The 123,692-nt window shown below is 39.0% G+C and overlaps 5 protein-coding genes across 11 annotated transcripts; 3 read left to right on the top strand and 2 right to left on the bottom strand.

The window, feature by feature from the left end:
- Positions 1 to 13,122: 13,122 nt before the first annotated feature.
- Positions 13,123 to 29,677, top strand: LOC121325617 (B-cadherin-like). The gene is made up of 16 exons (XM_041268431.1): positions 13,123 to 13,305; positions 14,428 to 14,545; positions 17,734 to 17,975; positions 18,211 to 18,369; positions 19,223 to 19,378; positions 19,485 to 19,629; positions 20,226 to 20,395; positions 20,990 to 21,118; positions 22,242 to 22,427; positions 22,643 to 22,887; positions 26,028 to 26,170; positions 26,270 to 26,494; positions 26,669 to 26,884; positions 27,881 to 28,011; positions 28,291 to 28,440; positions 28,652 to 29,677. Exons 1-16 carry the CDS (start codon positions 13,261 to 13,263, stop codon positions 28,856 to 28,858), a joined length of 2,667 nt encoding a protein of 888 aa, XP_041124365.1. The 5' UTR covers positions 13,123 to 13,260; the 3' UTR covers positions 28,859 to 29,677.
- A 2,175-nt stretch (positions 29,678 to 31,852) lies between these two features.
- On the top strand, positions 31,853 to 35,790 carry LOC121325437 (protein snail homolog Sna-like). Its single transcript, XM_041267904.1, has 3 exons — positions 31,853 to 32,181; positions 33,499 to 34,149; positions 34,674 to 35,790. Exons 1-3 carry the CDS (start codon positions 31,974 to 31,976, stop codon positions 34,886 to 34,888), a joined length of 1,074 nt encoding a protein of 357 aa, XP_041123838.1. The 5' UTR covers positions 31,853 to 31,973; the 3' UTR covers positions 34,889 to 35,790.
- Positions 35,791 to 43,512: 7,722 nt separating this feature from the next.
- LOC121326113 (E3 ubiquitin-protein ligase RNF166-like) lies at positions 43,513 to 57,937 on the bottom strand. 2 transcript variants are annotated; one of them, XM_041269284.1, is made up of 6 exons: positions 57,705 to 57,937; positions 49,263 to 49,419; positions 48,701 to 48,813; positions 47,410 to 47,524; positions 46,957 to 47,064; positions 43,513 to 46,529 (listed from the first exon to the last, which is right to left on the bottom strand). In XM_041269284.1, exons 1-6 carry the CDS (start codon positions 57,860 to 57,862, stop codon positions 46,464 to 46,466), a joined length of 717 nt encoding a protein of 238 aa, XP_041125218.1. In that variant the 5' UTR covers positions 57,863 to 57,937; the 3' UTR covers positions 43,513 to 46,463. The 2 variants fall into 2 exon arrangements, with proteins under 2 accessions (XP_041125218.1, XP_041125219.1); XM_041269285.1 differs by lacking the exon at positions 46,957 to 47,064.
- A 457-nt stretch (positions 57,938 to 58,394) lies between these two features.
- Positions 58,395 to 63,302, top strand: LOC121326115 (cytoplasmic tRNA 2-thiolation protein 2-like). 4 transcript variants are annotated; one of them, XM_041269288.1, is made up of 7 exons: positions 58,395 to 58,478; positions 59,146 to 59,205; positions 59,577 to 60,219; positions 60,469 to 60,652; positions 60,871 to 61,001; positions 61,686 to 62,142; positions 62,464 to 63,302. In XM_041269288.1, the coding sequence occupies exons 3-6, from the start codon at positions 59,939 to 59,941 to the stop codon at positions 61,723 to 61,725; spliced, it is 636 nt and encodes a 211-aa protein (XP_041125222.1). In that variant the 5' UTR covers positions 58,395 to 58,478; positions 59,146 to 59,205; positions 59,577 to 59,938; the 3' UTR covers positions 61,726 to 62,142; positions 62,464 to 63,302. The 4 variants fall into 4 exon arrangements, 3 of the variants coding, with proteins under 3 accessions (XP_041125222.1, XP_041125221.1, XP_041125220.1); XM_041269287.1 differs by lacking the exon at positions 58,395 to 58,478 and having other exon boundaries at positions 58,956 to 59,205; positions 59,577 to 59,688; positions 59,900 to 60,219; XR_005951424.1 differs by lacking the exon at positions 58,395 to 58,478 and having other exon boundaries at positions 58,956 to 59,205; positions 60,469 to 60,627.
- A 1,008-nt stretch (positions 63,303 to 64,310) lies between these two features.
- On the bottom strand, positions 64,311 to 122,566 carry LOC121326112 (piezo-type mechanosensitive ion channel component 1-like). Of its 3 annotated transcripts, none has more exons than XM_041269281.1 (51): positions 121,979 to 122,566; positions 107,312 to 107,407; positions 98,790 to 98,912; positions 98,051 to 98,093; positions 97,589 to 97,745; positions 89,700 to 89,943; positions 88,869 to 89,082; positions 87,564 to 87,735; positions 87,138 to 87,245; positions 86,445 to 86,535; positions 85,843 to 85,937; positions 85,301 to 85,561; positions 84,992 to 85,103; positions 84,624 to 84,802; positions 84,188 to 84,336; positions 83,870 to 84,043; positions 83,350 to 83,456; positions 83,058 to 83,218; positions 82,744 to 82,920; positions 82,395 to 82,520; positions 81,989 to 82,189; positions 81,466 to 81,670; positions 80,830 to 80,934; positions 80,451 to 80,604; positions 79,961 to 80,204; positions 79,723 to 79,819; positions 79,125 to 79,296; positions 77,614 to 77,703; positions 77,445 to 77,527; positions 76,216 to 76,287; positions 75,683 to 75,783; positions 75,411 to 75,531; positions 75,220 to 75,294; positions 74,626 to 74,798; positions 73,806 to 73,945; positions 73,292 to 73,459; positions 72,753 to 73,011; positions 72,191 to 72,379; positions 71,495 to 71,804; positions 71,255 to 71,357; positions 70,874 to 71,021; positions 70,441 to 70,655; positions 69,997 to 70,155; positions 69,585 to 69,732; positions 69,235 to 69,423; positions 68,762 to 68,854; positions 68,357 to 68,529; positions 67,489 to 67,611; positions 67,085 to 67,164; positions 66,592 to 66,787; positions 64,311 to 66,208 (listed from the first exon to the last, which is right to left on the bottom strand). In XM_041269281.1, the coding sequence occupies exons 1-51, from the start codon at positions 122,040 to 122,042 to the stop codon at positions 65,959 to 65,961; spliced, it is 7,689 nt and encodes a 2,562-aa protein (XP_041125215.1). In that variant the 5' UTR covers positions 122,043 to 122,566; the 3' UTR covers positions 64,311 to 65,958. The 3 variants fall into 3 exon arrangements, with proteins under 3 accessions (XP_041125215.1, XP_041125216.1, XP_041125217.1); XM_041269282.1 differs by having other exon boundaries at positions 87,138 to 87,242; XM_041269283.1 differs by lacking the exon at positions 121,979 to 122,566 and adding an exon at positions 114,434 to 114,517.
- Between the last annotated feature and the right edge of the window lie 1,126 nt (positions 122,567 to 123,692).

Raw genomic sequence — 123,692 nt, 5'->3', positions numbered from 1 at the left:
CTTTTTTTGTATGAACATCAAACAAGCACATGATTTTGCAACTGATTTGATGTTGGTTCTCTACAGTGTATGTCATCTCCAGCAATTATAGACTTGCCTAGCTGGCCTCAAACGCTCAAGTTTCGTCCTCATGAATGGCTTGCAAGCTAGTGTTTGAATCACAACTGCTGTATTGTGACTGTTGATGTTGGAGCCGTGGAAGCAGAATTCGAACCTTGAATACTGCAGCCAAACAGGGAGCCTTGCTTACAGAACACTGATAAGGGCCTCTACAGTGTATTCGCTTGTGGAATTTATACTGATTAGTTTATTAACATGCCCTATGCACACACAGCTAGAAATTGGAATTTTGTGAACAAAAACAAAGCATTCCCGGTGGCATCATCTAAGAGGTATGTTAAACCAGAAATCTAAACATTAACATGGCATGGTCACTAACACAGCATGGAGGGTTTACTGTATATACTGTAATTCTGCAAATATGAAGTACCTCAAAAGGTTTCTGATATATGTTCTTGATACTAAACTTTCGAGCTGACTTACAGGCAAAAGAGATTGGGCACTTACCTCTTTCGCAGTTCTTTCAAGTGTCCAGATGGGACTGTATAACAGAGAGGGTATCTAGGGCATGGTGACTCTTTTCACATCTCTACCAGCAGAGGCCACTGTGGAGTAAGGGGGGGTGGGGGGTGACTTTTTTTACTTTTCAATCAAAGTAAAAGGTAGAATATTGTAATACTGCTGCTGTTGCTCTGTTTCTAGTTACATGCTTAATGAGAATGAAAAGGGAGCACACTGAAGCGTGCCGTTAACTATGAACCCCAGTTTGCATGGGCTGCTAGTTAATGAATTATACAACTGCAGAAAAACCTAGCAGTAGTAGCAGCAACAGTACATTTAGTGAATGGGGTTATCTAAAACTGTACTTGTATTAGAGTGAGAATTCACTGAGAAAACTAACAAAGCCATTTTATCCAACAAAGCAAATGTGCTGGCATTGTAGTATTGTAGTAAATGTGCTGGCATTGTACTGCCCTCAGTTTTCCCAGCAGGGCTTATCTGTAAACCACAATTTCATAGGAAACAGGGATTTGAGATGTTGAGCAGTATAATTTCCAATGCTTACCTGTTGAACTTGTTTTTTATAATAGATTTCAAGTGTACATAGTATACATGATCAGACTTGTTCCATGATACCTGACTGAAACAGTAATACAGTAATGCTGTAAGAAAGTTTCAACTTTATTTTGTGAAAGAATTGTACACATTTAATTTAGTATTACTATGTATACAACCATTGAGGTTTTATAGTACGTTTCTTTAAATAAATAAATAAAAATTACAATGAATTTAAGCATCTGTGGATTGTTCACATCCCATTTCCACTGATCCTGTGGTGAAAGCATTCTGCTGTCAATATGTTTCTCTACAGGGTTATTTACATAGAAGTGTATAGTTTTAAAGCATGTGTAGCGATATCGTTGCCCTGGTTACATATGCATGACCTCAAGGGAGCTGATAAGATGTAGGTCTGGTCTAACACAAATAGATTTTTATATTTGAAATGTTTAACTAACTACATGAAAACATGGGTTCCTGGAGGCAGTAGAGCATCAAGCTTAGAGATGTATGCCTTGAGCAAACAACAAAAAAATACAACACAAAGAAGCAGTCATGAAAAGTACAGTAAATTGTTATTTTAAAAGAAGTATGACAATGTATTTAATGGAATAGTCACAAATCTGGCCTTAACCACTTGCCTATCAGATCAAATAGTTGGACAATCTTAACACCACTGCTACAGACCCCAAAACCCTGCTCCTGCGCAGACTTTTTTTCTACAGTGTTTTTATTATATGTAGCTGGATTAATAGATTTAAAATACAGATGCGTTCAGACCTGCCACTCTGCTTAGATTAGATCAGTTTGAGTTCTTTATATTTTATTTATTTAACCAGGGGATTTACCCATTGCAGCCAAGGTCTCATTTACAAGGGGGTCCTGGAAAACAATGAAAAAACAATTACAATATACAAACCACATGATAAAAGCTTTTCTGTTTATACTTGCCATCACCAGACAGGATCAGCAAACCTGATGTATTCCACCATAGTTATCTGTACCATGCTTGTGTAGGGTTTACAGTGCTTTGCTATGTTTACATATGCCATAGCAGTGACACTTATTTGAAAGGATTATATCAGTCTTTTGACAATGCAGACTACTTTTCTTTCCTTCACAGTAGCCTTGAAGAACAGCCTCCCCCCTTTTTACCAAAGGAGAGTTCTATTCAATTATAGTACTGCTGTTGCAAGCATTTTAAAGGCGAAGTTAAAGATTTTCTGAAAGCTTCACAAAAGCATTATGGCTGTTCCTATTAAAAGAATAAGCTGCGTTAAATGGAGCACTTATGGCTCATTATGAAACTCTAGCCTAGTGATACCCTCTTCAACTTAAGCAGTGAGTCATTTATGTGAGCTTACAACAAACATACCTACAGGCATCAGTCAAGCTTTATTTTTGGGGCGGGGAAACACTGTGTGACAATCACTCACTACTGTAAGTCATAGTTACGATTAGGAACTATTGTCCACATTAACCCAAGGCATCCAGTTACTAGATTTGCTTAAAACTTCGTACAACAATCCCTCCCAGTACAGTATTGACCCAACAAGCCATACATGCCTCAATACAGATTCAACACATCAGCACATTTACAATTGATTATGAAATGTCTGGCCCACACAACGTTCAATATTTAAGTTCTGGTTGAATGAGCAATGGCATAATTGCTTTTATTACACTGTTGGAGAAGGTTCAGACAACAGCAAGCACAGACTGTAAAATGAAGACGGCAGGCAGAGGGGCATTTACTGTAAATGTCCATATTTCACTTCTTGAATCTCTAGTCTTGAAATGTTCTCCTGTTTAGAGCATAGTCACACCAATCAACCCCTATGTGTGAAGGAACTGCTTTTTAAAAACATCGCCTAACTATTTGCAGCGAAATAATACTTTACAGATTGACGCAGTCAAAATAAGAAAGCTGACTGCAATTTTGAGAGAGAAGCGTCGCTGATAGAGGTCAGGTAGATTTTTTGGTAATTGAAATGTGTTCCAACATTAGTTGTATCTGTAAGTTGACATTTAATCGATAAGATCAATAGGACTAAATATGTAGGTTTAAAAGTACGTTTATTTAGAATGGTAAACACTAGGCCGCACGTGGACACCGGGCATGTCAACAACGATAGAACATTTAGTTTAACATTTGAAATATCATCCATCGACTGAAAACCTAACAATACTGTTGTAGACTGAATGTGTCCTACAATTTCTAAATGAAACTTTTCGGTTATCTTTCCAATCAATCAAGCAATGTTATTTGTCCCAATGTATTAACCCCTTTCACAACTAATTTTTCCAACGATATCATACAACATGGTCTACAAAATTGTATAATAGCATCTTCAAAGAATAATATGACATAGCTCTTGACAATATGAAGGGCACAGTATTCATATTATTACGTTTTCTGTTAGTTCAGTGGCGAATCTAACCTCAGCCCATTTAGCTGATTCCAATCAACATCTAATTACAACCATGCACTAAAAGCAAGTGATAATAATTAATCTACAAATCCCCAGCCAATAAAACCACCCCACCAACAGCTCAATTGTAATTATTAATGTTTTTAAAGGCAATGTGTATTTCATTAACATGTGACCTGCAGTATTTTTCAGTATGTGATAATACAAAAAACAAGGAAAACTATTAAGTCAAATTTTGGCCACACTAGCTAGACAACCTGTTGTATAGGCGTGTTTGTTTTTAGTAGAATGTTACAAAATTAGTATTCCACCCTAAACTTACTGTGTTGTTTGGAAAGGCAGGCTTAATTAAAGGGAAGTTTTTGCCACTCCCAAACTCTTGTTTGGGTCCACTATTAACTTCTTTATCTGTGACTATTAAAAACAAAGGCTGATGTGTACCGAAACAAGAATTTAACTTCCATGCACCATAAGGAATGGTAATGAATGCCCTCAGTCAGGGTGTTCTCCTAAGTCCAAAGTGCAAAAAAACATAAACTTTTAAATTTTCTTTTTTTTTATATATATACCTTGCTGTTTATACTGAAAATCATTGATCTGGATTGTGAGCAATATATTTTGGTGCAATAGAACCAGTACAACTATTACTTTATACTGTTTGATTTAAATTAAAGTTAAGTCATTGTAGTTTAACAATAACTAAATAGGTAATCGTTGTTTTTTAAATGCTGTATGGCACCCATTACATGTTTATGCATTTGCATTTTAAAATGTTTGGTTTTTGCTTCATAGAAGCCCCATTCAAAATCGATATAGTAGGTATAGTGTCTAACATCGGTACTGAATGCATCTGTTATGCACAAAAAAGGTTGTAGCATCCATCACACTGACTAAGTTGTATCCGTCTACCACCATCCATCAGGCTTCAGCTATGCCACCTGACTCGTATATTGACTGAGTCAACCCAAGACCCACAATTTCCCAATATGAAAACATGTTTTATGGAGTAGTTTGATAAATAGAAACATGATAGTGATGGTTATATGTTTCAAGTCCAGAGCAAACACGTCCAAGTTAAACTACAAAAATTATTTGTTTTGTGTTAGAGAGAAAAAACAAAAAACAAAAAACATTACACCCCTGGCTTTTGTTATGCGCTGATCACATTAGGGTCTCATGATTTGCAGTCTCTTTAGGTACAACACTTAAGGCCACTGTGTCTATCCAGAAAATAGTGCCTTTAAATCACTGCCACTATAAAGACAAGGGGTAGAAGAATGTACAGTTTATTTTTAAAGAAGAATTACTAATTTAATTGTTTAGTTTTTTTTATTTTTTTATTCAAAACCATAATTAGCACATTGTTAAGAAGTGTTATCAAACTTACTGTTTCAGTTTCAACCATGTAGTTTTTAGCAGACAGTGCAAAAACAATTAGATTGATGTTAGTTATTAAAGTAGCTTTTAGCCACAGCAGGTGAATTTGAGTGGAAGTGACACTTAAGAAATAATTATGCACCTGGCTGTTCTTGATGAGTTGAACACTGTCAGCAATTCAGTGCACTGTTGACCCTCCATGAAATGTAGACAGTATGAAAATACTGTAGCTGGATTAATCCGTAATGTCTGGCACTACTGAGGAAGTGAAACTAACAATAAAGGTGACGTCATTGTTTCTCAAAGTGTTTCATATAATGTAATACTATAAACTGTCAGGTGCCCTTTGGTGCTAAAATGTTTTGCAATAACTCCCACACAGGATGCTTATTGAACCCACCTAAAACATTATGCAATCAGCAGGATGATTTGAATGTTATAACTTTCAAGGAGACTAACTGTTTTTACATATATCAGTCTCATAGAAGAAAAGATGCTGTTAACAGAACACTTAACAATTGGAGTAGACAACTGAAACAGCAAGAAAAATTACCTGAGAGTTGACAAACCATATTTTACAGTTTATATCTCTTGTTTTAAAAAATATGCTTCGTCACCTACAAAGTAGGATTGGTACACTCACAGCATGTAAATAATTATAATGGCCAATTAAAACAAGTTGTGTTACCATCACTAAGGCTTTTGAAATATACCCAGCTTTGTTGGAGAGCTGAGTCAGGTATAGGTTTATTCTGAAGTTTTATCAAACTAGTTTTTATCTCAGACATATAGAAAAACATATGTTTGCCAGTAAGCTGCGAGTCAAAACAAATCATACCCTCAAGGGATAAACTCTTACCATTAACATTAATGCAGATTGATTTGTGAAGGGAAACAAAGAACCAGGACCAATAAAATATACAAATCATTATACAAAGCAAAGGAAGATTATAAAAAATATATGTATTTAAAAAAGAAAGATTTTGAAAGCTAAACCATTACCATTGGTAATGCCTTTCTTTAATTTTTGTATTAATTCATCCCACAAAGCCAAATGTGATTTCAGGCTCATATGTGCTGAATGCATAAACGTTAAACTAGACTGTCACCCATCCTTCTATGGAAAAAGGTATCTCTGTCCATTCTAATTAAATGTTGTGGTGTACTAAAGGAGCGCAAACATTTTGGTGGAAATGGCAATTACTCTGCGTCCCTAATCCGTGTCATTTTAACCTTTTATAGCAGACTAATGTTATTAAATAAAGTCCCCAAAAAACTGACAAAAGTTTTTTTGTATGTACTATATTACTAAACTTGTTTAACATTTAACATATTGGAAATCTTTGAAACTAATCAGAAGATTTAGATTGATGTTCTTTTTATGATACACTACAACATTGGAAAAGAACATGTCTGTATTAATGGTTAAATGTTTATGCAAATACAATAACAGTTGGTAAATGTGAAAACTCTAAAGTTAACATTGCTACTTATTGTGTTTGCTTACCAGCAGTTATGACATAAAATGAATTGTAATCCTACACAAACAAAATGCATTGCAAAGTAATTGGCTTTTGTAATTTATTAGGTTTTTTATAAGTATAGCTTTCATGTAGACCAACCCGTTTCCTGTGATGATACCTTTCAGATAGATGTTAGCTGCAAGATAAATACTTAGTGATTTACCATTACACTATATAGGCATTTGGAAAACACCTCTAAGCTATTGTTTGGTATCAAGGAAACAGGGTTGGGCCTCGTTTGTTTAGACTAGCTAATTCTATCTGGCCTCAAGCTGTACTATATACCTTGGTGTACACAAGTGTTATCTACCAGCCCACATAAAAAGGACTTTATATTATATAATATTGACAATAATCCTATTGGGTTTTATTTTTTAAATTTGAGATACCAGTCTGCAATTAGTCTACATACAACAGTGAGAAAGATGGCCTGGTTTCAATATAGTTCTGTCCTGGTTTTAATACAGTACAGGGCTTACTATTCTGTCCTCCACACCTTTGAAAACTATTGTATGCAGCTGTACCATATCTCATTTGGGAGTTGATGCTTCCCATCATATGACCCGAAGCTGGTTTCTTTTTATACAAGACCCTTGGTAAACTTTATTCAAATCATTATTTTACATTATTAAAACCAGTTCTCCCTTAAAAATAAATAAATAAATAAAATTTTACTCTCTAAATGTTGCCTTTTGTTTTTCTTGTCCCGCACACTGATGCAATATTCTCTGTTGTAGGTTTTGCTTTACAGTTGGTTCATGGGACACGGGTCACAGGAGCTTAACAAAAGAGAAGGTAAAGTTCCTTCCAAGTCCTTATACCCTTAATTACATTGGAAGCTACCTCAGTTTAACCTGCTCTTACTAAACACACAGCCTCATTAGTCTACTTACCCAAATCAGTGGTGTATGTGCAATTCAGAGAGCTAGGAAGGAAATTAAAAGAGAAAACCAAAACTGTGGTATTTTCTGGTATACTACCCGCACCTTGCAAAGGACCATATGGACAGCTGGAAATAATTAATCAAAACGAATGGCTGAAGACGTGGTGCACACGGGAAGGCTTCACCTATCTTGATCATTGGACCACATTCTACAACGAGGACTATCTGTATAGACGGGATGGACTGCATTTAAATAACAAGGGAACTAGTCTACTCGGAGAAAAGATCCTCGAGCAGGTTCGGAAGCATTTAAACTAGAAAGGAAGGGGGGAGAAATCAACAAAAAAACAGAAGGGAGACCGCATCAAAACAAGAACAACAACTCAGGTAAGACAACCATTAAATGTATTTATCTAAATGCTAGAAGTATCAGAAACAAAATTCTAGAACTTGAAGCTACTGCACTAACAGGTAACTATGATGTGATAGGTGTTACAGAAACGTGGTTATCTGAGAGTGATGGGGACGAATATAATATTTGTGGGTATACACTGTATAGGAAAGACAGGCAGGACAGAAGAGGAGGAGGGGTAGCGCTATATATAAGAAACAGTCTTGAAGCCCAGGTGTTAAACCTGGACAAAGAAAATAAAACCGAATCAATATGGGTCAGAATAACAGACAAAAATTCCAAAGGCATAATAATAGGAGCATGCTATAGACCGCCAGATTCAGACGGTGAGCACAATAATCTGTTATACAATGACATTAGAAATGTATGTAGCAAAGGAGAAGCCATACTAATGGGGGATTTCAACTTCCCCCAAATAAAATGGGAAAACCCGGTGGGTAGCGCGAAGGATGAAATAGAAATGGTGGAAATGACAAATGACTGCTTCCTAACACAATTTGTGAAGGCACCCACTAGAGGGGAGGCATGCCTTGATTTAGTCTTTTCAAATAACGAAGATAGAATAACTAAAACAGAGGTCAGAGAACCATTGGCAAACTCAGACCACAACATGGTCTCATTTGAAGTGTTTTTTAAATCCCCAAAAGTAAAGACTAAAGCTAAGGTTTACAATTTTAGAAAAGCAAACTATGAAGGCATGAAACAGAGACTAACAGAAGTAGATTGGAGTAAAATAGAGAAAACACCCACAGAAGAAGGATGGTTGTTCTTCAAAAATGTAGTACTAGAGGCACAAAACAATTACATCCCTAAAGTAGACAAATCTAAATGTAAAACTAAATTGCCAAAATGGTTTAATAGATCAATTTAAAAAAAATATTCAGCGAAAAAAGGCACTGTACAGAGCATTAAAAAAGGACCAAAAAGAAAGTACGCAGAAAGAGTACACGGAACTGCAAACGCAAGTCAAAAAGGAAGTTAGAAAGGCCAAGAGAGAAATAGAAATGAACATTGCTAAGGGAGCTAAAACCAATTCCAAAATGTTTTTCCAATATTACAACAGCAAGAGAACATTCAAAGAGGAGATTAAATGTTTAAGAGATACAAATGGCAAAATCGTAGAGGAAGAAAAAAAAATAGCAAATATGTTAAATGATTACTTTTCACAAGTTTTTACAAAGGAAGATACTGACAACATGCCCCACATGTCATCCAGTTCCTATCCAGTTTTAAATAACTTTAGCATAACTGAGGCAGAAGTGTTAAAGGGACTAGGAGCTCTTAAAATAAACAAATCCCCTGGGCCGGATGAGATCCTCCCAGTAGTACTCAAAGAAATGAAAGAAGTAATTTACAAACCGCTAACCAAGATCATGCAGCAGTCTCTTGACACAGGGGTGGTACCGACAGACTGGAAAATTGCAAACGTAATACCGATCCACAAAAAGGGAAACAAAACTGAACCAGGTAACTACAGACCAGTAAGCCTGACTTCTATTATATGCAAACTTATGGAAACTATAATAAGATCCAAAATGGAAAATTACCTATATGGTAACAGGGTACTGGGAGATAGTCAACATGGTTTTAGGAAAGGGAGATCGTGTCTAACTAACTTGCTTGATTTTTTTGAGGATGCAACATCGATAATGGATAATTGCAAAGCATATGACATGGTTTATTTAGATTTCCAGAAAGCTTTTGACAAAGTCCCGCACAAAAGATTAATTCTCAAACTGAACGCAGTTGGGATTCAAGGAAACACATGTACATGGATTAGGGAGTGGTTAACATGTAGAAAACAGAAAGTACTGATTAGAGGAAAAACCTCAGAATGGAGTGTGGTAACCAGCGGTGTACCACAGGGATCAGTATTAGGTCCTCTGCTATTCCTAATCTACATTAATGATTTAGATTCTGGTATAGTAAGCAAACTTGTTAAATTTGCAGACGACACAAAAGTAGGAGGAGTGGCAAACACTGTTGCAGCAGCAAAGGTCATTCAAAATGATCTAGACAAGATTCAGAACTGGGCAGACACATGGCAAATGACATTTAATAGAGAAAAGTGTAAGGTACTGCACGCAGGAAATAAAAATGTACATTATAAATATCATATGGGAGATATTGAAATTGGAGAAGGAATCTATGAAAAAGACCTAGGAGTTTTTGTTGACTCAGAAATGTCTTCATCTAGGCAATGTGGGGAAGCTATAAAAAAGGCTAACAAGATGCTCGGATACATTGTGAAAAGTGTTGAATTTAAATCAAGGGAAGTAATGTTAAAACTGTACAATGCACTTGTAAGACCTCATCTTGAATATTGTGTGCAGTTCTGGTCACCTCGCTATAAAAAAGATATTGCTGCTCTAGAAAGAGTGCAAAGAAGAGCGACCAGAATTATTCCGGGCTTAAAAGGCATGTCATATGCAGACAGGCTGAAAGAATTGAATCTGTTCAGTCTTGAACAAAGAAGACTACGTGGCGACCTAATTCAAGCATTCAAAATTCTAAAAGGTATTGACAGTGTCGACCCAAGGGACTTTTTCAGCCTGAAAAAAGAAACAAGGACCAGGGGTCACAAATGGAGTTTAGAAAAAGGGGCATTCAGAACAGAAAATAGGAGACACTTTTTTACACAGAGAATTGTGAGGGTCTGGAATCAACTCCCCAGTAATGTTGTTGAAGCTGACACCCTGGGATCCTTCAAGAAGCTGCTTGATGAGATTTTGGGATCAATAAGCTACTAACAACCAAACGAGCAAGATGGGCCGAATGGCCTCCTCTCGTTTGTAAACTTTCTTATGTTCTTATGTTCTTAATAGGTGATCTAGTGCTGCCATTACATACATGTGCTGTCTTTGAGGGTAGCCTTTAGTTCATTAAAATACAACAATTGAAGTAGAGTATTTAAGACACTAAAATCAGTGACTGTCAATGACAAGGCTTTTTTTAAGTGCTTGGAACATGCATGACTGTTGCACCTGGCTTTAACTGAGACCAGTTATTGACTTTTACTAATATCATCTTTCCAGGTGTCAGCTAAAACAATTCATCTTTGGCTAGAAGGTGTTAATGTGAAATTAGAGAACAATAACATTCTGTTTTAGATCCATTTTGCCATGCTCACTAAGCACTTTAAAAACAAACCTTGCGTTTTATGTAAGCTGTTGGTAATACTTCTTAAATTCCACATTCCGTCATCAGTTTGAAGAAGAGAAGAATGTAAAGTTGTTACTGTGTTGTAGCTTTCCCATGAAACCTACATAAATACAGGGGGTAGGAGCAATTTTCAGTCCAGTCGTGATTTACATTTATGAGTTGTTTATTCTGTTAGCCTTTAATGCTTGTTTCATGCCTGAATCGTGTGGACTCTAGGATCTTGGGGGCATAGGAAAAGGCAACTGAATAGTACTATTGTGTGAAGCCGCATAGAGGCAGTTTAGAAATCGCACAGTTACTTTGTACGTATATGCACAGTATCCTTACTAAGCTGAGTGGAGTCACTCCAGATCTTACTTACTTCAGAGGCATTTATATCAGTTTAAAAACAATATATATATATATATATATATATATATATATATATATATATATATATATATATATATATATATATATATATATATATAAATGCATTCAGAAATAATTTATGTCAACCTGTTTTCATCTGTTTTTGTGTAATACTATATAACATGTAATATACACCAGAACTTAGCAGTAGAGTGTTCTTTTTGTCTTCTATAATTATTGATATTGTACTTGTTTTGTAATAAGTATAAAACATTAATGACATTGTATTATGATAACGTTGTTTACGGGGTAGCTGTGGTATAAAAGGTTATTGTTGTCTGTCTGGAGACACATGATTGTATTCTACTATCCTTTAGAATCTGAGACTGATGCCTAGAGCATGTTGCATTCCAGTTTCTTGGAATGGTGAGGTTTACACCTTGAGTGACAGGGTGGCTTGGAGCTATGCACAGGGAGGAGTATATCTATTTACACCTCATCTCGTATTTGTGTAGGATGGTTGGGGGATGTTTTGGGGGGGAGTAAGAAGTTTGAAACAGCAGGGAGTGGCAGGAAATAGCTAGGTGTGTAAGTAGAGAACAAAAACTAGCAGCAAGAAGGATAATTAAAACACAGTATTTTGCTCTTCATATTAAATTTGGCATCGAAGTCTGAGGCATTTAAACACTTGAGTGCAGGTATAAAATATTGCTTTGAATCAGAAAACTACTACTGCTTTTTGGCACCTGGTCTATAGGAAATCCAGACGGCAAAACTTTTTTATATTACATTAAAATAAAACAAAAAACATTGTCTTTAGGTTTCTGGAGCTTTCTGTACATCTACTGTATAATACTATCTCAAGGGACCCACAAACCCTATCACAATACCAAGATATATATATATATATATATATATATATATATATATATATATATATATATATATATATATATATATGTGTGTGTGTGTGTGTGTGTGTGTGTGTGTGTGTGTGTGTGTGTGTGTGCATATATATATATATATATATATATATATATATATATATATATATATATAGGTATTACATACACACCAGTGTGTTCAGTATTCAGTATTCAGACTTAATTTTTACTTTTACTTTTCTTTTTAAACAGCTGAAGGGCTTTTCCCCCAAACGTCCTGAAAATGAAACTTTTTTAATCTTCTAAACTTTTTGTGCACATTTTTTAAAAACCTTGTCTTTCATATGCCTTCAATTTTGTACACTGCAGTTATATATAATAGTGTAGAACTTTGCGAAGATATGTTATTTAGTTTTTGAAATTAACCGATGTGTTACATGAGATGCCATTTATGAGAATTATTTGTTTGGTTACACTGCTCCAATATTATTGTGTTATTCATTTTCGCTTTTAAACAAGGGAGTGACAGAAAAACACCTTGAATAAGTTGCCATCTGTTTTAAGCAACCATAAATAATTTTCAGAAAGGGATTTTCCACCCTGACATGTAGCTGAGGGAGGAAAGGTGAATTAAGGTAAATGTGTAGTATAAAACTAATGAATAAGAAAACTAAACAACTTGGATAGTGAAGCTAAACAGTGGGTTCAGACGATTTACTACAGCATTCATTTTCCAGGAAATGTAAGGAATAAAGATAACTTATATTTCTGTGTGTTTTCTTTTGTCGTCATTAGGGTAATGCCTAATTTTGAAACTGTATAGACTCTGGACTCAGGAGGTAACGCAATTTACCGGTTTGATAGGGGCGAAAGGATATGACCATAATTGAAAAGCAGAGATGTTAAAAGAACTCATGGGTGTGGTCATCTGGAGACGTCATTAACTTCCCGAAAATACCTGTAGGAGCTTTAAAAACAGAACCCTTCATTTGCACCTACAGTCTTGAGTTCGTCACACGCATTTTAAACGAGGACTGATTTTTTTTTTTTTTTTAGCTCAAGAAAAAATAACGAAAGGATTTATTTTAAAACCGAAAAGGTCACAATTTGTAAATCGATGGGGAGTAATAGGAGTTTTGGAGTAATACTTATCCTAGTCCAGGTTAGTCTTTTTTAAAATGTATTTATTCTTATTAATTGTAAACATGTTTGTCTGTTGAATCTTATTAATAGTATAACTGTTAAGAGATCAGCGCTTCTACTTTTGAGCTTCTAACTGTGCCCTCTGGGTACGTATTTCCAAAAGCTGTTGTTTGGTTCCAAAATGCCTTTTCATATTGTGTTCCTTAACTACCGGCACACATTCATTGCACAATAAACACTTTGGTTTTGCGTTCGGTACAGTCCTGACCTACAGTACATTGTTACTGGTGAACTGCTTTAAGAAGGATTTTTCCTGAAAACTACAGTATCTAAGGGATTTAATTTAAGAAAAGATGAATGAAATAGATTTTTTTATATATCTATAAAAATGTTATTTATGTTCAAATTACCGTGTTAATTCTTAATAAATTGGTAAAACCAAAAAACGTAATTGTCCATTCACACAGTGGAAAATCAGGAGCCCTAGGTCAGGGATGGGTTTAATTCCTGAACAACACCTAGGCAATAGTCTATACTGTGGGTATGGATAGGCAACGTAGTTGAACTTTTAACACCTATATGATTGAAATACTTTATGTAACGCCTAAAATATTCACGCGTAAAATCTTTCGCAATTTAAAATAAATGCTTTGCGTTAAAGTACACTCATTAAGCACTAACGGGTGATTAATTTTCTAAACGCACAGCTATTGCCAAAAGTTTTCCATCGCCCTATAGAATGTACTAATATTGCTTAATAAAACTGAATGAAATCTGCTGAATAAGGCTAGTTGACATATTGAATTACGTACCGCGTTGTAGTTTTGTATATACCTAACGAAAAACTGACTAAATGTGACATTTCGAAATCTAACATGAGATACTGTACTACTGTTATAGCTTCCGATAGACTCCTGCCATATCATTGTGTAGTTTGATTTACATTGTTAAATTAAATATCTAAATTATGTTCCTGGGTTGTTGTTGTTTTTCTCAATCCTGAAATTCTTGGTGATGTAAAACTTTTGGCCATAACTACTTTAGTTTCAAAAGAGATGTTGGGCATAAACATATCTGAATATTCCTACTATAGGCCAATTTTGTTTTACTGATAAATATCCTTTTTCTTTTAAAATGTTAGATTTGGATTGGAGGATTTTGTGAAGAAAGTGCAAAATGTCAGCCTGGATTCAGTTCAAACCATTTTGTCTTCAAACTCAACAAAGGAGAGCTAGAGAGAGGCAGAGTGCTTGGTAAAGGTAAGATGGTTTAGGGTTTTGAGATCCATTGGATTGTAAATAAAACAAACTTTCCATTAAAACTAGAAAGCCAAGATTGTGACTGCGATTGTGTTCATTTGGACTCGGACTACTGTATAGATGGGAAGAATGTTTGTTTTTGCATTTTGTTCTGCCTTTTGTAATTGTTGATCTTGCCCTAGGCTGTCTGGGGCTACTTGCAAGTCATCTCTTGTAGTTTCTTTTAAAATCAAGGTGTTTTTGCCAGAAATGCACACTTGCTGTTTGGATGGTTAACTTTCATCGCAGTTTGTGGTATAGATGAAAGAGCAAATGCCTGAAGAGGGTGATTTTTCAAATTCAAAACTGGTTGTGCAATGCCACATGGAGGACATAGTAAATATTTTGTTTTACTTGTTTTGAGTGTGTTAAGAAAAATGGCACATAGTAACACACAATGTTAAAGAAAGTCCTCTCCTGTATGTCAGCCTTTCATTTTTTTATAGGTATACAGTGGATATAGGTCATGACCAACTTTTTTTGCCCAACTGATGTGAGTTGTCACTGACATACTAAGGGTGACATTAATTTTGAAAGTAACAGCAGTGACCAATCTAACTAGCATGCAGACTTAAATTCTGACACTCCCTGTTTGATAGAACCCTTCAACCTGTTTGCTAACAGGCAACTCTCCCAGTGATTAGGTGTAAATTGTATTTTAGCCTGCCACACCTTAAGTGTAGGAGTAAAGATACTCTCACAACAGGAGCAAATTAAAAACATTAGGCAGATTTATCCAGTGAAAGGCAGTGTGTTTTTATTTCTTTTGTTTTTTAATTAATGTTGCTTGGGCATTGATGTCCTCTTTGTTTTATAATGTAATTTTTGGCTGAATGTGATCTGTGATTTAAACATCAAGGATGCAGTCTATCCACCCACCCCAAAAGAATAAAAAAAAAAAAAAAAAAAAAAAACTTTGAGAAGTGACTCGGGCATTGCACAATTTAAAATAATAATGTCCAGTAGGGACTAGAAATCTGACACACTGGTATCATTCTAGTATGTCATTGTTTATAGAATGCTGTTTAAAGTGGGTAATTGGATGCTGTTTGATTTGAAATGTTCTGCTGAATGTGTATGATGTCATCAGTTAGAAAGACACTGGGTGTTAATATTGATGAGAGGGCCAGAACAAGAGTGCTCACGGTCTCCTCTGTAGACAAACTGTTTTTTCCTGTCCCTGATGGCATTTTTTTTAAGGTGATTAATTACAGTATTTTTTAGTTAATTATTTCTTGTTTGCACCAAGTTGGTATGCAGGGAATTTGTAAACTGTAGATTAAATCTCTTGGGGTTGATTTTAATGTTTGTAGTAGGACTTGATCTTGCAAACTTGTTAATGATAAAATAGGTGAGGAAATGGTTGACCAAGCTTACCTTGAACGCTAAGCATATAGTAAATTTAATGTGGTTGTTTTGAACATTTATTTTTTCCCCCTTCCTCTAAAATGGAACTGGTTTAGCTTTTTTGGTATGGATTTCTGAAAAACTTACTTTAAAAATAAGGTGAATGAACATACCAGTGTTATTAATTAAAAGTTTAAAAAGCAAAAATTCAAAGCATGTTCCATATTGGGAGGATCTGTTGTGCTTAAGGTACACTTTTTGTTAAATGTACATTTGACATTTTTTCAGTCTTTTTTTAAAAAAAAAAAAAAAAAAAAAAATTACATTTTGGCTTTCCTGTGGTTGCTTAACAGGACCTCTTTGTGTGTTGAACATGCATGTGGTATAACATGCTACAGTATCAAATTACTGCCTACTTAAATCTGCTGTGATTACCTGTCTCCCCATAACAGCACAGTATATCACTTCTGGGGATCTTGGAGAGTGAACAGTATTTTGTAACACAATGAGTTGGTGTCAAAAAACATGCCATCTACTGGAAAGATTTTGGCTACTTCTTTTTTTGGGTCAAGTATGCTGCGATTGAACCAGGCCCATGACTTGTGTTCACATTTTTGGAAATTTTGTTTGCAGCTGGTAATGTGTCCATAAGCCTTTTAACTGGGTTGTTATTTGTTATACATTTCAGTCGCTATTGAACAAGCATAGTTTAAATTCAAAACATGATTTTGCATTCAAACTGCTATTCGCATTCTTGCTTGGCAAGACTTCAGTAGTAAAGAGCTTGGAAAATGAAAAGTGCATTGCAGGTTTGCTGCTTGGAGTGGCATTTTATTGTATGGGAAGGCAGAACAAAAGTTCATTCTTATTCCATAATGTCTTTTATAAAGATGTATTCTTATCTTGAATGAAAGGTTTATTCTCATATTGAATAAACGTTTAAAGTCTTTTGTTGTATGTACGTCTTTGTCTAAAAGCAAAGTTGTAAGCTAGGATACCCCCTTTCGCAGTTCTAAAGTCGTCTTCAGAAAATCTTTATGCACTTTATGATGTCATAGATTTCTTCTTTTGATATGTAATTTGCCTTCAGCACTGAAGCCATTTCAAATTTGTTACAAAAATTAAGGCTGTGAGTGACTTGCACAAAGGCCATTATTTATACATTTGTAATCTTTATTATTGGCACTCATAACCAGTCCCTCATTTTAGAAATGACTAATGGAGACAAAAGCTTTTTGCCGGGAACATAGACACATTATCTGCACAAAATGATGTATTAAGCTCGTCTCCCCTGTCTTGTGTGTGTCTCTTATTTATTAAAAAACACGTCGTGGAACATGAAATAACTAAGTTCTGATTTGTGGTAAAAGCTTATACCTGTTGCTCAACCCCAACCTAACTAGAAGTCCACAGGTATTCTGTTGCTTTTAGAATGGTTCACTAGTGTTTTAATGAATTTGTGGCAGTTGCATGAGATGTAGCCCTGCCCACTTTTGCTAATGCAGCATTGACTTCCTAGAAACCATTTTATGCAAGGGTTGGGTAAAGCAAACCTGGGAGCCTTTTTTCTAATTGTCTAAGACCTTTTGCTGTTTACCACCCTAAAAATTAATTGATGCTTTTATAATTGTTTCCTTTTATGAAATGAGTTTACCCGAAAGCATTTTAAAATTGAAAGGTTGTAGTTAAAGCTCAGTAACTACAAATATTCTCAGGCTTTATTAACAACAATGTTACTTTATAGAAGGAATTGTAAGAAACCTTTGTTGCTGTTCCTTTTGAAAATATTTCACTTTTTCTAGTGAATTTTGATGACTGTACTGGACGCAAGGTAGTCCTTTACAACTCGAACGATTCCCGGTTTGATGTGGGTACTGATGGAACTATCAAACTAAAGAGAAGGGTGAAACTGCATCATGGGCACAAGAGCTTTTCAGTCCATGCCTGGGTTACTAAAGGCAAGCGATCCTACACCAGAGTCACAGTGGAAAATGAAACGAGAAGACGCCACTCCCACCATAGAGACCATGACCACCATGGAAAGGTAAAAACACAGTAAGGAGCTTGCTCATTGAATGGACTTGGTGATGCAGTTGTATGATGAGCAGATTGCTTCTGTTTTTTAAATGTTCTATTTGACCACGTTTGCAATGTCTTTTTTTTATGTCCTCGAGCATAAATGATGCCTTTTAATTCATTAGCAATTTCACATGCTGTGTTCTAGATACAGTGAAGATCTATTGCATGCTTAGCACTTTTTTTGTTCTCTCTTTTTAAAGCATAACTCATCTACAAATGTTCAGAGCAGTAGCCAGCACCAGGTCCTGACATTTCCACAATCTTCTACTGGCTTGAGGAGACAAAAGAGAGACTGGGTGATTCCACCTATCAGTGTTTCTGAGAATGAACGGGGCCAATTCCCCAAATTTGTGGTTAAGGTATGTACTTGTATTTTAAAATTGTGTGTATATGTGTGTGTGTGTGTGTGTGTGTGTGTCTATATATATATATATATATATATATATATATATATATATATATATAATATATATATATATATATATATATATATATATATATATATATATATATATATATATATATATATATATATATATATATATATGCATACATACATACTTTTTAAAAAATACATACATGCATACATACACACTTTTTAAAAAATATATACCTATATCTAACTCCATGTATATTGGAAAATTATTGTCCACAAAGGGAGATAAAGCTTCTTTTAGAGCTGTCTCTGAAGGACACTTGCCACTAGTGGACAATAGTCAATAAAACCCGAAATATCCAGTCTATTAAACCTTGAAGAAAGCTTTATCTGCATTTTGATTTTTGGACGACAGAGCGACTGTGCTCTTGTATTTCTCCACAGATTCTTCTAATGGAGGATTACAAGCTGTATTGATTACAGCTTGTGTTTTTATCGTCTTTTTTTTGTTTAGAATTTGTTGATGCTCTTATGTACTAGATTTCTATTGGGTATTATGGAATACTACAGCGCTATAAAAGTGTGTGTAAGTCTTTTGAATCATTCACAGACCATGCATTATATTAAGAATAAACCTGCAAGTGACGGATGTTATATATGCACATATAATTAAATACACACAACCATCATCTTCATTTATTATTTAGTTACATTTTATGTTTCATACATGGATTCTCTAAAATTATTTATTTTTTTACTAAAAAGTGTGTTGTAGGTACCCTGGGAACTCAAACTTCTGTGAGCTTTCTGTACATGTTCATTTTTCTCTGTTTCAGATAAGGTCCAACAAAGACAAGGAAATTACAGTTTACTACCACATAACAGGGCCGGGAGCAGATGAACCCCCAGAAGGGCTTTTCACAATTACAAAGACTGGTGGGGAACTGTATGTGACCCAGCCCTTGGATCGTGAGTCTCAAGCTCAATATATTGTGAGTTTTCATTAATACTCTTCATCTGACAAGTCAAGCAATCCATTGATTTCTGGTACTTACTATTATTGTTTGTGTTTTTGTTTTTCTTTGTTTGTTTTATTAGCTTATGGCACATTCTGTTGACATTAATAATAAACCAGTTGAAGATCCTATGGAGATCATAATTAGAGTCACTGATCAAAATGATAACGTACCAGAGTTCACGATGAACACCTTTCTTGGCAATATAAGCGAGGGCTCACCACAAGGTAAGTTTGTGTATAGAAGATGGTGTTGGTGGGAGTACCACAATACAAACTTTGTAATCTCATATTTGGGTAGCAAGGTTATAAATTGAGATGCCCAGTACCCAGAAAAGGATTTTGCAACTTCTCTTGTTTTGGTACTTTTCAATGTGCAGTTACCAGGAATTCTACAGTTAACCTTTACAACCAATCCGATCGCTCCTTTGCTGTAGAATATATCACAATATACTACAGTTTGTGATTTCTGTAGTGGATGAAATTGAATTAATTTTAGGCTATGGCTAAGGACTTAACTTATTTATTTATTTTTAATAAAGTAGTGTTGAACAGCTATCAAACTCTGAAGTAAACGTTCCAAATTGAAAAACGTTTTATTGGTTTCTAATGTTAAATTATTGCTTAATTAAACCTGTCAAGATTAAGTCTTATTTTTTTATCTTATAACTGAGTTATTTCAGTATTGTCAGACTTCTGGCAGTTATGGGGGATTACTTAATAGTGCATTGATCTTTGTGTTCATATTAAGCCTGTTACTGTAACAAATGAATAACGTTAGGACAAACACAATGGAATGAAAACTTGATTTCTTTAATTTTTAGGAGCTGTAGTTATGAAGGTGACGGCTACAGATAAAGATGACCCCACGATGGACAATGGTATAATTGGGTATTCCATTCTAAACCAAGAACCTAAAGAACCCCACTTCCCCATGTTTTCCATTAACAAGGCAGGAACCATTAGTGTGATTGCAGCTGGGCTGGATAGAGAGGTGAGTTCTAACTAGCCTGCATATGTGTTACAGTTTTCACCCCAGGTAAAGTCAATGGTCTGCAACGTATAATAAACCCCTCTCATGTCTCATTTCTGTTTTGGTGTCCTGAAGGCCTATAGTGCTGGGGAGGGGGAGGGGGTGGTGGTGATTGTAAACAGAAGTAAAACTAGAATGTTTTTTTGGCATGCCCATTCCCTTACAAAATACTAGGCTAGTAATCTGGTTGCAGTAGGCATATGTCAAAATAGCTATACTAAATAAATGCATATCTAATACTGGACAAAATTCTTTTTTTGTTAATAGTAAATACAATTAATAATCCTGAAATGTTAGTCTGAAGGAAAGCAAGGCAAAGCAGTGTCTGCATTGCACATGCTTGTTTGTTCCTGTATAAAATCTTGGCCATTTTGATAATTTTAGCAATGACTAAGTGAGTATGGAATTACAATTTGCAGATTAGAGCTAATGTGTGAAACAGTATTAATCTTTTCTTTTATATAAATGTAGTAAATTTGGTGTTGACTTACATTTATAAAACTTCTTACGAAAGAAGTAGCAATCAATACATCCCTTTGTATTTTGTCTTTTCAGAAAGTACCTGAATATAAATTGATCATCCAGGCTGCAGATATGGATGGTACTGGTCTCTCAACCACTGCCACAGCTATCATTACCGTAACGGATCAGAATGACCATGCTCCACAGTTTAAAACTGCACAGGTAAATTCATATTTTGCACTAATCATACTTTTGATCCAATTACTTTGTGTAACATTGTACTTCTATTAAACCTGAAATTGTCCTAAATGTTATGCCTGACAAACTTAATTAAGGAAACTTATGGCTAATGTAATGTAGTAGTCTCTGGCTAAGAACACCCCTCGGGGAAGCAAACGAAGTGTCTGGCATTAGCTGCCAGACACAATATGAATGAATCAATAAATAAATATGTATCGCTTGTCATGATGCATGTGCATTAACATATGAAATGAACTGAATAAGTAAAAAGAAAAGCAATAGGCAAGGTATGTTAATAAACTATAATAAAGTATAAGACAAACTAATGTTAATAAACTAACTGTCAAACTAAATTAACACAGCACCCAAACACACATTAAATGCAGCAGCAACGTACAAGACATGCACATTATTTAAAATAATGAATCAGTACTTAAACACCGCTTCCAACTTTGTAGCAAGAGAAACAGCGCCACATTTTGCTGTTTTATTTACATGCCATTTCGTAGCAATGAGGTGCACTCGTGGAAATCAGAATACAAAACAAGGCAATGACGTGATGACGGTTCCAGAAAGATTTAATAAGCCAGTCGGTGTGCCTCAAAGTTGCTTGTAAACTTTATTTAAGTTTGAGTTATCAAGTTACAAAACAGTACTGTATCCATTGTGATCGAGTCGCTATCAGTGCCAAGAAGGTGTTCTTTTAAGCCGGAGCATGTACAATGGGGAGAAATCTATTTCACCACCAGAGTGTTCTCTTAGCCAAAGTATCCTCTTAGGAGGTCTTCCTTTATGCGGAGACCACTGTATTATTTAAAATGTTAACACTGTAGAAAATACATCCTTGAATTCTGGGTGTAACTGACTCGGTCATGCGTTGCAGTGGGTAAATGCACAGTGCTGTACCACAGAAGATGCAGGGGGACATAGCGGTTGTGCCCAACCTAATTCCGACTGAAGTAAATGGTAGTATATTCAATTGAAAATGGGTAACTCCAGTGTGTGTGTATATATAATATACATACATACATACATATACACACAGGTGTATTTCCTAAATAAAAGCTCAAGATTCCTGCAAAATTAGTTTTTTTTTTTTTTGCAGGAAACTGTTTGGGTACCAGAAAATGAAGTGGGCGTATTGGTGACGAGATTAGCTGTGACAGATCTGGATGTGCCCCATACACCAGCCTGGAATGCCAAATATACAATTGTCAAAGGGAATGATGGAAATGCTTTCAATATCACCACAGAACCCGGCAGCAATGAAGGAATTCTCAAAACTGCCAAGGTAGGGGACAAAAATGCCAAGAGGCAGGAGAACTGCATTGAACTCTTTTAATCCTATTTATTCACATTAACTCTGTTTTGCTCTTAGTTTCTAGCAGTCTGATCTGCCTTTTTACATGTAATAAACTTGGAAAAGTTCCAGTTTTGATTGCAGTCACTTTGTAAGTTTTATAATGACTGTATTTTAAAATGTCTTTGTTTTTTCTCCCTTTTAAGGGCCTTGATTATGAGACAATAAGGCAATACACGTTGTTTGTGACGGTAGAAAATGAAGAGCCATTTACCAGTACTCTACCAACAGCCACAGCTACCGTTACAGTTAATGTAGAAGATGTCAATGAGGCTCCCATTTTTAATCCACTGGTAAAGAGAATTGTAGTTGAAGAGAACATGCCTATTGGAAGTTCTATAGCAGTATACACTGCAACAGATCCAGACAAAGAGATGAAGCAGACTGTAACGTAAGTGTGTGTGGTTACACCTCCACCGAAGTGCAAGATTGTATATCCTTGATTGCATGTGCACAGTCGTAAAAATGATCTAAACACTGGCTCAACAAAAGTTTGTAGAGAAATACTGTTTTCTACATAAACTTTCTGGCAGAACTCAGTGGGTCAATTGCAATGAACTAAAAGGAGCATACTAGCTGGGGATGACCCTGAGGTTAATACCAATTGCATCAAACTTAGCAGCTCAAACTAGTCCCCAGCTGTGTATTCAAAGTTGGCTCAATTGCAACAAACCCAAAGTAACTACTGTTGCCCTCTAGAGCAGGGGTTCACAAAGTTTTGGTCAAGGAGGCTGCTAACAGGTGGGACATTGGGTGGTCTGCCGCATAATAAAATTCAACCTATAATTAAACACCAGTTTGTGCAATAAATATCACATACCTTTATAAATCTTTTCGGCTACCTTTTTTCTTTTTTGGTTTTTGAAATGGATTTTTTTATTTATTTTTTAGATTTGATTTTATCTAGTTTGTTTTTATACTTTTGTAATACTTTTATGGCTGGTTTAACAAACCCAGATTACCATTCTTACCTTTAAGGCAGGGGTGTCCAATCCTGGTTCTGGAGGGCTGGTGTCCCCCCTGTTTTTTGTTCTAACTGTGTCCTAAATTACTTAATTGTACCAATTATTATCAATTGTTCTAATTTAAGTAATTTAGGGTACAGTTGAAACAAAAACTAGGCAGGACACCGGCCCTCCAGGAGCAGGATTGGACACCCCTGCTTTAAGAGAAGCAGGACTACGCTTACCAGAATACATTGGGTTGTGAGTTGAAAAGCGTGATCTGTCCCGCCGAACACGGAGCCATATGGTTACCTTAATGATTGTCAAACCTTTCCCTTGTTATAAATACCGACATATCTCAATGTCACATACTCGTATCTCAAACTATATATTTAAATAGGTTGTAAATTCTCAAAAAGTCTCAAAATAAATTATGCCTCTATGTATAGTAGATTTGTGGATAGTTTGACACCACAGTAATCTTTCTAAGAGAAAATAAATGCCATACTAAGTATATTATCTGCTAGTAGTCTTTTAAATGGTTATTTTACAGAATGTAAAAGCAGTAGATATGTTTTATGTAATTTTATATAGCACAAAGACGGTACATCTCCGACCACAGTCTCCAGCTGACTTCAGCAAGAATAGCATGTGAGTGTAGATTAGAATGTGCAGTGTACTAAGGGATAGGGAATGTAAGGGAATTGCTTGGAATAGACTGTGAGTTCTCGGGGACGAATGGAAATGATGGGAGGTGAGGGGAGACCAGCATTAAGTGCCCAGCGAAGTATAAAGGGGAAGAGGAGTGAGATGGGGCTGAAGACGAAGAGAGTGTGTGTTTGGTCTGGCAATTATGATAGGAGGGGGGCAATATTAAATGTTGCCATTTTCTGTTAGGTATGGCACCCAGCAGATATCTCCAATAATGGGTAGCTGTTCATGCTGCAAGCTGCTGTAGTAGAGAGACCTGTCCTGGGGAGATAGTAAGACAACCTTGTTTCAATGTGCTTCTGAAAAAATCATTCTCTTTGTTTAACTGAAAAGTGAAGTTTAAGAAAATGAGCACAATTTAAAAAAAAAAAAACTGAACTTCAGACAGACAGTGGTAGATCCTTCCAGGAGGGCTGGACAAAGACCTTTGGAATGATTGACAGTACAGGGAAAGCGCTGTGTGTTATTTGTAATGAAAGTGTTTATCGAACCACAAGTGTAAAACGCCATTTTGACACCAGCCACAAAAATATTACAGATCTTAATGAGGGTGAAAGGAAAGAATTCCTTTAAAGGGCAGTGAGGATGTATAAAAAACAGCTTCAAATTCTCATTGCAAGACAGTCCCTTATCAAATGGTGAATATGTTAAGAGTGCCATGCTGGCTAATGCTGGTTCTTTATTTCATGACTCCCCTAACAATAATAATTGTGCAGCGTATCACAGAGAACGTTACCGGCACTGCAGCTAAAAAAACTTCACCATCCCTGCTCTAGTCTATTCATTCCAAGTCTACGGTTTCTGTAGACTAAAGACTACCTACTAACTGGAACAAATATGAAAAATCCCTAGATGTATTGACAACGCTTTTGAATCTGAACTATTCATAACCAAAAATGATTAAGTGATTTAAGGTCCTATAAAACTAATGCATTTGTTTTGTGTGAATTAAATAATGAGGACTAATAAGTTGTGTTTTAACCTCTAACGCAGCTTCAATAATTTTGGTGGTTTATGCATATTAAATTGGTGTAAGAAATTGAGAAAATATTATTATGTAATTCAGCCATAGTATTTACTTTGGGCATAAATACATTTCCTTACATCATTCTTAAGTTCAAAAAATGTACATTTTAAAAAACAATACTTTAAGGTTTTTTATTTATTTATTTATTTTTTTTTTAAATATTAATAATAATTTTGATCTTGTAATAAAGTATAACACTCTTAAAATATAATCGTTGGAACCAGTCGCTCCGATTCCTGTTTGGTAGCAAACTATAATAAAGAGCTGAACCCTGAGCGCTACTAAAGCAGGGGATCAGCTACAGTAGTCCAACTTTGGTCTTTTGTACTATACTTGTACACATGACTAACTTTAGGACTAATAAGGAACCTTTTAAATTTTTTTTTTTTTGGTGCCATTAAGCATCCCATTAACCCACCTACTACTGTTAATATCTCACGAACCATGTAAGCTGTCAACATTTATATTTTCAGTAATATGGAAACTCTGGGCAAAATCTAACGGCACACTTTAGCCATGTTGGGGTTCATGTGACCTTTTTGGTTTCTGGGTGATAAAGGCCTAAAGCTTTCATATCAACTACATAGACCAAATTGCTTGTAGTTGGTATTCTTGGATTCTCTCCAAGTTCCATTATAGGTGTGTCCAATGAACATTGACTGTTTCAGTGGCACATTCTTTAACATCAGTCCATACTGTTAAAATACAGACCACCCACTTTCACATACCCATATTACTTCACGTTTACAAACCATTTGATCTGATGTGACCAAAATAAAAATTAAACACAACAAACTCCATTTCAACTTGAATACTAAATTGAAAATGTTGCCTTTTTTTTAAATTCAGATATCGTATAGGGAATGATCCTGCAGGATGGATGGAAATCAGTAATAATACTGGAGTGATCAAAGTTAAGCAACTCATGGATAGAGAGTCTCCATTTGTTAAAAACAATACATACACTGCAATGTTTCTGGCATTGGACAATGGTAAGGCTTAATGTGTAACTGTATAAGTAGATTATATTTTCCGTATCTGCCCATGATTGGAAATTGTGAAACCTTTTTTTTTTTTTCCCTCTCTCATAGCTAACCCACCAGCCACAGGTACAGGAACTCTTGTGGTGGAATTGACAGATGTGAACGACAATGGTCCTGAAATAGTTGAAAGAGAAATAAGAGTTTGTAACAAGGAAACGGTCCCCCAAATACTGAATGTTGTAGACAAAGACACTTCGGTCTATGCTGGTCCTTTTAATGTACAAGTCCTGCAGGATGAGGAGAAGAACTGGACTGCCACCATGAATGATAAAGGCAAGTATTGTTTTGTTTGTGTGTATTTATTTTAATTGGTTTACTTCACTCAGTTAGGTTCATAAATTGGGTTTATTCACACACACGTTTACATGAATAATTGACTCGATTAAGTTTTGAAAAGTGTGTCATTTTATAATGAACTAACTTTTTTTTTTTCTTTCTTTACTGTAGGAGAACACATTATTCTCACAATGGCCAAGGAGCTAAAGCAAAATGATTATCTTGTTATACTGAGAGTGTTTGATACTGACAACAAATACCAAGATAGTAGAATTAAGGCAATAGTGTGTGATTGCAAGGGGGGTGATTTTGCCTGCAAAGGTGAAATAAGTGACGCTGGCTTGCCTGCAATTCTGGGGATAATGGGAGCCATACTTACACTGCTGAGTAAGTACTTTATTTAATACCACTTGTTGTTCGATTCCCCTATTTTATATATATATTTTTTTTTAAACGTGATTTTTATATACTGGCATTGTAATGATTACGTTTTATGTAATGAATGTTACTGACCTCTATCTAGAATGTAATCTTTTCGGGGCTAATGGAAGATTATTATTTTTAGTGCTGGTAGCACACGTTTGCTGTGGAGATTCCTGTTGTCTACTTCAATAATAAAACTCTGAACTTGAACCAGATACTTCTCCAATCTTTCAGTAGTCTTTAGTATAGGCTATAACAAGATCTCATGTCATTTAAGGTGGAACTTTGCATTCTCATTCTCGCCAATACAACCCCATAATGCTAGTTCACAAATGTTACGTGCTGGATCAGTAGTTATCCACTATTTAATGTGATGCGCATATATATATATATATATAAACAAAACCACAAAAACATAGGCAGGGAGTATAAAGAACCGACACTAGGATGACAAAAATATTGCATGTTTTAGAAGCTTAGGCTGAAATTCGGAGGAGGGATTATTGAATGATTATCACCCATTAGATTACTTCTTTGTTTGCAATATAAATCTCAGGTAAACTCACCTGAGCGTTGCCGTCACAATCCCAGTTGTAATATTACCCTCCACCTCCCCAATTTCCACCTTAATGCAGGCAGTCCCCTTGACGAGGGGGAAAGGGTGTGGCTTCATCACAGTCCACCCTGCTGACCTGGCATAGTCAGATCAGTTCCCCTTTGAGTGCAGGACCAACGGCCAAATAATCCATAAACACCATACCCATACAAGCAGTCATGATCCTGGCCATTGAAATCCATGTGTGTGTTTTACAAGCAGCTCATTACTGGATAAATGCATGCGGTGCATGTTTTTACAACAAAGTAACGACCGCACATGCACTAGCCTGTGCTTTTTTTTTGCATTGGTGCAACTGTGCCTGTCACCCGGATTCCACATGTGTTTACTTTCTTTATCCACAGTTCTCTTGCTAGTACTGTTGCTCCTGCTCAGAAGAAGAAAGGCCATTAAAAAGGAACCTCTGCTTCCAGAGGATGACATCCGTGACAATGTCTTATCTTACGATGAAGAGGGGGGTGGAGAGGAAGATCAGGTTAGTGTTGCAACTAAGCCATAACTCTAGATGCATGAGTTAGAATCTGTTAGGTCACAAATAATAAATAATTCAGCCTTTTAATTGGCTTCAGTAAATGCTAGTCCACACCATGCCACCACTGCATAAGTGTGAACCTTGGCAAGCTGTCAAGTGGAGGCCAAGGATTGTCAGTCCTGAACAGTTTTCAAGATTAGCTTGAGCCTTCATCTCTTTTTCACATGAAGGGATGAACACATTATTATAGTTGTATTAAATCTAATTATCTTATCTAATCAGGAATATGACTTGAGCCAGCTGCACAGAGGTCTGGATGCCCGACCTGAGGTCTTCCGAAATGATGTGGTGCCAACTACTATGGCTGTGCCACAGTACCAGTACCGTCCCCGACCAGCTAACCCAGATGATATCGGCAACTTCATTGATGACGTAAGGCCTTTTGTGTGTGTGCAAATGTGGGAAACAGGGGATTTCATTAACTGCTAAAGTTTGAATCCCTCCATTTCCAAATTCAGTTACCATGTAGCATAAAAACACTTATGTTAAAAACCCTTTTCTTAAGAAATCTTATGACTTCAGACTATGTTCTGAACCCCTATTCTGACATTGTGTCTCATTTGTTTCTGTTTAACCCACACAGAACCTGAAGGCTGCTGACAATGACCCCACTGCTCCTCCTTATGACTCTCTGCTGGTGTTTGATTATGAAGGTGGCGGCTCAGAGGCTGGTTCTGTCAGTTCACTGAACTCCTCCAGCTCTGGGGATGACCAGGACTATGACTGCCTCAATGAGTGGGGCCCCCGCTTCAAGAAACTTGCTGATATGTACGGTGGTGGAGAAGACTGAGATCTTGATGCCAACCGTTACAGCAGTTTTAAAGCTGAATACGTATATCGCTTTTTCTGAAGCCGTCAGTTATGCACACAACGCCCACACTAATAATGAGATATTGGTATAGAATAAGTGCTATATAGTACTTGTTGATTTGAGTCCTATGATTTTTTTTTTTTTTTTTGCTGGTGAAATGTGAGTGTAACACTGCAGTGACATTGTAGATGGTCTTTTATATTGGTTTGGCTTTGTATATGAAAAGCTAGGCTGTATCCAAATACCGACGTGTACGTTAATAAACTGCACAATTGTCAAGAATTACTACTTAGAACAGTAAACTTGCAGGATGTGAAATTTGAAAATTCTGTCTAACATGCCAATATTTTTAAGTGTTAGAAACCCAAATCTCTTGTTTTAATTGCTGAAATAAATATGTATATATCTTTTTTTTTTTTTTTCCTTATCACACCATAAACCTGATGGCTAAATTACTACAGAGACAGGGCTTGGTGAAATTAAAAATATTGTTAAGGTTATTAAATGATTAGTTGTATTTTATTATAAGTGCTTATGGTTCATTTATCAGACTTGTAAATCATTGTGCCATGGAAAGTACTTTAAGTCAAAGGATTTGTGTAGACTGTTGGTTGGGGGTCAAGTTCAAACTAGTCAATTGTTGGGTTTTCGTGTGTGTGTGTGTGTGTGTGTGTGTGTGTAATATATGTGTGTATGTGTTTTTACGTTAAGTTGTCTGGTTGAGAGGACAGTCAGGACTAAAATGTTTGACAATCATCCAACTGAGTTTATTAAATAAACCAACAGTGTTTAAGTTAATGTTCTGTGTGTTTGTATTCTGTTTTATTTTGGAACATCTAAAATGAGTGGATTTAACACACCCACCAAGTGTCTTGTACTGATTTTCTGTTTAGTCCAGGACCATTAGTAGGGTTTGCTGTGCCCTCTAGTGGAGACATGAAACATTAATCTCCATCCTGTTACAATATAAGTTGATGCTTTATATTGTAAAACCAGAAGAGAGGCAGTGGCTTCCATTTTGAGTATTTGACTACCATTTGGATACAACACATTGAATCAAGCGATGCAAGCTGTTTCTCCCAATGTTTTTCCTTCTTTATGCAAGTCAAGGTTGTTATAATAGTAGAAAACGTGATGTCGCTTTAAACATATTTTTAGCCGATTTACCTTCTTAATCAAACACTAGGAAGTTGTTACTTTTTACTCTCATCTTGATTGAATTAACAAACGACATGCATTGATTCCACCTGATTTTATTTGAACCTGCATTTTGTTCTGGCTCTATTCACTGCATTCAGCTTATTAATTTCCACTGCATTAGTTTCTAGTAGTGCGTAGCTAATTTAGACAATCTGGCATTCTGTTAAGGCTTAACAACTATTAATTAAAGTTTAAAGGGAGGGAACGAGAAAGAAAATGAAACCCAATAACTAGCCCTAATTATATAGTATCAGCTTAACATGAGATTGATAAAGTGTTGGTTATTTCCAGACGACCAAGGGTAATTTAGTTTGCTTCCTTTTTGGTCCTTCTCCATCAAACTGTGTTTAAGCAAAACTCATGAAAGAGCTGATGGAGTCGAATGTTTCGATTTTTGGAGTGATAGCCACAAGGAAAAGGTAAGAATTATTTGTACACAATTCTAAAACACCACTCTGAAAGCTTGTTTACTAAATACCTTGATATAGCTGAATAGATGATAATTATCCATCCAAAGAAATGCAACAATTTCAGTGAAAAAGCTATTTCACAAGTGCAGTGGTACTCCATAATGTATCAATGACGGAGTGGGACATTTATTGATCATGTAACCAATCATGCCTCTTGCCCATTAAATATCTTGGCATTCCTGATCACCCTGTCTTCAAAACTAGACAAATTAATAAGCAAGATTAACACAAACAGTACCCCAAAAAGGGGGTGATTTTAAACTCAGTTTTGTTCATGCAAAGGGATGTTGCCCAGCATTGTGAGGAAATCCTCTTTTTACAGCTTTCAGGTTTTGTATTCAGATGGTAATGCAGACAGTCAGGGCTCCTTGTTTTGGTAACCCTAGCCCCCCGCTTCACGGCTGGGGAGGATAAACTTGGTCCTTTTGAGCAAGGTCTTCTCAAAGGATATGCTCTTCTCCCATGTGGGGGTGACTGGGAAAGCCGTTTGCTTTCAAAGCTTTAAATGGGAGACATATGGAAAGAAACTTGAGATTAAAAATAGTAGTGCTCAAGTCAGCCATTTTGTACAGGGCACAATATCACAGTTATTTGAGCCAGTTTTAATTTTAATTGTTTCCCATAATCATGTCAAAGAACTGTGGCCCTTATAATAATTTGATATACAATACTACTATATAGCATAATGGTATTAGGTATTACAATTTCCTTTTTTCAAATGAAAGTGAGTCATTATTTTAATGATTCACCCATTGTATAAGTAACACTAATAGTTTTGGTGTGTTCTGTTTTTAACTACAGGTTCTAATGGTTGTCTAACGGTTTTCTAACTAATGTACACATAAAACATTTGTGATCCAGTATTTCTTTCTTTTTTTCTTGTTGCTTAGTGATTCTAGAAGTCAACCATTCGTGGGCAACACTAACAGTAAACCAAAAAGTGTTTGAAAGAAAAAAAGTTTTTCTCCCTGAGCCATAAATAACCTCTTACAAGTAAGCAGGTTTCAAAGACGAAGGCTTTCAGACATCTAAACAAACTCGACTGTCAACAACTTTCTATACATGGAAAATTAAGAAAAAAAACATTTTACTGCATTTATATATATATATATATATATATATATATATATATATATATATATATATATATATATAATTTAATAGAAATTACTTTCCGATACATTTCGTCAGTTGGTACTGTACAGTGTGTGTGGCAAATGCTATCGCGCATGTCTACCAGTTGGAACAAACATTCCCGACTGTGTAACTACTTCAGTAACTTGGGATGCACCTGTTTTGTTGGGGTATGCCGATGGTAGAGCTAAGGACTCCTCCTCTTGCACTTGTCCTTCGATTGCAATTGGTCCGGCTGGTGGTTTCTTATGCTAATAAACTGTGACCCTCTCTGCACCTGACTCCCTGTAATGAAGAATGCAAGGCAGACAGGGTCGGAGTATAAACTACTTATTCATCTTCCCATCCTCTGTCCAGCTACATTCTTGCGTTGCCTCAGAAGAAGCAACAGGAATCTTAAAAGCAATAACACTAGTAAAATGCCAAAATCTTTCCTGGTGAAGAAACACACGAGTTATAGGAAGCCAAACTATGGACGACTGGAGTCACAGAAAAAAGGTAATTGCATATATATATATATATATATATATATATATATATATATATATATATATATAATGATTTAATAATTGTATAATAATGTGAGCGTTGTTATTTGTTGTTGATTTCAAACAACAAGTTACTGTCAAATTATTACTTGAACATAGTACAGTTTCAGTCCAGTAGTTTCGTAATTTGTGTTCGTGCGAACTTTCCTTACGTTTTTTTTTTTTTTTTTTTTTTTAAGGTTTAAGTACCACGGATATCGCATAAGCTGCGGGAGTTTAGCAGGTGCAAATTCTCTCTGACAAAAGAGAGGCTTATTGTTACTCTGTCCTTTTTTTCGGTTTTGAAGGGTCCTATTAGGGGATTGAAGAGGCCAGTCCTGTGCTTTTTGAGCATCTTTTCTTGCCTGTATAATTCTGGGTGAAATGCGATTTTGTTCTGAAACTGTCCAAGAGACGCGGTAGGCGCATGGGGGGAAAAATGATGACATCAAAAAAAAAAAATAATAATAATGTTCGTGGTTTGAGCATATTTTCTTCGACTGTGCGCGACTGCTATTGACCAGCATTGTTAATTATCGCTAATTACCATAGTAGTTCAAGTGCAGCTGAAGGGACTGTTACAACTTGTGTGTGTGTTTGGTTGTGTTATAGTGGACCACCGGCTATTTTTAAAACGGGGTCTTTATGAATAGCACAGCATGCTATTTCGAAGACTTAAGAGTTCTTCAACCTGCTATACAGCACAATACAATCTATTAGCCCTGTTGTAGTTCACAAGAGACTAAAAACATTCATCCATCTGGTTATTTTAATCTGTTAGTTGAATATCCTCGGTACAAAAATAACTACGGTTATGGCAGATAATTATTAAAAGCAACAACCACAACAAATTATATATATAACGGTTTTCTCAACAAAAAATTAAATAAATAAAAGATGCGATGAAAAGAAATCGTTAGACCACAAACATTGTACCATAAAGGGAACCTTTCAATCTAAGATTTTTGAGTCAGGAATGTCTTAAAAGTGTCACCATTATAGAACTGTTGTTACTACAGTTATTTTTTTATTTAAACTGTACTTAGGGGACCACAAGCAAGATCTTTTGTTTTCTTTCTTTACAGTGATCTGCTTGAAAATGGCAGAAAACCCTCAAAATAAATGGTGGTATGATGAGATAGCAGCACCAAGTCAATTCAACTTTCTATATCTATTAAACCCCAAAATTATATGTGTGTTATATGTATACATAGAACTGTGTGAAATGTAAGTCTTATTAGTTTAGAAAGAAAAAGTAAAAAAAAAAAGTGTATGCTTGCTGTTTCAGAAGAAGCTGTATCATCTTCATATCCTTTTGAAGGCTCGATGATCGCTCACATTTCCCAACCCGAGTTCCCAACACCGGCCATCTGTGCTGAGGCCCTGGAAGGGTGGGGCAGTAAACCCCTTGTCACCTCAGCTACCCCAGCCACAGGGTCAGGGGGAGGTGGTGTCATCAAAAGCATGCCAGTCAACACACGCCCACAGCACACAGACTCTTCCAGGGCTAACCTGGCACTCCTCACCTTTCAAACAACCACCTCTCCTCTCAGAGACTCCCTGAACAGCCTGACCTCCTTGGACGTCTCCAGGAGCAGAATCGGTGGCGTAGCCTTTGAGGAGACAGGCTGCCTCCCAGCCCCTTTCCTCCTCAGGTCGGAGAGCTGGGGGCTGCTGCCTAGCGTTCAGGAGAAATTTGAGTGTTTCGACTGTCACAAGGCCTACTATACCTTCTCGGGGCTGGCCAAGCACAGGCAGCTGCAGTGCGAGTGGCAGTGCCGCAAGAATTTCAACTGCAAGTACTGCCACAAGGAATATGTGAGCCTGGGGGCACTGAAGATGCACATCCGCACCCACACCCTGCCCTGCGTCTGCAAGCTCTGTGGCAAGGCCTTCTCCAGGCCCTGGCTGCTGCAGGGGCACATCCGCACACACACAGGTAGGGAGCCAGGCTCTGGTCTGCTTTATTGTAAAACCCCTTTCCCTTGTCTGAGCCCCAACTCTCAGCTGCCGGAACTCTTTCAAAGTACGAAGTATAGCTGAGACAGCTCCTTAACTCTTTTCGCATGTATACAGGTCGATGAAACTTCAATATCGTATGTCAGGCTATAACAGCAAACCAGCTGAATGAACACAAAGTTATATGGGGAATGTGTTTTGTTGTATGAACAGATTCAATATGTTTAAAAAAAAAAAAAAAAAAAAAAACACTACAACATAAGAGACCGTCTCAACAGGCAATACAAACGAAGGTGAACAGAGCAGTGCGAATGCTAAGTAAATGTATCTGTTTGAAAATAATACGCATAGTTAAAAAACAAACAAAAAAATCTTTCCAAACCATCAAGACAGTTTTTGAAGAAGTATCCACATAAAAATAAAGGAGAAATTAATAAATAAGTATTTCATATTTTTAATATTTAGTGATGATTATTAACTATATATTTTTTTCTGTGTTTGCAGGAGAGAAGCCCTTCTCTTGCACACACTGCAGCCGGGCTTTCGCAGACCGCTCGAACCTGCGGGCACACCTACAGACACACTCCGATGTGAAGAAGTACCACTGCAAGAGCTGTGCCAAGACCTTCTCCAGGATGTCACTGCTGTCCAAACACGAGGAGGCCGGCTGTCCTCCCCTCTCTCCTGATACCCTGCCAGGACTCCCAAGAAGCACCTGAACACTGGTACAAACATATAATCAGGGTGTGAGCAAACCAGTTTCCATTTCATCACAAAATATGATTACTTTGGAACTCAATAGGAAATAATCTTCAACTACATTACCTATTTTTGAATTTCTGAAACCTGTTGCAAAATGTTACCTTTCTGCTGAGTTTTTTTAGTCTTTTGTTCAGCGATTATCAGGCAAACATGGCGGAGAATACAAAAGATCGTGGCGTGTAAAAAAAAAGAACTTGCTACAAACTGTATTCTAGGCATACTCTAAACAGAAACCCTGGCAGCAATTTTATTTTATTTTATTTTATTTTAAAGAAATGGTACAAATCGATTTCACAGCATGAGGACAGTTGTAGGGCCTATGACCTGTTTTCTGACTGGCAGCATTACTTAAAAAAGATAACAGCAATGGTGCTAGAAGGAACATTTGTGTATTACTATTCACTGTTACTTGTTTTGATATTTTTGTTATAGCAGGGAAGTATAAAGAGATAGTATTACAGTCCATCCACAAGTTAAACAGTACAATTAATTCGTTTACAACAAGTGACTCAGATCTTTAGCCAAATGTCATTTTGCTGAACAGTTTTGCAGGGCTGACAAATGAACATGTAAACAGAAACTTGAATGTTTTTTTCAGTTGACACTGTTTGTACATTTTTGAAAAAATAAAATAAAAATAAATATTTACCAAAGCAATGTTTGTTTACAACAACGTGACTTTTCAACTCTGCCTGCCCTACCTACTGCTCTGCATATATTTAAACAGAGAGAGTAGGTGGGCCTGATAGAGTTGAAAGGTCGTATTGTCACATGATTGGAATGGAATTAAAGCTGTTCAGTCTCAGCACTCAGGATTCTCCAGACGAAGGCATAGTTACCCAGAACCACTCAGAATGACAGAAAACACCATTAAATAGTAAGAGAAATACAAAAAAAGCAATTCCAATGACTTTTAAACGTATTTGTGTTTTCTGTGCAATATGAATATTTTTGAAACTGATCTAATTTCTTTTTTGTTTTTGTACTACTGGGAGAATTTAACGCATTGCATTTCTCTTATTTAAAAAAAAAAAAAAAAAGTAATTTTGACCAGTTTGTTTGAACAGACTTTGATTTCTAACCATGTGGCCAGATCCCACTGGATTGGCTGAACATCCTGCCACAGCACTTCAAAGAGGTGTGCAAGCACTTCAAAGTGGCGCAATCGGTTGCTTAAAGCAGTATTGAAAACCAAGCAGAGGATTTGGTGGTTATTTAGAATAGGGCTTTTGGCATTCTGTTTATGAAACTGTTTCATCTATAATTTATCAGACTTCTCCTTCATTGTGTGGCATGCTTCAAGATCACTGTCCCAGTTTTGCTCCACTGGTAAGTACTGGTTTATAATCCTTTGAAACTAGAAAGGCACAATTCCAATGGACAGGTTATGATATCATTTTTGAAGTTTTCTGAATGCTGCATTCTGAGGACAAACTCAAGTTGTTGATCATGTCAAAGGTCATTGCAGTGTGAAGCCCAGTTGGCCCTAAAGCCTTTACTCCAGACCCATAAGCATATGACAAGAAAACAACGTAGAAAAAAGTGCCAGTGGTTGCTAGTTCAATCTTTTTTAATGATTTTGTTTTTAGGTTTACTATTCCATACATTTTCCAGATTGTGTTGAGCAAACGTACACTTTGGTTTGCTGTTGACATAGCCAGTGTGTGTTATGACAAAGTTACAGTTTTACTTTAAATTCCTGTGCTGTGTTTGTGTGTGGGGGGTGCCATAGATTCTGCGAACATGATACTTGCCATCATCTCCTGTACAGCTGAAGTATTCTAATATTTATGGAGCTTTTGTGAGTTCCCCTTGTGCTTGATTTGTAATATACTGCAGTATATAAGAAGTAAATTAACATTTTAATACTTTCCCGTTGATATGTGATTGGCTTTCCGGGATCCTTTTCCTATTTTCCTATTTTAATAATATAAAATGTGGCAGATCTTAATACAGTACTAACATTCTAAAAGTGCTCTATCACCAACCTCTTTGCCTCATATTTTATTGTATTATGTTAATAAGTGGGTATATAACTCAACCCTACTTGAAAATGAAATGCTTACCATGTACCTTGCACCTAGAGTTTCAACTGTATTTGCAGTGCTGTAGCAGACAGTGTAATATGGATATTGAGCTAATTAATATGTCTGCGACGAACAGCTGCAGTAAATGGGGAGGAGAATTTTACGAGTCTAAATAAAGCTCCAATGTTTCCCATTTGTAGTGGTGCATGGAAAATTCTTATTAAATATATCTGCTTATTGGCAGGTGGAGGTTGGCCAGCTGCATGGAGTAAGGGGCTGGGTGCCAGGCCTCTGACTGACAAGGGGGTGGTGGGAGGGGGGCAGTTTCCAGTCACTCAGCACAAGTGCATAGCAGCAGCTGAGATTAAGAGTGAGAAGTTGATTGGGTCTCATTTGTAATATTAACATGGGGTTCATAGAAATAGGAGTTAATTAAATGCATGGACTAAAATATGTCCAACTGACAAATATTAACTTTGAAATGGAGTTTGGTTCTGGATCAGAGGATAGTCATTTCAACATAACAGACTAAGGGGTTAACTTGATCAGCTTCTGCCCTAACGGGATAAACCACAGGTGGAATTTTATAAGCATTTCACAGCACAGGGGAATCTCATTGGATTGCATTACCCCCCTAGTTTAAGGGTAATCCCAGGATAACCACAGATAGGTGATTGATTCCCCAGTGCTGTGAAATGCTTTAATACAATCCAGCTGTGATCTATCCCAGCGGGGTTAAGGCTGATCAAGCTGAGATTTAGTTATTTTCAGTTACGTGGTATAAAGTGGTACGCAGCGCACTGCGCATGCCTAAGTAACTTCCGTTAAGAAAGCAGGGAAGCGCCCATTAAAATCTGGTACGTTATGCTGTTTTCGGTCTTTTACATCTTTTTAAATTAAATTTATCCTATTTTTCCACCTTTAAGAAAATAGTATGCAAATATTTATCATATGCAATAGACTGGATCTTGTACATTTTTTTTTACTTCTGCAACTCTGTGGTGGACTTCTCATTTTGTCCTGAACTGTTTTTATCTTTTTAGAGAAATTGATTGTCTTTTTTCCGGTTTAAGTTTGCAAAAGATTATTATAAATAATGGTAAATCTACCTCTGTTTGACAATAGGAAAACACCCATCAGATCACAATTGATTTCACATGTATCAAAATTTGACAGCGTACCACTTTCTGACATTAAACGAGTCAAGTTCTGGTACACATACCACTACAGGGGTGCTAAGACAGTCTAGAGGGTCTTAGTGCCTAGAACAACAGTATGTCTCACTGGGATATCTAGATCATGCAAATCATTTTTCAACATGGTAACAAACTAGTACATTACCTCTGTCTCAAGGCTCAAGTGAAATGCGTCGTCTCAAATGCCCGCCGTTTTCAGATGAGAGGCCCAGGACTGTATAATCATGCAAGGGTTGCCTAGGTGTACTGGCAAAGATTTACCAGTAACCTTACCAAGAGTCCATCACATTACCCCACTCACCTTTGCTCGGTATGTTTAACCTGTCAAAAATGAATGTCAAAGGGTGACGACAAACTTTTTAAAATCAGTGGCTCTGATTCTCTCCTCGGCTCTCTATCCGTGACGTCGCAGCACCTGATGCGTCAACTGTAACAATAGCTGTTGTGACTCCACAAAAACACAGCTCCTCTATAAATACCCTGTAGCCAGGGGCAGGGAGGCATGCCCCCGATCCATTTACAGCAACAGCAATGTCAAAAATAGCGCCTGTGTTACTATTTTTGCACGCCACACATGTAACCAGCTCGGTCATGGCTATGAATAAAGTGCTGGCAGACAGCAGTGGAACCGTGGAAGTTTCCGACACTCTGGGATTGCAGTATAGAAATGGATCTGATTCCACAGAGACCACCTGTGTGTGTTTATATGAGGGAGGTTGAGATCAGTATTAGCAAACTACATGTACAACTGTTCCGAATATAATTTACGCTTCTCTAGCTGTGCTTCTTCTTGCGAAATTGTATCGAGGTAGATACTCACAATGGAAAAATAAACACATGTAAGGAATGGATGATTCTGCTGTGAAGTCTTTAAGGAAAGGAAATGGATGATTGGCTCAGTTTTTCAACAGGTTTGATGTCATGAACAAGCTCTCTGTCTTTCTAAACTCACAAACTGCTTGAGATGAGTCAGTTGACTGAAACAAAGTTTGAACCAAGTTATTCATCAACTATGCGTGTAAGTGTCATGTAAACATACATACACAGTGGCACCATTCAGACAGTCTCCAAAAAAAAAAAAAATGTGTGTGCTATCCTCCATTACGTATTGGCACAGCAACGCCATCCAAATTGCTGTTTTTAGCCCCTGTGAAGACGGTGTGTATCTATTTTTACCCTGCCGGTGTAGGTTATCTTGCCTGACGGGATATTTTTATGAACGACCTCCGCACAGCCTTGCACTGACTCGGATTTGCTGAATATTTTCCAGTGTGTGTTTGGTGTATAAAAATACTCTGCTGGTGCTGGCTGACACACGGTGTATGAGTGCTATGTGTGCACTTGTTACCCAAACCCCATCGCTATGCGAGTGTGAAGAAGTCTGGATATATCCATCCACTTGTGGAAAAAAGAGGTGCAGCCTTTTGACAGGTGTGGGCTCTTAACATTTAAAGGCATTTCAAAGCAATGAGTTACCTCGCTACACCACACTCCACTGCTCATTGTACCCAGCTTGTTTTCTACTAATGTGGATCTCTTGGCTTGCCTGCCTCTCTCATCTGAGTTTACTTTCAGCGCCTTCAAAGAAGCATAGAGCACACACAAGTAAGAGCTAGGTGGTGCAGCAAGTTACTTAACTAGCCTTTGAAGAGGCTCTGCGAAGCAGTCAGTTACAAACTAGGCTCAAAGAGTTAGCAGCATTTTAATAACATCCCTCCCCTGCTGACGGTGCACCACACGGCTTTGCAAGCACACTTGTTATAATTGCAATCCTCTAGTCACTGGCCATTAATAAACTGGGAGATTGCACCCAAAACAATTGAGCTTTTCTTTAATCAAACTGTGTTCACCTCTTTTTTGCCTTTGAAAGGTCATATTGTCCCATCTGTTTTCTCTATTTAACAATGGTGGTGGTGGAGTGAGACTTTGTTTTATGGAAAAGCACTCCACAATAGGCTGGAATGTGCAACAATAAGACCTACACAGGAGGTAGCGAAAGTAAGCAGTGAGAATGTTTAGAAGCTCCCAATTAGCAGGGGTGCAGCACCCTTCATCTCAAAAGAAACCTTTACATTATAATCATGATGGCTATTAAATAACACAGAGGATGAGCTGCTGACAGGTCAACAATATTGAGATTTATTTTTTTATTTTTTTTTGTCGTCATGTAGTATGGGACTACTCTACAGTTCCAGAAGGTTAACTGAAGATTAAAGTTTATTAAAAAAAAAAAAGAAAAAAGTACAGACACTACAAATTGCCGGAAAAGAAAGAACTATGAACTGCTTGAAAAAATGCTATTCTACTTCTGTTTTCCCCTTTGAAAATGATATGTGTCATTGGTCAAGGCTACTGCAATTCCAGCTCTTAAATTATCCGTAAACTTGATATTTTGACATACAGGAAGGCAGAACAACATTTGCTCAGTAAAAGGTCAGTGTGGTTGCACTCTGTTTTCATTAGTGCTAAAATCGGAAGGGTAAATCCTGACCGAAATGACTCTGGCACGATGCGCAACAAAGCAATAAAAGCAGCTCACAGTACCCTAGTGAAGCAAGAGGGAATAAAAGAAGCCCTCATTGAAAACTGTATGGAAATAGAAGAAACTACATAAAACCTTTTGTTGGTCCAAAAAATTCTAAGTTGGTCCCTTTTAACACAAAATTGTAGATTTGACAATATTGTAGATCTTTCAATTTTAAAAAGAAATCTGATCAGTGTGCATGTAGCTGGTGATAAGCCTTTGACGTTGAGTTGAAAAACTCGGAGTGCGAATCCAACGCATTGAAAGTCGGAGGATCCTGCCATGTCATGGCTTGCATGTCAACCGGGATCCATGAAAAACTGATTGGATTCGGTCAGCAGGGTTGGATCAATTAGCAGTAGCATGGCACTGACAGGGAGCACCACGCGGAGGCTGATCCAATGCTCCCCAAAAAGAAATACAAAATAGGGACAGTTGAACAAATACAGTACATTGCTACATGATGCAACGGGCCAAATTGTGTTCAACGCTTCATATACAGAATGGAAAAGTGTTCACAGATCCATGTAATTCCCTTACACAGCTCTCATTTTGCAACTTTGTTCACAGGCGTTCAATAATGAATTTTACACTTGCAGGCAGAAGAGCGTTTCATTAAGAAAATGTTCAAAAGTCACGTAAGTCTATGTACACCATAAATATGCAGCCATTAAAAATGGTCATAATTTAGAATCAGATTTATTCTTTTTCTTTTTGTTTTTTGTTTCAAAGTAAACCCCTACCCTCCTTATCTTGGTCAATGGCACTAGCTAGGGCACTACAAACATTTCACAATGTATATTATTTTCTTTTTTCAGCAAATAACCCGGTATTTACATGGACCATCTGAGAAGAAACAGATAAGTCTTTTGTAAAGCCAGTAGCAATAGTCTTAACTATGTACATGCCTCTGTTCTATACCCCTCATTATAACTCATTCTTCACCCCCTCTCTTGTACTCCTGTTCTCACCACTTTCTCTGTATACGCATAACAGCACCTTGTCCACAGCTCATCAATCTTCCCTCAGCCTTGTTTCACAAGCATAGGGCGGGAAGGCTGACCTCAAAGCTGGGGGGGGGTCATGTTGAAGTGGAAACACCTTCTCTTCACCCCGAGCCACTCAGCAAGAGGGAGACAGGACAATGCTGGAGAGAGCTGCTAATTACAACACTGTGTTAAGCAAAGACTGTCTCCCTTCACAAGTGGCCAGCATTGATCCAAATGAGAACGCTGACCCTTTTCCATAAGAAACTCCTACCATCTGGCCCAATACCAACTAATTAAAAAAGATGTACCTACCTGGAAAGTCTGCCCCACCTGGGATTTGCACCTGACAACCTAAGCAAAATGGAGGCAATTAAGCAAGTAGTGTATGAAATTCTACCTACACTGTATTTTTGTAAATATTTATTAAGTAATTCATCCAGAAGGGGTGACGCCTACCTCCCACCACCACTGTAATCAGGTTTAAGATTAGGTTTATTCACCATAGGCCATGGACAGCCCAGAGTGGCAGAGAGTGCCACTAAGTGCTAATTCATAAGAAGTCTTCGTTACATGTATATCAATTGCCAAAAAAAAAAAAAAAAGTTATCTACATGCTGACAATACATTATTTATTGGAAGGGTTAAGCTGAGTAAATCTCCTGAAGATAATGCTGGCCCAGTGATGTAATATCGGTGCTCCCCTATCCAGTGCTGTACATGTCGATCGCCTCTTAATTTTCTGGAGCCTGGTCCCCAGGACTCAGAATGCTTTCCCACTGCCTGGCGTCTCTATGGTACTCCAGTGTTGTCACGGCGAACTCGGAGTCGCCTTCCAAAAGGAGGACCTCGAATGGGACACGTCGCCCCGGCAACCGGTGTTTGTTTATGGGCCCACAGTGGGTCCCTTGGTGCCCCTTTTTTTCTGTAGAGAAAAGAAGCTCCTTCCAGAAGACACTACTGGGAGTCTATTCAGGCCCGGTAATTAAGCTTTGTTCCCCCATTCCTCTCCTTTAAACTTTCTTCAGCCGCCCAGTCCCCTCCCTTTCCTACTGACATTCTCACAACACAATGCCTTGGCCTTGGGGGGTACTCGGCAACTAGGAACAGCTTGCATATAAAAATCAATAGAATTAGCCCCAATTTAGATATACGTTGTAAACATATTTATATGTGTAATCATCAATGAATCATCTCCTTAACAGGGTTCATTTGAGGCTTAACTGGAGACTTAACACACTTGGAGTTGCAATCAGTGAATGAAAGCAGGAGTTTTACAAAGAGCTGAACATAAAATAAAACTCACAGTCAGCCGTGGACCAAAAAGGGATTCATTTTTTAACTCCTTACCTGAGCTGAAACTTTTGTCAGCGGCAAACTGAAGGTACCTGGATTCTGATTTATTACGAAAAGTTGAACCAAAAGCAGAGCAGTCAAACTGAACTTGATTCTTGTAACTGAATACATTTCACATATTTTTAAAAATGCCCTGTGATTGACAGAAATCATTTAATAAGAAGTAGTATCAGACATTTGGTGCGTTCAGGTGAAGGATTTACCTCTTTTTAGATGAAACATTGGGAAAAAAAAATATGACAAGAAATCAGAAGTGGATGAATCTGTGTTTATTGGAAAACTTTTTTTTTTTTTTTGCTACAAATACATAGATTTACATGTATCATTTTGTAAGTTTCAAACATTGTAAGTTCAAAAAAGTTTATTTTAATAAACCTAATAATAATTCAATTTGGTATTCAATTATTATTATTATTATTATTATTATTATTATTTATTAATAATATGCAAGAGTCACAGATAGTCCACAGTTTCTATCTGTGGCCAATGCCATATTACACTCAATAACTAAGACTGGGGAAGTGGCTATGAAAAGTAACACAACATAAATGCAGTCTCTGCAGGGGACTGTGGCAAGCAGCAGCATTGCTTTTATTCTTAGGTGCTGCAGTTAGAGCTCAATGCATTCCATGGCACTGGCTACAGTTTAAATGGGAGTGCAACAGTTATTGACAGCTTGTTTAAATGCAACACCAGCTTCTACTTTAACAGTTGTAATTGCTTGTGTGGGCCTTATTCATGAACACGAGACAACATTTGAATATTTAGCAACTGTGGGTGACACATTGCTGTATTTTTGGAACTAGCCATATGTTTTAAGCAACTTTCTTAGCAAACTGGTAAATATCCTAAAGCCATGTGATAAAACCTTATACTACTTAACAACAGTGAATTCAATTAACTTCTATTGATAACATCAGCATTATTATTTAAAAAAAAAAAAGGCAAATGGATAAAAACAAGTTTTTAAAACCTTGAACATAATATTTGCAATGTGTGGGTTTTGGCTGCAATCAATGCTAGAGTGTTAAAATACTTCACTCCCTGTAATGGATTTTTATTTTTCTAGTTGTATTTATGCTTTACTCACAATTATTATATTTGTTCATAATCATGTTCTTAGTTACAGGACTCCTCTGAGCCTTACACAAGTCTATGATGCACATAGGAAACTATGTGGGTTACATGGGCTTCTGTTGCACAGAAAGAAGTGGGAATGGACACCTTTGTAAAGGAGGTGACATCATACAAAGGCTGTATCCAGGTAAAATCTTTAAAATAAACAGGAGAACGGGGCAAAGAAGTACATCCCTCAAACAGAAGCCACTGGAGTCTGAGCAAAGTCAGGAAAACAAAAAAGTTCAACAACAATGTTTTTTTTTTTTTTTTTTTTTATACAAACAGACCCAAACATGCAGGTACATCTCAATTATATAAATGTTGCACCCCCTAGTGGATAGATATCTCTAACGACAGTGACACACAATTAGAACTACAGTGCATACAACACAGGTAAACCAGGCCAACAAAAACAAACAAACAAAACAACACCTTCAAACATGTGCCAAGAAAAGACACTTTATGTAATTGTATGTAAAAAATAATAATACAAAAAATATTTTGTGCATATTAACTTCACTCTTAAAAGCTAGATTTTAAAAAAAAAGTATGAAAAAATAAAAACTGTAGTACTAATTTAATACCATTAGAAAATTCTGACCATTTCAGCAGTAATGCAGCAGTTCTGTATTACTGTTTAAAAATGTTATGGTATAGTGGCTATGTAAAAATGAACACGACTGGGTGATATTAACGATCTGAACAGTGCCAAATATGCAATTTGTATGTATCTCTGGATTGAAATGATTCCCAAGTCAGAAATTCATTAATGACAGCAATGGAGTAACTACATAAGCCATAATGAAGCTAGAAATTTGATTGACTGGATGCAGGCCCTAGTTTGCCTTATTTATGTGTTTATTATAGTTGGCAAATGGCAGGTCTACTGCGTCTTGCCTTGCCCTATCTCCCTAACCACGTTTATTGGCACTAAAGAATTAGTACCAAAAAATATATCCTTTGCTTACCATATTTATAATAGTTAGACCTTAAACAGCTGACACCAACTCAGCAAACCTTTCAAGAGTTTTGTGCATACCACCAATAAACGGTTTTCCCGTATATCAGAGGCGGTGCGAGGAATCGAACACCACGTAACACCACTTGGGTAGTACAGCTCAAGCTTTATTGGGGCTCAGACTTTTGTGACTGAATTTTTTAAATAATTGTAATACTTATTTTTGTTGCTGGTACCTGTACGTACCATACATATATTTTCTGTTGCAGTTTGGAGATCTTAAATGCAAATAACAGGCAAGATGCCCCCCCAACCCCCCCTCCTCCGTTTTAATTTTTTTGGCAAGGTCATGTATCAAAAAAAGTATTCAAATATTTATACTGTATATCACAAAAATCAACAGAAACGAGTTTGGTTTGCCATCAGTTGCCCCCTAGTGTCACAGCGATATTACTACACACTAAGATTTAATTATCATAACTGAGCTTCAGTGCTCATGAAACTCACTTTACTGCACAAAAGGTGGTACAAAACCTCCAGTTGAAAAAAACCTTCATCAGCAAAAAAAAGTTTAATAATAAATGACCCCCTTTTTATGTAATTTTTTTCTTCAAATTATTAAAAAAAAATCAAACCATTTTTAAAGAAATGTTTTCAAAAATATATTTCTTATGCTGCATAAAAATCACTGTTGCCGCTAGTCAAACAAGTTATAGCAGTATGAAGTATATATGTATTATTATTTCTGTAGTCAACTATAAAATATGAGCAGTACAATACTGTAAAAAAGTGCTGGAATTCAAGATATGAGCAGTACAATACTGTAGAAAAGTGCTGGAATTCACAACTGTAAAAAGGGGGAAGTGGAAGCCTTATTCTCAGTCCTTTACAGCAGTGACTTTGCTGTAGTAATTGGAGTATTTGTGAATTGGTCAGGGAGTGAGAGGATTCAGCCATGGCCTCAGGGTAAGCACTTTGTTCTTTTTCAGTGTAGACAAGGCCCTGGTTTACCGTCTCATTGGGAACACAAACACATACATCATAGCCCCAGCCAATACAACTTCATAAACTACACAGCCTGTTTGGACTTGGAGGCTCACTTTTTATGTCTCACTTGCCCCAATGCACCCCCCTCCTTTAATAGAGGTTGTCAGTAAAGCTTCCACGCTTGGTAAAATAAACAACATAAATAAATCATTGAAAGGTTGCTTAGCATGACAATACATGACAATACATGACAATGAAAGGGACAGCATGTTTGTTTTGCCTGGTGTTACCCAGTGTGGAATTCAGCAGGAAGTGAGATAGGGAGGTTCCCAGTGCAAAGGATGATGGTCCTGGACGGAGGGAGGCCGGACTGGCGCCTCTAATTCTCAGACAGTGAGAGTGCGAGGGCTGCCTGCAATGCTGCCTCCTCGTCAATACTGTAATCCTGCAACAGAACAGCGTGCAGGCTAGTGCCAAGCAGGTCACATACTGCATACACAGCACATATCAGCCTTCCCAGTATATATCAGTAATGCCAGGGGTCCAATCTTATCTTGCACAGTTGTGTTCTAGCAAATTTCAAAACTAAGCTTTAGGTGCCGCTGGGTGTTTTTTGCTCTTCTAAATACAGCTTAAACTTTTAAATATGTTAGGAATAACATACACATGTCTTGGTCAGCATTTCCTTATGAATTGTAGAAGCATTACGACTCAGTCGTGCCCCAGTATGAACAGTATAAATATAAGGAAGGACACACACAACTCTTACCTGCAGGAGCTGTTTGCTTTTTGTTACAAATAACTGCTAAATAAGTTTTAATTGCCCCGTGAGCCAGACTTCCCACAATGGTGTCTCCCCACTGCTTACTCACCACAAACGTGTCGTAAGAGAACTTGTGCCGGTGTAGGAGGTGCTGCAGGAAGCTTGCACTCCTGTAGCTAGGATCACCCCAGGGCATGGCTGAACACACAGGACATACCTGAGGAGGGGGACACACATTCACTACACTCCATGGAGTCCCACCTTCTCAGGTACATTCGCCACTGCACACTGGGAACAGGGCAAGCACCTTATTTTGAAGAGAGACAAAACCAGGCTACTGAGAATCACAGACTAGCTGATGAAAATCAACATAATTAAAAGTGCCAGTGAGTTTGTAAAAGCGATGCAAGGTCATGACGTCAGTATTTAGATCCGTCGCTGTTTTAATTATTAATACTGGCCCCCTTCAACTTTAGGGACTTGCCTGACTTGTACGGTGGAAGGATAAAATAGTGCTCTCTAGTGTTAAAGGGGCCCCTGTTAATGTGACCCTAGGACTCACCACTTTATTGGGGTCGTTGCGATGGTTGTCCATGCAGTGCTTGAGCAGCTCCAGCTGATCCAGGTGTCTGGCCCCACAGTACGGACACACAAACGTTGAGCGGTTTGGAATATTGCTGGAGACACAGACCAAGGCAGACTATAAAGTGTCAGAGAGAGACCACTGTAACAAGACTGCTGCTTCTAGTACTGGGGCTCAGTGACTGGGCTCTGCTATTATTATTAAAAAGATGTGTTACACTTCATTTAAGAAAAAAGAAGGAACAAAATAAAAAAAGGTTAAAAAGTAAGCCTCGTCCTGACTAGACTCTTTAGAATCCATGGGTTTGGGCAGCAACTGAAAACAAAAAATAATTACAATTACAAAATGCGTAAATGTGTCCCCATGATGTCGCTGTAAACATCACCCCTCAAGTACTGTGTTGTGAAAATGGGTAGGATGAATTGGTCGTGTATTTCTCAGAAACAATTCATGTTTCATTTTTGCGGTTGATTTATAATTTAAAACACATGAAAAAAACGGTATTGAAAAATAACTAACAACAATAATAATAATAATAATAATAATAATAATAATAATAATATTACTGTATACCATATTGCCTGTGCTGATTTGTATTTATTTTTAGTTTCTTTATTCTTTTGATTAGTTTTTAACAGATATGGTGGATTTACAGTAATTGTCATTTACTTCTGAGCTTCAGTTGTTTTTTCTTAATTGCACAGGTTGAAGTGGGTGGTATGATCCACACCTCTCAAGATTAATCCATATATTATTAAATATTATTTCATGCCACACTAATTTGAGCATTAGCACAGTATTATTAAAATTCATACTAGAAAAAGATGTGACATATTCAAAAAACATTTAAACCACTTCTCTAGATGGTTTCATTTTATTTTAAACAGATTGAGAAAGTAGAGGTGTCGTATTTAATTTGAACTGAACACCCTACACTTACACTCCTGGTTATAATGTTCTCATGACAACTCGGTTTCCCTGGCTTGACCCAGGATGTACTTTGTCAACCTTTTTCTTGTTGCCTGACCTGCTTTGTTCTGAGATCCAGGAAATCATATTACTTTTTATTTTGATCCTCTACTTCCAGGACACTTTACCACTGTCCAAAACAAAGCAAACACGTACTTAACTACTGTACATCCTGGGTTGATTCGGGCAGGGAAAACCTTAGTCACCATGGAAATCAACTCATCAAAAGTAAGGACAAGATACTTCCTGTCTTGGGTGGGGGAATGGCAGGTAGCAAATGTGTAGCTAGTGACCAGCTTACCTGGGGATGGGCTGAGAGGTGGGCACTATGGGGACGAATTTTGGGCAGTTTGCCATTTGTTCCTGAACTTTTGTACAGGAGGAAATGTGAGACCTCATCTTCACCAAGGTAACCTTGGGGTAAAAATCAGAACAGTCTGTGATCAGCACAGTATTTCAAGATTTTAGTTTTATGTCTAGATTTCTTTTTAAATCTTTTTTTTACCATATATTGGAAACAATTAGTTAAAATCCCTAAGCAAGAAAGATAATTATGTTGGTTATTTAAAATATAGATTAAAAAAAAAAAGAAAACGATGACCCCAAGGAAAACACGCAGTATGAAATTTGGCTGTGCACCTGTAAACTTTTAAAAGGAACAATATCTGAACAATACAAGTTACAGAATGTGAGTGATCAAGTCCTGTGTGATACAGAATTGTATTAACAGTCCACCTTAAAATACTCAGTAAAATGAAAAACATATATTAAAATGAAAATCTAAAACTTCTTTACAATCAGTACCTTACAAAAAAATCAGTGTGACTGCGTCTTTAACAGGTATCCTGTGGAAAATGGGTCACCTTTTTACAGCAGCCCCGGCAGGGAGCCTTGTAGGAAGACAGCTGCTTCTCCATGCTGGAGGACTTGTCCACCTTCTTCGAGTCGAAAGGCATGCGGCACAGCGGGCAGAGGGGGGACGGGACCTGGAGGCAGGGCTGTAGACACTCCCCGCAAAAACTATGGTATAACCAGAGAAAGAACTCACTCGTCTGCCATTAGACGTTAAACAGCAGACAGGCGCTTTTGGCCTTCATCTGTGTCGTAGCCCAAAGCATTTGTCTACTTGACTTTCAGTTTCTTATCTTCAATTTGGCCATTGATTATTTTTACAAATGCTGAAACTCAAATTCCTTGACAAGACCGTAGTTGCATGTACAAACACAAGAATCGGTCAGTTATGTCAGCTGATACATACTTTGAAAAATGTTCTAATGTTTAAAGTAACTACTTGTACTTAGGTAAGACTAACACGAGAATGTTGTAATCATCAAGAATGTTTTACTTTTAAGTTATATTAGGAGACTCACGGGGAGCACTAGTTAACATGGCCTTTAATGCACTGGCTTCTAATTCTATGTTTTCATCGAGACAGTGTTAAAATCCCTATGTGAGGGAACCATTTTACAAACAATGTTGAACTTGTGCTTCTGTTTCTTCCCTCTCTGTTAGAATGTCTAAAGTGTACAAGGCTTGGGGTAGTCTTATATAACAGCCACAGAGGATCAGAGGTGTGTACAGAATTGGCTCCTTTGTACAGAATAATTACACCCTCAAGGAGCAGCACGCCAACAGAAATCACATGACGCGGCTGCCGCTGCTGCCTGCAAAGTGAGACGCTTCTAGAGAGCTGATGCACCTCAAGACACCCGAGGACAGCACAGCACTACCTGCTGGAGGCACAGGAGTGGGACTGTGCTCAAACAGCACAGACTGGGGTGGAGGAGACACTGTATTAGTGCTGGATTATAGCAGTGTTCAAATCCCACTGTTAAAACACTGCTCCTCGAGTTGCATAAAAACAAACACAAAAAAAAAACAAAAAAAAAAAAAACAACAGTACGTGAAACTGCTATTCCAACATCCAGCTGCTGGAAGGTACTACTATGTGTTTAAACATTAAAATTCAGATTGAACAGCAGCTCTTTATTTGAAAATGTACTGGTTAGTGCAAAGAAAGTTCAGTACTGTTCTGCTCTTGTTTAGAGCCAACAACAAAATTGTTTGGATGTTATACAATATTCATGATTCTCAAATCAATGTTTTCCTGGGATAAAAAAAAAAAAAAGATTCACCTAATTTTGCACAATACTACCATCAAAAAAATTTCAGAAAATTACAGTTTTCAGGAAGGCCGATCTATTTTGGTATTCACAGGTATTGTGAGAGTCATGCTGGTATGAAATCTGTGTGCATCCTGCCGACGGTTAGTTTGAGGTGTTCCTGTTCAATTTCTGACTGGAACTAATTTTAGCTGACAATCAACACATGGCAGTAGTAATGACAAAAACGAGATTAAAAAAAAAAAAAAAAAAAAAATATTAGAGAAATATTGCAGATTTTTTAAATGAATACAGATTCCCATACTTTGCTAGCGTTACCAGGAATTCCTTGTATTATAATACTGTAACTGGTAAAAAAAAGATATATTGCATGTTTCCCATATGGAGAAGGGGTAGGGCAGTTGAATAGTGGCTGACAAGTTAATAATACTGTCATAGGCACAAGACCTTACCTTACCTCTCTTTAGTTGAATGGTAAGACGTTTGTGATTCCAGCACTTCCATTTAATTCAATGGGCTGACAGGCAAATATGTTACAATATGCTGTATCAAATGTTTCAGTGGCACAATAGCAAGCAAAAACCAGGAGCAAACACAAGTGGTACAGGAATACTTACAACCAAGGGTAATCGCTTAACCATGACACTAAACTGCCATCTGTGTGGAACCGAGATGTGCCGTTGAACGTAGATTATGTCTTAAGGACATCCACCTCTGTGAAAGACAACTAGAAGGTCACAATTTCCTTGTGCTGTTATTAACAAAAACTATGTCCATTCAGACTTAAAACAGAACAAATTGAATTTATTATGAATTCGACAACAGTGCTCTCTCAGCAGGAAATCCAATATAAACCCTGGCTGTGCTGCTGCTAATACAGGCTAATCCATCAGAAAAGACTCGAGAGATCCTCTAGAAATCTGATCTGCATACTGTCTCGAGTGGATTGGTTCTGTGACAATCCATAATCCGTTTGGGAGGGAGATCGTTTTTTTTTTTTTTTGTCTTTATAGTGTGCCAGTCTAAATCTGAATAATGTGATTAACTCATATGTTTTTTTGTTTTTTTTAATTAATTGCTAATTATGTATAAGTATTTATTGTATATTTGCCAGTGATCCATTGAGAATCAGTCTGTGGCTTTACAGGGATTACATCTAATTTTATTTAAGCAAATAAAAAAATAAATAATTAGATTATTTGCATAGGCAAGGTTATATACTTTTAACATTCGGTACTCCAAGATTAGTGCTAATCATGGTCTGTGAAACCAACCATTGGATTTTTAACACTATCTGAACTAAGCTTAATGTTGGCTTGCTTTTGGGGCTCAAATGCGGAGCATAACACAAGCCTTTGTGATGACAAATTCTATGCAGCAGCTGTGAAACCTTTTGTTTCCTCCACTCTTGTACTGTCACTACAAATACACAGGATAAAGTAACCAAACGTTTGCTTTTTGTTTTGAATGATATCCTGTTCCCTTTTACAAAAAGCCAATTTCATCAGGCTGCAAAATGAGCTGCAGCAGGTTTTCCTGTGTGGCTGTGGGGATTTTTTTCTTTGTGTCCTATAAAACATTTGCGATGTAATTTTTAACTACTAAATAATTAAACCATATGAAAAACTGCTGTAGACTGCTCTACTTTCCAAAATAACGCTGCTCTACTTTATATATATAAAAAAAAGGATAAATAAACTCTCCTGGTGATGATTACAAGCTCCTGTGAATGCTTTTTTTTTGTTTTATTATTATTATTATGAAAACAAAAGTAAAAAAAAATATGAATTTCCCAGTCTTGTCTAGAAATAACAGGTTTGTTTTTATTGCAATGCGAACTAGACTTCCAGCTGCAGTAATCTCACTTTTTTGTTTTACGTTTGCATAACAACCCCAAGCTGCAAGCCTCTGAGATTTTTTAAAATGAAAGCTTGGTTTGAGACGGATGCTTATTTTTATACAACTCCTGCTTCAACAAACTAGATTGCGTTCCATGCATGTTAACAATGCAATACCGGCAACCATCACAGTAAAAAACTCAGATGGAAGCCTGCTAGAAGCCAACCCAGTGGACCATTATACTGAATACTGTTTATAGGGGTGCTTTTCTTACCTCTTATTAGAATTGGAGGATGTTTTTGTTTTGTTTCTTTGTTTAATTCAGGGTAAAGGCCGACATATTTTCAACTAACAAAATCAAACCAGATAACTAAAAACTGCAAGTCAGACACAGTACTGCAGGGTTATTGCACCTACAACAGACCATCACACTGAAACCGTGCTACAGGCATTTGTACCAGGGAGCAGCCCTAACTTCTACTGTATTATCTTAGCTTAGCTGAGGTATTCAAGCAAAGGAAAGATGCCAAAGAAATTTAACAGAAGCAAAAGGTGGTCTAACACTACAGCTTGCTACTGCTAAAAGTGAAGAAAATAAGGATTTTAAAACTGTAGTTACCACTCCTTTAGAATTACAGGTTGTTTGTTTTCAAAAGCATACTGTAGTCAACAGTACAATTATTAAATCTAGTGAGTGTCTTCTGCTTGGGACTGCAATCTTAGAGCTACTGTATGTCTTTCCATTTGTAAATTGCAAAAAATTGGAATACCTTACTTGATAAACTAGCATTAAGTTGAGCACAGTTTATCATGCAAAAAGTCTGAACATTCTTTCAAAATTAAAAAGAATATTCCAAATAATGGCAATTCGAAAAAAGATTGAAAGCTGTGCAAGGGGATAGCTAGGCCACAAACAGTAATATGGCAAAGACAAATTAAGCACTGTGAGCAGACAAGGGCTGAAACTCCAGGATTGTTCAACACCCTAATTAACCTTTTCTGCCTCCTTGCCATTGCATCGATAGCTACAGATTAATATGTCATGCAGGATGTCATTTTCAGTGGAGTTATTTCTTGATTAATATATTTTCCTCTGGAGGAATTATCACTATTCTACTCACTACTGTGGTATTATGCCTTTTTTTAGAATGGCTCTGGATGCAAATATAGCCTTCATTCACACACACACACACACACACACAATGCCGAGAAAAAGTTTGTGAACCCCTTAGGATTTTCACATATGAAGATAACCTGATTAAACAAATGATACAAAAACATTTATTTATCCACAGATGACTCAACATTCAATATCCATGTGTGAAAAAGTATGTGAACCTTTAGATTCAGTAACTGGTGGCACCCCTTGAGCAGCAATTACTTCAGCTGACACCCTGGGATCCTTCAAGAAGCTGCTTAATGAGATTTTGGGATCAATAAGCTACTAACAACCAAACGAGCAAGATGGGCCGAATGGCCTCCTCTCGTTTGTAAACTTTCCTATGTTCTTATGTTCTTATGTAACTAATTTTGGCCCATTCCTCCTTATCAAACTGCTTCACCTCAGTGGCATTTGAGGGCTTCCTTGCATGGATAGCTCGCTTCAGGTCCTGCCACAACATTTCGATAGGGTTTAGGTCCAGACTTTGACTAGGCCATTCTAAAACGCAGAATTTCTTCTTTTGCAGCCATTCTTTTGTAGATCTGCTTGTACGTTTAGGATCATTGTCTTGCTTCGATTCAGCTTCAGCTCATGGACGAATGGCCTGACATTCTCCTCTAGAATCTTCTGATACAATGCAGAATTCATGGTTGTGTCAGTGATGGCAAGCTGTCCAGGTCATGAGGCAGCCCCAAACCACCACACTCCCACCACCATGACAGTTGGGATGAGGTTCTTCTGTTTGAATGAAGTGTTTGGTTTTCGTCAAACATAACGTTTCTCATTCAGGCCAAAAAGTTCTACCTTTGACTCGTCTGTCCAGAGAACATTGTTCCAGAAGTACTATGGATCATCTGTGTGCTCTTTGGCGAACTTCAGGTGTGCAGCAATGTTATTTTTAAAGAGCAGTGGTTTTCTCATGGCTATCCTCCCATGAACACCATTCTTGTTCAGTCTTTTTCTGATAGTTGAGTCATGAACACTCACACTAGCCAAGACGAGAGTGTCCTGCAGATCCTTGGATGTTACTCTGGGGTTTTTTGTGACTTCCTTGATGATTTTCTGGTTTGTTTTTGGAGAGATTTTGGTAGAATGACCACTCCTGGGTAGAGTAGCTGTGGTCTTGAACTTTCTCCATTTGTAGACTGTCTGACAGTGGATTGGTGGAGCCCCAAATCCTTAGAAATGGTTTTGTAACCCTTTCTAGACTGATGAGCATCAATAACTGTTTTTCAGAGGGCCTCAGAGATTTCTTTAGCTCATGCCATGATGTATTTCCACACATCTGTATGCTGAAGACCAAATTTGCAAAGTTTCAGATCTTTACATAGGGTGGGGCCACCTAAACTCACCCCTGAAGATCTACCTAATTATTTAAAACTAAAATTCTAATTATCCCCTTAATTGAACTCATAAAACCAGGGGTCCACTTACTTTTTCACATACCCTGAATCTTAATTACTCATTGTTTGTCTAATTCATACATCATTTTGTTTCTAAAGACATGGAATTGGTTAATATAAACCCTATTGGATATTTAAGAAAAGTTTTGATTCAAGAAGGCTATCATGGTAAAACTATGGAATTTCCACAATTATTATTGGGGTTCACAAACTTTTTCTCTGCACTGTGTATATACAGTACCAGTCAAAAGTTTGAGTAAACTTGCTGGAAACTAGGTTTTTTTCATAACTGACAATGTTTTACGTTGTATACATTTCTGTAAATACTTGAAAATGAAAACATGTTACAATATACAAAACATAACATAAGAAGTATCAAAGCAATGTTCAAGAAAGTTGTCTTTAAATCTTGGATTCCTCAAAATAGCCACCCTTTGCCTTAATAACAGCCTGACAAACACGAGGCATTCGGTTAACAAGTTTCAGCAGGAAATCACCCAACACGTCTTCCCAGCTCTTCTGCAGCAATTCCCAGAGATGTAGGGCACTTGTGGGTAGCTTTGCTTTGACTCTTCTGTCCAGTTCGTCCCATACAAGTTCTATGGGATTGAGGTGTGGAGACTAGGCAGGCCAGGTCATTAGATTGAGTTGTCCTTCACTTTCCTTCTTCGCCAGATAGTTCTTGCATAACTTTGAGGTGTGTTTCAGGTCAATATCTTGCTGAAGAATGAAGGACTGCCCAACTAGCCATTATCCTAATAAAATGACATGCCTTGCTGGTTGAGCTTGCCATAGACTTGGTAAAGATCACCAACTCTGTCACCAGCAAAGCAACCCCAGACCATGACACTGCCTCATCCATGCTTGACAATGGGAATCACACATGCAGATCTCATGCGCTCACCCTCTGCGTCTTTCAAATACTCGGTGGTTGGACCCAAATATTTCAAATTTTTACACATCGGTCCATAAGACCGACTTCCGCTCCTCAAATGTCCAGTTTCTGTGTTTTTTGGCCCAGGCAAGTCTCTTCCTCTTATTCTGCACTCTTAAAAATTATTTCTTTGCAGTAATTCTTCCAGTTAGGCCAGCTTCACGCAATCTCCTCTGAACATTTGACATTGAAACATCTGTACTTCTAGTAGCATTTAGCTGAGCTTGTATTTTAGGGGCAGTTAATCGCCAGTTTCGCAGACTTGTGACTCGAATTAACTTGTTCTCTGATTCTGAGGTCACCCTTGGCCTACCTGACCTTCTTCGGTCCTCATGAGTGCCAGTTTCTGCAAATCGTTTGATGGCCTTGGCCACAGTAGTTACAGACACTTGCAAAGTTCTTACGATTTGTCTTAAAGATTGACCTCCATTTCTTAAAGTAATCTTTTTCTTTGCTTAACCGAGCATATTTTGCCATTTTCTGCTCCCTTACATTCAGGAATGACAAACTTGTGCCTATGCTACCTATATTTATAGTAATCATGAACCCTCACCTGTTAACAATAATTGGTGACAAAATGTTAATTAGGTAACATGCTAGTTAACTCAGAGAACATCTAATAAAGACACTTTTATACTTAAGCCAGTGTTCTAACACTGTTTTATACACATTTCAGACTTTTAACTGACTTGGGCTTCAGACTGAATTCCTTTTTATTTATTAGTTATTGAGTGTATCTCTATCTTGGAATATATGGAGATGATGCACCCCTATCAAGTTGTCTGTTACATGTGGCGAGGTTGAAAGTCCTTTTTTTGATGACATGCCCCAAAAATCTGGAAACCCATTCCATAATCTATCAGGCAAACAGAGAAGCAGCTACAGTAGACAGTACTGCATACAAAAAAAATGTATGTGTATCTGCCCAGCCACCATAGTGTTTGTTCTATACAGTATCTTAAGGTCACAGTCAGCCCCCAGGCATGGTACACCCTACAAGAACAAACTCCTTGGCTGGCTTCTTTTTTAACACAATGCAGCATTTGGAAGGTGGGCTATCTTCCAGTATAGCACAAGCTTTAACCACTTCCCCTTTGTGTCAAAAATAAGTCTCCCTATATATACTGTATAACACCCATTCTATAGCACAGAGGATGTTCTGTAGTGGGTTTTTTTCCCGTTTATACATTTCTCCTACTGTATATTCTCCTGGGCTTTGCCTTTTAATATCCCCAATTCCCCAGGTCATCAAACATTATTATTTTATGTGTCATTCATTACAAATGATTGTTTTACAACATAGGCGCCAACAAAGCGAAACAACTGTCTTATTTTTATTTGCTAGCGTTGACTTTACGGCTCATGGGCTAACAGAGAGATCAGCATCATGTTATTCATTGCTGTATATGCTAATAAGACTGACTTCTCCACACACACACATCCCGTATTGTACATGTCATTTCATTCACCACCAATGCAGACACCCATTGCTTCTGTTCTAAAAACCTTTACTGCAGTAAGGCAGAGGTGCGAAAATATTTAATTTTTTACTGCTGGTACTGTTAAGCGCTATCTCCAACAAGAGCAAGACATTCACTGCATGTAATATTATTAGTTTGTATCCTCAATATACTATCTTCATTCATATTTTGTGCAGATTTTTAAAGACAGTTCCACGGGCTGACGTGTTCAGCAATAATTCAGCAGGGGTCTTTAGTTTATTGTGCATTCTGACAACAACAGCCCTGCGTTTTTGTTCCACAGACAAAACTGTTTTGTTGTTGTTGTTGTTGTTGTTGTTGTTGTTATGATTCCTATGTTATCGGTCCGGAGTGGCTACTCACGTATGTCCGCAGCTGCCGATTCTTACGGGTTTGTGATAGACCTCCAGGCAGATTGGACACGAATACTGGCTTTCGATGCTGTCACCAGGGGCGGCTGCGGCACCTACGCTGTGCTTCTGCTGGGTCCCCGACACAAAACTGCGAAACATCGCCATCATTAAACCGAATCACTGAAACCAGGCTACTCTTCTCGGTTTGTGTCTGTGGTGTGAGGCAGAAGCAGGGATGATAAACATTGCATACGACATCAACTCTGCGACATGAATGGCGGCGTTAAATAGAACATGCAGTGCAAGTAAAGTAGTAAACATTGTACAGCAGGAAAAACAAAAACAAAAAAAAACACATTATTTTCAGAGCGAAAGCGTCTTCGGGTATTGGATAAATCACCCTGAAACACTACTTTGCCCAGCAGCCATCGCGCACCAATGGCTTTGCACTGTCAAATTGCCGCTGTTCGCTTATGAAGTGCTGAATTACATTAATTACTGCGAGATTGGTGTATTCAAACAATAAGATACGGGTTCGAAGACAATGAGTTTAGAACTTCGTTGGTGTTAGAAAGATTTTCTTTTTTTTTTTTTTTTTTTTAGAGAAAAAAGTTATCATCTACAGTGCTGCTGCATCTTGTTACGTCATCAAAAAGCGCGTCGTTGTTGAGAACAATTTAAGACAATTTAAGGCAAGATTGGAGCATGCCGCAAGGAAAAGGGATTTTAAATTTGATTAGAAGGGGGAACTATAAACCACCAATTAAGTCGTTTAGAACAGCAGGTGTTCTGGCTTTATATTTAAGTACCTCTACGTAGGCTGTATCTATATTCAAGTGTCTCCAAAAAACTCCGTATTACTATTAACTAAAAAACATTAAATAGTTTCTGGATATAGCCGACTGAACCTTGCCAAGTGTCAGGTTGATGCGGACTAAAGCTGTGCTTAGATAAATAAATAAACACAGTTAATGATGGGTGCATAATATGCACGTTGTCCATATGTTTTTAAAATGACTCATGTTGAAATATGCTGAACAAGCTTTTTACATGGAGTGTTATATTATTATTAGCCTTGCATTTTGACAGTGTAAACTGCATGATCTGTTATCTTATGTCCTTGTAGTTAACAATAACACCTAGTTTTAAATGGTATGTGTTGTAAATAAATGTGTTAAACTTTTAATCTGCAGTTTTGAACATAGTAGTGAATGTATATAAATTTATAAAAATCATTTCATTTTGGAATTTCGTAAAGCTTCTTACAGCATGGGGTGTAAACAAAACCAGAATGTCACTGTCTGATTGTGTTTATGACAATGTTTTCTTTTTCTGAAAGTTATTAACAATTTGCCTTAATTACAATAAAGCTATTAGTACACTTTTTTAAACCAAGAACACATTTCAATGCATTTCTGACCTCAGGACTTGACCTGTCCTTTTCTGTCCAGGTTCTGCTATCATTATCTGGAGGTCCTGCATCCAGTGCTCTCCTCTCTCAGGTCCAAGAGGTACTGTTCTTTTTTTGTTTGTTTGTTTGTTAGATTTTTCTGTATCTTTTCCCTTTGTGTAGGGACTAATATTGCAGTTCTGAACTGAAAACTGTTTGTTTCAGAATATATGTGCTTTTATTCAGAAAGTGTTTTCTGTTTTGATTTAGGGTTTGAGTCGTGAAACATCCAAAAAGCTGCGTTTTGTTCGTAGGATAATCTATGTCTGATAATCTATTTTGATAAACATATAAAAGGCTTTTGCAATGTGATTTTTCTACAGGCTGTGTCAGAAGGGGGTGTGTTTTACTGACAAAAGCTTTTTTCACAAGGAAACACGTCTCTCTTACAAGCAAAGAGTTCATTTTAATCTGGATATTTCTTTTTCACAGTGGGAGCTGCTTGTGGGCAGAGCCTAGAAGAGCAAGGTGAAGTAAAAAGCCAGCTGGAATCGATATTCAAAGCATCTGGATTCCCATTATATATATAGTCCACTTAGAGGAGGTAAGCAGTTTTACCCTAAATTGAACAGGGGCGTGCAAGAAATCTGGAATCTATCTTGCCCATTTCAGAGGAAAGTAATCAAAGTGTGCATTTATTTAAAATAAGTAATTCATTGCAGTGACACCCAGTGGTTACATGTAGGAAAAAAAAAAGTTTCTTCATTAATCACATAGAACATTCTGTTATCTGTTCTCATTGTTTTATCTGCCAGTTTTTCAGTCTCCCCAGTTCAGTCCTGCAGTGTGCATCCATGGCCTCAGACAGGTGGAATGAGAGCTACAAAGAGGCAGTGGATGGATTTATTCAGAGTGCCAGCTCCAGAACTCAGAGGGAGACAGGTCAGGGGTGCAGTTCATACAAGGAGGTCCAAACCCTTCTGTCAGAGGTCAGTACCCAGGAGTGGTCTGGAGAGGGTGGCACAGTGACCAACAGGAGCCCACCCTTCACTCCAGAGCAGACAGAGGCTGTAAGGACACTGCTGGCTTCAGTGAAGACTTTGACCGCCAGGGAGGAACTGCTGAAGACCCTAAAGTGAGAAACTCCTACACTAATAGGGTACAGCACTCTCGGTTGCATGACAATAAATTATTGCCAAATGAGATATGTTCTAATACTATTTATTATAAATTATTATAAACAGTTTAAAGACAACAATAATGCAAAGCAAAATAACATTAAGTTTTTAGCAATGCTCAAAAAAAACTTAACACGGATGGGTTTGGTCTGACTCTTACTTGTCTTGATCTCCAAGGTAACTTTTTTCCTCCTGTTAATGAGCAGGCAACACCTGATTCTGCACACAGCAAGGGTCAGAAGTTACTCAAAGGTGATGATGGAAGACAGCTGCTCTCGTCTGGCCGTCAAACTGCTCACGAACATCTCCCTGGGGAGAGGAGCGTTCCTTGCCATGGACACAGCGAGTTGCTGCTATAGCTTCGGGTTGGTGGCTTCACAAGGACACTCGGTTTGTTAGCAGCTACTGTAACAGTAAAACACAAATATATATTTGAAAATGGACATCCGGTAGATACATGTGAATAGATCTTTCAGTCTTTTCTACTTCTATACTGGTATACGGAGGTCTGAGTTGTCTTTTCTAGATTTGTGTACAGTGTTGAACGTTGAGAGTAGTGGAGAAACTGTATCCAGTGCTCTATTTGGTTTTTCTCTTCTGTTTTTTAGGGTTTCTCTGACCCCCGCTATGGAGATCTTGCCATAGTCAGGCCCATGAGAGAGTACTCCTATAAAGAAATTGCCTTCTATAACAGGATGTTTAAAGCCCCCTCTGTTTTCACCTCTGCTCTTGACAGAAGGTAAGATGCTGTGCATGATTTTTACTGTTTTGTCGAAGCTGTTTTTAGTTAGGACAAAAGTGCTACATTTAGCATTTACAAAAGCAAACTGAATGCTGAAAAGTGGAATATCGAAGGCTGCTTGTAGAGCCATTTACAGTGTACCATGTTAAGTGCTACAGGTTGACTTGCTTTTATTTAGATGGAGTTGCCACATGAATAATCATCCCCACTATAGAATAAAACAGCTCACTCTTCGGAAAGTTTGATTCTCATCTTTTAGTAATGGTAGTATGCATAAGTGTTTTTACATTTGTACCTGTATCTGGAATTTGTAAAGTCTACTTGTATGTCACAAATGATGCTGATGGGACACATAAATCCATGGTAAATAGTTGTAGCACTTGACCTATACTAAGTAAAAATGTAGTAGGGATTTGTGAGTGTTATGCTGACGAGAGGTAGGAGCATTTAGGCTACACTGCTGTACTAGACCTGACCAATCATGGGCTCTTTGTGAAGGCAATTTAAAAGAATGTCTGTTCCAGGATTTTCCCTAGAGTGGGAAACTTCAGAGCTGCCAACTTGCACTATTATCACAAGCCTTTCTCTCCCTCTCCCTCTCTCTTGTCTGTGTGTGGCTTCTTGTGGTTGACATTTCTATGGTTGACCTTGTTTGACACTTCAGTTTGTCTTTTTTCTCAGGAAGCAGAATTCATCACCTGACAGAGAGCGTCATCAGTAAACTTCAGGCTGACTTCTCTGCCACTGTGAGCACCATTTACAGGCAAGATCAAAGAATCAGGTCTTACAAAACTGCCAAGAACAGTACTGCCTAGTACGCACTATTACTTTTTTGTTTAAATTACTTGCAAATTAACTTTTTGTGGCATTTAGTCAAAAGCTATTACTACATAGAAGTAAAGCTATAATAATGGTATAAAACAAAAGCTGTGCATGAGAGTGCGAAGCTGTAACAAACCAAACTTGGACCTCCTGAAGTTTAACGGGAATGAAGCTGTTTAACTGTCACCTTTCGCTAATCTTTTTGCGGTCTGGTTGCACAAGACAAGTGAGAAGCTCAACACTGCCTGCCATCATCCTGTCACTGATGGAGACTTGACAGAAATGCTGTGCCTCTGTGCTTTGAACACTGGGGCAGGTGAGCAGCAGCACTGATCTCCTTCCTGAGTGTGGCCAGTAGCTAAGTGGCCTTGTTTACTAAGATTACTTTTAGGAAAAGGGCCCTGTGATGTTGTGCTTTTCAATCTGTGTGGTAACCCACTCTTTAATTATCCTGAACGCTTGGTCACTTTTACATCTAAATTGCTGGAACTGCCTATTGAATTATGATGAAACTTGTCCATGACATTCATTCCCTATTATTGATAGCATCAGTATAGAGGCTGTCTGCCAACCTTTCAGTGATGAATGTCACAGCAGCTATCTCATGATCATGTTTGCTTCTTCTTTTATTCTACAGAGAAGGCTACCGCATTCCGCGCCACACTTATCTCCGAGATCCTCTCTCGTAATAAGATGCTTGGCACCATCCTTGCCCTGGGGGTTGCTAAGCAAGAGTGCTGTGCTTCTGGTGGGGACAAGATGGGTGGCTGCCACTCAGTGGACAGGTACAGTCAGAGTTGTTTCTTTTTTTTAAAAAGCTATAAAACACCCTTTTTTGTACAATCTTCATTCATATTTTTGGATACAAACATGGTTTAAAATTCATAATTGTTCTCACTACATACAAACAAATCTGTGTTGTGTCTATTGCACCACGACTGTAATGAAAATGAATAGAAACAAAAGAAGCGTTTCTAGTACTGTCACATAAAGGAAACGTAAACAAGCCAGTCATAGCCTACCTTTTGAAATACAATCTGTAAAAATATTACATCATGTTTTCCTTGTAGGATCAGCTTCAACCCTGTTGTGTTATAACTGCAGGCTGATCATTAAAGACATGGTGAGCAAGATAGAAGTAGAATTAAGCAAAAAATACCTGACACAGTGGAGATATGGAATCGTATTTGTGTTGCATGTCCTGGTTGACTTCTGTGTGTGTGGGGTGGGGGGGTGGTTTTTTCCTTCCAGCTTCCAATTTGTCAATCCATCAATTTTAATTAGTTTGTTGTAGAGTTTTATATTGCTTGGTGGAACAAATATGTGCTTCACTCCTGAAGATGCTACTCCCAGCAGAACAATGTGGGGCAGATGCTTGGATATATATAATTATATCACAAAATTATTGTGTTGAACATTGTTTTTTCATAGGAGGGCATCATGGTCATAGCAATATATATATATATATATAAATAATAAAAATGTATTTTCTTTTTTTTTTTTTTTTTTTTTAACAGAACTCTGTAGGGAATCATGTAGGGGACCCATCTGAAGCAGAACACAGGAAATGGAGGCAAGTTGTTGAGTTTTTATTTATTTATTTAGCAGTTACTCGTGAAGTATCACCTTACTCTAAATGTCATCTGTTAATTATCCACGGACGTATCACTCCAGGATTTTAAATTGCTTTATTTCTGTCTGGCAGGGCTCAGATGAAAGAGGAGATCCAACTCTTCCTACTGAATCCGGAGAATGATGCAGGGGCGATGACAGTTAGTTGACAGTCGACTGGAATATGATGTTAGACACTTCCTTTTTTTAGATACCTGGATGAACTCTACACCTTGTGGTCCTAACACCAGATGTGCCTTATAAAACACCAGCCTGTTGTTGGGATGCAGTTTTATGGCGTGGCTCTTGCATTAGTATTTTACTTTCTATTTTAAACATTTCTGCACATTGCCTGGATAACATCGGTGCACCACGCCTGCAAATGACAAATTAGTGAGGAGCCTACCACAATACAAATGAATCCTTTTCAAAGCGCTAAGTCTGTCTTCTATCTAGTCATGTGACAGCTGGCACCTCTTTATCTGTTTTTGTTAGCTTGTTTTAAATCTCAAATGTTTAGGTACCAAAAGCCACCTACTTTTCACATGTATGAAAATACCTCTTAAACTTATTTTTTTATATACTGTCTGTATATACATATATGTAAGTGCACAACAACATACAAGCTTTGTTTCTTTTGGAGTTTCTTGTGGAAATTAGATGGGAGGGTGATTTTTGGGTACAGAAACAGACAAATAATTCAACAGAATTGTGTTTCTGTGGGTTGATGAATGTATGGTATAAGCAGTTTTATTGTTGGGGTAATTAATCTGATATCTCTGTGATATCTCTAACAGTACTGATCCTGTCTAAAGGCACATTGAGTAGTGATAGAGACCACCCATCCCAACAAAGGAACACAAAGTATGCACCTTTAAACATAACATATTTTATTATATATATAAATTTGATGAGGTAAAAGCTAAACCATTTCGAGTCAGTGACAACAATGACATTCATCAAATATTATATTAAAACATATCAAATCTCGAGTTTCTGCACCACTTTAGTGGAGCCGTGCTTTTTTTTTTTTTTTTTTTTTTAACATTTACTCAGTGAAAGTATTGCTTTCTAGTGTTACAACTCTTCCAGCATGTTTATCTCAATCCTCCACCAATGAGTGGGTATGTTTACACATATTCCATTACGTCCATCCTGGATAAAGGATTTTATTGATTCCAGCTAGAGTTGTCCGTGCTCCGACTGCGGAGTGGCTCCAGCTCCAGAGTTGATGGAGACCCCCCTGTTCCAGGGCTGAAGGAGACCCCCACTCCAGCAGCCCCTGCCTCACTGCTGCTTCCAGCTGCTTTTAGCCACCAGAACTTCTAATCAGTAACATTCTATTTAAGCTTTTTTTTTTTTTTTTTTTTTTTTTTTTTTTTTTTTTTTTTTTTGTTTAAATAGGGTTCTTTAATAAAAGACTGAATGTGAATTGTGGTTTTAGATGTTTTTATTTTCCTTTACGTTTGAGTTATTTTTTATTTTAGATTTTTTTTTTTTAACAGAATTGCACAGTTCCAAAATGTGTTATATAAACAAACACCGTCAGACCTTGTGACATGAACAAGAAATGTTTAAATAGTTTTGGTAGCAGGGCTGCAGAAAAACTTTAAAAAGTCCTTTAAAAAATCTGCTCTAGTATTGCAAATTTCCATGGACAGAAAAAATGAACAGTGCTAGTGTTTGCATACAAAGTCAATCTATGACCTATTTTAAAAACAGTTTTTTGTGTCTAAATCAATGAGATCTGATTCCACACGTAGCACCCAACTACATTATCCTTTCTCTTGCCTTCAAAGGGAACAGTTTCAGTTCCATTCCACTGCAATACTCATTCATTGTTGTTAAAATAGTGGTGGGTTTAGACAAGAACAGAGGCCAAGCACATTGTCACTACTCAAAGTCCTTCTCATTTTTTCACTTTCCCTTTACACATTCTATACCCCTCATATAGCATCAACACCACCTTGACTTCAAAAACACATTTGACTTTCCTCAAAAAAAAAAAAAACATTATTGAGGTCCCCGAGGGAATTTCACACATATGGGGGGGAGAGAAAACAAACTTTGGTTCAGCCAAGGAGGAAAGTGACAAATGTTTTCCATGATTTACCGTCAGGATCTCGCTACCAGTATAAAAAAAAAATAGAGATATAAGTAAGACCACCTGGAACAGGGCAGATATGACACACTATTGCCAACGATCTGGACTGCTTTGAACAATTAATAAAAACAAACAAAACAAAAAAAAATAGCAGTGGACTAAAAGCATGCTTTTCTATAAACTCCCACCACCACCCCACCCTGACCCCCACGGCATGAAAAAAGAGCAGTATAGAAAAATAAACCATTTGCTTTCATTATGCCTTTTCATTTTGACTCGTTATGTTAAGTGGCTACAAGTCTCCAGGTCAGGATCTCCTCGGAGCTCTCCGGTCGAGCACTTTAAAAGAAACTAGGACTGGGATCGCTTGGCCTGTTCGAGAAGAGACTCTCCAGTGGAAGAGCAGCTCCAGCGAGGTTAGTCCTTGTCGCAGGTCCATTTGATCATTGTCTCGGGCGAGCGATACAGGAAGATGAGTTTGGAGTACATCTCCTCCTCCAGTTCTAGCTCCCCAGTCTCACGCACTAGGAAGATGTCTGTGCACAGCTTCAGGATGCGGTCCACACAGGGTAGCTCCTCAAACATGATGGAGTGTGAGATCTCACTGAAGAACCCACGCACAAACTTACCGATCACGAGCACCACCGACAAGTACAGCCCCATGATCCTGGAATACAATTAAAAAAACGTATGCGATCCCCAGCCCTGTGACATACATATGGATTTGACTAATGTTTTTGTAGTACTGTTTCCAGTTCTGGTAAAGTTACAAAGTGAGATCTACTATTATATAAGCTTATACTAACTTAGACTTCCCTTTGGCACATATAGCTAACTCATCTAAGATTCTGTTTACATTAACAAGAGTCCACTAGAACACCACCTTTTAAATCGTCCTGCAATACTTAATTTTGTACTTCAGGTATCTTTCCACTGTGTTGTTATTGAGGCCAAAGGGTTTAACCAATCAATTTTAAACTCCTTGCATTATCATGAACTTGCATCCCTTCCCATGAAAGACTGTACTGATGAAGAGATTAGGTGTCTTACCCGTATCCAGCAAGGAAGCCCAGGCTGGGGGGGCTGACCTTGTCACTGAAGATCACCATGGGCAGGACATCACAGTCCTCTTTGGCACGGTCACAGTCTGCAATGTGGATATCCCACCACTCCTGCAGCCCATTGGTCTCTGAACTGCGATCCTTGATTAATGTTAACGTCACGTCCTGGTAACTGTCTTCATCATCTAGGCGAGTTGGAAAGATGTGAAAGGTGAGCAATACGTCTATGATACTAACGTCACAACCATGCAGGTTACATGTTTTTTGACAATGTGTTAGTTTCACCTTAATGTGTTTGCATGCAATAACACAGATGCATGAATTAGTCAACATTTTTGTTTCTTTGTATTTAGTTTCTTACTGTTCTATTCTAAAATGTCTACTCCAATTTGGCCTAAAAAAATCTGATGAAGAAAGGAATTAAAGGATGAAAGAGGAATGCTTAGATTGATCGATTAAGGGACGGTTATGCCATCACTAACCTGGATACAGCTGTTTGACAGGTTTGGCTTCAGCTCCGTTTGGTGCCCTGATGTAATTTGGAAACATATGATGAACACGCCTGCAAAGAAACACAAAGGTCAAAATGTTCACAAGATGTTATCAGGCTGTAAACTGGCAGATGGAGGTTACTTACAAAAAAAACATCTTTGAAGCAAAGGGGCAGTGCATGCAGCAATAAAAAAAAAAAAAAAAAAAAAAAAACCCTTATGAAATGTTCATTATTGTCATTACTTTAAGCTGTGATCACTGTTCTTGGTGGCTGGGAATATGCTTCAGCTGTAGCTCAACACTGTTCTGCAGCAGTGATGACTATTCAAAATGTAATGTTCTACAGTCCTCACATTTTTAGTAGGTAAAAGGGGGTGTATTGTGTATGACTTACACAGCATTGGTGTCGTTTCCCATCAGCAGAGAAGCCAGCTCTTTGCGGACAGGGTCATTAGGATTCAGGTCAATAGAGTGCCTGTCGAAGGTGTGCTCAACCGTGCCTCCTCTTCCCAAGTCCCTGTAGAGATAATACCAGCACACAGTCTAACACCTAGAATGTTACAATTAGCAATATACATTCCAACATAGCTTTCATCTTAATTGCATTTGAACTGTTTACTGTACAAAATATTCAGGACACATTCCAAGAACTTCAGTTCAGACAACACAACACCCACCCCCATATTAAAATGATCTAACTGAATGATCAGATAATAATAAAATGAAATAACATAGAACACTTTACTCTGCCAGTTTATCATATCTGTTGTGAGCTTTTTCCCTTAGTTTCTTTTCTCATTTGATCCCTGGAAAGAGGGATCTTTGGCCCCATGTTGAAATACAGCACTATGATTACGTACTATGATCCTGCAAACTACAGTTCCTATTAGTACTGTAACATCACACAGACTGCTCTACATATGCACCACTCACCTGCCTTACCGCATAGTGATGCAGTTTTGGATGGGCAGTACAGGTACAGATAATTAACCCATGCAGAGATAGTCCAAACTAAGCGATCACTTTTTTAATTCCCAAGTGCTACATCCTATCTCTAGGATACACATATCCATTTTAATAGAAAAGCTTCTGTGAAAACCAAATTGGCTTTGTGTCTTTTGGGCCCCTTGTGTACTGGGCCCAGGTTCACTGCACCTGTTGAACCCCCCCCCCCGATTTCAGCCCCTGGGACAAGGTTACATAACTTGACCCACTTCCCACCCCATCATGTTTTGTTTTTTAAAGTTGGTGTTTTCACACACCTCTGGTAATTCCAAGTAAAGCGTAGCGTCATGTCTGCCGAGCTGTTCAGAAGCTCCTCCATCATCTTCCGCCGACTCGGAGGGCTGATGCGCCACACAGACCCGGAGCTGCCCTCTATGTTGGCCGTCACAATGTCCTCATAGCTGTATAGCGTGATAAACTGCATCGCCACCTAGATAGGGAAGGAGGAATGGGGAGATTTCCAGGGTTAGGGACACTAAGCATGACACACAAGGAGCTGTGAAGATGTTTTTGTGACTAGTCACAGGTGAGACTGAAGATGAAAAGGGCACAATTCTTCCAGGGAGCATTTATTCAACATAAATAGCTGCTCAGTATCTGCTTTGGTACTACAAAGATGTCGTCCCCTTCACAGAAAGCTGACGCAGTTTATCTGAACTCACAGGGTTGGTTTTGAACTCCTGGGTTAGCTTGTCATAGTCTTGCTGAGTGTAGGGTTGGATTGACTGCGTTTGTGCACTCATGGTGAAGAGAGGCTGGGGATAGAGAAGAATAATGGTCAATGGACACCCTTGACAGTTCTGCTTTCCTGTGAATGTATATGCCCTTCAATGTTATTATCCTAAAGTGTAATAGTTCCTATAGAACCTAATCTGTTATCTGCTCCTAATGTCTCAAATACACTTGGATTGAGATAAGCTAGAACACTAAAATGCTATCTCAAGTAACATTTTAGCTATGATCCATAACTATAAAACACACAACGGTAGAATATCTTGTAATACGAAAAAGAAACTTCTGGTCACATGCATTTAGTCTAGAATACCAACTGAAGGCCTTCCCTTTTAAGCTAGACATAAATTAAACATCCATGCAATTAAATCAAGCAAATGTAGACAATAATTTCTGATGTTACCTCATATCCCCCCAGCTTGATAGTCACAGTGACATCAATTGGGTGGTTAACCACACCCACGACAGATCTGACCAATGAAATGAAGAGCAGTGGGAACCAGATGATGCAGATGAGGAAGAATATAATAAGCCCGCCCATTCCGTACTTGACAATCTTCTTCTTCTTCTGACCCCTTGGCTGGGGGTATTTCTGAATGGGAAGAAAACAAACACCACAGCATGTATGAATAATACACAGTCAGAAAGACAGAGGGGCACAGATTGCTGGCTAGTCTTGAAGATGTAGAGCAATGCATTAAAGATTAACTTTCAGGACAGATGCTGTTCAGGTACAGGGTAAGAGCAATGCACCTTCTCTGTCTCACGGCTGCACTTAATGATGAAGATGTTGGCGTAGATGTCTTCCACACACATCCAGTCAGAGAGCGAGAGGGTGGTGTCGGTCCAGACCCAGTCCATGACTGCCCGCAGCTCCACCAGGAACGGCACCAGACGGAATCTGAAACCACATTTCAGAAGATGAGCAGGATCATGCTTGGTCAGTATTTGACAGGAAAACTGAAACATACCCATAGCACCTCAACAGGATGTTTTTGGAGCCCTGTAGTAGCAGTAGTAGTAGTAGAAGGAACTGAATGTAACCTTTCTCTGTCAACGGGGTCTCTACTACCCATAGAGCAGTATAAAGCATCCCTTTTAGTCATGCTTTTAACTGTAAAGTGGATAAAGATGGTAATGATATTATGTAACAAAAATGTCTCACCCTTGGAAAAGGAACAGGTTGAGGTGGTTGTATGTCTTGGTGAGGAAGTTCCCCAGGATGCGAGTGGGGTAGCCACAGCGGATCTGATAGGCTGACAGAGCGAAGTAGATACACTTCACAAAGTACCAAAGCTGAGCCACTGTATTCTGACTGAACATCCTGAGGACAAAGCAGATCAACTTAATTAGCTTCTGCCAGCAACATGATACAAGATCCCTAAAAAACCCTCCTGGTTTATTTATTCATTTTCTTGCAACTGAACCTTTATATAGGTTGGCTGAGACAGCAGGTAGGATGAAGAGCATACAAAAGCATATGCCAAGGCTAGTTGGGAGACTCATTCTCCTTGTCTCCGTATAAGCAGTATGTAGAACAGACAGATTTGGAGCCCAAAGAGCAGCATGGCTCTGGAGCACTGTTTTGACACACTCATCTTCCTCTTACCTCTCGGTCACTGCAGGCAGTATGAAGAACATCCAGAAGTGTATACCGAAAAGCAGGAGGACCTGGAATATGAGTTTTCCGAGCACAGTCTTACGCAGGTAGAGGGCACGGTCAATGACCATGGTGCTGAACTGGATAAGTAGCATGACCAGAAAGGCCTCAGGTACCTGGTCTTCCGACAGAGTGGAGGTGATGTCTGCAGCTGCTGAGTGCTTCTGCAGGGAACACACACACACAAAAAAAACAAACACACAGTCAGATGTTGCTTCAAGTCCTAAAAGGTCTAATCTGTCCATCCCAAGTTGGGTCTAAATGTACCAGAAAGTCTGAAATCATTAAAGACTTCTTAATGCTGGTTTCTGTTACAGTAAATCACGTTCCGAGGGGTTTAAAAGGCACTATAGCTGAACTGTACTGTTGTTCTGGTACTCACTCCAAAAGCCCAGTACCCAAAGATTACTATTACAAAATCGACCACGTCAGTCAGGAACATGAGTGCGTAGACGTCTGTGGCGGCACGATACTCTGTGTGGAGAATATTGTGGAAGAACTCATGGACTGGCTTGTAAACACTCCGGATTCTGGAAAATGAGAGTGGGTAGAAATATATGAATGGTTACTAGGATTGTTCATTCACTACACAATATCCTACAGGGACATCCTTTGGAGACAAGCATGCACCAATATCAGTATCATCTCTAATTCATCAAGGAGCGTCTGAGACTATAGCGACTGAGATATATATAAAGTATGTTGATTTTGTGGAAGGTAAAGTTGAGATAAACAGGGTGACGTAATTCGATAAATCACTCACAGAGTGAGGAGGAGGAGCTTCACTTTCTCGCTCAGTGTTCCCAGCTTCTTGCTTGCCCGCTCACTGCATTTCTCTCTGGCTTTCTTCTTCTCCTGGGAACTCTCTTTGATATTTAAAAGCAACAAGAAAATCACTTTAAAAAGATAAGTCAGTTTTTTACACACTTTTCATCTCAAGCCAATAGACAGAGATGTAACAGGAGATTTTACAAAGGTTCCCCCTGGTGCTATACTCACTGACCTTTGGCCTGTTTCCGTTTTTTGCGGAAGCGTAGGCTGCTTCCTTTGTCTCCCTTCACTGGAGGGACAGGGGTGTCCTGGCTGGGAGGTGGCTCCTGGTTCTGATCAGGTTTCCTTTCTTCATCCTGGCCTGGTTCGTCTTCCTCTGACCCAGGAGGAACCAGATCCTGGCCTGGTTTGGCCCCTTCTGAATCATTCTGGCTGGGGTCTGGATTCAAGGGGCCTCCTTCCATTTCCTCACTCGTCTCTACAGTCATTGTCTTCTTTTTCTTCTCCGCCAGTTGCCCATCCTGATCCCAGAGACCATACCTCTGAACACACACAGATGGGACAGAGAGAGAAAGACATGATACACACAAAAATAAACGTTGAGAGAAGCAATGATTTACATAACAATTCCCACTACAACATCTAAATACGGGATGCAGATTCTTTTTCTTGAAAGATTTTACATACTGCATCAATTTTCTAACTACCTGATTTCTTGTGCTTTGGAAATAACCAAGACACACAACAGTTGAGCGATTCCATTGGAAGCTTAACCCTTTTTCATTATAAACACTAAGTGCATTGAATAACACTACATACAAAGCACAGTAATATCGGTAATAATAAACACTACAAAATGACAACCCTAAACACTAATGGTTTTGATGTCAATATTGATTTGGAATTGGCAGTGCTAGCTAGTGCTTACCCGGAGCAGGGACCGATGAAAGAAGAGAGCCAGCAGCTGGATCAGGTCATATTTGACATAGTTATCCATCTTCTCCAGGCCCAGGATGCGAGGCAGGAAGAAAGGCTTGCCTTCATTCAGCTTGGTGTCATAGTAGCTGTTCCAGGGGAAGAAACCGAACTGGAACAAGTACTTCACAATCACCATCACCTGCACCAGAGGAGCACACAGTCACACAGTGAAAAACAATGACAGCAGGAACCGCGATCAAAATTCCTTAGATTCAAAAAAAAAAAAAAAAAAAAAACACCATTCACTTTTGTATTCCAATAAATGTGAGAGACATAGTTTTCATAAAAAAGTGAGGGACCAACATCACTGTCTGGCACTCTGTACTATGGGTACTACACTATGTTAGCGTCCCTAAAAAAGTTCTGCAAACGCATCTCAATAATGACCCAGAAGACCATCTCCCTCCGTTCTAGTCTATTCACTCCACTCTCAAGCAGGCAGAGACAGACTGCCAGGACTCCAGTAGCAACCCCCGAGCACAGTAGAATGGAGCCTATACTTGTTGTCTGACCTCGGTGTAGACTATGGCAGTCATCCAGAACCTCTTGCTGGGCCGCGGGATGGACAGCATGGCCCACAGGAAGATGAGGATGGGCAGGACCAGCGAGATGACGGAGGCAGTCACCATGTTGTTCAGCACAATGATGAAGTAACACACCATCTCGGAGTTGCTCGCTAGCAGGTTGTAGAGCGCGAGCAGCAGCTTGAGGGCTCGGTTCTGAGAAGAGTAGAACTGCTGAGACTCCTCCAGCTCCTCAAACAGGAAGTGCCTGCAAGACCGGAATGCGGAGACCGTCAAATGGGCTCCATTTTTATAGAATGCTATTAACATACCAACTGCAAGACCTTGTTGTGGAAAAACAGTAGTTAAACAACCAAGTGTCTGGAAACTACATTCTACCTTATTCCCTTAAGTTTGCGTTTACAGTAGGAAGCATTAGCTAAGGAGGGGAGGGAGTAAATAAAATATTGCCAAAAAAATATAGTGCTCCAGTATTACACAGGACACCCGTTTGTCTGTAGGGGTTTAGGAGCAACCCCTGTTAGTACCTATCTGTGAGTATCTCGCTGGCGGTCCTGAGCCGGGAATGGGTGGCATCGGGGTCCTGCTCGGGGTCCAGGTCCAGAATACGCTCCCAGCTGTTGGTTCTTGTGCTGTACCCTGTGGTGAAGGGGGTGGTATGGTCTGTACTCAAAAGCTCCTCCAGCTCACAGCCACTGCAGAGAGGGATTACTCCCATTATATGCAACTCCCATATAATTTTAGCATCAGCATGCTATTGCTGCATTCCCGAATTACGTCTTCAAAGCTGGATTGGCAGAACTGTATAGCAACCCCCTTACGCTGTGCTCCTCTTGCTGCTACGAACGAGCACACCATCAGTTATTATTAGAAAACATTAGAAAAGAACTCTGCTAATGCACTTCATCAAATTGTGGTTATTAACATTAAATAGAAATGGAAGTGAACATACCATCTGGCATGTGTTTGTTTTAATTTTAGTTTCACCATTTTTTAGATCATGTTTAACAGCACGTGCGTGTTCAGTGCAGGGGTACTCGCCTCGTACTGTTGGTTTGGATGTTTTCAGTGTCTTTCTCCATGTCCAGCTCCTCCAGACCCAACCTCTGGGAGGCGGTCTCCTCGGTCGGACTGTCCAGGAATCTCTGGTCCTCCGAGATGTCTTTGCCAGGTTTCTGCTCCTGAACTCAAGCAGTATGGCAAAGTCAGTGCAGGGTCTAAGACTCCTTGTTATGTTATAAAAGAAGGAAGAAGTCGCTGTAGTTGGGCTGGAGTCTTAACCACTTTACAAAAGGATCAAACTTATTTGCAAATGTAGTTCTACAGAGTGTATAATCCCTTTGCCTTATCTACATGCAGGGAACAAACATCTACCTGAAATACAGGTGTCATACTGCACAGTACTGTCTTTTACACTCTTCTCTTCTAGAGTTGGGATCAGCTCACAGCTAATCCATTAATCCAGTCATGGAACCCATTTAAACAGCAGAGGTTAGCTGCAAATTGCACTGTGCCTTAAAACAAACAGCACTTTGTGTAATAATAATATATAGTCTTTTGGTTAAAAAACATACTTTGACAGGCTGACTGTTACAACACAGTCACATGGATTATTATTTAGTGCCCAAAGCCATAGTTCAGGCACTGTTTTTTATAATATCCCACTACTTCCTAGTGTCTCACCAGCATTACCTTACATATGAGCCGTCAGAAATACATTACAGAAACTGATGGCAAAGAAATAGACAAAATGGAAGCACGGGAACAACAAGAACACACAAGACAAAAATTACAATAGATAAAAAAAAAAGAGAAGGAAAACAAAACCTGCACAGGTATACAGGCTGTAAGTTGTAATGACCTGGCTGATTTTGTGCGTCAGCAGGTAGCGCTCGATCCAGAGTACAGTAGAGGTGTTGACATACTGCTTTGTCAGGGTATTGAGCCACTGTGTGGCGCCGTCCACCATGGCCAGGAACAGCACCCAGAGGAACTTAAGCATTTCCAGGAGGCGCTGCATGATGTCACTCTTACCTGGGTCACAAGAAGAGGGGCTCACTGGGAAACATCTATTTATTGCACATGTAAATTCAACAGAAACTGGTTTGATAAAAAAAAAAAAATTCTCATTAGGTTACATTTTAGATGGTGTGGGCAAAAATGACGCACCACAGACACATGCGTGGAACTAATAAGTGCCTTTTTTCAACTTCCGTATTTAGTGAACACAAACACATGGTGTTCATACACGTTATGCCAAGTGCATGTAGGGCGGTGCAGCAGGGTTCAATGGGAATTATCTCCTACAGTGGGTCATTTCAGCAACACTCTCTAGGTTTATGTTATATTTGTTTTCCCATTACAGAATTGCTTGTCCTATTTTTAAAGGCACTAATGTTCTCTAAAGTTCTAAAAACCCATCCCCCACCCCTTGTGTTCTCCTACTGGTTCTCACCCGAGTCTCCCTCTTCTAGCTCCTCATCTTGCACAGACAGGTCCGTGGTGTCAGCCTCGCACTCATCTCCCATGACTGGAAAGAAAATGTCAGCTTCACATTATTGACAAGCAAACGCCACACATGCAACATTCCTACTGATTCCACAGGAACAATGTAAGAGAACGCAGAGACCCCTGCTCCAAGCTCACCTGGGAGCCGAGGGCTGCCCTGCCTGGCTTTCTCCTTCTCCTGTCTGTGCAGTACCCTCTGGTGCTGCTGTCTGTCGTTCAATGCTGACTTGGCGTTCATCACCCATGCCTGATATGCTAGCTGTGTGCGTGCAAGCAGAACAAATGCATCAGCTTCAGACAATGCAGTTAGTCTCTGTAATAACATTTGTCACTCTGTGTTTAACACAGGTTTGTGTCAATTATTGGAAACCCAGGGTTTGAAAAGTTTTTCAACTCAGATGGGATCTCACCTGGAAAGCGCTTTGCCGTGGAGGTTTCTGCTCTTCCCCCTGCAGCTCCTCCTCTTCCTCACTGTCCGACTCAAAGAGGTAATATTCCCCTGAGTGCAAGACTGACCGATAAAGGTTAAAACCAGGGACAGGAGAGAAAGGGAGGGATAAAACACACATAAATGATGCAGTTGATTTGAGTGCTGCTGTTACTTTTTATTTTAGCAGGAAATCAGGGAGCTGGACACAAGAAGAAAACAGAAATGGAGATTAATGAATTTCAGAACGCACACAGAAAAACTCAAGCCACACACTTTAAAAGATTACTTACAGATGTCAGTCCCTCTGAGCAATGGAAACCTGGGAGTGGACAGCAAACATAAATCCCACACCTACTGCACAGTAATGTATCAGAATAGAATCACAGCATTCAAGCGATGCTCAGAACTGTAATTTGCAGCTGTAGAAAAAATACAGGTAAGTAAACCCCCAAACACACACACACACAGCTGTTACAGCGAGCTCCAGGAGCTTGCCCCGCCAGCACAGTGTACCTGTGGCATGATCTTGCCAGGGCCGCCACCACTTCTTTTTCTGCTTGGATGTCTTTCTGTTGGCACCTCGCTCTGTCAAACAGGAGACAGGCCTGCTGGTTAAGCTTGGTGGGGAAGCTCAATCCCTATTGCGCTTATCACTTCTGTTTGTCATGGAATTCTGGATTATTAACTTACAGCAGCTCTAGAATTAATTGGAGTGAAAGTCGTGAGGCTTTGGAATTATAGGAGAAGCCACAACGCAGCCAGCAAATGCAACACACTGACAGAGGATTCCTTTATCCCAAACTTCAACAGCAGGTCAACTGTGATGCTGTTTTAGTGGTCTCAACATCGGATGCAGAACACAGCCTCTTATTTTTTGTGAAAAGCACTGCAATCTGCATGAGTATGTCAGAATTCATACGGAAAGGCAAAGTGCACTTAAGTATGCATAAATCAAATGCAGGGTTTGATGATTTCAGGTCCAAGGCTAGTTGAAATAACATTGGCCAGCCACACAGGTTTTGAAAGCAAGTTTTAGACAGAGCGTGTTAAAGGTTAATTGTTTCTGTTATGGCTAAAACACAAAATTAGTTGCATGAACAAAAAGACATTATATAAAGTCTATAAAGAGGTATGTGAAAGATACAGCAAACAAGGGGAGGGGCGGGGCTGGAGATGCAGTAATGAGTGTCCTGTTGATATGCAGAGCCTTTTAAACCTGTTTTACTGTGAAAAAAATACTTTTAAAACAGCGCTTGTAAAATAAATAGCGCGTGTGAAAATAAATTGGACCTCATGCACCTGACAGGCGCTGAATAAATGGACCGCAAAAGGGTTCATATAAAATTAACTTTAATGTATAATGATTTTACTTTAACCTATATACCATGCCTATGATGGCATATCTACAGTACAAGTATGTATTTAATATTAAGCAGTAAATCCCATTCTAAGAAACTGCAATTACAATCTTTGTCCACTGGGAGGAACGGTACACCAAGTTAAGATTCCATTAGGTAAATAAGCATTGCTCCTGAAAGTCTGCTGTCTGGAAGTAAAGTGTTTATATACGGCTAACAGGATTGGAACTGGCCAGTGGTGCCAACCCATCCTTTTCCTTTTAAAATACACTAAAAGCTGGTATACTATTTTCATAATGGTTTGATTCTGATGCACGGTTATGATGCCACTCTGTTCCTGTTTTGCAATAAATAAATATTCAAATCAAAGAATTTGGTTCATACCGATTGACTCAGCCTCTTCCTTGGTCTCCGAAGAGCGACGCCCCTCTTTGTATTTTTTTTGCTTGGATCGAATGCGCTCCATTCTGAAAAGAAACAAGCAGATCAGGCCAGTGCCTTGAAGGCCAATCTTTTGCATATCACTCAGGTGCTGTCTCCCCTCAGCACTTACTGTCTCTTGAGCTGTGCAAGGGACTTCTTCTCTGCCTCCTGGTGGATGTTCATGCTTTTCACAATGCTGGCCTTGAACAGCTTAAACCCCCTGCCGGGAATCACACACACGTCAGTGCACAGGGCAGACACATTGCTCTCATACAGGAATCACACACACGTCAGTGCACAGGGCAGACACATTGCTCTCATACAGGAATCACACACACGTCAGTGCACAGGGCAGACACATTGCTCTCATACAGGAATCACACACACGTCAGTGCACAGGGCAGACACATTGCTCTCATACAGGAATCACACACACGTCAGTGCACAGGGCAGACACATTGCTCTCATACAGGAATCACACACACGTCAGTGCACAGGGCAGACACATTGCTCTCATACAGGAATCACACACACGTCAGTGCACAGGGCAGACACATTGCTCTCATACAGGAATCACACACACGTCAGTGCACAGGGCAGACACATTGCTCTCATACAGGAATCACACACACGTCAGTGCACAGGGCAGACACATTGCTCTCATACAGGAATCACACACACGTCAGTGCACAGGGCAGACACATTGCTCTCATACAGGAATCACACACACGTCAGTGCACAGGGCAGACACATTGCTCTCATACAGGAATCACACACACGTCAGTGCACAGGGCAGACACATTGCTCTCATACAGGAATCACACACACGTCAGTGCACAGGGCAGACACATTGCTCTCATACAGGAATCACACACACGTCAGTGCACAGGGCAGACACATTGCTCTCATACAGGAATCACACACACGTCAGTGCACAGGGCAGACACGTTGCTCTTACTCTTGTACAAAACAATGGCATTACTGCTGTAACGGCAACAGAGCCAAATCTTTAAATCAAGCGTTACCAGCCAATAAATCATTAATATTAATGTGGACAATGAATTGCAGTTGGTAATGGCATTTCAGTTAAACATGAGAGTTGAATTAGAAATCTGAATTAACTTCACTTCTGTTTACCCCCTATATAGCAGTTATAAAAATAAGACTCCTATTGCACAGCAGTTTCACCCACTCCAGTCTTTACTACAAGCCTGATTAGTCACAGTGTATAGGTAACAAGCTCCGGTGTTTATTAAACTTAGTAAAAACAGGAAGATCAAACTGCTCTGCAGTAGGAGTTTTATTGCCATCCTTGCATAGCACCAGTCCCTTTGAAACAACCACCCTTTCCCTTTTAAAGATCTATAGTTCAACTGCAAAGCATCTGTGTATGCATTGGTCTGGCACATTTTAATAATGACAAATTGCGAAGCACCTAATGTGCAATCAGCTGCCATGCAGACGCAATACTGGGAACTGCAAATTACCTGTAAAACAACTGCCTTCAAAATAAAGCATCAGTATAGCTACCAAACACGGTATGGGAACTGCTTGTAATTTAAGAGCAGAATGCGATCGTCTGCGATTAGCAAACATCCTTTCCAGCAGGGTGTCAATCCTGTATGACTGATGCACTCTCACCTGGAAGCCTGCTGTGCAGAGGCCCTCTGGTCCGCCACAACATGCAGGAAGTAGTGACTGAGGAAGACCCTCCTCTGCAGCAGGAGGAAGAAGCAGCAGATGCTGTCCCAGATGATCCCGGCTTCCTCCACCGGCAGAAAGCAGTCCTTATTGTCATCCCGCAACTCCTTCGCTGAACGCAATAAAGGAAACGCAGGAAACAAAATAAACTGGCGTGGCCACTTGTTGTGTCAAGACCTTGGCATCGTGCTGTGGTATTTTGCTTCTCAATTTAAATCTGTCAGTGCTTAAGGTGAACCAACAGATTTCTGGATTTATTCATTTTTTCATTCAGGTACAGCACTAGCACCGATGCCTCTTTTCAGCTGCAATCTATGATCAAATTCTGGGTGGTTCATGAATTTGCTAATCCAGTACCTGCAAACCTAAGGTTGCACCTGTCTTTGGTAGAAGTTCATTTAAAATTACAGTGGACAGCTGTAAGGTTTTAGATTACTGTACTTTAACATCATGCTTGCGATACCTGCTGTATTCAGTTTAGTTGTAATATAGAGTCGAAAAGTAGAGCTGAAGCAAACTTAAGTGAGTGTCTACTCACGGTTATAATAGCCCTTAACAGTGCACACCAGGCTGAAGAGCTGGATGAGCCAGCAGAAGCGATTCTGCATCTGCTCCACAAACACACAGGCCAGGAGCTGAGGGGTAGACAAGCACAGATCTGATTAAGAACATAACACTGCCTCTGAATTACTTTTTACAGGCAGCATGATCCAGAGACATCATTCAAATGGTTCAAAGTATAACTGTAATCATACATTTCAGCCACGAGTACTCACAGAGAGCATGTTTTTGGAGATGATGACGGCCACGTTATAGATGATGAGACAATCCCAGAGAGCCAGTCTAGACTTGGCAGGCTTCTGGATCAGCTGGGTACCAAACAGCAGGAAGTAGAAGCACGCCAGGAGGTAGCCCAATCCAAATATGCTAATCCGAGTGGAGCCAGCCACAAACAACACCGCCAGCACGAACCAGAACTGGTACCGGAACACCACTACCTTGAGCATGTCCAGGTAACACCTGCAAGAGAGACACAGGCATTGGGCGTATTTCACTGCTTCTTGTACAAGAACTGCAGCATCACGCCATTATCCTCGACACCTTCCATAGAACTTCCCTGCTCTGCTGAGACAGAACCTCACACACTGGGTTTTGTTCACACCCCTTACAGATAGTTCAAGATGTTACAGTATGCAGACAACAAAAAAGCATGATGCTTGTCATTTGCAGCTGATCGAGCTGGCAACAGGGTCGTGTGGGATGTACCTGCAGTTGATGAAGTTGGGAACGGGGTTCATCTTGCCCTGCATGGGATTGGCCTCGTCTGTGTTGTGTCCAGCCAGTTGGATCCATTCTTCTGTCTTCTCGTCCTCGAAGACCTTCCACTGCTGCGAGGCACATAAGAGGAGGAGGAAGTCATCTGGAGATAGAGAGGGAGATAGTTACCATTGGAAAGGAATAGCTGTATGTTGATCTGCGTACATATATCTCAATAAGAAAGAAACAAGAAATAAACATTTAACGTTTCTCCTATTTTGTTCTGAATCTTTTTTTAAGAATATAAAAGTTACAGACAACAGGAAGACAATTCTCGTGCAATAGTAGCATATACTGCATATAGCGTATATACTGTGTCTTGACTCACAGATAAGGTTTCTGGAATTGGGCAATGTGGAGAAGTCTGGCAGGTACAGCCACTTGATCAGGGCCGAGTTGATGGTGAGTGTAGTGTTCCAACGCCATGGGTAATCTGGATGAATTGGGTTAAACACAGTGGTCAGACTGGATTTTGAATTTCAAAAGCATATCACAAAACAAAGCATAATAGGATGGCAGGAAGTATGCTGCATATCTTCATTGAAGGGGATCTGATGTGGAAAGAAGAAGTTTTATTATGAATCCCCATTAGATGCCTGAGATTGAATTATAGCGTTAAATACTAAAACGCTACCTGTCATTTGCTGTTTTTCTTAATATATGCGGCCTACCTTTTAAACTGTGATTCTGTGTATTTCAAAACCCACTTTGTTACACAGAAGAAAGAACAGTACCGGTTCCACAAGTAGCACAAATACAAGCATCAATGAGAATGATGTAGTAGATCACTAAATAGAGAAGTTTATACAGAGAAAATTATTTTTAGATTATATAATAGTAGTCACTCAATGTAATATTCTGCAAAGTGAGCATTGTTAAATACTTGCAAGTGACTGATCCAGATTATTTTTTGTCTCAAGAGGTAACATCCTCATATCATAAAATGAGTGTTGAAAACCCTCACCAATGCAGAGTGCTGGGGGAATGCCCAGGCACAGCAGGTACTGGTAGAGCAGGAACAGCACCAGAAACAGGCAGTATTTGGGCCAGATTTTAGCGATGGCAGCCCGGCGACGGCTTGTCAGGATCACCACCAACCAGCAGCCATGGAAAATTACCAGGAAATTCATGCGCTGACCAATCACATTCACCGTCAACAGGAAGCAGATCTGACAAGAAAGAGAGAGAGAAAGAGAAAACAGACCATAAAATCTGGAACTACTGAGAATTTTCTGAATTAGTGGTTCCTTGGTGGGATTGCGGGATGTACGAGTATTGGACAAACCACTCCATCCCATCAAAAAGTTTTTCTAAAAGGAGGCTGTTTAAAACTTTCAATGCTGTAGGTCAAACAGCTTTTCACAACCAATCGTCTTTAACATGGTGACGACCAAAACATCCAACAAGAGAAAGAACCCTAACCCTAAGGATTTCAACATCACCATTCAGTAAAAAAATACTCCCCACTCCAGCCCTCTCAAGTGTACCTCGAGCCCAAACTTGTAGAACCAGTAGTTGACAAAGTACTTGACACAGTCCAGAACACTGTGGTCCAGGTGCTCTCGCGACACCTCACTGAAGATGGTGTGTGTGGCCGTGGGGGAAGTCTGCTGCTGCCGGTAGTAGTGTGCTTGGTGCCGGTACACCGTGGCCTCAAACACCAGCAACATCAGCACCAATAGGTGGTTCTGCAGGGGGACACAAGGGGGGCGACAATTTATTTATTTGGATAAACAAATACAGCAGAGAGAGTGAGTTAGTCAATAGAGGAAGTGGTCAAACTGGAATCAATGCAAATATGCCTTTGTTTTGTGGATCAAAAAAAAGTGTCCAATGAATCCTTTATCCCGGAGCAGATTTCAGTGATCCCAGAAGAGTGCAGGCAGGCCTCACCTTGATGTAGCCCAGGATAGGGGTGTCTTTCCGGAAGCCGAACCAGTTGGCCGGGTCCACCGGCGCCTTGTACAGGACAGAGTATGGGATGTTGTCTTCCTCTAGATTGGTCTCGTTAGGATAGGGCTGCAGAGTTAACAGGGGTTTTCCATGATTAGATTGACAGGTTAAAAGTCAGAATGTCAAGTTTGAAATCAGGACAGCACCAAATATTTTTTTTTAAATGTCATTACTTTTTAAAAAAAACAACAAAAAAAATCAGACAGCATTCATTATAAATACTGGTCTCCATCCGTATTAAAAAAAAAAAAGGTTTGAAAATCTGTGTTTGAATTTGAGTCTCTCTCACCTTTGTGCAGTTACTGGAGTACTCAATGGGGTTGACGATACTCAGTTGGTAAAGCATCTTGCAGACAATGATGATGCAAGCCCAGATGGTGGAGAGGCAGGAGGCCATGTGGCGGAAGCGGGAGTAGGGCACGGCGAAGGACCAGAGCACCACAAGCACCAGGTTCATCACCGAAAGCTGAGAGCAAGAGCAGAGAGCCAGTGAACCATGGGACAGGACACACTGAAGTCATTACAACTTATTATGCATTAGAAGTTGCATGGGAGTGTAGAAAACACCTGGATACAATGGAAATGTTGTATTTGTTGCCCCACCTCTTGCAGAGCCACCCAGATGATGAAGAAAGCCACCATCTTGAGGATGTGGAGCTCCAGAACCCTCCAGATGAAGACCTGCACCCGGGTCAGGATCTCGGAGAACTTCTTGAACAGGACCATCAGCCGGTCCACCACCAGACCCCACTTACTGGGCACGGCTGACAGGGGCGGAAATCAAACCCAGTCAACAAAAAGAATCACATTAACAGCCAATACTATAGAAGATAAAACTACTTATTTTTTTATTTATTTTTCAAAACAAACTTGTGCATTTCAATATGGCGTTCACCTTCATCTTCTAATTGGTCATCCCCGGGCTCCGTCTCTAGCTCCTCCTCCTCGTCCTCTAGCCCCTCCCCCTCATGCAGGAGCTCTGATTTGCTGCCTGGCTCCTTCCTGATAGTTAAACCAACCACTATCGTTAATAATCCAGCAGAAATAAATCAGTCCACACATTGAAAATCAAGGTGATAGTTTGTAGGTCTTTCACGTTTACAGATATTTGGAAACATGTACATTTTTAATAAACTGAACTGTAGGCTACAGTTTATGCTTATACACAGCCAAAAATCACAAAGAAGGGCAATCTATGAGACCAGCTCATGCAATGAAAACATTGTATAAGGAATCTCGGCTTTGCTAAAAAGTTATCCCCATTCAGTAAGCAACACAATGTACTAAAATAAACTAACAACAAAGCAAATTACAAAATAGAGGCTAATATCTGGAAGTGAGTTTAATCATTAACAGGAGTGAGCGGCATGTTAGAGGTCGTGACACTGCAGGGTCGATGGAAGCAGAGGCAGTACCGGTTTTTTAGTCTGCGGTCTTTCTGAGGGGTGTGCTCCAGGTCTGTGATCCTCATGAAGGGCTGGTGGAAGTAGTGCAGCTGCAGGATACAAGCCAGCAGGAAGAACCCTGGGATGAGGATGCTGGTGAAGAGATCAGACAGCTCAAAGGTCTCCAGACCAACATCCGCCAGCCTGCAGCGAGGAGAGAGGAAACAAGAATGTGGGGGGCGGGGGCATTTCAAATTCATAACCATGGAAATGGACTTCATCAGTAGGTGCAATAAAGATATATTTCAGTAGATATGCAGCATATGCTTGAAAAATCGGGGTCCATACTGGTGTTCGGTGAATCCTGTGAAGTTTTTCCAATAAGTGGGGAAGTCCTCAAACTGGAATGTGTAGACAGCAATGAGCACCAGCATGGTGTAAGCCACTACCAGCCACCAGAAGACCTTGAGAAGCCGCCGCCACAGTGTGTAGTACACCTGCAAACAACAACCACCACCTGGTCAGGAAAGGTCAGTATCAGAATACATATTTAATAGATATGGAGTGTGGATAATGGGATTAGAATGTCTAGAATGTATTATCTCTAACAATATCCTTATAATATGTCCCTTTGGCCTTTTACTGGATAAACTGTACACTTGCTGTTATGCGTATATTTTAATTACAAACAAGGATGAAACCTTCCTCAAATTCTTAGTGAGGATCAATATTGACGCAGCCTCCACTATCTGCTGGAGCAGCAACAACGAACTCCTGCAGTTACCTGATAGAGGCACAGGCAGAGCAGGAAGAGCAGCATGTAGACTATCTTGTATCCGACCAGCCTGCCAGCAAAGCTGACCACAATGAACATGCCCCCGCACACGTAGATCCAGTACTTGGCGTAAAAATCCATGACCCGCTCGCCCAACACCTTCAGCAGGGACTCGTTCCGGCCAGCCTCTGCAGCCAGACAAAGAGGAGCACAAAACAGCTCTAATGCACAGGGTAATTGTGCAGGTTTTGGGGTTTTTTTTTTTGCATTTTGGAGGCGATGCCAGCCTGTACAGTGGCAGTCAATAAAATGCCCTTTAAATCAGCAATTGTCATTCGCACTGATCCTTGACAAAGTCAAGTAGACCAGAGACTCACCGGTATCTCTTGTGGTAACCTCCAGTAGTGGAGCTGTGGCTGCCTTCTTCCTGGTGAACATCTCCTTCACTGACTGACGCAAGAGCAGCCAGAAGGTCAGGGTATACAGGAGCTGTGGAAAGAGGGGATATTATTGGGCTGCAATAGGGAATGGCAATAAAACTTTGACTCCATAGGCAATACCATTTTTGGATATACAAATTAGGCAGGTATAGTCAGTAGAGCCCTATAAACCTGTTGCCATTCTAAAAGGCATGTATTATCTCAAAGCATTTACCCAGTTGTTCCTGCTCCAATGAGCTCACTCACCATTGCTCCCAGTCTGAGGCAGGGCTGGGGGCTGCGCTCGAGGCCCAGCTGTTTCAGGCTCATGAATCCGACTCGGTCAGGCAGTTCGGGCTCCAGGTCCATTGCCCAGATGTACTGGACGCTGCAGAGTGACATGCCGTAGAGCAGGATGAAGGGGGAGCAGATCATTGCAAAGCGATGCCGGGAGCGCACAATCCAGATCAGACAGGCCCACAGCAGGAGGACGAATGTCAGCCAGCTGTGATAAGTGATACTCCACACCTTCGAGAGACACAGACAACAAGGTAACGAGTGACTGGGTGCGAGGTGGGACAGTGGTTAACTGTATCAACTCTGGGGCACTCTTAAATGCAGCTTCTTAGGTGTCCACTTCAGAAAGGAAACACATTTTGACACCATGGCCTCCGTATAGGGAAGTCAAAAACTGGATGGCGTAAGGGTACATGGCTGCACCCTCACCCTACGAAGACAGTCCCTTTGTTTTCTAAGGGAAAGATATTAAAAAAAGAGTAAAACTAACTAAATCAATCAATATTCTTTACCATCATGGCAATGAGAGCACAGATGTAGCTCTGCTGCAGGATCATGCAGCCAATCATGTGCAGAGGACTGTCCCCATTCTCTCCACCAGGGGCACCTGAAAACGCAAGACAGCATATTTCAGTCCTACATTAACTGGGGATACTCATTCAGAATACTGTGCTGTTTTTAAACTGATAACATGACTGTTTGGAGAGTGCAGTGTTTGTATTGCCAAACAATAACATTGCACATACTTCTGTTTCAGTAAAAAGGAAATGATAGGAGGTAGCTGAAACGGAAAAGAAGTGGGTTCAGTATTTATTACAAGAGTAATTCTATAAATACCCATTTTAAATGAAAAACATGTAAAGCTGACAGACAGACCCAGCTGTCTCTCTCACACACAGATGCTGCGGATGTTATTCAGACACAATAGCTATTGTCTGGGACCTTGAATAAAGTGTTCTATTAACATCCACCATGAAACTGGTCCTGTATAGAAACAGTTCAGACAATCCTGAATCAATATTTGATTTGCATTAGTAAAGAGCAGAAAGCAATAATTATTAGATGACTCACATTAAAAACAAGTCCTGATATTATTCCACTATTGTCCTCTCACCTAGTTCAGCTTGACTTGAGCCACTCATCACATGTACTGTGACACTCTCCGCATCAGATCTAGGCATTGCATTAGCAGGCAGCAACATTTGCTAAAATAAAGAAAACATATATATGTGTATATGGAGCGACAAGATACACATACATAAAAAAACGGCCATCATGACCCACATCCACATTAATTAATTAGTCATTTAGCAGACACTTTTATCCAAAGTGACTTACGGAGACTAGGGGTGGACTGTGCATCAACAAAAACTGCTGCTGCTGCAGAGCCACTTACAACAGAACCTTGGTTTCACATCTCATCCGAAACAATAGCACCTCATAACAAAGCACCAGGTTCATCAATATGATCAAACAGATGTTAACATGCCTCGGTGACTTACACTCATAAAACACAGTTCAGTTCTAAGCAAAATGTATATACATATTTCCTAAGATTTATGGTTGCTTTATAATGTATTGATGCTGTGCTATTTCACTTCATTAGAAAGTATTGTTATTCCAGAATGCTTAAATACAGTAAACAATGTCTTTGAGGATGCTCTGAGCAAAAGAAAGGGAATTCAGCAGCACTACTGTTTTGGCTTTGTGACCTATATTACTGGTAATAAGTTTGCTTCGCAAAATCGCTGTAAATCCTGAGAAGCAATAGTCCAGTCAAGACTGTGTGTGATAGAGCGCGACTGACCTTGGTATCGTCCTCGGCGCTCTGTCTCTGTGACAGCCGAGGTGTCAGCTCCACCTCCACTGCGCTGTGCTGTGCCTGACTGGAGGAACGAGCGTCCTCCACTTCCTTCTGAAAACAAGACCCGACCCGAGATATTAATGTATATAATAAAAGCTGAATATTCATAGAGGGGCTCAGGTAATGCAGTAAACCACAGGAACAAAGACAGAACCGAGAGTTGCAATCACAAACTTATTATTGTTATACTACAGTGATTGTAACAGAATAAAATGCAGTTGTCCTGTTATTATTATTGTTCAAACGCATACATCAGGAGTTACAAATCCTATATTCTTTCCTGATACTATTAAAGTGCAATGGTCTCATAACGGAGAACACATTGAATGTAAGACTTACTGAATTAAATAAAATACAGGAATGGCTAACCTTCTTGCTGGAAGCCAGGCTTCCCATTTTCAGAACAGAAGCCATCGTGAAGTAGAGGAGGAGCAGAATCCCTGGGTTAACGTAAACCGGCCAATCATGACCCACGTTCAAGATGAGATCATGAGGCGCTGCGCAGTTTGACGGTGTTATGATTTCCTTGAAACCAAGAACCCTGAGAGACAGGAAGACACCTCAGAATCGGACCGCATGCACAGGGGTGAGGGCCCTTCAGCTGAGCACACCTGGTTCTTAAATGTTGCCCTCGATCAAGTTCCATCATTTTGCCACCATATGTCCCATGCATATACTGCAATTTTATATGGTTTACCATTATAATGCTACGTCTACCATCTTTACTGTTTGATACAGTACACCACAGTAAAGGGGTGCCATAGCAGATATAGCTGCCATGTCCACCATTGCCTTGTGCCAGGAGGGTTCCAGCGTGCCAACACCCCAGCAGGACTCCTATACTCACCCTCCCCAGACAGAATGTGATGAATACCAGGCAGATCCAGGTTTTACTGACGTTCCAGGACATGATTCACTCAGCCAGTTACATTCCACACATAGCTCTCCCTGTAGCACACCAGGCTTTCATTTTCAAAGCTGCATATTAAAAGTACTTAAGCCCATTGTTGGTGTCTTACTTATCTCCCATCCACTCTGACACTCCCCCTCCTCCAACATCTTCACAGCACTTCTAAAATGACTCCTATGGCCGGTTTCACAGTCCCTGGCTTTTTCATACTTTAGAAAGTTTTGTGTTTTGTGAGTTGTAACAGTGCTTGTTGTTGATGACAACTTACTAGAACAATACAGAAGAATGCAGTACGCAAACATCAATAAAAATCAACATGTTTGTATAAAGCTAATAATGTGGAAGACTAGCTTCAAAAAACCTGCATCTGACCCACTCCACATCATGAGCTACAGTGAGTGCCTTACCACTGAACAGCAATATCGCTGCTATGGAGACACATGCTACAAACACTGCGATACCGGCACCAATTTACCAGCATGATGTATTTTATTGACCATTACGGATCCCACTTTATGGTAACATCTGTGTTCTTCATTTAACAGGGAAAGCTCTACCTGCAGGAAACCAGACAACCAATGTTCTACCACTACCGGAAAAAATCCATGAAGGAGAGAACATTTCTTATTTCTACATTTCAAATTCAAAAGTTCACATGGATAGAAACTGAACGCTTATGTAAAACTGTTACAGCTAAATGAGTTCCTATGAGGGAGAAACCCCCCTTACCTCCTCTGTCTGACCCCGTTCCCCTCCCCCTTTACCTGGCCCATATACTAGCTGGTGGGAAGAGGTCCTGGAAGAAGGGAACCTGGTAGATGTACAGACAGACCAGGTGTCCCGCCGTGAAGAAGCCCACCATCACACACAGTGTGTTGAAACCCAGGGGGCTGATAGGGAAGTGACAGGCCCACCATGTACACACCCCTAAGAACAGCAGGAAGTAGACACCGGAGAAGGCGGATGGGAGGGTGATCCCTGGAACACAACAATACAGGGAGGGGGGCGCTTAGCAAACTGGAGCTACTGTATGCCTTTGATCGCTTTCCTTCTGCTTCATTTATTGTTGTACTGTTGTCGTTTTTCACAATGAACCACATTTTCATTTACTGTAGTTTGGGTTTGTAACACATGTTATGACAACAATGCTATGAATACTGTACATGTGTGATGCTGGTTTTCAAAAGAATTATTAATGATTACAAGCACAGTAATATAATGTTACGTACCCTTTATGAATGCATTATAGATGGTGCACTATGTCTAATTCAAATTGTTACTGACATACTTACAGACTGTTACTCAAGTAGTAAGTAGCTCATAGTAAAACCTCAGCAAATGTTACTCATTTTAATATACTGGAAACACTCAATTATCCAGATTTAACCTTTAACCATATAATACTGTAATGCTTACTGGTTTATCACATAAGCTGCACTACACAAGCTTCTCTGTAGCATTATCCTATGCAATGGGCTGCCAGAGAGATTTTTAATTTGGTAAAAAGTGCAAGGTCTGGTTGCACAAAGATAGCAGCTTTTAACTAAACAATGAAGCAGGACTCGCTGCAAAGGGGATCTGGGAGCTTGTCCTACCTGCCAAGCCCAGCAGTGCAATAGCCAGGATCTTGCCAACATTCTTGAGAAATTTGAGGGCAGTGACGCGGAGCTGAGCAGCCAGCAGGGCGGCACGGTTTGCCAACGGCTGCTCCCCCTCCAGAGAGTCTTCCTCCACATTCCTCCTCTCCCTCTCCTCCTCCTCCTCATAATTAGCTGCCTCACCATCCTCCTCCTCGTCCTCCTCAGACTCCTCCTCTCCGACTCCTTCTGCAGGCTCCCCCTGACAAACACCACACAAGCACACAATCGATCCACCAGCCAGGAAGAGGTTAAGCATTTCATTATCTCTTTTACTTACTTATTCACTTTAGTCAATGCTTCATCAATAAAACACATAAAATCATAAATTCTGTCATATAAAAAAAAGTTATAGAATTAGAGAAATGTTTTAAGAAGACAAACAAAAACACCCCAAACCAAGGAAAGACTCTATATATGAACAAATGAAAACGACTAAAAGCTGAAAAATAAAAACTCAGAAGTTACAGACTACGACTTCATGTTAAAATCTCTTGGGATCTGTACTACTGTATCATAAGTGTTTGGTACGAGGCTACACTATCCCCTCCAACCTTCCAGAGGGGAAGCTAGATCAAAGTTCAGGCACACTGGGGTAAGATCCTTAAGAAAGCAAGTGACATCTAGTCTTGTGCATATCATTTATTTATTACAAAAACAGTACATTATTAAACATTTATAAATAAACAATTACACATTTTAAAGAGAAACAAAACATATTCAATAATAAAATATTTCAAATAGACTATTTTAAATATATAAAGCTAGCATTAGCTACTTTTTTCTAAGACTCCCTACTCCTTACCACTGTAACTGCATTGCTCCTTTTTAGCAGGGCAGGGGCCAGTAAGTCACAATGACTGAGCTCTGAAGGTTATACTTAATTGCATAGCACCGGTGTTAATTCAGAGCTCAAGTATGTTGCTGGTTCATTTCCAGCAGACTCACATAGCCCATGTACACACATACATATAAAACAGTAGATTGCAGATGCCAGCTAGAAGTGCCATCTCAGTGTCTTGGCAAAAGTCCAGCCTGGCACAGTGCCATTGTCATGGTATCATAGGCAAGGACAAGCCGGGAATCCCATTAAGATGACAGCACAGCGACAGGGGTTGCATGTGACTCAGATACTGCTGAGCCCCAAGCTCTTTCATTATCTCTATCTTGGAAAAAGATGTGCATTTAAACTAGTGAGGTAGAGAAAATTCAGAATAGACGAGGGGTGCGTTCAATAAGCAGAGCTCTTTTTTGTGGCTCTATAAGGCGGAAGTTAGGTCTTATTGAACGGTATGTTAGCAAGCGTTTGCAAAAATGGCAACGGGGTTAGTTTTGCAGGAGTTTCTGGAAGATAGACCATATACTCAGCAACGAATATTGTAGCGTTAGCAGCTGTGAGAGCAGCGAATTCAAATAGTCCATTGAGGGTAGAAATTACGTTGACAATGTTGTGATATAGCCTACTACACCGATGCTGCATTTCATTTTAGATGGAGCAAGCAACATTCGAGGTAGCCTACGTCAAGTTTTATTTTGATAATACCAAATAGTAATTGTAATATTTATAAATTGTAATCCTGGCCGGTGGGCCTAGATTATTTTTCCAGCGTCTGCAGTGTGGAATAACACTTGCAAGTCTGTTCCTTGATGGTAACTCGGGCTGAACTGTACACCCGCCTGCCCCCCTCCCCAAAACACACACACACAAACACACGCCACTTACTCAGTGCTGACCTGAACTCCAGTTCACTCCAACACCACTCGGAAAAGAGCGTCAGGTGAAGCGAGAGAGAAAGAAAATATCCTCCAGATCAGATTTTCCATTCCTAACAACATCCCCCACATGCCTTAGCACAGCACTGTGATCATTATGTGTCTTTGCTTTTTAGAGTTTGTAAACTAATTGGAAGCAGTTTCAGTGTATAACCCTGCATGGTTATTGCGGTGCAGAGTGGCAATCCGAAAGGGAACTCATTAAGACCTTGGCGAGAGCAGGCAGCACAGAGCCCCAAGCAGTGTCATGGAGGAGACTAAAGCAACGTTTCCACGTTCACAAACCCAGTTATTTAGTACAGGCTCATGAGCACTGTACTCAGAAAGAACGCACCAGAGATTGCACCTGAGAATGGTAACCACGGGCAGTGGAAAGATAGAGTTTACCACTTAAGAGGCCTATGATCAGTTACAAAACTGGTGAAACTTCTCATTTCAAGCAAAACAAAACAAATATTCAAACTCCACAAAATCTTAGACATATTTTTAAACATGACCACGTTAAACGGATTGTTGCAGCTACATAATAAATCCATAATCCGAATAAGATATAAAAACCGCAAATGTCTACTAATTACCCCCTGCGCCAGTCAATGTTTACAGCTGAAATAAAGACAAAACACAGTTGCCAGTTTGAATTTGTCTCAAAAAGTGAATGAGAGAAGTACCAGAAGGCAGCAGTGATCAATTCAGGAGTCCCTGTATTTTGTTTCATTTAGACAATACAGTAAGTTTAATAACATCAAAGTATGCTATATTTCAAACCAGATCTTGTGCTACAAAAGTCAGGCTCAATTCAACAGTGAAATGAATAACAGGCTTTGGAGGGAAAGTTTACAGTCTTATTTTATGTGCCTCCAAGTCATGGCTGTTAAAAGTTGATATCTAGAGCAGAGAATTCCCGAAAAACTCAAATCATGATGTTGGCTGAGACCTGCTCAGCTTGTGTGTCTTCATTTCTCTCTAATTCGAGGCAGTGTCTTAGTATACACAGGGAAAGAGGCTTCCTGATAAAGTGGCCACACTACTTGGCAATAATTCATCCAGTGCAAACCGGTATTTTTATTTTTTTAACAGGAAATCTCATTTCTACACATGTATAGTGACCAGCATTGACTGCTATAGCAGTGTGCTTGTTTGCATTAACTAAAGATTGGCATGGGCTCTGTGAATAGGCAGATCCTTGCCACACTCCTACATTACTCTTTTTATTGGTCTTCATTAAACTTCTTTCTCAATATTTCAACTGTATTTTATTGTGCAATACAGGACTCTGAAATATCCATGTTTATTCATGCTTTAAAATTATTCTAATCTAGAGTGCAGTTCACAAACTATATTCTGATGCCATCTATGACCCCAAGAGAGGCCCTATCCACCGCCTGCACAGACGGATACAGATCCCTTTGGTGACACACCTCTGACCTGTTGCCTGCCTTACTATATTTATGCATGTCCAGTCAATTGAATATATAAAGTGCTAATTGACCTCTGTAGGGTTCTCATGAAGTGGAACCCCAAATTTAACTCTTGGGTTCTAAGAATCCCCTGATGACACTGAAACCATGCTGGCCCTGAGTAACTAGTTTAGATTCCAGATTTCCAGTACAGCTGCTATGCATTTCTATCTGTATCAAACACCTGCAATGTGCAGTACATGCTTTTGTGTAAAATGGCTCTCAAATTGAAGAGTGTCATTGATGAGCAATTGCTTATCTTCCTCCAGAACACTAAACACGTTCCTGTAGCAAAATCACTTTTCTATTTATAAGCTTATACACTTAAGCATATTCATGAATCATGTTGTCACCACTAGCTGACCAGAGCACTGCATTTCAAATACAAGTGCTGTATCCAGTCTTCCACAAGCTCTGAACACAATTCAGAGTTTCCCCCTCAATGCTGACATAAAACCACACAATTAGAAATTACAAATTCACAGTGCAGCTGTGAACATCCAAAAACAAGACTACTCACAGGCAAGGGGATGAAATATGAAAATATCACATGTCAGTGTAGTGTAAATGTTAAGAAAGAGAAGAGGCTGTTAAGCCCATAGATACTTTCTGTTCTGGACTTGCTTTAACTTCAGTTTTGTGCCCCCCTTTACTCCTATTTTCATGTTAATATTTCAAGTCAAATCTAGACTGACCTATAGGCAGTTGCCCCCTCCTGATTCAGTGAGAACACACCCAGCCCAGTTAATTTTTTCTGTTGGTTTAATAAGTGTTTGCTGTTCTGTGTCAACAGTAATTAGGACTATTACAGCAGCTAGTGTGTGTTGGTATTGTTGCCGTGGTGACAAAACAGGAAGCTGGTGCAATGTTCGCTGCTGTGCAGGAAGAGACATAGTCAGCAGTGGAGAATGGAAAGTTAGAGAGAGAAAAGAGGGAACAACCTCCGATAACAGCTTTTGATTGTACTATGTCCTAGGTAGGGTTAACTACATCACTGACAACCTGGTGTAATTCAAACTCGCATATCATTCACATATCATGAAGGACTAGTATTTCAATGATTCAAATCAGAAGTCTGGCATGAGGTTTGTAACTGGAGGCACCTGAGAGAGCACGTTCTGTTTTTTTATATTCAGACACTGTAATAATGTTACAATGTTACACCCTGCACAGTACATTTTAACCATAGTTCCACATCTCAGCCACAGTCAGAGGCCGCAGTGATATAGTGCAAAACCACCTGATTCTGTCACTCTGGTGTCCAAGTGACACCCACAACAAAGCGGTTTATTTCTTTATAAAGTTAGCTGTCTCTATCCTGCAGAGAAAGAGGAGAATGTGGGTTTGGATGGAGTTCAAGCTTTGTTTAGTGCCCGGATTAGCACAATTGTGTGTAGAACATTTCAGGCAATATTTAGAAAATGGGCAAAGGCGAAAGCTAATTGAATAAGATTTTTAAAAATGGTTTTACAATGACTAACAGACCTCTAGTGCTGCCAACACATCACCTTAAATGAGAGACACAATTAATCACAAAAGTGTAATACCAATCAAAAACTCTAATCAAAACCAGTGCTGATCCAGAGCCATTAAGGAGTTTAATTCGGGCCCCTCTGTCATTATGCCATAAAACAACTCCCTCCACTTTAAAAGTGGCCTAGTGTTTCACTCCAGTGAGAAATGTTGACTGTCACTTCAGTACAGCAGAGAGCAGTACAATTGAACTGGCACACACAGAGTTCCTGAAATAGCTGTGGTGTGGGGATGTCTCTGTTGTGCTGCTTTCCTGGATTTGTAAACCGATTTTACATTCCAGAGCTGGTTAGAACAGGAGCTTCAGATTCCTGCAGCTGTGCCAGTGCTGAGGATAGCTCTGGTTCTTCACAACTGCCTGTGGGAAGCTTTCATATATAAAGACTCTAATTTCTATTGTATTGTACAAATTGCCAAAGCTGATTAGTTACTTCCTTCCATTTTCCAGATTTAAACAAGCCTGCCCATCGCTGCTCAGTTTAAAAAAAAAAAAAAAAAAAAAAAAAAAAGCTGTCTTGTGTGCACTGCTCAAATGCTATGAACAAACTATAGTAGAACCTTATCTTAAATATTCAAAAAGAAAACAATAAAATTAATAAAACTGAATTGGCGTATGGTACAAGTCCATAGGAGGTGTGGTGATCCAGTGGTTAAAGAAAGTGGCTCGTTACCAGGAGGTTCCAGGTTCAATCCCAGCCACTGACTCACTGTGTGGGACCCTGAACAAGTCACTTAAACTCCTTGTACTCAGTCTTTCGGTTGAGACGTAAAAACAAGGTCCTATTGTAAGTGACTCTGCAGCAACAGTTGTGATGCAGAGCTCACCCCCAAGCCTCTAAGCCTCTTTGAATAAAAGTGTCTACTGAATGAATAAATACTAATTTAAACCAATGCTCTACCCAGATTCCTTATTATGCACAACACAGTGCTTCCTCTTTATTTCTGACTAACACATAAAAAACGGTGACATATTGACAACAGTGAGCTAGTGAAGAGCCTTTAAAACAGGCCAACATGGCATGACTGTGAATTAACCACATTGGTGAATTACTGAGCTGTGAACTAGGGGAGTACAGTATATTTACATTTTCAAATTGAGTTCAACAAGTCCAAGAGTGATCTAAAACAAATTACAAAGTTACCTGAGAAAGAAAAGAAAAAGCATTCTAAGCTTGCCCTTATAAAAATTTAGCAAGGTATTCTTGCAGTTTTCCCACAGTTATACTGTGCATTTACCACAGTTTACCCTGGTTTGCCATGCTTATTAATAAGCTTTACTATACCTCACTATTCTTGACATTGCTTACCTATGCTTTACCATGCTTTCACTATATTAATTAATATTTGATCACGATAATATACGGGTTGTTTGATACAATGGTGGTTTGGTTTATGTAAAGTCAAGCTCTAAATGCTGTCTGTTTGTACAGATAGAGGTTTTCAGCTTACTGGGTCTCCTGTTGATATAACAAGACTTTGGTCTCAGTGGGCTTTTACCCTAGAAAATCCTTTAAAATGAAGTAAATACTGTAATACGCACACTTTACGAGGCTCTCTGGTGGGTGACCTATCAAAGCTCATTTGATTTGATGGATTCCCAGCCAAGGGAAATGTTTCGGTTTGCTGGGGTCTGCTTTCATAGGTGTTCATGGCCCTAAAGCAAGTGCTTTTTGGTTGTAAAAAAAATATAAATATTTATATTAATAAATATTATAATTTATATATATATTGTATATATATATATATATATATATATATATATATATATATATATATATATTCCATTTGCAGAATTGTTTTATTTTGAGAGCAAGAAGCACAACTCACTGCTTCCACTGCATTTTGTTGGTACACATACAGAATGTCATGCTGTTTCTCTTCGGTCATTTTATGTAACACTATAGTATTAAGTCTATGAGATTTTCACCTTTATCATAGTGCAGTAAATGCAGGTTGCTAAAGCATTCTTTTATCAGGTACTGGGAAAGATCAATGTGCCAAATTCTTAATGCCTTAAACCTTCTCTGGGATGGACTGACTGTTTGGAGGAATGGTTTTCAGTTTGACTTGAATACACTGGATAGTTTTTTTTTTTTTTTTTTTTTTAAAGCCTGAGCTGTTGATATCTCCCAAGTCTCTTGGCAGCCTCTGAGTCAGTTTTGACCCAGTGCAGACAGAGGCAGACACTGGCTGTGGGCAGCTATCTGCAGCGTGAATCACTTTCTCAGAATACAAACCCTGGCCTGCATGGCTGTCCTGTAGCATACTGCAAGAAGTCAATCCGCATTTAGCACGATGTTGATGATAACCAGTAGGGCATTAGTAGAGTTAATCAGCTCTGGGGGACCTAGAGAGCAGTACTGTTAGCTTTCTTCTATTAACAAAACAATCATTTACAAGCCGGCAGCTGTTAACAGTAAACAAGTTACGGGCCTACACTACAACAAGCGTCTAGTGCTTGAATCTGTGACACACGTGTTGCAGACACACCACAAACTTGCATTTGCAGGCTCCCAGACATAAAAAGACATGCAGAAGCTTGTATTCTTTCACTTAGACGCAGATACACAAGTCTCAAGCCTTTACAAGTCATACAGCACATACAACAAATACAAAAGAATATCTGTCCACTTGACTTTCCTCAGAGTTAAGGATACTAAAATCTACACTAAAAAAACACAGTGAAGTTAAAATGCTGAAATAAATTAATAAATAAATAATGCTATTTATTGTAAGGTTGGCAGGATCGGGAAATGCCTTTAATATTAGCTTATCTAGCCTGCAGGGGTTGCTTCAAAAGGGACATTGTGCAACACACACAGTATGATTGACCAGCAAGAAACACGCTCAAATTGTGAAAGCATGTCTGATTGTTTGGGGGATGTGAAGATCTTTTCAATGAATCTAAATTATGTCCCTGTTTAATATAAAATTAGACCCTCCCTGGCATTTGGAATACTTTTTGTGTTGTAACTACACATGAAATTCATGTGTAATTAATGACACTTGAATATAATGGAATTGAATTGGAACTGTTACAATGGTGCGCAATGGGGACAGGACTGTTTGTCTGGTATGGCTCACCTGTTTCAGGGGCTCTGTCTCCACAGTCTCTCCAGGTGTGACCCCCCTTCTTTTCAGCAGCCGCACAGATAAACACAGAGTGACCAGAGACACCACGGAGATCCCCACGTCCGGAGCCAGCAGGCGAGACGCATTCGAGAGGTCATCTAGCGGCAGTCTGCCACAAAGACACACACCCTCACTTATTACACAGGGATGGAAACAAGACAGTTATTGCATTCATTTTAAAAAGTGAACTTTATAGTTTCTATAAACAGGATGCAAAAGGTTTGTCTCCATTAGGTTACAGTCCATGTAATGTATTCGGAAAGGAACGTAAACAACCGCTAATGGAGGATTATCTACCGTTTGTTCCATAAACAAAACAGACGTGCAAAGCAATGCAGAACATTCGGAATCTCCAGTATTTCCATGGAGGATTTCTGTGTTAGATTTCATTGTGTTAGATTCTGCTTTGCATACCTGGTAACCCCAACGTGCCTCGAAAGAGTCACCCACATGCTGCCTGCAAAACAAGAACAACGCCATGACCTTTCCTGAAATCCCCAACACCTCCCATGCATTCCAAACGCTGACACAGATGGAGTATATCAGTATACAGCTACATATTATGTACAGTTACTTGTGAAGAATTGCCTTGAGTCCACCACACTGGCTGGTCTATTTTAATCTAAATAAAGGCACCATATACTCTATATTAATCATGATCACACCGCAGTGCTGATTTATTGAACCACAATATATTAAGAACAAGAGAAAGGTCAGCACTAGAGCAGATAAACACATCTTAGGACTGCAGTTGTTCATATCATTGAAAGAGGCCCCAGTGTAACATGTTGATAAAACTTAACTGGTTCTCTCTGGCATACAGAATCTCAACTAAAGGTGGCCCAAATAATAAGATCAATTGAAAAAGGTACAAACAATGAATGTGGTGATTTTTTTTGGAGAGTAGGAAGTTTACAATCTAAATAACCAAATACACTGGCCATCCATATGTTTTGTTCCAAATCCATTCTGTAGCTGGAGTCTGCCAATCACATTGCTCAAGTCTAAGAGAAAGGGATTTGTGAACCCTGTAGTAGAATAAGATTGTGTGCATAATTATCATAACTAGCTGCCTGTAACGTAGCAAGTTTATTTATTCTTTAGCACAAAGAGCAAAGCAGCTCAGGAGGTAGGGCCGGGAGATTGTACTCACAGTTATGTCCCAGGATATCGTCCAGTCCCGGGACGGTGTGCAAGCAGATCTGAAAAACCACATGACCTAACAGGAAAAAGATGCTGGTGCCAAACAGGGCCTTGATGAACCGGCCTGTGTGACCTGAAATTAAAAAATATCGTGAAAATTTATAATTAGCATATTCCAGCAGAAAAGTGAACTCAGCAGCCCATCATATTAACTCATAAATTCAATGAAAGAAACCCTTTTCTATGCAATACAACACGGTTTTAATGATCTCAAACAGTGACCTGCCTTAATATCGCCACCCTAAATTGTATTAGCCAAACTTCATTTGTGTGGTGATGTTAATAAGTGGGTCTATAAGCAACCCATAGGGGGAAACCCCAGATAGATTAGTACCGAGTTAGAGAGGCAGTGCTTAGATCATTAAAATGCTCAAAAGTCTTTCATTTATTCCAGAAGTCACTGTTTGGTTCCATAGCATGATCTGTTTGACATTGTCACTTACGGGAACACACTTTTGATTACATTTCAAGCTCTAATTGAACAACACATATGGAATAAATCTGCCCCCAGCACTACTTAATATCCTTAAATAAAACAGCCGTTAAAGTGATCTCCCAGTTAGCTATATAGATGTGCAAAATATGGGTCTTCCTAATGTAAACAAATATTTGGTCCTCATAAAATGATAAATGTTATAAACGTTGCCACAAACACATTGAAACCCAGAGCGATGCAAAGGCTCCGCTCACCCCAGTGGCGCTCCATAAAAATATCAACTCTTTGTTAAAAAAACAGTTAAAGTAAGAAAAATAAATATCTTGCTAACAAACTGAAATTTAAATTTCCCAGAAGATTAAATATTGCTGAGCATTGCAAACAAATACTTGAATAAGCGATAATAAAAAGCACATGGCTTGATCACTATGCTGGGGCTTAATTACGGCGGATTTGATAATTTAGCACTTTCAGAATAGTTCAGCATTAATTTTCAAAACAATTTGCACCCCTAGATTATCTGAAGGCTTTTTTTAAGTTTATTTATTTGAAAATAAAAGTTCATGGTGCCACCATAACTATATTCTCTAAGGTGATTTATCCGGTCCTGGGTTGTTAAAAAGAAACCACTGAATGTTTTGTGGCCATAAGTGGTGAAATAAATATCAAATGAAGTTTATAGACAGAGGTTAACAGACCAATAAAGTTTTGCTCCACTCCCATCAGGGGGAAATACATTTGTATTGGCGATGCTGCACTGAAAATTCTACAGTACATTTATGGAATTTTGAGATGAACTGGGTTCCATATTTGCAAACAGCTCTCGTGTTGTGTGTCATGACACCGGTACATACACCTACAGTCTGGGAAACTGTACCTCTGCCCACATTTCTGACTCATTAGTCCAGCCCAATCTGTTTGCAAGTTTCAACGGGTACTGAAGTCACCAACATCATCATCATCATCATCATCATCATCACCATAGCGTGCCAAAACTAAGGTCAAACCTGTCTGACTTCAGATGGTATCTGGAACATAAATATTTGAACTAACTGAACTGCTGCAGTTTTTACTTTGTTTATTCACAACATGTGTCTCTGGGAATTGTAGACTAAAGCTCAGTTACATTTGGAGGCTGCAAAGCACAGCTGCATTTATTGTAGTTTGCTTTCCATTCAAAACCTCGCCTGCTGCTTAAATATACCCTTGAACCTTTCGATTGCCCGTCCGCAAATCGCACAACTATTTGTTTTATCTTCCTGCGGCTTTTGTTCTACTTCAACTTCATTGAGCTCATGTTGACCTATCAGAACAAGTTTTTTTTAATATTCTTTCTGACGTTAAAGGGAAACAGTTATGGTCCTTAAAACATACAAACAATTCAAATTCACATTCCAGTCCAAACCACAATCCATTGTGCTACAAGTAACCTCCCCTCCACCCCCAGTTTTTCGATTTCAACACGTACTGTGTTTGATTGCTGTCAAGCAAGACAAAGCAAGCAGCAACATGACGGTCAGATTCTCCAGAAATTATGAGCAGCAGCAGAGGGTAGAATAATAATTGTATTTTTCAACTGAGCCGATCATTCAAATCTACTCCTTGAAACCCAAAGAAAACCTGGCATTATGGCCATTACGGACGCAAATATTTACAAAGAGAACAGGCACAGGCTGGGCCTGAACCGAACAGCCTGCATAGCGCAAGCAAGCGTCTTAACCACAGTGCAAAAGAACCAGGCTCACCTGCATTTGTGGCTTTAGAGGATTTACCCTCATCTCATCCATAACGGCAGTATTACACTCTGATAGTAAACCTCCTCCTCATTTCTTTCAGTTAGACTTTTCTTATTGTTTTTCTTAATTTTTGGCCATTCACATTTTATTTGATATATATTCATATATATATATATATATATATATATATATATATATATATATATATATATACACACACACACACACACACACACACAGTATATATATAAATATCCCACATGTAGTAATAATATTAATGTGAATTACAGCTTTTTGCATTAAAGAGATAGGATGGTGTCAATGCTTTTGTGCATCACTGGGCAGCATATCTGCATGACAGCTTGCAGAGTTCCAGCCTCCAGAGATTTATTTGAAGATCATTTGGAACAAGAGAGCTTTCTTGGTTATTTGTTTATTGATTAAGGTAATGAAAAGAGTTTTGTGGTGTTTCCAGGAGCAAGGTAAAGTAATCATGCGTTTTTCCATCATTGGTGTAGAGCAGACAGAGCCGGGTGATCCCAAGCTTATTAATAGAACACAGCAGCTTGTGATCCGTCACACATTTGCACTGCAAGGCATGGACATTAATTAGAGCGGTTTGAACACTCACAGCTTAGGAAGAGAAACCCCCAGAAAATAGGTTTCTGGGAAAAGCGAAATGGCTCATTAAATAAATGAATGCGGTCGACGCACTCATACCAAGCAGCAGAGAGGGGTTTTTTTTTTTTTTTTTTTTTTTTTTTTTAATAGTTTGTTTTCTTTCATTTTCAAAAACAGCTTTCCAAACCATCCAATGTGTTCATTTTTAGAGTGGCTGTACACGAATTGCCTGTTAAAAAAACAAAGTGTTTAATTTCTTTTTTTAAAGTGCGTTTTTTAAAGTGCGTTTTTAAAAGGCGGTCCAGCTGGTGTGGGAATAGAGAGGTCACTGTGGGGAGGTGCAGGGGTGAAGTAGGGCCTTCATTCACTAGGATAAAGGGAGCTCAGAGATCACAAGCTGCAGATTGGGAAAATACTGGAGCAGAGTCTGCCAAAAACAGCAGCAACACTCAACACAACCAAAATTACAAGAGATTACAAACCTATTTTGCCACTATCCAACAGTATTACTGCTATTATAGTGGTAATGAAGATAGGGTATGGATGCTTTTTTTTGTGTGTGGTAGTATTTTAAGTCTGTTTGGAAGATTTTGTTCAATCAAATTGCAAGATTTCTACCAATTAACATTCATACAGTTAACGACATTGTGTTCTTTTGAAAACTTTGATTGGCTACGAGAAAGGACTGTATTACCTTCCAATTCATCTTTTATAAAATGCCAATGAATAATACAGGTTTGTTGATAATTGAATAAGAGTCACAAGAACTTCACTCTCACTTTTCTAAGTACAATAAAAACACTGCACGGCACTATTTTTTTCTGTGAAACTTGGTAAACAACGAATTGTACGACTTCATTTCAGAAATGGTTAGACCTGGCTGAAAAAAAGAAAAACGAACTGCTGAATCTATTAAAAAGTCAATTTAACATTTCCAGACTGGCAGAAGATGAAAGAGAAAATGTATTAAACCATTAACGTACCAATATAAAAACAATAAAAAGCCCCCCCCAACGCAACCAACTCATACAGTATATAATAATATGTTATTTACACAGAGTTATAAATGCTGAAGTAGTAACATCTAAAACCACAGGGAACATATACAAACAAAATGCAAATGAATTCTTCCCTCAGGGAATACATTCTTAAATTAGGAGTGGCAAGCCCTGATGCGCTTTGATAACTATGTTGTGATGGAACAGAAGAAAGGTTTGTAACAAGACTTGTTCTGAATACATGGGTTTTTCTGTTCATAAAATCCCCTTTAGTCCTAAAAGATTTTAGGAACAGGAAAAGGCTATTATGCAGAACATGCTTTTCAGATATTTCCACCACAACTAGGGTGCTGCGGCAATTTAACCCTACAATAACGTTGGGGCAAACACTGCTTCATACAGCTGTAGAGTCTGGGGGCATTTAGAACGGAATTGATTTGGGCAATTGCACTCAACATACTAGAAATAATAATACTGCACCGCCATGGAATATGAGATGTTGCATTTCCTCCACTTACGCCTGTCAGATTAAAATGTGCCTCACGTTGTGGAGAATGTAAGGATCCTTTTGAGCTGACTAATCGACTAGTCTGTCGCAATGCTGTGATTACAGGTAACAGGGGAGGGCACCAGCAGGGAAGCAGAGCGTTTAATAAATAGTTGGCATGTTACCCTAAACAGGTATTTACAACACAGCAAATGTTCCTCTATACAGTAGACATTTCACCCCAGCGTAGCCAGAGTTTCACTGCATTCATTTCTTTCACTCAGAGGTTATTAAGCTAAACACAAAATCATGATGGACCCAAGTCAATCGTGGTTTGTAGCATTGTCGACAACATCCCTTGCTTATCCTAAAAAAAAAAAAAAAAAAAAAAAATTCTGCGTCCCTATTCTTGGCAATAAAGAGAAAACAGTTGAAAGTGGTAGGTACAGCAAGTCTGAAACTTATTATTGTTAATCTGTGTGGCCAAATACTTTAATCTGATACACTCCATTTTGCAGCCAATGGGTTGTTTGCAACTGTAAAACAAAAAAGTCTGCTTTTTCAGCACAATTTGGAATGCTGCATCAAGAATGATTGGTAATTATGTGTACTGAACACCATGCCAGGTCTAGACCTCAGGCTATTAGCAGGCAAATGACTGTGCTGGCTGGAAGAGGCAGTGTTAACCCGTGGATAGATAGAAGAGCTGGGCTTTTGTTCATCAGCAGCACGCACACACACAGACACACACAATACAGGGTTATAGAGATACTTGCCTGTAGTATATTTACTTGGTACAATTATTCACAGAAATAAAAAAAAATGTAAAGTTTTATAATGCAATAAATGTGCATGCAGATCTACTCGGATTACTCAACCAGACACACTTTACCTCATACCTTCATTGGTACGATTTTGTTTAAGTTTACCTTGTTACCAATCATACAAACATTTACCCACCAGCATACACTGTATGCAGAGGTACAAACTTACCCCCACCAGTACAGTGCATATTAACAACACCACACACACTAAGATTGTTGCTGGGCTGTTGCCTTTTGTAGCTGCTTTATATAAAATAGTTTAAAAACTGTAATTAAAAAGTCAATAGCAATTCTGTTGAGCTATTGAGGTTTTTTTTTTTTTTTTTTGGTAGATCAGGATAAAAGGATATAGGCATCAGAATTAAAATACCAGTTTGTGACATCGTAGACACACACGGAGCAGCTCATAAAAGAGACATATAAAAATGAACACAGTCAACAACTAACAAACAACGCAGACTTGAGAATTCCCCAGGTTCCTGTTTGTCTTTGTGTGGCTCCCACTACTTTCCCATGTGTAGAATCCATGCAACTGTGCATAAAAATAAAACACAAAAAGTATCCTTCCCAATTCCGCAGCTTCTCAACGAGCATGCAAACTCGCGTTCCCAGCACCTCCCCTCCCCTCCTGCTGGCATTCGAAGGCACTCAACGGTACACCTCTGCGGGCTTCTATACTGGGGGAAGAGTGGCATCACATTATAATGCAGCATAAACTAAATGTTTTTTTTTTTTATTAAACTGCAAAATTTTGTTTACTGTCAGGTTCAGCTTTACAGGCTTTATAGTGCTCTGGATTTTCCGATGGGGAAATTCCTGGTTGCCTTTAATGGCTCCTACGACATTTCATATCGGCTTCAGTGTACTTTGATTTCACAAGAAAACAATGGATTTGCATGCGAGTAAGCAAGCCTCACTGCATAATCTTGCAAGATCTTTAAAATGATTATTTGACAAAGACAATCAACAACCAACAAACAATGCAGACTTGATAATTCCCCAGGTTCCTCTCGGTTTGTCTTTGTGTGGCTCCCAGAGGTTAGTCATGCAAGTAAATAGTTCAGATTTTTTTCAATTGGGGCATTGTATATTAGTTGTATAACACCATTAAGTGAGAATGAGAGAATTTGTTAAGACACCAAACTAAATATATTCAGTACACAATGCTTTGTAACAGTGAATAATAGTGAATCTTACCAAGGTATCTGGAGTTTGAATACCTCATTTCCACCAAGTCTAAACCAGTCGTGCACAACTCAGGTCATGGAGGGCCGGTCTCACTCCTGGGTTTTGTTCTAACCATACCCTAAATTAGTTAATTGGACCAATTAAGCTTCTAATAAGGTCCAATAAAGTACTTTAGGGTGCAGTTGGAATAAAAACCTGCAGACACACCGGCCCTCCAGGACTGAGTTGTGCACCACTGGTCTAAACCCAGTACATCCCACAATAGCAGCATTCATTTTTTGCTCTATAAATCAATATACCCTTTTCATATTGTTGGGGTTCATATTCATCAGGTAGTATTTCTCCTCACAGGATATTATTATTATTACTATTATTATTATTATTATTATTATTATTATTACTATTATTATTATTATTATTATTATTCACACTACTGGCTGGGCTAGATAGGAACCAGATTCAGGTCTATCTCCTATACAAGGACACCTCTACTGCACCACACACTATGTTGCAGGTAATTCACCTGGCTGAAACAATCCAGTTCATACCAGGCCTATTCACAGATCAGTTGGCTATCCAGCCAGCTCATAAATCTTGAGGCAAAGGCAAACATTGAACCTGCCACCGTAAAACAACCTTCGATAGTGTATCAATAAAGCCAGATTAAAACGGTGGACCCTTCGGTAATTTCCTTTAAAAGAACTCGGACAAACCCAGCTCTATTATTAGAGCCCCCGGCGGGTGTTTATGTTTTGGAAGCCAGCAAACAACAGAAGGGTGCAATTCATTTTACTTTCTTATCGCAAACAGGAACCGATATGAGCTAAGAGGTCTGGAGTGTTAACGGGCTGATAACTTTGATAAACAGACCTCTGAATTGGACAAGACGCCGGGACGGCCTCAGTCTGATTTGAATAACTGCAGCGTCACTGCTTTCCTCTGTGCTGTGGGGAGGGTCACGTGCTTGCAAACCACAAGGAAAAACCCAGAGTAAATTAAATTAAAAATCTAAAAAGCATATATGCATATACTAAGTAATCCCCTTTTAATAAATGTATATAGAAGCAATAATTATAAGGGTGCCTACACTACCTACATAAAGTGTACCTCCACTGATATACCGGACACACTCAGTATACTGCCCAGAGTCCTAATACTGTGTAAATATGTAAAATTGTATGCATGTATGTCTAAAAACAGACTGAATGTTGCTACTTTTTTGGTATCTGTTTCATCTATTGGTTTAATCATCCACTCTGAAGGTCTTAGTGAAGCTGCCTCTTTCAACGTGCCGAGTATAAGAAGCCCAGACCTCTGAATCCCCACTTCCTGCAGATATCTGACGGCATTACCATTTCAAACAATCTGTCATGTTTGTCAGTATCAGTATTTAATCTGTCAGTGCCCCTTCAGCCTGTTTGAAGCGGTTGTATCCACTCCCGAGACCTATCTGCACTTAAGGATCACATTTACCTGCAGGCAAACCCAATTCAAAACAGTAATCCAGTATAACCTGATTGTTAACATCTTTGAAAGCTGTGTGGAACAGAAGCACAAGTCGGTCAGATGACTATGTCAGGGTCACACTGTCGGCAGCTTAGCAACTGAGCAGAGATTCAAGCCTGTCATCTATGACTAAACCAACAAGATGATTCACAGTTATTGGATTATTATTTGTATTATTATCATAGAACTCCTGACAAGGCACAGCAAAGCCCGTCATCATCAGTTTATCATATTAATCCAACTGGCAATGTGCCCAGATGCCAGCACAATGGACTGCCCAGATCTAGCTGCTAACCCCAGTGCAATGAAACTTGGCAGACAATCCTGTCCCTCATCATACGACGAGCCATACTTAAAGCCAGCGTGTTCATATCTTGTTCCCATTCAAGTCGGATCTCTCATCCAAGAACTACACACTCATTTGCTGGCTTACACTCCCAGTAAAACACAAGCTGAATGATGGTCCAGTGTATGGTTAAACATTCAGCACCGCACAGCCATCAGAAAATACCTCTTTCAGTTGAGTTGTAAAAAGTGCCAAAGTGACCCCTTTTTAGAAGATTCTTTATTATATAAAAGTTGTTTGTGAACTGTACTAGCCTGTTACAATTCAGCAAGTCTTCCACAATACAACAGCTTCCGGATGTAGAAACCAGAGATAGAGATGTTCTCTTACCTCGTATGGTGCGTTCACTGGGTCCTGGAAACCATGGCAACAGGAGCAGGTAAAGAAGATAAACTAATGACAGGGCATTATACCGGAACAGGCAGGCTGAGGACGGAGACATTAAACAGTGTTAGTATAGCAATACCAGCCATGCATTAGAATACATAATGCATTTTTTGGTTTAAAATAAATAAATAAACATTTCCAAAATGAAAAGATTTGTTACATGTTTATTCCTGTATCAAAAAAATCAAGTCACATTTTCTTACCACATTACCCACAAGTATTAATTAGCATGGAGCAGAAAGGAGGCAGCAATTACTCTTCAGCTGTTCAGCAGTGGTGATGCTATAACAGTGGTTTAATCACAAGTGTAATACTTGGCACTGCACTGTGAGGTGGTTCCAGGGCTGGAGAGATTTACTGGGGCTCAGTTTCACCCGAGGTACAGGCCGAGCAGTGCAATCACAGCCTGCCAGAGAACCCAGCGGGGCCTGGCTTTGAACCTCACAACACGCTGTTTTTTGGCACAGAATGTAAGAATTAAAGAGGTCAAACTCTTTTCTAATACAAGAACGGTATTCTCATAAATCCTAACTTTTTTGACCAACTCAGAACCTCCATGAGCTAATGATTTGATGTAAATAGCTTTGAGAATGTAGCTCAGTATTCTATAATGACACTGATCTCCAACAATGCAGCCTTAGGGATAGGAAGATCTAAACAAGCTTACAGGAGCGGTCTCGTTTACTGATGTGCACCCTGCAGCGTTCTGCTCAGGCTACTAATGTTTGAGGGCATAATCAGGACTTCTATTTGCCAGTGTTTACTTATTAAAATTTTTACAACTTTTCAGGGGTTTTGTGAGTTTCTCTTTTCGAAGTACTCTCTTCGAGTTTTGATATTGTTAACGCTTCTGAGATCTGCTCAACAGAATCTGTTAAATAATCCAGGGTTACCACTGAGGCAGTTGTTTTTCTGCTTCTTAAATTAGAAATGTTTAAAGAATTCATATGAAACTGCACTTCTGCATTGGACTCTTAAATAAACGACAGTAGATTTGCCTGCTTGAATTTGTTCACTGTGTTTTCTGTTACAAGCCCATCATTTTTAAAACAAACCCACAGTCTTATGCTGGGTTGTACATTAAATCAATGACATCAAACAGCGACACTTATTTCAAAAATCTGTTTAACATTTCTGAAGATGGTACAGTTGCACAGCTGGGAGGAACAGAAGCAAGTTCTTACATTTGCAAGCAAGAATGCAACACAATCTATATTCCTCCAAAAATGTGCTTAACAGGACGACTGACAAGAAAGCAATCCACAAAAACAAGCAAGGTCCAGTCAGTCAGTCAGTCAGTCAATTAACTGACATTCAGGAATCTGCCTCCAACTCCAACTGCAAGAAATGGAGGGACCTACAGCAATATTCCAAATGAATGAAAATGAATAATAACGGCACTGACCACGTTTTAAACAGGGAATTGAGAAAGAAGACCCTGTGATGACGAGCGTTACAATGAGGAATTCAGGAAATGATCATTTCAAATGAAAAAAAAACGTACAGCAATCCATGTAGCTGAGGCTGCAACTGATTTCTGTTTCACTGACAATGAAAGATGGTCTCTTGTGCTCCAGTATGGATTTACATTTTTATATTTACAAGAGCAACTTGGGACAGACGCTTAACCTAGAGGGGTCTGAATTCCCTGCAATGAAGGGAGATTTATTGGTCCACAAAAATAGTTCAAGCCTGGAGTGTTGTTTTCAATGCTGCAAATAATGACTCATGAAGGCTGGGTGACTGAAATGGCCTTACTTGCCTAGAACAATATCTTGATCTCTAGGACCAGGTTCAACTACAGTCAGGGTACAACAAATAAACTGTGTTCTGGCAAAACCACATAGAACCAAAACTGAGTGAGGGGAAAAGTTTCACTTTCAACAGAAAAGAAGCAGAGAACACATGCCTGTTCAGATTGCTGGTTTTACTGACTCTCCCTTTTTTTAGTCTCTGTGCCCAAATCAACATGCATTTGTTAGCTGCTGTGCCTGGAAGGAAGCACCCATAGGACATAAAAACAGCATCCTGGCTGCTTTCCTCTGAGGAAGCAGGGAGAAGGCAGGCAGGTGGAAAGGAATCGAAGCAGACGCCCGAGCCCCTGGGACCCAGCAGGGTTAGTCTGCTTCCTCACTGAGCCGTGACCCCCACAACAGAGATGCAAGAGAGCTTGGGTGTGGGGCATACAGGCCCCTAATGCTTCAGCTTCAACAACAGGGAACAGTACAGAACTACTGCAGGCTTTTAAAAGGGTTTGAATTATAAGAGGCTGTGTGGTCCAGTGGTTAAAGAAAGGAGGTCCCCGGTTCAAATCCCAGCTCAGCTACCGACTCATTGTGTGACCTTGAGCAAGTCACTTAACCTCCTTGTGCTCTGTCTTTCGGGTGAGATGTTGTTGTAAGTGACTCTGCAACTAATGCATAGTTCACACACCCTAGTCTCGTAACTTGTAAAGCACTTTGTGATGGTGGTCTACTAATAAAGGCGCTATTTAAAAATAAAGATTATTATTAATATCATTCTTGTTTTTACTCATGTATGAGTAAATTAACTGACATTACTCAGGAAACTGCAGGAAATGGAGGGACCTACAGCAATATTCCAAATGAATGAAAACAAATAACCGGCAGGGACCCCGTTTTAAAACAGGGAATTGAGAAAGAAGACCCTGGGATGATGAGAGTTACAATGAGGAATTCAGGAAATGATCATTTCAAATGGAAAAACCTACAGCAATCCATCCAGCTGAGGCTGCAACTGATTTTCCAACTGAGGACTGAAAATGTTTTTTAATTGAGGAACTGTCCTAGTTAAAATCCTGTTTAAAGTGCTGTAAATAAAATGACCAAGTGCAGCAACATTTCACTCGCTAACATGCTTTCAGAAGATCAATGGATACTTTATATAAAATTTACATTTAACTTATAGTCAATACTGCTTCCGTTTAATTTCTTATGTGTGTTTTGTATGATTCTCTACTGTTTCTGATTTGATCGTTATTTGCTAGGCTTTCTAATGATGCCATCAAAAATCTGAAAATGAGAAAGTGAGGTGGTGAAGTATATTAGCATTGCTCTGGGCACAGAAGCCCATTGGTGAAGCACTGAGCCCACACAAGATGCCCTGAGGTGGTTAGATTTTGTTTTAATTATTGTGGTTTTATCATGGTAAAGAAACATTAAAATATATTTCAATGAATATTCCAAAGCTAGTTCCTATGGCTCTAAAACGGTGTAAAATTCTAAAACAGGTTTCAAACCTCGGCCAAACTCCTGTTTTGGTTAATTATATGCTGCTGGCTGTTAGAACAGCTGTGTGCTGGGATTGTTCACTCCTAGCCAACTTCACATGCATTCAAGCTGCAGCAACAACCCAAAACCCTTTGCTTTTAATGGTTGTGATTATAAAAAAATAAAACAGATTAAAAAAAGCCAAAATACATATCCTGAAATGGACAGGAAAAGCAGTTTAGTTTTTTAGAATTTAGTACCCAATTTCTAGAACTAAATAATGCACTGCAAAAAGGAAGGAGCGTTATGGAATTTTCCTGAGAATGGATGCAAAATGCCAGTCATCACTTACATGCTACTGGAGTCACTGCCTAACATGGCAACCACTTGAGGAAGTGCTCTATCGTCAAGTTAATGTAAAAACTGTAATATTTTCACAGGGGTATAAATAATTGACGTATATAACTACCCTTCATAAATTCCACAAAACTATTACAAAATGTTAAAATGATAGTTAACACTGCCTGTGTAAAACAGGATAACATCTATATAGTCAGCTCGCTGTGAGGGACACTTTTCACTGGTCAAAGCCCTGTGAATCGCAGCACAGCAGTTTTCATTGTTGTAGGTGTTGTTAAGAAAAAAAGGACCTGTACAAAAGATACATGTTCTGTTTAAAATATGCCATCGTGGAATCAGATTGAGTCAGATTTCAGAAGCTACGTAAAGCTGGGGCAGATCAAAACTAGAATGGGTGACAAAGTTTAAATGATATTTCTTGAAACAAATCTCCTGTCTACTTTGTAAATGGTTAATATGTTATGACACTCAAAAGAGCAGGGGAGTGTTAGCCCTGGGGACAATTCCAGACCAGGTTCATAATGCTGATCTGGCTAAATCCCCCCCTCAAAAAACAAGATGCTGCATCTCGCTGGGTCTTTCATGCATAAATATCTTTAAATAAATAAGAGTAAACTCTAAGACTGATGAAGCAGTACTGTGTTATACTCCCCACAATGCACTTGTTCTCCACTCTGTTCTGTTCTCAGAATGTATCGGGTGGTCTCTTGGAACACCACCTATGGATGTTGGCTGCCCAATTGGAAGCACTACATCCCCCCCAGTCCACAATTCAATGAAGGCTCCTGATGTGGCATCAAAGAAGGAATCAGGGCTCATCGGAATCTGGCTTCTGGTGACACCCTCTGAACTAAATAGGAATCCTTTTTTTTTGTATTATTTTGACATTAATTAAGCAAGATGAGATGGAATTCAAAGTAAATTAGTTCTGCATTCATAGACTGCATATTGAGAAATTCAGTTTGATTTGTTTTAAAACTTGGAATGAATTTTTTTTAATTATTTATTTATTTTTTTTTTACGGCTGATAAATTGCACTTCAGCAACTGTGGATCAAGTAATACAATTTCTGTTCTTCTTAACTGTGTCCTTCCTAGAAGTGTTCCAAACACATCGGCAAGGAGCATGAACACAGGCGAAAGCAAACTGTTCCTAAACATTACAACCAAGTCACAACTCTGCTCCTTTTATAAGGTACAATAAAAAGCTTTAAGAAAGTTTTCTAACACCCTGTGCTATATAAAGCCTGGCCTGTTCTCCCAAGGGTGCAACTACACGCAGACAGGCAGAGATATGACTAATATCCTACAATCCAAGAGTGAAATCACCACCTTGTGACTCACACTGAGACACACACACACACACACACACACACACACACACTACATTAAGTGCTTAATCTGGAGTGCTATAAGAGTGCAATGAAAGATAGAAGATACAAGAGTGGAAACCCCACAAATCCACTTTAACACCTACATTTTTCAAGGCGATTAGATCTGCTTGCATTGTAAAAGACAATCCGTCAAACTTCTTTTTGCTTTGCTGGCATTCTGAATTGAACTGCAGGTGGGGGCTCACAGACCAGTGTCTGACAGGTGTGCAGACGGACAACATATCTAGATAATTAGGTGAATTAAGTCTGTTTGAATAGCACTGGAAAGAAGCCAAGCTGGGAGCAATTTGCTTTAACTTGTTGGCCGCACAGCTGTCCACTGATTCCAACAGAACACACAAACACGTAAACGCTTGATAATGGTGCAACTGTAGCAATTAAATCACAGTCAAAGATATATGATAACAGACAAACTATAAACATAACACATGCATAACTTGCAGTAAAAATGACACCAACTTAAAAAAAAAAAAAAAATGTGTGAAATATATGTACTGTGAAAAGCAAAGACAGGCTGTCTTGCTGTGGGTATACACCCAGCACAGTGCATACAGTACATTCCACTCACACACTTACTACATATTTAAGTGGGCACAATTTCTATTCTATAAATTGTCCCAATAGGTTCATAGCATGCAAATAAAGATGTTATAAATCAATGATTTAATTAAAGGTCTCGTGACAAGAGTTTTGAAACTTGAAGAGAGCACTAGCACGTGTGCGTTTGTGTAACGATAAAGAATCGTTTAGAAATGCCACGATTTCTATTCCCTCAGATTTGCAGTAACATGTACCCCGTAACCAAAAGGGCAAGAGTTGCTAGCTAGACAACTGGCTCGACAGTGACCGAATTCAGCAAATATTAATTTTATACAGCAAACAGCAGAAGACGATGTGGAGCTGAGATGCTACATAGCTGCTGTTCTGGGATTGAAGACAGCTTCTCTTTTTTTATATTTATTTTGATTTCAAAATTGTTCAGTTCGCGCTACATTATACAATATTTCCCCCCCATACTGACAGTGGGTGCTATTTAAAACCAAATAGTATTGTACTGTATTGTATGCAGAATTAAACAGTAGTGCCGCCTATTGTCTAATTCTTTTAAAGCTAAAAAGCTTTCCTTTCTTGAGCCAGGGAGCACAATGGGGTTTGTGCAAAAACAAGAAACTTCTTTCACAAGCTTAATACACTCAAACATACATGTATTTAATAAAATATTTATGGGAAAAAAATCCCTTTACATGCAATATATATTTTTACAAAGGTCCCAGGGATCCAAAATGTGAAATAATGGCAAATCTAAGAAAAATGTCAACAAATGGTTTTCAAAAGGCCACGTTGAATTCATTAATATTCAGTTTGTGATGTGTCATTTTTACCTTTTTATGTGTATCAAATTTATGCCTATTTTCCATTAAAATATATTTTCAAGGTCCGTTTGAATCAAGAGTTTCCCTTTAAGGCTACATACTGTACAAGCTATACTACAAAGCAATGCGGGATTAGACTTAACGAATTAAGCAAGAGCAATTAAATAAACAAGCAATAAAACTGGACGGCTTGGCAACTGAACTGTAGTCATTTATGAGCACAACTGATGTCTGTGTAATAAAGTGTCTATTACAGTGTTGTAGGGCCTGCATGTACATGTTTTCCATGCCAGACTGCAAACCAGACACTCAGAGTGTTCCAGTCATGCGTCTCTGTACGTTACTTGAATCATGTAACACACAGACCCTGGTAAATCTGCTCGGAACTGATCACACTTATCACAGCACGACCAAAACACACGAGTCTGTAAGTTTAGTCGGAAGAGTTGTTCCTGCAGCAATAAGGGAGGTACAAATTATTGCATGACAAACTCTGAGCTCCTGATCACTTAAATAAAGTACTTTTTTGAAGGAGGCTCTGAGACACAGGACTGGGTGCAGGGTTAGTGCAAGTGCCAAGCCTTGCAAATCTGACCTGAATTTTTTTTTTTCCTTTTATTGTCAGTTTATACAGAAGCCAAAACAAATTTCAAACATCTGGTATTGTCATGGCAGGTTTTGCCACGTATATTTGTACAGTTTTCCTCACTTTGTATGAATATCTTCTGTGCCAGGCAGTTGAAATACATGTTGTATTCCAGTGGAATTATCTTGCACTCCGGACTCCAGCTCTAACTTGGCTCTAGTGTCAAGACACAAAAAAGTGAAAAGGTGTCATCAGTAACTGCAAGACAAAAATAATTCCAATGCACTGGATCGTGCCAAACGGTCTATCAGATGTGACTTGGCAGACTTCTTTAAAGGGCTTGCTGGCAAGGCAACAGAAGTCAGATCCCAACTCCTTCAGCTTTGCAAGACTAGAAATACCCCATCTGTACACTGGGACTAGAGACACGGACATAGGTAATCTGTGAGTGCAAACTGTGCAAGATGGTTTCTAGAAATTGCAAGTAAATATTTGGTTTTCGGTCTGAGAGGGAGTGGGTCTGTAGCAAGGGGAGAGGTGGAGGATACGGGTTTGAGGTTACTGATTATACCGAGCCAGCAAGGACAGCTCATACCGTGTGTAATTAGCAGTGCAGGCAATCAAAAAGGTAAGCTATTAACAACAAAACCTTAAGCAGTTTTTCAATGAACCACAGAAAAGACAGCATGCTGAAACAGGTTTTCCTTTCATGTTATTAATTAGAAAGCACTAACAACTAACTCAGGGTTTGAATTTCATTTGTGTGTGTGTGGGGGGGGGGGGATGGCAAAACAGTATATTTTACTGCATCATCGTTCACACTGGTGTTGCTTTAAAATAAGCTGCTTTCAGGAGACCTAACAGCTATTCATCCTTGTGAGACAGAGCTCTCTCCATTGCCTGACATGAAGTTTTTGCTGCAGCAGAAAATGCTTTTCTTTTTAACCAGCACTCCATTTCTTTTTTTTTTTTTAAACTCTTTACACTCATCCCTGTTTCCACCTGTTTTTCACTGTTTTCATTTATGTATGTGTAAACACTGGATAGTTTGAACTGGATGCATGTAACCTATCAAATGAAAGGCCACAAAATGTATTTTCGTATTATGTAAGCTGCAACAAGATCAGGCACGCTATATGTGGTAGGGATGAGAATATATGTAAAAAAACTAAACAAAAAAAAAAGGGAATGAAATGAACATGGGGGGGGGGGGGGGGGGGGGGGCGCTGAGCATCTAACAATACCAGCCCTTTCAGTCTAGCTGCTACAATGACAGAGGAATTGACTCAAAACAAAACCAAAGCTGTGAACTCCGTCACATGATGAGAGGCTTAACTTCATGGAGTCGTAATTCCGGCTAGGAGTACCGCATACACACACTGAATAAGTCTTTGGAAAGCCCCAAGTCTGTACTTTTAAACAAGCCGCGAATCAGATACTGAGGCAAGCGCACTTCTCAGCAACTCCTGCATCCCCAACAATAAACCCACTGTGCACTTCTCAGCACTTCTCCAGTCAGATGCCTTTCATCAACAGGAAGGACTGTCATAACACACAGATTTCCTGCTTCACACTGTATATGGAAAGTGTATTATTTATTTATTTATTTATACAACACATCAGAAGCAATATTATGAAAAAGGACCAGCTTAAAAACGTTAAGTTGAAATGTACTGTAAAGCCTCAACTGAGGTAATGTCTAAAGGTAATAAAGGCCTAGGCTATAACTAATGCAGCAGGGTGGAGGATAGGCGCAAACCACAGACCCGCACACTGCAAGCGAGCATCTTAACTAAAACAGATGGAAAAAGAGCAAAAACAGCTGGGCTCGCCCGAAATCCTGAAATCCAAGGCCTGGAGAGTAGTGTAACACATATACAGTGCACACACCTATTAGTAACCAATCTAGGACATGTATTATAACGATGCGTGTGCGAGACAGAGAAAGCAGAGCTAACAGGATCGTTTTATTTTGATAGCTGGGTTTCACACTTCAGGTTTTTGTGATAAACAAGGCCAGAGCACACAGAAATCCCCAAAACAATCCCATGGCGAGAATAACTCACCCGGGCTGACAGGGAAATACGCACATGGCCCAGCCTTCCCCTGTGGATCACCGGGTTTCCGTGGCAATACCTGCCAAGTACTGAGGGCGTATGGACAGGAAATGAACTTGAGGAGACAGGAGTAATTATTATTACTTTCCTGGTGTCTGGTGATGAATTTATGCCAGGGAGTGACTGACAATGCAAAAGCTTGACGCTCTCCTCTGCAAAACCATATACCTGGCAAGCCTTGAATAAATCCTGGGCCAGACGACCCTCTCCCCCTCCTTATTGCCCTTAGTTACCCTTGACTGTAACAGACTCCTTCAAGATACCACAAACCAATCCGTGATCCAATCAGTGCATGAAACTAAATTTAAAAACAGAGTAAGATAATAATAACATAACTAACGTGGTAGAACTTCACTGAAACCATACAATAAAATTGAGCACATTTATCAAGGTTTTTACACCAAAATGAAACTACTCCTAGTGCATGTCAGTTTCACCCATTCCATGTTTTAATACAAGCTTGATTAGCAAGTGTATAGGTAACAAGTTCAGGTGTGTCTTATTAAACTCATAGTAAACCAGGGAATGGATCGAACTGCTTTGCAATCAGTCTTATTTCCAACCCTCTAAAGACAGCAGATTAGTTCAACCGACAACATTGCAACTGCAATAAGAGAACAGCGAAAACTACAGAACTGGTACAGTAAGCTGGATATCATGAGAACAGTTTGAAATCAAGCTGGGCATCTGAAATGCAAACGCCTTGGTCAATTGAAGTGTATTCTCTTCTCCATGGCTGTGGAGAATAACATATAGGGTTTTGTTTTTTTTTTTGTTTTTTTTTTTACTAATTTTCTTTTGGTCTTCAATGAAAGCTGATAAAATATGAGTCAAAGCATCCTAGCTCCTACTTTATTGTGACAACGGAGACGAGAATTCCATGAGCAATGAGATACTCCAGAATCTTTATACCTGCGGCTGTGCCATCCAAAAATGAAAAACTCATTTGGGCAAAAGCCCTTTTGCTGTTTGGAACAAAAGCTTTGTAATAAATTATCCTGGTCTTAAACATATTCTCTTTTAGAATGCGACTGACTTGATGTCAAAGGCGCAAAGCAACATTAGATGCAGAGTGATTTTAATCATTATTAATTGTTTCATTTTAGTTTCCACTGCATCTCATCGCAACAAGAGATGTTTACATGACACTACAAACTGGCATTTGCTATTTGTACAGATATGCAGCAATATGGAACTATTTGCTGAAGGTTATGGAGAGGGTATATAAAAAACAAATGTGATGTGTGTGTGTGTAGGCACGATGAAAGAAAGATAAAGCCATTTCAATTGAAAAGGCATTCATTTAATTTCAAATATGTTATCAACTTAGATGCAAGTAATGATTTGGATACATCCTTGCCATAGGATACCTTTCACATATTTGTCTATACATGTCGATTTCATTTGACAATTAATAACCGGCTCTAAAAACAGGTAGACAGGATCCATATAATAGCCTTACTGTATTGGGTATTGATCATTGATTTCTAATCAAGCACAAAGAAGGTGGTCTACAGTATATGGGTTTTCTGAAAGAGCGTGTTGTTTATGAAGTGTTAGGCTTATAGAGTGTGTTGTTTTCATGTGTTGTTTACCCCTCTTATTCTGAAATAGCACAATGGCAATTGATTATCTCTAAAACTGGCTTTTAAAAGAGCAATACAAGGAGGCTGTTTGGAACGGACAACTATTATCCTGTTAAAAAAAGAAAAGAAAACCCTTTATTTTCTATTGTTAATGGAAAATCAGGAGTGAAGGTTCACCCATCACATCCTGTTTTTATGGAAAATTAATGCAATTTATCGGAGCTGTGAGAAGCACAGGCATACCCAATATTCCTGAGTGCTAAAACAAATACAGCCCTGAGATTTGCAATCAATGGCATAAAATATCATTTATAACCAGACATTCCACCCGTCTCTGTAAATACAGAGATCTCTGCTTATCCTGCCAATTGTTGGCCCTAATCACCTCGCAGCTGCAATTAACATGAGCAGCACACATTCTAAAGTCACTGCAACACTATAGTAAGCTTAAAGTATACCACATAGAATAGCACTGTTGTCTTCAGGTACTTAAACAATTACTTCATGAGCCATAATGTGTTTATTTTGTAATACAAACCAAGCATTAATACTTTAGTGCAACACTAAAAAAGGATTACACTAACCAGAGCTGTCACATACAGAGGGTCTTCATAATCTTAATAGTACAGTACCTGAAAAGGTCAAACATGCTTGTATAAAACTGTTCTGATTACACAATTAGCACAAAAGGGGGTTGCTGCTTTATGTAGCACAAACTTTAGCTTTGTAGGCTGTCTCTAGGGTTGCCACCTGTCCCCGTCCTCTGTGGTTCGTCCCGGTTTTGAGGAAGGTGTCCCCGGAATTCATTGTCTTCCCACAACACTAAATGTATTATAAATTGAGCACAAGTTAGATAAATCAGGATACAATATTACTGCAATAGACGCACAATATCAATTGTTTGTCAATACTATAGTAGTAATATTATCAATGTTTCCTATTGAATGAATATAGATGTCTCTCACATGATGCTTTGTTTGTTATGAAACTGGCATCACAGATTTGTATTCTGTATTATAAGTAACCAAAACTTTAACATATAAAAAAAAGGCATTTCCCAGAGGCAGGTCTGTTTCAGTCAGGATGGGCAAGACAGTGGATCTGGTAGACTAGATTGCTGGTTGGTACTGCAGTACTCAACAGACAGGACTTATTAGTGCAGTTTCATGAGGAACAGTCTCAAGAAGGGTGACAGCGTGCCTAAGCATATAGCAAAACCTGGCTCTAACTGTTATGCAATGGCTCAGATTTCCACCCTGGATAACGCAGCACGTCATTACCATAGCAATACGTATTTTTTGAATGTTATTTAAAAACTCTGTTACCCTATAAGGCAGTAGGCCTTCAGCTTGCTGTACAGTAAACACCAGCTTTACAACGTTTCATATTATACCCAAAAACTATGCCAAATACTTTTATGCACAAGATGTTTAACTGAGTGAAAAACAAACGAAAAAAAACTGGGTTCAAGTCTTTGAGACATTATAATTGAGTGTTTGAGAAACGTATGTGACAATAACAAGCCACTATGCAGACAGTTACAGTTTCTGTATACAGCACAGTTCCACCTGAAACTTTGACTAAGCGTATGCGATTTATCACACATCCTGTCAGAAAACACTTGATGTTTATACCATTAAGCAGAGAGATCTGTAAAGCACTCAAGCTTAATCACCCCTGTGCTCTGCACGGTAAACTAAACTGACTGCCAGTTCTGTTCCATAGACTATTGGTCCAACATAATAAGTGGAACCATAATTCATCCTCCAAATACCTAAATACAATGGTAATGCTTTTATAATGAAATAGTGTCTTGAGAAGATGCATAATTACAATAATTATCATTGCGATACACAATGCCTTTAAACACATTAAAACGCAAATCATAAACGGGACGCTAGACAATGACCAGAAAAAAAACTTGGCAGCTTGTGTCAAATTACCATGCCATTGTGCATTGTAAATGGTTTGGTGATAACCAAGGGAAAGCAATCACTTGTTTCATTATGGAATCCGATAATGCTGGTCATTCCCCCGAGACTCCACTCTGAATAGCAGCTCAGCCCACGGTACGCACAGTTTCTTCACTAGACATTGAGGTTTTCCTGTTTCCATCTAGTCTGTGAAGCTAAACTGCATCTCTGCTAAAAAAAAATCTCTGTTTCCACAAACAGAACCAAAAACGTAAAAGGAAAGGTAGATTCTCAAGTAAAAGTTGGTCATGTCACTTTTTAGAAGTAAATTTAACTTTTTGCCTTATAACCCCATGTTAAAATTTCTAAAGCATTGAAAACTATAAAACATTATGACAAATACAATAGAGACCAATCAAATTCTAAAACTGAACATGACTGACACTGCTGCTTTAAGTTATAAAGGCAAACCACTTGATCTGCCCTAAAAATATATTCTGCTATATCCTTTCCTCTTGATTACTACATTTACCAAATCTCACAATTCATTGCAACAACATAAAACCTCAAGAAAGCGCTTTATCCCACCCACCTACGAAAACGAATTACTATGGAGTGTGGTCTTAGATTCTAGGTTATAGAAGCATGTCCTTATTCAAATGCAAGTTTCATTACTCCTGTCAAAAATGTACACTACTTGTACTGGAAAACAACAATGCTATGGTCTTTAACCTTGACAAGTAAGGCGAGGCCCAGTTTTAATGATCTTAACAGCTATAGTTTTTAGATCTAATCAAGCTCTATTTGTAACATTCACTGCAACACTCGCAAGGGCTTTTTTGTAAAGGTTAACCAGTGCATCAAGTTACCTGGACTTTTATCAAAGAAATAATTGCATTATAAGTACTGCTAACAATATTTCTTGAGAAAAAAACAAAACAAAAAAAACTACTGTTGAAAAATGTGCAACTCAACAAAATAATTGCTTGCATATTTCTGCAGGCCCACTGTATCTCTGCCTCAGCAGACAAAGTTGAAACTGTTTATAACACTTTCAAAAATAAATACATACATAAATAACGTGTTGCTTGCAATTGCAGTGTTGCTTGAAGTGGGTTCCAGGCTTCCCTCACAGTAGCGTCTATTTACACCAATGTGTAGCACTACAAACCCAACCAATCTTTCCCAAGTTATTTTAATATTTACTTTATGCTGTAATGTTTATTTTGGTAAAAGTAAATAAACACAAAAATGCGTTTATATATTTTTGTCCCATTTGATGTGTTTATTTTTAAAGATTTGACTTTCACAAGGTGTGAGGGATGACGCATTAGTTACACCTCTGTGTAAACATGAAAATATACCAAATGTATCATTATGAACAGCTAGTAGAGGAAACCCAACTCCCAATCCTAGCCTGAACCTAATCTTTAACAGTTATTACTAACAAAACCAAGATAAGTATAGACCGATTCATAGTTGTGTTAAGTTAGCTTTTTCATTACATTTCATTACGCGTTATGTAGGCATTGAGATCTGGCATATTGTTGACATTAGTATTGTGGTAAGGAGTTATAAACCAGTTTAAGTAAGGTATGCATTTATTATTTTTTAAAACGAGTTAAGTTAATTAGAAAAAAAGCATTCAAACTAAAAGCAATTAAGAATACATGTATTTACCACCGGAATGATCAGGAAGACATCAATTAAGAACCAGATCTATATTGCAAATACAATTGAGAATAGTGCCTGCAGGCATTTGTCATAGTGGCAATTAAATGACCACTATTTATAGAAAGCACTGACCACTCTATATAGCGCCTTTTAATCAAACACTATCTTGAAACTGGTTAATAAACACAATTGCAAACACTGCACAATCCCCATTAAAAAAAAAAACATAAAATGAGAACGACTCCAAACCCAATTCTAAACCTTATTATAAGCACATCCTAGACCTGCCCAATTGTACTACAATGTCAACAATGCATTGCAGGATGCCTTTTACTTCACAATAGTCGGGTTTCAAAACACACTGCTGATTTAACTTACCCGCTAGCAGACAGAGCGGCAGTAGGAGCCAGTAGAGCAATCCACAAAGCACATGGGGTTCCATTAATTAGCACACCCAATCATACGATTACTCCAGAAACTTCACGCAAACCCCAATGAAAGAATCAATGAAGCTCATTCCAGATTAATTTGTTTTTAACAAATTACAATTTCAAAACGTGCAATTAACATGTATTAAAGGTGATGTTCAGTTCCCATGTATAGTCATGTCCCGTGCGTCCTTTATAAATCCCAATGACATTTCCTCTTATGTGTATTTCTAATAGTACTCTTCTTAACGCTTTCCAAAAAATGCACCATCTCCTTCCAACAATTCCCCCAAACGAGTGTATTAACTTTCCTTATGCAGCAGCAGCAACTTTATATTCATGGAAAAAACTGGATCACATGCAAGGGCACCGTGTAGTAAACAGAGATTATTTTCTGTAATTCAGTTTCACAGGACCACCCTCGGTTTCAGGGCATTCCTCGTCTCTAACAGATTTAATCCCAGCGGAATGTTCGCTCGTCCATTATTGGAAGCGCGTACCTCTCTTCTCTGAACTGTGTTAGTTAACTGCAACTTCCATGTGAGCAAACTACACCCACATTTAATGGAAGCGCCCACAGCTACTAGTGTTTCATTCGACCAAACCCACCCCGGACTGTTTGGTAGGAGGGGCAGTTGTCCGATCACTATGTAACACAATTTTTGTTCCTGGGTAGTATGTGTTATTTCCTAATTGCTTATGCCTCAAAAGTATAGAAAATGGCTATTATTCCCCACAAACATTTACAGGAAATAACATTTACTACCCAGGAACAAAAATAATAATAATAATAATTGTTACACGGTGTCATGTATTTATTAGAGTTCATGAGCTATTTAAGACATAGCCTCATCAAATGTCACTGTGATAGATGCAATGTAATGTAACTAAGTCCTTTTAGGTATAACCAGGATACGAATTCAGACAAAGTGCTAAACAAAATTTTAAGAAAACCAATCATGGAAAGAAAGCTTTATAAATGGGACTTTTGTTCGAATAACTACCAGACTTATTTGATGTTTCTAGAAATTGCCAATTGTTAGAAATGACCGTGATAGTGCAAATAAAGAAGGGGTACTAGCCTAGGCTGTAGCTCAAATTCTGGTGTATTGTAACATGAGTAAGCCATGTTTAACTAATTTAAACACATAATTAAAAAGGCAGCAGATGTCGAACCTGGACACATCACATACTATTGGCGTTGAAAAATCGCGACTTTTTTTTGTGTGCATGATGTATTTGATTTAATTGTTTTGTTATATAGTTAAAATACATATATATATATTTTTTTTTTTGTTTGTTTGTTTTTTTTAAGAACAGTATTTATTCCGCAATTGAAAAGTTGCGCGTGTTTTTAACTCATCCATCTGTTAACCCTCAAACGTGTTTCTTCTTGCTGGTAATATGACACCCTAGTTTACCACGCATTTCCAGTTTTCAACAGCATAGTGTTTGTCGTTGTTTTGGTTTAAGCTGTCCAGGTCTGACCCATACACAAAACTAAACACCATTCCTGTTATCTGTTATATAAACCACCCGTATACCCCGAACAAGACTGGATCCATCTGTGGACATTAAAAACTCCAAACGCCATTTCACTTCTCTGTGTCTTTCTTCAAACTTTCACAAACACTCTTCCTACAAGCTTCAAGGAGCTTGAAGTC

Source organism: Polyodon spathula, chromosome 13, assembly GCF_017654505.1.
Source record: "Polyodon spathula isolate WHYD16114869_AA chromosome 13, ASM1765450v1, whole genome shotgun sequence".
Lineage (NCBI taxonomy): Eukaryota > Metazoa > Chordata > Actinopteri > Acipenseriformes > Polyodontidae > Polyodon > Polyodon spathula.
The sequence above is the reverse complement of the archived record's forward strand: the minus strand, read 5'-3'. Positions and strand labels throughout refer to the sequence as shown.

Bases quoted from the DNA above. Each gene is read 5' to 3' on its own strand.
- LOC121325617 (XM_041268431.1), top strand. From the start codon at position 13,261: ATGGGGAGTAATAGGAGTTTTGGAGTAATACTTATCCTAGTCCAG. The intron at 22,428-22,642 runs GTAGGGGACAAA...CTCCCTTTTAAG, and splicing joins GAATTCTCAAAACTGCCAAG to GGCCTTGATTATGAGACAAT. The intron at 22,888-26,027 runs GTAAGTGTGTGT...TTTTAAATTCAG, and splicing joins GAGATGAAGCAGACTGTAAC to ATATCGTATAGGGAATGATC.
- LOC121326115 (XM_041269288.1), top strand. From the start codon at position 59,939: ATGGCCTCAGACAGGTGGAATGAGAGCTACAAAGAGGCAGTGGATGGA. The intron at 60,220-60,468 runs GTGAGAAACTCC...GTTAATGAGCAG, and splicing joins GAACTGCTGAAGACCCTAAA to GCAACACCTGATTCTGCACA. The intron at 60,653-60,870 runs GTTTGTTAGCAG...TCTGTTTTTTAG, and splicing joins TGGCTTCACAAGGACACTCG to GGTTTCTCTGACCCCCGCTA.
- LOC121325437 (XM_041267904.1), top strand. From the start codon at position 31,974: ATGAAGAATGCAAGGCAGACAGGGTCGGAGTATAAACTACTTATTCAT. The intron at 32,182-33,498 runs GTAATTGCATAT...TTGCTGTTTCAG, and splicing joins ACTGGAGTCACAGAAAAAAG to AAGAAGCTGTATCATCTTCA. The intron at 34,150-34,673 runs GTAGGGAGCCAG...CTGTGTTTGCAG, and splicing joins GCACATCCGCACACACACAG to GAGAGAAGCCCTTCTCTTGC.
- LOC121326112 (XM_041269281.1), bottom strand. From the start codon at position 122,042: ATGGAACCCCATGTGCTTTGTGGATTGCTCTACTGGCTCCTACTGCCG. The intron at 84,337-84,623 runs GTAACTGCAGGA...TGTTGTTTGCAG, and splicing joins TCTGCCTGTGCCTCTATCAG to GTGTACTACACACTGTGGCG. The intron at 83,219-83,349 runs GTGAACGCCATA...CGCCCCTGTCAG, and splicing joins TGACCAATTAGAAGATGAAG to CCGTGCCCAGTAAGTGGGGT.
- LOC121326113 (XM_041269284.1), bottom strand. From the start codon at position 57,862: ATGATGGCGATGTTTCGCAGTTTTGTGTCGGGGACCCAGCAGAAGCAC. The intron at 47,065-47,409 runs GTGAGTCCTAGG...CCCCCTCCTCAG, and splicing joins GCAACGACCCCAATAAAGTG to GTATGTCCTGTGTGTTCAGC. The intron at 46,530-46,956 runs GTGAGTAAGCAG...GTTCTGTTGCAG, and splicing joins TCTCTTACGACACGTTTGTG to GATTACAGTATTGACGAGGA.